The sequence below is a fragment of the Hemiscyllium ocellatum genome, unplaced genomic scaffold, assembly GCF_020745735.1.
Source record: "Hemiscyllium ocellatum isolate sHemOce1 unplaced genomic scaffold, sHemOce1.pat.X.cur. scaffold_276_pat_ctg1, whole genome shotgun sequence".
Lineage (NCBI taxonomy): Eukaryota > Metazoa > Chordata > Chondrichthyes > Orectolobiformes > Hemiscylliidae > Hemiscyllium > Hemiscyllium ocellatum.
Window position 1 is genome coordinate 1 of NW_026868195.1, and position 127,500 is coordinate 127,500.

The following is a 127,500-nucleotide window of genomic DNA, read 5'->3' on the forward strand; positions in this document are numbered from 1 at the left end:
TTTGCAGCATCTCCAGAGGGAGAGCACACAGCCTCAATGGGCTGAATAGCCCCCAGCCCCAGTGCTCTGTGATACTGCCCCATTCACTGTGAAGTATGAATCTCATCCCAAGGCAGAGAGAGCGAGGAGCCCACCACTCACCTCACAATGGGGATGGCTTGATTGATGGCAGCTCCAGACCAATGGGAGGACAGTCTGTGTGGCCCTGCAGCCAATGGGAGTGAATGAGGGGTGTGGCCCAGCAAGACGACACCTGTCCATGAGCTGTGAAGGTGCAGTGTCACTGGGTGGGGCTGGGAGAGACAGCAGGGACTGGGACAGAGGCTGTAGGACCTGAATTACAAACCCCCGGTAAATTAAAACCAAAAGAACTGCGGAAGATGTAAATCAGAAACAACAACCAGGAGGTTCTGGAGAAGCTCAGCAGGTCTGGCAGCATCTGTGACGAGAAATCAGAGTTAACGTTTCAGATCCGGTGTCCCTGCCTCACAGCTGATGTTACTGTGAGAACAAATGTTGGTTTATATGTAGAAGGTAGGGTTTAGGGGAGGATGTAAGTAGTAAAGGATAGGTATGGATAGAGCGAGAAGAATGGTTGGATAAAGGAGTAGATAACTATCTGGCTGGGGGAGGGTGACTAGCTGTTAATGGAGACTTAGTGGCAAACCATAGGTGGTGTGTAATGGCAGGCTGTGAGAACAAGGCCTGGTGTGTGGGGTAGGGGCTAGGACATGGGGTTGTTAAGCTGTGGTTAACCACTAACTGTCTCCATTGTAAGCTGTTCCCCACATACATCACTCCACGATTGGAGCTGCAGACGGGCGGCACAGTGGTTAGCACTGTACATCACAGCGCCAGAGACCAGCGTTCAATTCCCACTTCAGGCAACTGTCTGTGTGGAGTTTGCACATTCTCCCCGTGTCTGTGTGGGTTTCATCCAGGTGCTCCGGTTTCCTCCCACAGTCCAAAAGTGTGCAGATTAGGTGAATTGGCCATGCTAAATTGCCCGTAGTGTTAGATGTAGGGGATTGAGTCTGGGTGGGTTGCTCATTAGAGCGTTGGTGTGGGCTTGTTGGCCCAAAGGGCCTGTTTCCACACTGTAAGTAATCTAATCTAAAAAAAAACCTCTTGAATATCTTTCCTAACCCCCTCTGTTCTCCTTAAATATGTATCTTAAAGTTGTTCTCTTTAATCAATGTTTCCAGCATTCGTGAACCACTTTAGGAGAATTGTTAGTGTGAAAGGCTCCATACAATGCAGGTAGTTGTTGTTAATGTCTGACATCAGTAGAAACGGGAATGAACCCTCTCTCTCTTATACCTCTTATAAGAAGATAGGGATGGGACTGGAAGACCAGGCAGTGCCTGTCGGTCCTCCAACCAATCGGAGTGAATGAGGGGCGTGGCATTGGGAACGTGTGAAGGTGCAGGGCAGGGGAAAGGAAAGACATATTGACCAGGAAGAAAAGGAAATTTTAATGGAACGGGCTGAGACATTTTACAGAACTTAGTGCACATCGGAAAACACAAATTTGAAAATCCCAGGACCGTGTTTGTGGCAAACGGGAAAATGCTTCAAATGGTGAATGGTGCGAGTGAGTGCCGCCACCTTTATTGGGGGCAGTGATTCATGGGACAGGAGTGTGGCTGCCAACTTTGTGAGGGGCAAGCTGCAGGGGGACACATGCACAGCTTTGCCTGGCAGGGAGTGATAGGGCAGGAATTACAGAGTGTCAGAGTCAGGGTGTTTTCAATGTCAGAGTGTGATGCTGGAAAAGCACAGCCGGTCAAGCAGCAGCCAATCGGTGGGAAGGAAGATGGACAAGAAGGTGGTGCCCAGTTGGAAGGCTGGATCTGGGATAAGGTTGGGGGGAGTGGAAATGCGGAAACTGGTGAAATCCACATTGATCCCATGTGGTTGGAGGATCCGAACACAGAAGATGAGGCGTTCTTCCTCCAGGCATCAGATGCCTGGGATTTGACAGTGGAGGTGGCCCAGGACCTGCATGTCCTTGGTGGAGCGGGAAGGGGAGTTAAAGTGTTGGGAAACAGGGTGTTTGGGTTGTTCAGTGTTTTACTGTTACTTTCACAGACCTTTTGTGAGTTAATTTTCCTCTGCTGCCCAACCCCTAACAACGTGCTGCTCTCTAAACGGACTGAATTTTCCACAATCACTTTGCGAGTGAATAATTCCTTTTTACAACAAAAGAGTGCATTTTCCCTCTATTTCTGACCATCGAAATCTGCAACATTTTCATTCCCTGTAATGCATTTAGCACTCCCTGAAATATCAACTGTGTGTTTCTCCCTCCACAGATCCCAGTGATTAATGCCAAAGCCCCATTGCCTGTGGAGAGGGTGATGTTTGACTTCCTGTACAGCTGCAGTTTGTGTGGTGAAGGTGCTCCCACAATGTGGTTGGGTAAGAGACATTACAGATTATTCACTCAGCGACAGAGAAAAGTTGAAAATGTATGTGCAAATCAACAACAGTTTGTATTTTTATCATTTTTATAATTTTACAGAAATACTATTGATAATTTCTGACATTAGGCAACAGATGGGTATATTAGGTCAGGTGATCAAAGAATTGCCAAATAAGCAGGTTTTCGGGAATACCTTAAAGGAGAAAAACAGATATGAAAGGGTTAGGATAGGAATTCCAAACCATGTTGCCTTGACAACAGTAGAAACAGCCAATCCGGTGAAGCAATGAATAAATGCATCGTTGGGAGTCTGAAAGAAAATGAGTTGTCGGGGTCTCACAGGTTGTGTGGTGCAGGGAGACAGGGATGTTCACAGCCAGGAATTACATCAAGGGAGAATTTTAAGTTGCTTGTAAACGGGAGCCCTTTGTTGGATCAACAAGTTTTAGAGCAAGTGAGCGCTTGGGCAGTAGAGTTTTAGATATTCTTGAGATTATATGTAAGTTGAATGTGGGAGGCTGGCCAGGAGTGTGTTTGGATAATGAAGTCTGGAGATAACACAGGGATGGACAAGTATTTCAGTCAATTAGCTGAGACTCGGGTGGGGTTGGGTGATCTCACAAATGTCGAAATAACAGTTTTGGAGTCAGGCTCCTCTTCCTCATCACTCCCCCTTACCAATTCACAGATATCGTTCCTTGTTCTGTCTGTCTTTTCTGGTTATGTCCTGCTCACCCATTCTGCTACTAACTAATATTTTACTTCAAGGTTGTTGGAAAATCCTTCTCCATCTCCACTCTCCCTTTCCTTTCTGAAGTCCTTGTATTTGGTGTCCCTCAAGGATCTATCCTTGGTCCCTCCAGTTTCTCACCTACATACTGCCAGGAAGTGACATCGTCCAAAAGCACTGTTAGGTTTCACATGTACACTGACAATGTCCAGCTCTACCTCCCCATCATCCCTCTCCATTACTCCACTGTTATCAAACTGCTTGCCACACTCCCACTACTCGATTAGCTGAAATTTCCTCCAATGAAACATTGCAATGGTTAAACTCATTGCCTTCAGTTGCTGTTACAAATTCCTTTCCCTTACTGCTGAGCCCCTCTCTCTCACTGGGAACTGAGGCAGAACTACACTCTTCACAATATTGCTCTCCTATTCTGACCCCAAGGTGACGTTCTGATCAGACATCTACACAATCACAAACACCAGGAATTCCAATCTGTAAAATGTTGCTTGTCTCCCCCTTGCTACTGAAACCCCTTACCCGTGTTGGTGTTGCATTAAAGTTGACAAAACCCTTGATTCTGTGACTGACCCAGAGTCTGGTTCTAGGTTCCCTCATGCTGGGACACATCCTGTCAGTCTTTACCTTGTCAAACCCCTGAGGAAGCCGATATGTTTGAAAGAGTTCCCTTCTCATTCTTCCCAAATCGAGTGAGTAGAGTCCCGACTTGTTCAGCCTTTTCTTAAAAGAGAATCCCTTCAAACCAAGGATCATCCCAGTCAATCTTCTCTGAATGCCTCTGATGAAGTGATGTATTACCTTAAATAAAGGGAGCAAAACTTCTCTCATTCCTCCAGATGTGGTCTCACTCGCACTGTATAAAGTTGCTCTCAGGTATATACATCAAACTCTTATACTGCAAATCCCTTGAAATCAGGAGCAATATTCCATTCCCCTTCCTGATAACCTGGTGTAACTTTGTGCTAGCTTGCTTTGTTTCCTGCACATTTACCTCTTGCTCCCTTTGTGGTGCAGCTTTCTACAGTTTCCACGAATTACATAGTCCTCTGTTCTTTTTATTATCTTCTCCAAAATGAACAACCTCACATTTTCCCATTTGCCGACTTGTTGCCCACTTCTCCAATGAATCCCTCTCTGTAAACTGTTTATAATCCTTTTGGAACTTTACTGTTATGCCTTTCCTAGGAGATTTTCCCCATCATTCTTCTAAACTTTTCCTGGGAACACTGGGCAGTGGGAAGCATGCAGAATTCCTGTCTTTTAAGGGATACTCTATGGAATGACTGGGAGAAGCTTGCTGCCTATTTGGTCAGAATGGTGACAACTTGCCCATCGCGCTGCATGAGCCTTTCAGCACCCCCGCCCCCCCCAACCCATGTCTTATTGATGAGGCACAGCGGCACCACGGAAGGAAAGAAGAAGCAGCAAATCCTGCTCTCCACATCTCACTAACTCTTGGAACATTCTCTCCCATGTGTCAAAGATCTGCCCTGTTTGGTCACATGAAGTCTCAAGATGGAAACTGATAGAAACCCACGTAGATTTCCCCCTGAATTGACTGCTGACCTCCACAAGGGGTAATGTGTCCAGTCATCCTGGGCCAGGAGGAGGAGATGGTGCGAGTTTCTAACCTGATCTTACAGTGACGGATTTTATAAACTTGTATTACAGGTGGACATTCAGATGGTAACCTCAGTATTTGTAACACCAAACTCTGACAGAATTACACAATTCATAAAGACCTGGATATTTGCATTTAGTTGTGAGTATTGTGTTCCAGCTCATTCCTATTTGATGCATAAAAGTTCTCGTTTGAATCAAACCATCCTGTCAATAGATCTCCCCCAAGTCTTTCATATATGTCTTGTCAACAGTTTATGATGAGCTGATGAGTGTAAGGTTGATTATCCTAATGTATAATTTCTGTAAACCCCTCTGTCACAGGGCAGCCACAATTTGCTCTGCTACAAGGAGAACAATCAGTTTCCCCAAACCCCTGATTCCCCAATGTCTGTTTGTTCTCGATAAGGTACACATCAGGATTGTGTTGGAACATTCTCCACTTGCCTGCATCAGTGCAGCCCCCAACAATATTGAAGAAAGTGAACATCCTCCAGGACAAAGCACTGTGCCTGAGTGGTGTCCCATCCCCCACCTTCAGCATTCCCTCTCCCCACCCCCGAGGCACAGTGGCATCACAGTGTAAAAGGGAAAGGCAGCATTGTCCGACTAGACCATAGGGCTGCTCTCCCATTAGGGAGAGATGGCTGGTGGTGGTTTTAACCTGAAGGTTACCCAGCCCAGGCAAGGGGAGAGGTTAGAAAGGAGAGTCCATCTATTGTATATGGATATTATTGATTTGTACCATTAACACCCATGTCCCTGCAAATAAAATCCCCCATTCCTTGTACCATCCTGGTAAATCTCCTGTGCCCCCTCTCAGGGACCCTGCCATCCTTCCCAATGTATGGGCGATCTCTGGTTTGCACAGACCCAGCTGCTCTGTGTTCCTGTGGGTGATGTCGTCATAGAGCAACAGTTGCACTAAACCTCACTGTCTGTCAGGGTGGGAGACACAAATCCCGAAAACATTTGAGATGTACTTCGTGTGCACTTGCGATGCTATGATAGAGGAGACTTTTCCACAAGTACTGGAAAATAGATCAGGATAGTTCGGTGGTAGTTTTCTTTCTCACAGTTGGATCACCAGAGTCTCTTTCTGTTCTGTATACAGCTGAGATGTTTATTATAGGAATATGACCGGCTCCATTGGACATCAGGTCAGAAACGGTGATACTAGAATAGATGACACATGGCTGGTCGATGTTTTTGGGAGGTAAATGAGACACAGAGTTTTAAGATGAAATTCAGAAGCTCAGCGCAGGAATCAGAAAGGGCCATCATCAAGTGAGAAATAAAAATTGGCGTCTTGGAGAGGGTGCAAACAAGGTTTACTAGCATGCTTCCTGGACTGGAAGGTTTCCTGTATGAAGAAAGTTTGAATAAGCTCGGACTCTTCTCTCTGGACAGAAAGAGGAAGAGAGGAGACCTTAAAGTTGTACAAAATAATGACAGGAATAGATACAATCAATAGCCAGAGAATTTTCCATAGGGCAGGATTGACTTGTATGGGAAGTCATACTATGAAGATTTTAGGAGGAAGGTATAAAGGACGCGTCAGGGGTAGGTGTTTTACACAGAGAGTTGTGAATGCATGGAATGCGTTACCAGCGTTGGTGGTGGAAGCGAAGTCTTTGGGCACATTTATGCGACTGCAGGACGTGCACATGGATAGCAGTGAGGGGTGCGTAGGTTAAGTTAGTATGTTTTACATTAGGATTAAATCTCGGTGCAACATCGTGGACGTAAGGTCCTGTTCTGTGCTGTACTTGTCTATGTTCTATGATGAGGGATAGTCGGCATGGCTTTGTGTGTGGAAAATCGTGTATCACGTACTTGATTGAGCTGTTTTTGAAGAAGTAACAAAGAGGATTGATGAGGGCAGAGCGGTAGATGTGATCTGTATGGACTTCAGTAAGGCGTTCGTCACGGTTCCCCATGGGAGACTGATTAGCAAGGTTAGATCTCACAGAATACAGGGAGAACTAGCCATTTGGATACAGAACTGGCTCAAAGTTAGACGACAGAGGGTAATGGTGGAAGATAGTTATTTGGACTGGAGGCCTGTGATCAGTGGGGTGCCACAAGGATCTGTGCTGGGCCCCCTGCATTTTGTCATTTGTATAAATGATTTGGATGTGAACATAGGAGGTATAGTTAGTAAGTTGGCAGATGACACCAAAATTGAAGATATAGCGTACAATGGAGTATGTTCCCTCGGATTACAATGGGATCTTGATCAGATGGGCAAATGGGCTGAGGAGTGGCAGATGGAGTTTAATTTAGATAAACGCAAGGTGCTGTATTTTGGAAAAGCAAAGCTTAGCAGGACTGATAGACTTAATGGTCAGGTCCTGGGGAGTGTTGCTGAAGAAAGACACCTTGCAGTGCAGATTCATAATTCCTCGAAAGTAGAGGCGCAGGTAGAACTTGAACTAGTGTTGAGATGGTCACACCAAGCACTACTGATGCTGCCTGATCTGAACACAATCACCAGTATGGATAAAATGGGGGCATTGCTGGAAGTCAATGTCGACCTGGGGGAGCGAAGCAGGTCAGGCAGTATCAGAGGAGCAGGAAAGTTGATGTTTTGGGTCGGGACCCTGTGTCAGTCCTGATGAATAGTCCTGACCTAGAACGTCAGCTTTCCAACCCCATCGTATTCATGCTGGTCATCAAATACCTATTTATTCTCGCTCCACGTTCTGGCACTCAGCGAGTAATCGATATTGTAGTGCTTGGTGTGATCATCTCAACACTACTTCAAGGCTGCACTGTTTCCTGCATCTGTCACCATTTCAGATGCTGCCTGACCCGCTGAGGATCTCCAGCAGGTTTTGTTTTTATTGTGGATTTCCACCATTTTGCTGAGGCACTTCGAGTCAGAGAGTTATCCAGCACGGAAACAGGCCCTTCAGTCCAACTCGTCCATGTCGACCAGATATCCTAACCTGACCCAGCTCCATTTGGGAGAGTTGGCCTATATCACACATGAACACTTTCTATTCATGTCCCCCTCCAGACGCCTTTTAAATTTAATTTGGCCTGTGTTCATCATTCCTATAGCATCTCATTCCATACGCTCACCAACCTCTGAGTGAACCGTTTGGCCCTCAGGTCCATTTGAAACCTTTTCTCCTCTCACCTAAAATCCAATACCCTGTAGTTTTGAACTCCCCGACACTGGGTTGGAACAAAGACCTTGGCTATTCACCCTATCTGTGCTTCTCTGTAAGGTATCCCCTCAGTCTCGGAAGCTCTGGGAAAAAAGCCCCAGCTTATTCAGCCTTTCCCTTTAACTCCACAGTCCTAGCAATAACCTTGTAGATATTTTCTGAATCCCTGCTCAAATTTTGTGAAACAGAGTCATAGAGATGTACAGAATGGAAACAGACCCTCTGTCCTAATCGTCCATGCCAATCAGCTCATTTATACATGTACCAAGCAAGTTGTTCCTATGGTCCCCTTGAAGTCTTTCCCCTCTCACGTTAAACCTATGCCCTCTGTTTTTGGACTCCCCTAACCTGGGAATAAAGAAACTGACTAGTCACCCTGTTGTTGCTCCTCACAACTTTATAAAGTTGTATAAAGCCATCCCACAGCATCTCCTGCTCCAGGGAAAATAGCCTCAGCCCCTCCCTATGGTTCAAATGTCCCAATACTGGGAACACTCTTGTAAATCTTTGCTGAACTTGTTCAGGTTTCCCAACATCTTTCCTGGAGCAGGGAGACCAGAATGGAAAGCAGTCTGGGAATTCCAAAAATGGCCAGGCTAATATACTGTAGAACCGAACCATGATCTCCCAACTCCTATACTCAATGCACTGCCCAATAACAGCGAGCATACCAAACACCACCTTCACCGACCTGTCTACCTTCAACCCCACTTTCAATGAATTATCAACACACACTGCACAGTGTATTTGTTTGTGCACACTTCCCAGGAACTTGTCATTATGAGGTTGAGCCCTATTGTGCTAACATTTTTCCGAAATCAGGGAGAATAGAATTGAATGTAGCATTCTAAAACTGGCCTCACCAATGCCCAGTACAGCACAACTGTAGCTAACTCCTATACTCAGTGACCAAATCCCTACAGTGTGGAAGCAGGCCATTCGGCCAATGAGACTATGCCAACCATCTGAACTTGTGTATTTCCCCTATCCATGCCCCTCGTGATTTTGCAAACCTTGATAAGGTCACCCATCAGTCTGTGACGCTCCAGGGAACACAGCCTACTCAACTTCTCCCGGTAGCTCGAATCCTCCAGTCCTGGCAACGTCCTTGAAATTCTTTTCTGACCCCTTTCAAGTTTCACAATATTGTTTTGATAGGAAGGAAACCAGAATTCTATGGATTATTCCAACAGTGGCGTAAGCAATGTCCCGTGCAGCCGCAATATGATCTCCTAACTCCTGTACTCAATGCTCTGACCAATAAGGGAAATCATACCAAACGCTGCCTTCACTATCCTATCTACCTGCGACTCCACTTTCAAGAAGCTATGAATCTGCACTCCGAGGTGTCTTTGTTCAGCAATGCTCCCGAGGACCTTATCATTAAGTGGATAAGTCCTTACTGCAGCACCTCACATTTTTCTAAATTAAACTCCATCTGCCACTCCTCAGCCCATCCGCCCATCTGATCAAGCTCCCATTGTACTCTGAGGTAATCTTCTTCACTGTCCACTACACCTCCAATGTTGGTGTGATCTGCAAACTTACTAACCATACCTCCTATGTTCGCATCCCAGTAATTTATATAAATGACAAAAAGTAGTGGATCAAACAGCGATTGTTGTGACACTCCACTGGTCACAGGCCTCAAGTCTGCAAAGCAGCCCTCCACCACTCTGTCTTCTACCTTTGAGTCAGTTCTGTATCCAAATGGCTGGTTTCCTCTGTATTCCATGAGATCTAACCTTGCTAACCAGTGTCCCATGAGGAGCCTTGCGGAACACCTTACTGAAGTCCACGTAGATCATGTCCACCGCTCTGCCCTCATCAATCCTTTGTTACTTCTTCAAAAGACATTCTTCCCTTTGGAAAATGTAACAGTTACAGCACCAGAATAATCGGCCCACCGTGTCTGTGTGGATCATGATGCCATTCCAAACTAATTCCATCTGCCTGTACGTGATCCATATCCCTGCCACCCCATGCCTGCTTGTGTGTCTGCCCAAACCCCTCAAAAACATTGTGATTGTTTCTGCTTTTACCATCTCCCAGGAGAGTACATTCTAGTCACTGACCCACCTTCTGCTTAAGAAACTTGTCTGACATATCTCCCTTTAAACCTGCACAGATATTGTTGGAAATGCCCAGCAGGTCATGCAGCGTCTGTGAAGAAAAATGAGTTAATGTTTCGGGACTGGTCCCCCTTCCTCAGAAACGTTAACTCTGATTTCTCTTCACAGATGCTGCTGGACCTGCCGAGCGTTTTCAGAAACTTCTGTTTCTCTTCCTGGTTTACAGCATCTGCAGTTGTTTTGGTTTTCATTTCCTTTAAACTGCCCCCTCTCCTCTTAAATGTCTGGCTCTAGAATTTGTCACTTCCACCTTGGAGAAAAGATACACATTATTCACTCTGTCTGTGCGTCTCGGGTTACCCTGCAGCAACTGACTTGCCAAAGACAAAAGTTTTTCCAGCCTCTCCTAATCCAGACAACATCCTGGTAAACCTGTTTTCACCCTCTCCAAAGCCTCCAAATCCCCTTGAAGTCTTTCCCCTCTCCTGTTAAACCTATGCTCTCTACTCTTAGATTCCCATACCCTGGGATAAAAAAGAAACCATGACTAGTCACCCTATCCTTGCTCCTCATAATTTTATAAAGTTCTGCAATGCCACCTCAAGTGTTCAGTGATCCAGGGAAAATAGCCTCAGCCTATTCAGCCTCTCCCTATGGTTCTAATGTTCCAATACTGGCAGCACCCTTGTAAATCTTTTCTGAATTCTTTCAAGTTTCTCAACATCCATCCGAGAGCAGGGAGACTGGAATTGAAAGCAGTGCGGAAATCACAAAAGTGGCCGAGCCAATAAACTGTACAACCAAAACATGATCTCCCAACTCCTATCCTCAATGCGCTGCCCAATAACAGCTAGCATTACAAGCATCACCTTCACCGACCTGTCTACCTTCAACCCCACTTTCAAGGAACTATCAACCCACACTGCACGGTCTGTTTATTCATCAGCATTTCCCAGGAACCTGTCATTGAGGTTGAGTTTATTGTGGTAACATCTTTCTGAAATCAGGGAGACCAGAATTGAATGTAGTATTCTAAAATTGTCCTCACCAATGCCCTGTACAGCCGCTACACGACCTCCTAACTTCTATACTCAGTGACAGAATCCCTACAGTGTGAAAACAGGCCATTCGGCCCATGAGACTATACCAATCAACGGAACAGCATTCCACCCTAACTCTGTAACCTCTCATTTCCCACAGCGAATTCACCTTACCTGCAAGACTTTGGATTGAGAGAGGAAACCAGAGCACCCAGAGGAAGGTCACGCAGACACACACTGGGAGAATGTGTGAACACCACACAGACAGTGGAATTGAACCCAGTCCATTTATTAATCAGTGCCTTGACCAATAATGGTCACCATCCCAAATGTCAACAAATGATCTCCCTGAAACTCTACTTTGCAGTTTACTATGCAGTTGTTCTGAGCCCTTCAGAGGGATTGAAGGGGATGGAGAGAAAACAGCAACAGGGTTGAATTTTGATCTGTAAAAATTCTCTCCATCTTCCCCCTCTCTGCCTGTCTCCCCTGTCTGTTTGTTATCCCCGTCTCCCCCTCTCTGTCTGACCCCATCTGTCTGTCTGCTGCCTCACCGCACCTGTTCCCGTTGCTTCCTCTGTCCCTACTGTCTGTTCCCCATCTCTCTCTTCCCCCTTCTCTGTGCCACCCCTCTCTATCCCGCCAGCCTCTCTGTCTCCCCACCCTCTGCCACCCCATCCCTGCCTTCCCTCATCTCCCTATTCCCTAGGTCTGTACTCCCCCACCACAGGGAAAAGACGTTGTCTATTTAACCTACCCATGTCCGGCGTGATTTTATAAATCTCTATAAGGTCACCCCTCAGCCTCCGACACGCCAGGCAAAACTACTGGCAAATCCTTGCAATTCTTTTCTGACCATTTCAAGTTTGAGAACATTCTTCTGATCGGAAGACCAGAGTTGCATGGAATATTCCAAACGTTGCCTAATCAATGTCCTGTACAGCCACAATATGACCTCCCAACCCCTATACTAAACACTCTGACCAATAAAAGCAAGCAGACCAACTGCCACCTTCACTATCTTATCTACCTGCGACTTTACTTTCAAGGAACTATGAAGCTGCACTCCAAGGTCTTTGTTTAGCAGCATCCCCAGGAACTTACTATTAACTGTATGCGTCCTACTAAGGTTTGTTTTTCCAAAATGCAGCACCTCACTTTTTTTCTAAACTGAACTCCTCGGCCCATTTGCCCATGTGATCCAGATGCCTTGTACTCTGAGGTAATCTTTTTCACTGTCCACTCCAACTCCAATTTTGGTGTCATCTGCAAACTTACTAACAATACCTCTTATGTTTACATCCAAGTCAATGATATAAATGACAAAAAGTAGTGGATCCAGCACCGATCCTTGTGACACTCCACTGGTCACAGGTCTCCAGCCTGAAAAGCACCCCTCAACCACCATCCTCCGTCTTCGACCTTTGAGCCAGATCTGTATCCAAATGGCTAGTACTCCCTGTATTGCATGAGATCTAACCTTGCTAACCAGTCTCCCTTCGGGAACCTCGTCAAACGCCTGACTGAAGGCCATGTAGATCATGACGACCGCTCTGCCTTCATCAATCATTTTTGTTACTTCTTCTAAAAAACTGACTCAAGTTCATGAGATGTGATGCCTCACACACAAAACTGTTAATAATATACAGGACTTAACTCTGTACATTGGGGTCTGCGTCACCTAGTTATGGGTGTTCATATTCTGGATAAAGTTCACGTGCACCAGCTTTGTGTTAGTGACTGTGTATTGAGTCTTGTTAATATCATCAACACAGGTGAGTTCCATTTGAAAGGCAGTCCCTATATCCCTATCCCTCCCCCCACCATCTGCTCTGTCTCTTCTGTACCCACTGTAGACAGTAAGTGGGAGGAGCTCATGGAGTTTCCATGTGAGTGAGATTGAGAACATCTTCCCTTCTTTCCACTAGCCCACCAAGAAATGGTGATAGTGTCCTTGCCTCTGGACCAGGTGGATCGGGTTCAGAGTTGAGGAACAGCATCTTTGAAGAGGCTGATTGGAAAACCTGCCCAAGCCACCAGGCCATTCTGTCTCCCAGCTGTCCCTGCCTGAGCCTTAACAGAACCTTTCTATAGTTTCTCTCCTGTCAGCCTCTCCCATTGCTCAGTTTGTCCAGGATCCCCTCCTGCTGCTACACTGCTCCTGTCCCTCACTGACCTGTCCATCCCCCAGTGTCCCTCCTCGTTCATTCATTGTTTACAATCCCATTGTCCCAGTCCTCCAGCCCCGTCCCCTCCACCTTATTGGGCAGTAGCTGCTGTCAATCACTCAGGCTCCTGTGTGATCTGGAACATGTGCTGTCGGAGGGGGGAACCAGTGCCAGGGAGGGAGGCTATGGGTGTATGGGATTAATCTATCATTGTCAGCTCCCTATCTTTCTCCTCTGGGAACAGGACCCGGGGAATAGCTCCTCTCCTGGTATCCTGACGAGTGGTCAAAGTATGAATGGGGGAGGATTTTGCAGAAAGTCATCAGAACACATTTTGTGAAAATTCAGGATTGTTATGGAAAGGGACAAGGATGGGCCTGCAATTAGAGTTCTAACTTGCTTCATTTCAGTTCAACCAGATATGATTTTGCCAGTGTGCAGGATGCAGTGTGTGCAGGATGGTTCTCATCAGCGGGTGGAGGTGGGGAATATAAATGAGGTTCCAGATTGATTTTTCCCCAATGCGATTCCGACCAGGAAGGAAACCCGGGGACCTGGCGGGAGGATTCACCAACACCCGGGAGGCTCAGAGTCAGAATCATTGATTTGGTTCTTAGTCTGCAGACAAGAGCTAGGCAACTGAATTCAAGGAGAGGAGAGAGATTGTGAAAACTGGGTGTGGAGGAAAGGAGTGAGGAGATTGGTTTGGTCTTCAGTTAACAAGAGAGAGAAATTGTGAGACTGAGATTTAAAGCTTTGGGGGGAACAAGGAAACTACAATTTAATACTATCATTATCTTATAAAGTTCCATCCTGTATTAACAGTGGTGAGTTGTTTTCTCTGTTGTAGGGTACTGAAAGGGTGGATTTGTGAATGAGAAATTCAAATTGAGCTTCATGTTCAGACCTGATGGTTACTGGATCCGTGCCGATCTGAATATCATTGGCCTTTTCATCTGGAAGGAAAGGTGTGTATTCTGTCCGTGGACAATATTTCAAATGTCAGTGTGTCTGGAAAAAATTACTGCGACACAGCCAAGTCCATGTTAGCAAAGTTTGTAGCTTTGAATGGAGGCTGTTTATCAGGATTATCTCCATGGCAACGGCAGTTTAAAAAGTCTAGTTCAATTCAGCACATTGTTTTCACATCGCACCCCTGCCCCACAGCCCCCCGTGGCTCACTTCAGTACCTGACAGGCGCTTCAGTTTCAGTGGGATTGTCTGTCAGGATTCTGATGTGGAGGAGACGGTGTTGGAGTGGGGTGGACAAAGTTATAAATCTCACAACACCAGATTATGGTCCAACTGGTTTATTTGGAAGCACTAGCTTTCTGAGCACGGCGTAATTTTTAATTTTATCAGGGCTATCTCGATGATGGCAGACTTCAGTTAAGTATTTCAACAATTACAGAGGCCACATCTTCCCCTCGAGCAGTGTCAACTGCTATTCTGGCCCTCGGGTTAGCTACTCCTCACTTATCTCCCCCAATCCCATCTAGCTTTCTGTTGATCTTTAAAGTTTTTTAATCTCCTAGTTTCTCGCTGGTCATTGCCAATTTGTATGCCTTCTATTTCAATTTGATAGACTCCCTTATTTCCTTAGCCACTCATGGCAGATTACTCCTTTTCCTACAGTCTTTCCTTTTTATGGATATAGACTTTTGCTCAACACTTGGAAAAATTGCTTTGATATTTCTCCATTGGCCGTCACCTGCCCCATTGTAAAGTCTTTGCTTCTAGTTTACATTAGCCAACTCCTGTCTCATCCTATTGTAGTCTCCTTTGTTTAAGCTCAGGATCTTGGGATTGGATTTAATCTTCCCGCTTTCCAACTGTACTCTAAATTCATCCAGACTTATCACAAGTCTTTTTATCAGATTACAAGGTGAGGGGATGTTTGCTGGGTGTTTTGGTTTTCATTATCAGTGACCTTAACTTTGTAGTAAAGTACAGGATAAATATTCACAACAGAGTATTCTGGACGGTGTGAATGTACGACACAGTCTAAAATCATAAATCACTATCTCCCCTCAGTTTAAAATTGCAAAATCATTATCTCCCACACGCTTCCTCACTATCTAAGTTTGGAACACTAACCCACCTGATTATCCTGCATTTTCCGAAAATCTCCTTTGGTGAATGTGGTGAGTTTTGGATTCAGCTTTCCTGTTATTACCGGAAGAAGATGAGCACTGTGTACAGGAGAGGCAATGCAGCCCTTCGAACCAGCTCCACCATTTAATACGGTGATGACTGAGCTCACCTCAGTCTCAGCTGGATTTTCCCGCCTGCTCTCTCTCACCCTTCAGCTCATTGCAAATTCAACATCCCTTCATTAAATCTGCTCATTGCCTGGCGTCTACCGCATTTTGAATAGGAAATTCCACAGATTCACAACACATTGAGACAAGTACATTCTTCCTGAGAATAGAATAGAGTTCCTATAGTGCAGAAACAGGGTATTCATCCATGGAGTCCACACCAACCTATGATGAGCATCCCATTCAGAACCACCCTATCCCTGTGACCCTGCATTTCCCAGGTTTAATGGCTTAAACGGCGCATGCATGGGCACTGTGGGCAATTTAGTTTGGCCAATCCACCTAACCTCCACATATTTGGACTGTTGGAGGAAACTGGAGCACCCAGAGGAAACCCATACAGACATGGGGAGAACGTGTAAACTCCACACAGTCAGCTAAGGCTGGAATCAATCCCGGGTCCCTGACGCTGTGAGGCAGTGGTGCTGGCCACTGAGCCACCTCTGGTAAAATCTGCTCCCCCTTATTAACCTCCCTGCCCCGCAATTGGCTGAATCTGTGTTCTTTACATCAGAAATCAGGTTGTGGAAGCAGATGTCTCAGTAAAATCCAGTGACAGCCCATATGTTCTGTGTGTCTGAATGGGGATCCTATACACAACACCCTCCAGTCCACACTTTTCATTCACTATACAGAAACATGTCTCCAGTGGCTTCATGGGGACTACAACTCCCACAATCCCTGAGGCGGGGACCACACGTGTGTGGGGATGCCTGGCACTGTAAATGTACAGAATGTGGGCTGATTTCGGAGCATGTGCTTTGGGGTAACTAGCAGAAAGTACTTCACACTGGGATTGGCTGGAGGAGGAGCGTATTGGTTGGAGGAGGGGCGGGGGGTCAAAGTGTCACTACACCCATGCGGGTCCAAAGGCCATTCCCAACTCGTCATAACACTGGACATCGACCAATGGGAAACAAAGAAGGATCTGACCGATTCTCCCAGACTGAAGGTTCCTCTTCTGTCCAGGATCTGCCACCTCCCTTTCAGTTTCCTTTTGTTTCATTCTGCTGTTACATTATTGACTTGCAGCAACTGAAGGGAAAGGAAGTGAACCCAGAAAGGTGCAGAGTCTAACCAGGGACGGGAAGTGGTGGCATGGATCTGTTTATCAGTAACTCCATGAGAATGGGGAGGGTGTACACTAGGGGGCAGCAGAGTCAGAATGGTGGGATAGAGTAAGTGGGCTGGAGGGTTACAGCTTTGGGGGAAGAAAGGGGAAAAAGATATTCCAGAGAAACTAGAATTGTCTGTTCTGAATTTCTCAGTGTACATATTCCTTTATACAGGGTGCTAGATGGTGAAGGTTTGCAGACTGAAATCTCAAAATCATGTGCATATTGTGATTAAGTTAATCAGCATTTGAAGAACCAAAGATAGAGAATCACTCTGCCTCACAGCATTGTCGGTCTCTCTGCGCCAAATGGACTGTGAATGGTTCAAGACAGCAGCTCACTACCATCTTCTCAAGGGTAACTAGAGATGGGGAATAAATGCTGGCAGAGCCAGTGATGCCCATATCCTGGAAATGGTTTCTGTCTCTAGTTGCTGAAACCCGGTTGATGTTACTGCAGGATGATGAGGGATGCTGAGTGCATCCTCCAGGAGGCAGCACCATCACATTACCCCTGCCTACACCCACACAGTAACACAGCAACGTCACTGGAACAAAAGGCAGTGAAGCCAAAGGAGGACTTAGATATAGTTCTTCGAGGTAAAGTCATGAAAAGGGATTGGAACACAGCAGGAACAGGAGACTGAGCTGGATGGTCAGCTGTTTCCCATTGAATGTGGAGCAGGTGGAAAGGCTGAATGGTCGTCTCCTGCTGCTATATCCCAGGTATGTATATAGTCATGGAGCCCGGGTAGGATGGAATGGGCAGGGATTCTCCAGGAGATTGCACTACCACAACAGGTTTCAGTGAGGGAAGGTTTGATGGATTTTATTTAACATTTATCTTTAACACAAGGTTTGAGAATTTTGGTTTTAAAATGTTGTCAAAGTTTTTGCACAGCAAATAAAATTAAAGAAAATAAATTCAACTGTCTGAATATAACAGTTTTAAAACTTTCAACCTCTGTAAAACAAAATTTTGTCCATTCACTTTTTAGCTACTCAAGCTCCAGGGAAATATTCCCTCCCTGTCTGAACCTTTGGTTTGATATAACTGTTTTTCAGGTCTCGTTCTGTGAGCTGCGAAGCGTTCTTTTTCCCCATTTCTCAGACCCAGAAATGTTATCACAGCAACCTTCCCACCATCAAAATCATCATTATGCCATTTTGCTTTTGGTGAACATATAATCACCAGCAGTGCAAAAGTAAGGACCGCAGATGCTGGAAACCAGAGCCTAGATTAGAGTGGTGCTGGAAAAGGGCTTTTGCCACAATGTTGATTTTTCTGGCTCCTGACCTTCTGTGCTTTTCCAGCACCACTCTAATCTCGACATATCAGTAGCAGTAAACCATTTGTGTAACCGATTGAATATTTCCAAACAAAACCCATTACGGGCCATGCAAACCTTTACAAGTGACCGAGTGAGAAAAGGACGAAATCAAAGTAGAGTTGTGGGGAGGGGGCAGCGGTGGGGATAAAGCACTATATTCCATGCAGTGCCCACCTCTATCTAAAGGCATCAAGAGCATTGATACAGACCACATGCTCCTTCTCCAAGGACACCCTGCTGTGTAGCCTTTATCGACAATCATAGAATTGCATCCCTACAGTGTGGAGGAGAGCATTGGCCCATCAAACCCCACCAACTACCCGAAGAACATCCGACCCACTGAACTCCATCCCTGTAATCCTGCATTTCCCAAGGCTGATCCATCTAGTCTGCACAATCCTGGATACTGTGGACAAGGTGGCACGACCGATCCACATAACGTGCACATTTTTGGGCTGTGGGAGGAAACCAGAGCACCTGGAGGGGACCCACACTATTATGGAGAGAATGTGGGAAATCCACATTGACCAAGGCTGGTCTCTAACCTGATGCTGTGAAGCAGGAGTGCTATAATCACAATTTAAATCAAAACAGATAATCCCTGCTCATTGTCCCATTGCTGTTTGTAGAGACATCCTGAGGTTTAGAGAGTGGCGATGTAAGTTCAGTCAACTCCAGCCCAGTTAATGTGGTTAACAACAACAAAATCAATACTCCAACAGTGTCATCATGTACAAGGGCCACTCCTGACTCGGATGAACAGTAACATCAGAATCAGAGTCCTGCAGTCCACATGGAGCAGGTGGATGGCCACTTCCCTGAGAACACTCACTGGTCTCTCAATCATGTTCAAGACGCAGCAAATCCCTTGTCACACAGAGAGGTGAACAGCGCCGACCCAGTGTGAACCCGCTGGGGTCCCAGTGGGCAGGATGAATCACTGAATCCCTTCTCTCACACTGAGCATCTGAATGGCCCCTCCCCTTGGTGGGGCAGGATGAATCACTGAATCACTTCTCTCACACAGCATCTGAATGCCCTTTCCCCTGTGTGAGCTGACTGGGGACTCCGAAGGTGCTGCATTTGAGTGAATCTACCCCCACACTGGGAACAAGTGAATGACCTCTCTCCAGAGTGAGCTCGTTGGTGTTTAAGCAGGTCAGAGGACTGAGTGAATCCTTTCCAACACACTGAGCAGGTGAATGGTCTCTCCCCGGTGGGAATGCACTGATGTCTCCGCTGGTGAGAGGTTTGAATGAATCCTTTCTCACACATGGAACAGGTGAAGGGTCTAAATCCACTGTGCCATCTCTGGTGCCTCAGCAGATTGGAAGATGAGTAAATCCCTCCCCATACGTGGGGCAGGTGAGCGGCCTCTCCGCAGTGTGACTGTGTTGGTGAGTGTCCCACTGAGAGGGGTAAGTAAATTCCTTATTCTGATTGAGCCCGTCCTCCTGTTTCTCTCAGTTGTTATTGACAATCTCATCCCCCCCGCACCAGAACCTGTTCCAGATCAGGCAGAATGGTTAGCTGCAGCTGGTCACCTGACCGGTCACTGGTCCTGGAAGGTTCACTCTCCACAGATGCTGCCAGACCTACTGATTTTTTTCCAGCAATTTCTGTTTTTATTTCTGACTTCCCAGCATTTGCAGATGTTTAGTTTTCCAATACTCATCTTGTCTGTTGCAGAGGAGTTTATTGATGAAATTAAAGGGTTTCAAAAATTGTACATTAGGTCACACATCAGCTATGATCATCATGAGTGGCACAGCAAAGTCGAGGGGCTGAATGGCCTCCTCCTGTTCCAATGAAAGTTATCCATTGTCAGCTTGTGGTAACATTTCCCCTCACTGCTCACTTCACCTCCATGTCGAACACACTGTTACTGACTGAACAAACCTCTTGTGTTTGAACTAAACCTGCTCATGTTCAATGGCTCCCCTTCCTGCCTCCTGGGTTTAACTCTCACCGTGGAGTGCTGTCTCATATTACTGCAGGAATACCGACAAGGATTAATCCTGGAGTCTGTATCCGCTGGGATCCACAATCACCGTTTATTTCCTTCTTCCTCTTTCATTCTGTCGATTGAACTCTCGGTTTCAATCCATTCTCCTGTCAAGCTCTTCAACATGTCCATGTGGGTGGACTAGAGGCATCTGGGATGAAGGGAAGTGGGGATTAGGCGGAAGCACGAGGAGCGGTGATAGCAAGGACAGTTCTCATTGTAACGGCAGAGTTTCTCCGCGACCCAGTGAGTGGTGAGGCACCTGAGTTTGTGTGGGAGACAGATTCAATCAGGGATTTGGTAAGACACTCAGACATTGACCTGTCCATCTGATTGTTAACTCAGGCAGATAGTAAGAAAGATGCACATTTAGATAGCACCTTTGTTGACCTGGGGCAATGAAGCATGCTTCCAACCCAATGATTTCAACCTCAAATCTCTGAAAACACAGACACAAAGCTTCCTACTTGTACCAGGCTGTCTCTGAGCCTCCTCTTTTCTTGAGAAAAGCATTTTGAGCTGTTCAGCCTTTCCTGGTGATTATAACCACTATGTTCCTGTAAGATTTTTGACTGAACCTTTATATTCCTGTTCCTTGTGAGTGATGAAAGTAGCAAAAACAGTTCCTGACCTGTGAGGGGTTTCGATTGGAGTGTTTATATTTGCAAATTCATTCCCACCCTCACATTCAGTGTGAAATTGATGTAAAACTGAAGGGAAGGAGTGAGTGAGCACCCACAGAACCATAAAGGAAGCATTTGGATCTGAGTTGAATGAACCTACTCTAAGATCAAACTAAACAACACGCCCTTCATTTACTATCATCCATGTGCCTATCCAAGAGTCGCTTCGAGTCGTTGATGGATCTGAATCTACTACCACCACTGGCAGGGCATTCCATGCACCCACCACTATCTATAAAGAAACTATCTCTGACATCTCCCCACAACTTCCCCCATTCACCTTAAAATTATGCCACTTTGTGGGGAAAACTCTTTCATTACCCATTCTATCTATGTCTCTCATCATCTTATAAAAATCTATCAAGTAAACTCTCACCTTCTTTCACCTCAATGACCAAAGCCCCAGCTCCCTCAACGTTTTTTTCATAAGACATGCCTTCTAGTCCAGGCAGCATCTTGGTAAATCTCATCTGCACCTTTTCTAAAGCTTCCTCATCCTATGTATAATGAGGTGATCAGAACCGAACACAATATTCCAAGTGTATTCTCACCAGGGATCCATAGAGCTGCAGCATAACCTCATGGCTCTTAAACTCAATTTTCCTGCGAATGAAAGCCAGCACAGCATACACCGTCTCAATAAACCTATTACCTTGGATGTCAGCCATGAGGGATGTATGGACGTGCACCCCACGATCCCTCTGTTCCTCCACATTGCCACGAATCCTGCATTTAATCCGAAAATATGCACTCAAATTTGAAATTGCAAAATGAATAACTTCACACTTTCCCAGGTCGTACTCCATCTGCCACTTCTCAGCCCAGCTCTGCCAATGTCCTCTAGCAACTACAAAAGCCCTCCACACTATCGACAACTCCACCAACCCTCGTGTCATTGTCAAACTTCCTAACCCACCCTTCTACTTCCTCATCAAAGTCATTTATAAAAATCACAAGAAGCAGAGGTCCCAGAACTAATCCCTTCAGAATACTACTGGTCACCGTGCTCCAAGCTGAAAACTATCCATGTAATCTCACCCTGTCTTCTTTGGGCCATCTAATTTATTCTCTAATCAGGCAGGTTTCCCTGTATCCCATGCTTCATTACTTTCTAAATGAGCCTACCATGAGGAACCTAATCAAACACCTTGCTAAAATCCATATACTCCACATCCACTGCTCTGTGCTCACCAATGTGTTTGTCACATCCACAAAATAATTCAGTAAGGTTTGTGAGGCATAACCTGTGGCTCACAACGCCATGCTGACCATCTCTAATCAATCAATACTTTTCCAAATAATCATAAATTCTGTCTTTCAGACTCCTCTCCAATAATTTGCCCACAACTGATGTAAGACTGACTCATCGATGATTATCAGGATTATCTCAATTGCCTATCTTGAATAAGGGAATAATGTTTGCCACCCTCCAATCATCTGATATGACTCCAGTGGACAGTGAGGATGCAAAGATCATTGCCAAAACACAGTAATCACTTGCCTCCCTTCCCATAACAACCTAAGTTATATCCTCTCTGGCCCAGCGGACATCTATCCCTGTGATGTTTCAATGTTTTCAGCACATTCTCTGCCTTAACATCAAACTGTTCGACCATATCAGCCTGTTTCACGCTGTCCTCACAGGAACAAGGTCCCACTCACTCATGAATACTGAAGCAAAGTTCTCATTAAGGACCTCCCCATCCCCTCTGACTCCTGGCACAAGTTTGCTTCACTATAAGGGGTATTAATGTGGAATTATATCTCAGCACTGAATTAATGTAAAGATATTGCAGTGTACAATCACTAGATTACTTTGAATATTGAGTTGTATTTTAACTGAGAAAACACAGTTGAATTGATTTGATTATATTTCACTTCATGCTAACATTTATTGTGTTTCCAAGCACAACAACAGTTTCATTTTTACATATATATAACTTACTTAAAATTCATCGCACGGTTATGTACAGAAAATAGAATTAACATCTGCTTGTTCCTTTCTTTATCAATGAGTGTTCATTTTGAATTTGTGGAAGTTGTACATTGTTGAAAGGAAGGGAAATTGCATTTTTAAATCAAAGTACAATGATCACGCAGTTTTATCAATTTGTCCTTCAAAGAATTGTCATGAGATTCCTCTTTATTTAAGACCACCATTGTATTGTTATTGTTAAATATTGTTTAATTTCCAGTCCATTACACACAGAAACTACCAAATTAATTCCCATTTGAATTACTACAATAAACAGCTGATTAGTTTTCATTTGTGTAACCACATTAAACATAATATTGCAGTCCTGCCCGTCCTGGGTGGGAACATTATGAAAGGAGCTTGTGGAGCTGTGGCAGTGTCTATATTACTGGACTCGAGGGAAGGTTTCAAATCACACCTTCACCAGAAATATACCAAGAGCTGCTCTGAATGGTGATTAGAGAGCACCTAAGCACAGACTGAACTGCTTTTCAATTCAACATTAGATCTGCACTTATCTATTATATCAAAAATCACACAATCTGATACTTATTTGAGTCAGGTTACCAAGAAATATGTGTTGGAAACTTCACTTTAGCCACATTGCTTTTACAAAAGACTTACATCTGTCCCTGTTTTCTCTAACTAAAAGAAATCTGAGGAGGATTTTCACTTTTATGAAAAAAGGGGAGATGTTTCCCATTTAAATTAATGTTTCCTCGATTTGCCCCTTTTCCGTTTATGTGAGGTTTCATAATAATGCTCTACTTTCAGATTGTGGGGATACCTGTATCTAATTCTGTTGCTTATAAGTTCCTGGAGAATATTTGAAAATGTTGCAGAATTAAAGATTACGATGTCTAAGTAATGTGATTGATTTTTTTTGTTACAAAGGGGCAAGTCCAAACAATTGAAACACATTAAACATTATTCTCTCGTGCTATAAATTTGAAATAAAGTTGATGTCTTCTTCAGTAAACTAACAAGTGCTACCACCAATTACATGTCAGCCAGCTGGTTACCTACTTTGTAACTAAATGTTGTGTTCATCTAAATATTACTCTGTCCTTTTATCAAAGTGAATTTGGATTTGTTCGGTTTATGAATTGTCAGAAACTTGCTTTTATTTTTCCATTCACCTGTTCATTTTGACCAATAGATTGGAGTTTGTTCATTTAAAAATAAGGTTTGCACGTCTCTCACATATCTCATTTCTTGTATTATGATTCAAGAATGTTTCCTGGTGGAATTCGAGTAAATTCCAAACATTTGTTGACTTCAAATAAGATCTATAACACCCAGTTATCAATCTGTTGTTAATGTTTCAGCGGGTTACATTGACATTGATTAGGTACTCATTCAGAGAGATCAATTAACAATTATAAACTATTTGCAGGATTATTGAATTGAAGGAGAGATACAGATGGGCAAACATTTTTTGGAAGGCATTGCTTTTTCATTTAAATGTGTTGGCTCTTCAAGAATTCTATCTCGCCTTCCATTGGTTTTCTTGTCGAGAATGCAGATTTATAGTTCATGTGAATTTTAATGCGTTCTGTATTTTGAGATTTGTATCTGATTTAAGAAGAAAAGGAGAAACAATTAACATGAAAACTTTAGTGAATAGAAAGCAAAGGAAATTAAATTGACAGAGGCAGCTTTTAGTATAATCTCTGAATATTCAGTCAAATTTTTCTAATGTCAAGAGCGTGGTGCCAGAAAAGCACAGCAGGTCAGGCAGCATTCGAGGAGAAGCAGAATCAACGTTTTGGGCATCACCCCTTCATCAGGAATCTTTTCTGATGACGGCCTAATGCCCGACAGGTCGATCCTCCTGCTCTTTGGATGTGCCTGCCCTTGTCCAATGCCACACTCTTGGCTCTGATCGTCAGCTTCAGCTTTCCTCACTTTCTCCAAATATGTTTAATGAACATGAACTGAAAAGGTTAGCATCAGCAGTTGGACAAGACCAAGTAAACACATTTTTTGCAATATTTACAGAGAAAACCTGTTCGAGAACATGCAACAAATCAGATCGAACAACACTCTTGCCGTTAGAACCCTTGGCCATTCATAATAAAGAATAACCATGCGGTGAACAACCAGTATGGTGTATAACTACTGAACTGAAATACCAGAGGACAACGATTGCATTTATTGGAGGGAATGATAACCAGATCCTTACTGTGATAGTGGTGATTAATCTCAGAAACAATAAGATATTTACTGTGATTATTCCACTGAACAGTAATTAGATGGTGATGAAGATCTTTGTGTGGCTTCATGTGCAGTGTTTTGTTTGAACATTGATTTCAGTAACATTGAGATATTTTACAAGATTGACTATTGACTGTTAGAGATAAGTTTCAAAGGCAACTTTTTTTTAAATGTCAGTTTTGTTTAGCGAAACACAATTCTAATTATACGGAATCCCTACTATGTAGAAATAGGCCATTTGGCCCAACAAGTCTACACTGACGTTCCAAAGAATAATCCACTCAGCACCATTCTGCTCACAGATTATTGGACATTTACCCCTGACTAATGCTCCTAACCTACACATCCCTGAACAGAACGTGCAGTTTAACATGGCCAATTTACCTAATCTGCACATCTTTGGATTGTGGGAGAAAACCAGAACATGCAAACTCCACACAAAGATGTGACTGAGGATGGAATCAAACACATTTGCATAACACTGTAACACACGAGTGCTAACCACTGACCCTCTGTTCTCAATGCCCATGCAAGAAGTGAGATAAGTAAGAGGCGTGCAAAACAAAGATAAAAATCTCTAACAAATCACAAATGAACAATAATTAGAAAATTAATATGATCAAAATACAACAATACTAAGGTGAATTGCATTGTTTAGTTGCAAATTTAGGAATGAGCGAACTAATGAATAACGAGAAGTGACATTTGTTTATTTCACTGATGAAGAAATTGACTTGCTTTTCACCTTTGTAACACTGCAGAATAGCAATTTATGTGCCTGAAATGTTAGAATTAAGCTCTTTCTAATAAAAGAAAATAAAGTTTCATATTGCAGTGTTGGTACTCAGAAACAATTGGTCAAATTAAAATGTGAATCTCACTTGTTCAAAAGACTTTCTTAAATAATTGCACAATTATAACTATGACAATGACTTGATAATGTTGTTATATGAGCAATTAAAATGATTCAATATTTCAAAAACACTGTTGTTATGTTGATTGCATATTTATTAAAATTGGTAAATTGTGGAATACAATATAGAAACTAGCTTTATGAATTGAAGAAAAAATGAGCCAGTGATTACAGAACATTTATTTTTCTTTACTAAATACAGGTAACACAAGAAATGTGAATTTCTATCAAATGGTTTCCTCATAGAGACATGTTATTTTAATTCAGATGATTAATATTATGATCAGATTTCAGACATTTGTGTCAAAATTTGGAAGAAAGTTAATAGATAATGAAAGTGAGCATGAAAATAAACAAATGATGCAGATATTTGGTACATAAAGGAATTATAATAATTGTGTCATTATTGTACAGTGATGAATAATGTTGGAATAGAAAGGACAAAAAGAATCAACATGTTCAAATCAGTTCTTTTCTTCCAATTAAATGAAACCAATAATCATTTTGTAGAGCGCATGATTCGGAAAAAAAAAGTCATTTACTGTGTGATATAAACTGAAAACGAATTCCATTTTGCAAAAATGGAGACTTTCCCAAATTCAAAGTTTAGGTTTGCTGAATTATACAACAAAAGTGGTTGTAATTTGAAATATCTCTTGCACACAAATGTAAAATAAATAAACTTAAAGATTTTTAGAATGACAAAACGTTTGTTGTTTGCATGATTGTATTACAGTCAATATCCGTGATAAAGTAAAAGCATTGTTTTAAGCAACATAAATCATCTTTAACTCCTGAACCGAAATAGAAGATATCAATTGCACTTGTTGCATGAAATAGTAAACAAATGCTTACTGTTGTCATTGGTTTCAGGAGCAATCAGGTACTTACTCAGGTTATTCTACTGAACAATAATCAGGTGGTGATGGAAGTCTTTGTGCAGCTCTATGTGTACTGTTTAGTGTGAACATTGGTTTCAATAAAATTGAGATATTTACATGAATTAGGAACAGATTGATAATTGGATGCGAATGATCTGATTTAAAATCTGACAGTTTTTTTTATACTTACTATGATTGTTGAGTGAAACGTTCTTAAACCATCATGCAATCAATGGGATAAGTGAGAGTTGGCAAATCCAACTTTCAAATGAACACAACCTGATATTTTCACACCATTTCAATGTCACATTCAATATAAATAAATGACTGGAAAGCAAAAATCAAATCTCACACAATTCATAAACTGACCAGTAATTAAAAAATAGATAAATAATATCATGTGACATTTGTTTATTTTACTGAAGAATCAATTGATCTTTTCTCATATTTATAGCACTGGAACATAAAATTCTATGTGTTGTTTTAACTAAGATCTACAGAACAAGAGAAAATTAATGACTAACATGACTTTGTATATTTCAGCTTTATGACTGCAACATTCTCAAATATTTTCCGAGGAATATTGATTGAGTGGAATTAGATACATATTGCTATTAGTGACCAGAAGAAAGTATATAGCAGATACTGTGATTATTGGAATGAATGATGAATGATGATACCTCCTTATAATCAACAGATATTGTGATTGGATATACAGTAAATGTCAGCATCGAAGTAAATTATAATCAAATCAATTCAAAAATGTTTCCAAGTTTAAAATAAATACAATATTCACAATGATTGAGAGATTGCACTTTGCAATGTCCTTGCAGTATTTATTGTACGGAAGCATAATTCCACATTTATACCCCTTACTGGATTGCACAATTATTGTATATAAGATATATTAGCAACAAAGGGATTTTAAAAATCATATTTGTGAATTTGAGAATAATGAGATATCTCATCTTGATATTAGACTGAGTAATATATAGAAATGAAGAATAATATTGCAGGGAAACATAATTGGAGCTCTCTGAATTTCAAAGGCTGAGATAATTGTTATGTTTCACCTGAGCAAAAATCAGATATTTACAAAGAATTTTGCAAGGGATATTATTGGTCATTTTGTCTTTGGATTGGCCTGAACAAATATGTATTAATATAGTAGCATTGACAATCATGTGTAATTGCTGGGCTGAAAAGTAAGAGGATAGCTCTTGTATTTATTGGCAAGAATTATAATGAAATGTTTACTGTGGTTACTGCACTCAGTAACAATAAGATCAAGATCAATGGCTGTTAGAATCCTTGGCCACTCGTAATGAAGAATAAACACTGCTGTACGCAATACGTATCTTGGATAATTACAGAACAGAAATTTCAGAAGACACTCATTGTATTTACTGGAGGGAATGATAATCAGATGCTTACTGTGGTGATTGATCTCAGGAACAATAAAACAGTTACTCAGCTTATTCCACTGAACAGTAATTAAATGATCATGAGACCATTGTCTGGCTTTATGAATAGTGTTTTGTGTGAGCATTGATTTCAATAACAATGCCATAGTATCCAAGTCTACAGGTTAGGTGAGTTGGCCATGCTAAATGGCCCATAGTGTTCACGGATATGTAGGTTAGGTGCATTAGTCAGGAGAAATGTCGAGTAATAGAACAAGGGAATGTGTCTGGGTGGGTTACTCTTCAGAGGGTCGGTGTGGACTTGTTGAGCCAAGTAGCCTGTTTCAACACTGTAGGGATTCTATGACTCTATGATTCTTTGATTTAGGAATAGATTGATAAGCGAGTGCTGAAGATACTATTTAAAGTCAACAAAATCTTTATGTTGAGTAGAATTGCTTAGCAAAATGCTTTGAAGCCATCATACACAAAGTGAGATAAGTGGAAGTAGTAAGGTATTGTGATATTTTAAATTTGAAAAACTACAGTGTCCTCAAATCTAAAATTTAGAGACAATGTAATGTGATACATACATTTATTAATGACCTGAAGATAACAAATTGCAGATTCTGTGATTATTGGAATGAACAACAGACAGAGCAAATCCAAAATTGGATTGAAAAGCAATTCAAACTCTGCTTAGATATTTTCTAATCACCATTCGAAGCTGTTTTGGTGCATCTCTGTTGAAGATGGGAACTCAACGCACACTTCCTGGTCTCGTGGGAGATACTCTACTGGAATTCCACAGGTTCCTTTCATTATGTTCCCACCCAGGAAGGGTGGGATTATAATTACTTGTGATTACTCAAATGAAAACTAACCAGTGTTCACTCTGATAATTGGGCTGGGAATTAATTCGACTGTTTCTATGCAATGGACTGAGAATGAAATGGTAATTCACAATAATGATGGTACTAAGTATATAGGCTCTTACGAAAAAATTAATATCATGACAATTGAAGGAAAAATAAATAGACATATCATGCACTTATTGTAAATTCATGAAAAATACAACTGCTGAATAGGTTTAAAGCAATTTTTCTGATAATGAAAAGATAATTAGAATGCTTAGCAGCAGATGGAATCACCAAAAAAAAATTCAATGTGACTATTCAGCTGCAGGCAGCTCCCCTTCCTTCCACAAATGTACATCTTCCAACAATTCAAAATGTACTCTGATTGATAAAGGGAAGAACAAACACATGTAACTTTTTTTTCTCGTGTTTACAAAAAAAGTCACAAATTTGAATATTTTTAGCTTTAAAATATTTAACCCTTGCTGAGATCAGAAATACAATAAACTTTCACGTTGAAGAAAAATATAATCAAATCATATCAAAATATACATCGATATTCACAATAATTGGGAGATTGAACGCTGCAATATCTTTCCATCAGTTGATGTACTGAGCCATAATTCCACTTTTATATCCCTCACTAGATTGATCAGTTATTAGATATTAGCAATAACTAAATTATTAATATGCTGTCAGTGAACTGAATATTAAAGAGAAATCTCACATTGTTGTTTGAAGATACAATGTGCCGAAATAAACAGTAATTATTGGCAAAATGTCATTAGATAACTCTTAATCGATGAGGCTATGGTTACTTTGATTGTTGAAATAAGTAGCATTCAGATATTTCCAATGAGCATTGGATGGAAAATCAATCTTTTTGGTATAGACGTGAAAAAAACGTTTTATTGGAGTATTGTCAATAAGAAATATAGGATTAAATTATGATGTGCATCTCACCTTACCGAATATTTTCAACTTTTCTAAAAGGTTTCTAGTCCAATCATCAGTTTAAAAGGGGTCATTTTGGTTCAGCAGATCAGTAACTGCAAACATTTTCAACACATCTCCATCAAAGCTGATAATTCAGAAAAAAATACCAAAGCATTACCTGTGTAAATGTCAAACTATATCTTTAGATTAGAGTCAAGTTCATTCTCTACTTACTTTATTCCTATTTTTGACACCAGTGACTAAATATTGATTAGATTAAATGTCATATGTGTTAGACATGAGTTTTCTCTCAACGATCTGTGCAACACAGGAATGGGCCCTTTGGCCCATAACGTTGTGCTGAACATAATGCAAAATAAACTCACCCCTTCTGTCCACATCCTTCCAAATTATCTAAATGAACATTTAAAAAAGCCCTAATGTATCTGCCTCTACCACCAACCCTGGAAATTCATTCCAGACACCTACCACTCCCTTTGTAAAAAACAAATTGCCCCTCACATGCTCCTTGAACTGTCTCCCCTAACCTTAAATGCATGTCACATACTTTTGACGTTTCAACTCTGGGAAAACCATTTTGACTGTCAACCCTATTTACGTATCTCCTGATTGTATAGACTTGCATCAATTCTTCCTCCATCCTCCGCTACTCCACAAAAAAGCAACCTGAGTTTTTCTCACGTCTCCAAATCCAGGCAGCATCCTGGTAAATGCCCTCTGTACCCTCTCCAAAGCCACCATACCCGTCCTATAATGTGGCGAATAGGAGTGAATACAATACTTTAAGTATGCCTTAACCAAAGTCTTATAAAGTTGCAACATGCCATCCTGACTCTTGTAATCAGTTCCCTGACCAATAAAGGCAAGCATGCCATTTGCCTTCCTGACCACCCTATCTACTTGCATGGTCACGTTCAGGGAGCCATGGTCTTGAATGCCAAGATCCCTTTGAACAACAAAGCTGTTCAGGGTCCTGCCATTACCTACTTTTCCTTAATATTTGAGCTCCCAAAGTGAAACACCTCACTGTTGTATGGATTAAACTTTGCCTTTAATTTCTCTGCCCATATCTGCAATTTATCTTTTTCCTGCTGCATTCTTTGACAACCCTCTACATTATCCACAACTGCACTGAACTTTGTATCGTCTGCAAACTTATTAACTCACCAAATTAGATTTTAATCCATGTCACTTATATATATTTGTCCCGCAAACAGAAGGGTTCCAGTGCAGATCCCTGTGGGAAAAAGACAGAAAATGAGGAAAATGCAGAATTCTTGAATAAATGAGGTTTCTTTCAATGACAAAACTATTCTGATGAATAATCTCTGAAGGTGTGATTTTTGTTTTGAAATTAACCCAATATTTTAATTCTCAGTTTACTGATCTTATTGAATATCTAGTACAAACTGCTGTGAAAATATTGAATCGTTTTAAGTGTTTAGTTCCAACATTAATTATTCTTTAATTGTAATTTCAATTATCACACCATCATGAGAGTTGAATCTATTATTTCTTAGTGCCAGTATCATGATGAAATATTTACACTCGTTTCAGGTCAACACACCTGCAATCAAGCAAAGTTTTCTCACCCAACACTCATAGTAACTATCTCATTCTCTTTCATTTGAATTCTCATTTTAATTAAATGATCATTAATCAGTCTTATCAATTAAGAGATGACTAACTAGTTTTCACATCAATATTTCAGTTCTTTCCAACATATTGTACAATTACATTGCAGTAAGGGTTTCTCATCATTCTTAAATTTGTTATCAGCTATTTTTGTGTCTGATTTCCAGTATCCACAGTTTTTTGCATCCTTGTATTAATTGTATTTCATTTCAATGCTAACATTTCTATATTTCTAATTATTACAATAAGAGCTAAGTATTTTTCATGTTAAACATTGTATTAATTTCACGTGTTTCTTGTGTATACAAACCAGAATTAACAAATGTTTGCTCTATTCTTTTACAATAAATCTTGAATTCTTAGAAATCACAATTTTGTGAAAATGAGGGAAATTATCTTTCGATTAATAGTCACATTGAATGACTAATGCTTTACTTCCAAGTCATGAGCATTACAAAGCAGTTTAATTTTGAGTACATAAATGACTGCTTCAAACATATTTAATTACTTGATTATCATGAGATTTATATTTGTTTAAGATCATTGTCGCTTCGTTCCAACATTTTTATGAATTACTAATTCCTTTTATCAGTCCATTACACACTGGAATTGTCGAATACAACCCAGTCTGATTATCACAATAAATATTTGAGCAGTTTTCCCTGTGAGTAACCACCGTAAGTATGTGATTATAGTCCTGCCCTTCTTGCATAGGAACATTATGTAGGGCTCTGGTAATGTCTGTACTGAAAGACCAGGAGGTATGGATTCAATTCTAAACTTCAACAGAGATGTGTCAAAGCACCTCAGAGTTGATTAGAAAATATCTAAGTGTCTTCTGAATTATTTTTCAATCCAACATTTTCTCAACTTGTATCCGTTGTTCATTGTAATGTTCACAATATCTTGAATTTATTTGCTTCCGTCCACTGACTAAACTATGAATGTTATTATGCTGCTTCTAAGTACCTCTCAACTTTTAATAACTTTGCAGTCATAAAGATTCTACAGTGTAAATTACATTTAAGGTAAGGGGAAACGATTTAAAAGGGATCTGGGGGGCAACTTTTTTCACAAAGTGTGTTTGGCTCACACGGAATGAGCTGTGAGAGGAAAGGCGGTGGCTGGTACAATTATAACATCTAAAAGACTTTTGGACAGTTACATGGATAGAAAACGTCCAGAAGGATATGGAACAAACACAGGAAAATGGGGCTAGTTTAGTTTAGGGAACCTGGCCGGGCTGCCTGAATGGCCTGTTTCCGTGCTGTACCAAGCTAGCATAGTACAATTCAAACATGACTGCGATGGGTAAAGGAGGGAACAAACGGGTGTTGATTCGATTTTGCGTCCATAAAAAAGTGACATGAATTTTAAATAATTTTGTCACAAGAAATAGTTTACTCTTATTGTGATCAGAAATACAATGAATGTGAGCATTGAAGTCAAATATAATTAAAACAATTCAACTGTGTTTATATGGTTAAAATAAAAATTGATATTCACAATCATTGTGAGTTTGTACCCCGCCATATCTTCACATTACTTCATGTACTGAGCCATTATTGCATTTACTGAGCATAAATATACCCCCGACTGAACGGAACAATAATTAGATGTTAGCAACACTTAGATTTTCAAAATCTATCATTGCACCGTGAAGAAGGAGAAATTGATGTAATTTTATCCTGATCGATGATCCAACATTTGTGTCTAAATCAGGAAGAGAGTAAGGAGATAACCAAAGTGAATATCAGAGTGACCACAAGATACAGTCCATGACATTTGATAGAAAAAGGAATTTGCATAATTCCATGGTTATTGAACGTTAATAATTAATTCCCTCCGCAGCTACTGAAACAGTCCAAGTCCAAGTACAACAAGATCTGGACAATATCCAGGTTTGGGCTGACAAGGGGCAAGTAACATACATCCCACACAAATGCAGGCAATGACCATCACGTATAAGAAATAATCTAACCACCATCCCTTGACATTCGCTGGTGTTGCCATCATTGAACACCCACTATCAACATCCTGGGAATAATCATTGATCAGAAACTGAATTGGTGTCAGCACATAAACACGGTGGCTACAAGAGTAATTCAACTGCTGTCTCCTGAAAGCCTGTCCAACATCTACCAGACACAAGTCAGGAGTGTGATGGAATACTCCCCACTTGCATGGATAGTGCTGCCCTAACAACACTCAAGAAACTTGATACCATACGAAACAAAGCAGCCCGCTTGATTGGCACAGCATACACAAGTATCCACCCCCCACACCCCCACCACCACTGATGCTCCGTAGCAGCAGTGTATACTATCTACAAGATGCATTGCAGGAAATCACGAACCAGCACCTTTCAAACCCATGGCCACTTCCATCGAGAAGGACAAGAGCAGCAGCTAGATGGAAAGACAACTATCTTCAAGTTCCCCAATAAGGTACTAATCACCCTGAATTGGAAATATATAGCTGTTCCTTCACTGTCGCTGGGTCAAAATCCTGGAAATCCCCACCCCAAGGTATTACATAGAACATAGAAAAATACAGCACAGTACAGGCCCTTCGGCCCCTGATGTTGCGCCGACCAAAGCCTACCTAACCTATACTCGCCCAATAACCTCCATATGCTTATCCAATGCCCGCTTAAATGACCATAAAGAGGGAGAGTCCACCACTGCTACTGGCAGGGCATTCTATGAACTCACAACCCGCTGAGTAAAGAATCTACCCCTAACATCTGTCCTATACCTACCACCCCTTAATTTAAAGCTGTGTCCCCTAGTAACAGCTGACTCCATTAGCGGAAAAAGGTTCTCACTGTCAACCCTATCTAAACCCCTAACCATCTTGTACACCTCTATCAAATCTCCCCTAAACCTTCTTTTCTCCAATGAGAACAGACCCAAGTGCCTCAGCCTTTCCTCACAGTTTTGTGCTGTATACCCACAGCAGGTAGAGTGCAGCGGCTCAAGAAGACAGCTCACCACCAATTTCTCAAGGGCAACTAGGGACGGGCAATAAATGCTGGGCCCAGCCAGTGACACCCACATCACATCAAATAAATATTATTATAATGTCTGCAAGACCAAAACAGCTCCACGCTGTCCTAGCTGCAATCTCTGCCCCTTATTGAAAAAGATAAAAGAATCTGACCTTGCTCAACTTTCTCATCAAAACCAAGTACAGTATTCACCCCAGCCCTCTCTTATATGAACCAGCAGCATTTCCACCACCAACAGTAGATCCTCTTAAAATATTTTGTCAGTAACTTTTAATTAACTGGTTACTACAATTACAATGCAATCTGTACAAACAGATTAAATACCTTTTATGCAACAACAAATTTTCTAACAACTTTTCTCGATCTCTGTCATTCTTTTTAGTTCGATGAGGTAGGGAGGGATGGAAACACGACAGTGATGTAAGATATATGTAATACAGTGAGACAGGGAAGCTAGTATGGCTCATGTTGACTCTTAGACTCCACACAGTGAAGCAACACATTCACTGCATAATAAACATAACATAACATTTCAACCCCACTCACACCCGGAGTGACAGAAATAAAATGTGGATCGGTTGGACAGGATAGGTTTGTTACAGTTAGAGTTTGGGAGAGTGAGGGGTGACATGACTGAAGTATCTAACATCTTGAACGGTTTGATAAGGTGGATGTGGAAAGGATGTTTCCACTTGTGGGTCATTCCTGAACTAGAGGGAACTGCTTTAAAATTGGGTTCACCCTTTCAGGACAGCAATGATGATATTTGTTTCCCATCAGAGGGCTGTGCAAATTTGCAACTCTCTGCCCCAGAAGGTGGACTCACTGAGTATTTTTAAGACACAAGTTGATAGATTCTTGTTAAGGGACATTGAGGGGAGATGGAATACAAATCACGAACAAATCAGGCCTGGTCTTAATGAATGGTTGGGCTCGAGGGGCCGAATGGTCACCTTCTGCTTCTCTCACATGATCCCAACACTGAGATTTTTGTTTAAAATTCATTCACTGGATGTAGGTGCCACTGGCTGTGGGCAGCATTCATTACCCAGAGAGCAGGTAAGAGCCAACCACATTGCTGTGGGTCAGGAGTCACATGTAGGCCAGACCAGGTCAGGATGGCAGCTTCCGTCCTGAAAGGGCATTACTGAACCAGATGGGTATTTCCTGACAATGGAGAATAATTTCATCAATAGACTCATATTGCTAGATGATTATTAAATTCAAGTTCCCCGTCTGTCATGGTGGGATTCGAATGAGGGACCCCAGAATATTCGCTGGGTCTCTGCATTAACAGTTCAGCAATGATACCACAGGACTGTTCCCGAGCTACAAAGGGTGGGAACCAAAACCTTGATCAAACAGGGAGAATTAAGGAGCATTGAAGGGAATGGGGGAAGAGAATGACCAAGTTTAGGTTCAAGGCAACTGAAACTAAAACCACCAACAGGGAGGAGAACAAAGTAAGAAACCCTCACACAGCTGGAACTGGATAAGTGCAGATACCCCAGGGAGGTGTGGAACTACGCAGGGAGGACAGGGTGAAGGCCCGGGTAGGTTTAAAAGCAGTGAACCAAATTTTGAAAATATCTTTCTGAACATAATGTAGATCAGGTTAAAACTGAGGAAGGTGTCTGACACAACTTGCTGCAAGGACACAGACAGCAAAATCTGAGGTGATCATGAGGTAATGGAGGTAGAATGTGGGAGACAAGCTGGGACTGTATTGGAATAGTCACGGTGAGAGGGAACAAATGCTGGATGCAGGGTTTCAGCAGCTGATGGACTGACGCTGAGGTGAGCCATCGGAAACTGAGCAAGTGACCACCATCTCATAGGACAGAGAAACTGATCCCTCAGCCTGAAACTGACTGACCACATGGCTCTCAGTGTCTCCAACACAAGTGAATGGAAACATTGCTCAGAGCCTGTTTCTGTGACATTCAACACAACCAGGAAATAAAAGAAATGAATAATTAGCTGAAAACAAGGCAACTACTCTGTTAGAGTCTAAACTATTCAATGTTCAGTTACTGAACATTATTGATTCACAGAATATTCTAACCTGCACAATCACAGTAAAAGGGGAAAGTAAACAACATTCTTGGCAAAGACATAATGAAGCTACTGCTTGTATAAAAACAGCTGAGAACAAAGGGGCTGAATCCTCCACAAACTGACAAACACAGATACAATCGGTTTATAGATAGACAATGAAATTCTTCAGAAAAACACTTCCCTGCCGATGGTGTGTGAACTGCCACTTATTTCCTTTGAAAAGAGTCTCTGTTTCCCCTCAGAAAAGCAGGTGTATTGCGCACTTACAGACTGACTTACAGACAAAGGGAACCTGATCTGAGACTCGCAGGTTAATGAAGCTATTAGTGACAGTCCATTGCACACAACAAGAGCTTAGACCACAACAGATTCTAGTGAAACCAACAATGCAATGGAAAAGGTGAATTAGTCTTTATAATCATGCAGCCTCTCTCAATCAAAGAATCCCAGTCAACTTCCAAACATTTTTAAACTATTAATACCAATGTATACATATTTATTTCCTTCCCTAATTTCCTCCAAAAATATATCTAACTATTCTCTTCAAAGTACATTTTAAATGGTCAATTCATAATCACAATTCATTTCCAATTATTCTTAGAGCAAAACAACTTGCAAACTAAAATAGTTTTCATGTCAATAATGACACTGGAAACTTTGTTATGTAGTTTAACCATATTTCCAAATATTGTTTTGGTTCATTATTGCAGTGAAGCTAAAATTAAAGTCTATTTATTTTCTCTGATATCCTTCCATTACTTTATTCCCTAATAACAATGCCTATGGTGTAATGGGTGACAAGCATTAAATAAAATTGAATTTTCATTGCAAGAACTGGTACAAATGATCACATATTATTCAGTTCGTTCATTGTCGTTGATGTTAAGAGTTATTTTCACTGTATGATCATGTTAAATTCACTTAAATAATCACAGTACAATTCTCACCTCTATAGATCTGTAAAGTGAATGTCAAGTTATAAATATGTCAAGTAAAACCAAATTCACATTTTGTTCTGTTTTATTCCAGGAAGGACAGGATGGGTTACATTATTATGGGAAACAGGAACAAGTGAAGGTGGTGACTCTCAGACGTGAGACCTAAAAGCCAAAGGGCCAGCTGGTAGTTACAGTGGGGGAGGTACCTAGTGCCCCGCTCTCCTTAGAAGACAGTGAGGATGGTGACACTGGGTAGAACAGGTTAGATGGCGAAGCGCCCACGTATCGACAGAGGGACAGCAATGGGTGGGATGACCCACTGCCCTGTAAGGCCCAGAAGGCCGTGTCCATGGCACCGCTCGGCATCAAAGCCCAACGTGGCTAGACAGTAGGGAGCAACAAAGGGAACTGACAGAAACCAAACCTGAACCGTTTACCCGGCTGAACGACAGGTGTTGGTGAATGAACACCCAGTCTGATGGAGAAATGGTAATAATGGGCCTTATTGAGACAATATGGATGAATTAGGTAAGGTACACAGTCTCACCGAAGATGGTGTCAGCCAAGATCTCTCAGGCCAAGATGCCCTGACGTGTACAGCAGAATCTGTCCCTGCAATGAGGGTATGGGGGTGTGAGCCGGTTCCCCCCAGTGCACAGCCGATCAGTGGCTCCAGGCATTTACAGATATTGCAGGGACACACTGGGGAGGAGACAGGCTGAATGGGCTAAAATAACCTTGGTGACTCATGGAGCCAAGGGTAATATCGAGGATCATACAGAGAGGAAGCCTGAGGTGTGTAAGGAACACGGGGGATTACCAAACCCCAAAGTGTGATGATGAGATCGGTTTGATGTGTTTAAAAGATGACATGGGACCCCATTTAACTGTAATTATAAACATGGGACTCCCAGTGGGAGATAATTCTAATCAAATGCTGAATTGGTCATGAGAGCTGAGGCAAACGCAGAAACACAGAAGAATAGATTCAATACAGGGAGGGTAATCAGACCCACAATGTTACAAGGGAAGCAGGAAAGGGCACATAGCCAAGGAACGGAGGCAGAGAGAGGAAGATAGATGTTCACATTGTGTGTGGCATGTGCTCACGTAGGCACATGCAGAGCCCATGAATATTTATTGATGCTGTGTTTGCTGTATTAATAAATATTAATACAGGAGCAGCTATATCAGTTACCGATATGGATTTGCCCCCACCCTCTCAATTACTAAAATGAGAGCATTTGGAGAGGGAATCGAAGAAGCTGGATGAAATAACCCGATGCAGATCACCGATATGGCAAAATATACTCAGATATGGGAGTGTGAAACTGAGGAAGGGACCATTCTGGGAGTTGCCATTTTAGAACAGTTCGGAGCAACTATTGACGTAGAGACCCGAACTGTAATATGGGAACAACCTGGACAGGCCTGAGACAGGAAGCAAAGGAGAGGCGACATCTCCAGAGTAGTTACCTTGCAGGGAGACTGGAACAGTCAGGGAATCTGGGGAGTTATAGCTAGGACCCATACAGCAGTGCGGGGAACTCAAACAGGAATGTGGGTTATTATCTGTGGATCCTGTAAAGATCGAGGGCCCTCTCACTCCCCACACACACAGGATCCCATTAAAGCTGGGGCTGAGGAGGCAGTCATTGTGACAGTAACAGATTGAGAGAAGCAGGGAACAGTCAGACCGACAGTATCCCAGACTAATTCACTGAATCCAGACGGCTCATCCCACCTCACTATTGATTATACCTCCCTCGGTAAATCCGCCACTAAAGAGTATCCTACAGTAGCAAACCACACCACTGTATTTAATGGATTGAAATCGCAACAGGATATGGTCTCAGCCCTTGATATTGTGAATGGGTTCTGGTCCATAATGGCAGAATAAGCTGATGTTTACTATCAAAGGAAAACAGTACACCTGGATCCAGTTACCTCAGGGATCCCATAATATTCCAGTATATCCCACCGATGTAAGGCTGATGGAGTTAGTCTATTTAATCTTACCAACACCTTATTACCTCAGTTGGTGAGAAAGAACATATCCAAATATTAAACATAGTATTGTGTCAGTTCAGGCAGGCCGGGCTTAAAATTAACCCACAGAGAGTGCAACTGGGAAGGTAGGTAGAGGCGTACCTGGGACATCATATCAGGGAGATCAAATCAGGAAGGCAGAGGGGATAATCCCATTGGAACAAAAGACCAGGATTTTAAAACTATCCATCTGCACATCGCGAAAGGGTAAGGCAAACTTTAGATTGTTTAATTATTGGAGGCCTTTTGTGGAGGCCAGGATTGGCAGAACCATCACAAGCCCTGACAGAAGCACGGACATTAGCCAGGGGTCAGGGAGTCAGCATATTCACAGACAGTCAGCATGCCTTTGGTATTGTTCATGACCATGTGTTGGTCTGGGCTCGGTGAGGGTACATCACCTTGTCTGGGGGCCACATAGAGCATGAGGAACCGGTCAGAGAGTTAGTGGAAGCAGCTAACTTTCCCAATGAAGCAACAATAATAAAGATTAGAGCTCACAGGGAAGTAGAAACCCCACACCAACAGGGCAGTGAGTATGTGGATAAGGCAGGTAAAATACTGACTGAAACAGTGCAGACATTTGAGGAGATGGCAGTGGCAGGAGCTGCAGAAGTGAGAGAGGAAGGTTTAAAGATATTCCCAGAAACAGTCCCACAACAGGAGAAAGAGGAATGGGAAAAAGGTGGGGCAGTAATAGGACAAGACAGAGTCTGGATGATCCAGCAGTGCCACCACGCTGTATAAGGCAAACATTATTAAAACCATATCATGGGTCAGCCCATATTTAGCAGGATACAATGCAATATCAGATGCTCCGCTACAGGGGGAGGCCTGGAACAGGGAGAGATAAAGCAAGGTTTTGTCGAAGGTGTGTAGTGTGTTCACAGTGTGAGCCAGTGAAAGCAATCAGGATAAAATGGAGGCAGCAGCAGGGACCCAGGGGTCCATGGGAACAATTACAGATGGATTTGACACAGACACCCATCCCAATCCCAGGGAAGGAGATCCTGCTGGGTCTTAATAAACAGGTTTACGCAGTGGGTGGAAGCATTCCCCTGCAGATTCTGACCAAGGGACACATGTTACAGGGAACATAGTTAAACAGCTCTGTGGCCTGTTTGGTACTGAACAGAAACCCCATCTCCCATCCCACCCCCAGAGCTCAGGTACAGCAGAAGAAATGAAGCAGACACTGAAAGCTAGTCTGACTAAGGCCCTCCCAGAGACAGGCAGAGATAGAACATAGAACATAGAAGGATACAGCACAGTACAGGCCCTTCGGCCCTCGATGTTGCGCCGACCGAATCCTACCTAACCTATACTAGCCCAATAACTTCCAATGCCTATCCAATGCCCGCTTAAATGACCATAAAGAAGAGAGTTCACCACTGATACGGGCAGGGCATTCCATGAACTCACAACCCGCTGTGTGAAGAATCTACCCCTAACATCTACCACCCCTTAATTTAAAGCTATGTCCCCTAGATGGGTTAGAGTACTCCCCACCATCCTAATTAAATTAACATCAACCCCAGCAAAGGGAACAAGGCAGTCCCCCTTTGTATTAGTGACCGGACGGACTACGCAGGTGCCACAGGGTGTGGCAGTGGGAGTGCCCGAGATGTCCAATGGCAAGGATAGGGTCAAACAATTCTTGAATGAACTGGCAAAGCAACTGCATGAGCTGAGAGGGGAAGTTGCAGAGGGACAGCGAATCAGAAACTGGGAAAGGGAGCACAGAAATATCCGAGCTAACATTCCAAACCCAGGAGATCAGGTCGAGTGAAAATATTACCGGAAAGCATGAAGGAAACCCAGCAGTACTTGGCTGGGGAAGCCACAGAGTTCTCGAGAGGGAACTCTCCCACCATGCTTAAATGAGGAGCGCTGTATAAAGGTCACCGCGCTGCTAAACTCAGGCTCCTCTTTGATACTTCTCCCAGCAACAGTTGTACAGGGACATGTTGCTGGCTGGAGGTCTGTGGCCAGTGCATCTGTTCCACAAGGATCAGAACTGGGGCATCTGTTGTTTGCAACATATATCAGTAATTAGCAAGAAAATGTAAACAACTGAATTAGCAAGTTTGTAAATGGTACAATTGATGAAGCTGTGAACAGTGAAGAATGTTGTCAAAGGACACAGCAAGAAAGATCAGTTAGAAGGTTATACGGAGAAAATACAGATATATCTGATTTGGACAAATGTGTGGTGGTGCATTTTGGGAGGCACATTGCAAGAGGAATGTATACACTAAACGGAAGGGCCCTGAGCAGCATTGATATACAGAGGGATCTTCAGGTGCACGTTCACAGCTCCCTGAAAGTGGTGAAGGAGGTGGATGGCAGGCTTGCCTTCTTCTGTCAGGGGAGTGAATATAAAACTGTCATTAGGCCACCTTTGGGGTATTGTGTGCCGTTTTGATCACCACATAAGGAGGGTGTGGAGGCTTTGGAGAGATTGAAAACAGGTTTACCAGGATGTTGTCTGGATTGGGAGAGGTTGGAACATCTTGGGTTGTTGTCACTAGAAAGTCAGTGGCTGCGGGGTGAACCAAGAGGCACAGAGTGAATAATCTGACTCTTTTTCCAAGGTGGAAACGACAAATTCTAGAGGCCGTAGGTTTAAGGGGAGAGGGGGGACGTTTAAAGGAAATGAAAACCAAAACAACTGCAGATGCTGTAAACCAAAAACAAAAACATTTTTGTGAAAAGTTCAGCAGGTCTACCAGCATCTGTGAAGAGAAATCAGCGATAACGTTTCTGAGGAAGTGTGACCAGACCCGAAACATCAACTGATTTTTCTTCACAGATGCTGCATGACCTGCTGAGCATTTCCAACAATGTCTGTGCAGGTTTAAAGGAAGTTATGTCGGGCAAGTTTCTTCTCCAGGAGGTGGTCAGTGACTAGAATGTACTTGCCTGAGAGTTGGTAAAAGCAGAAACAATCACAATGTTTAAGAGGCATTTGGGCAGACACATAAGCAGGCATGGGTTGGCAGGGATATGGACCATTTACAGGCAGATGGAATTAGTTTGGAATGGTATCATGATCCGTACAGACATAGTGGGCCGATTATCCCAGTGCTGTCCTGTTCTGTTTTCCGGGGCGTGTAGAATGTGTCGAGCAAGAGATAATATTTTGAGTGGAATATGTCTCTTCATTAGAACACATAGTAAGTTGATGCATTTTGAGAGAAGCAGTGTAGAAAGGGAATATATATTTGATTGGAACAGACACAGGGAGCAGGACAGCAGGATGGGGGACAATGTGTACAAATCATTAAAGGAGAGAGAACATAAAGTGTTTTGAGTAAACGTATAGGATACTGGGCTTCATTAATAGAGGGAATGATAACAAACTCATGGAATAGATGCTGACCATTGACAAAGCTCTAGTTAGGTCACAGTCAATCATTGCATCCAATTCTGGTCACCAGATTCCTGGTCAGAATGGGGAATTTAAAATACCACAGAGGGGCCAGTTCCATACTTTGCTTTCTTTCAGTATGCATTGGCGACTCAAGGGTTAAACATTCTCCTGCCAAAAGCCTTACTGCTGCATTGTAACAGTACGAGGCCTGTACTCTTACAATACAGACAGAACACCTCAGTAGGGGGAGGCGGACTGTACCTTCAAAATAGAACGCATTGCAGCCACACATGGGGATTGCCCCGTAACCCCAGACAGAGGAATTTGCCCTTTCCAGACAAGACTGAGAGCCCTGGGCACAACCCTGTTAAACTGCCTCCCGCTCCCATTGTCTTACCTCCCCTCCATATTAGCATAGGTAAGTGAATCCCCCATTTACTGAAGGAAGAACCCTTCTGCCTTAATCTCTTCCCATCAACACATAATCATGAACAATACGATAATCAGTTTCTGTAATCCATTCACACTTTATCACAGGACATCGCCATTCATCAAGCTTTGTAAGGTCATAATTACCTGCTTTAAACTATGTAATGACAATCGCCCATGTGACTGATATGTCTTTGTCTAATTCCTATTAAATATACTGTCTCTGTGGGTAAGGCAGAGATTCATGAAGAACAGTCTCTGCAAGGAGACACTCGGCTACTTTAGAGACATTTTGAAACTCCCGCCAGCTGTCCAATAATAAAACTACTGCTGTTGTGCAGAAAACTTGTCTCATCTGGATTTGTGGAACAAATTAGACATCAATATTGAATGATATGAGTGATCTTCAGAGTGTGGAGTACAGACTTACTGGTGTGGTTCACTGATGAAGAAAATGCACTCAGTGAATTGATTTGAAGAAATTTGTATTTTCTTTGAATTAAACAAGTTGAATATATTTTTGATAGAGCTATATAAGATTATAACACACCTAGATATAGCAGACAAAAAATATCTGTATTCAATAGGTGATGGCACAAGAATTAAGATCAGATGTAAAGTTTTGATACAGCGGGAGATGAGCAAGTGTTTCTGCTGACTGTATTGGCTGGAAATATGCAGAACATGCTGCCTATTATGGTAGTGCAAGCAGAGAAGATGAATGATTGATAAAAACAATTAGATCAGATCCGAGGGAAATAAAATTGCAGAGTTTGGGGGACGTATGGGGAATGAGAATATTGAATTCTGCTACAGAGCACCAGCTTGGATTTGATGGGCCTCTCTCTGTGCTATAATGCATTTTATGTGGACTTGCTTAACTTGCTCTGGTCACCGATTAAATTGTCATTGAGGTAAATATGCTCAGTGTTCCTACTCAGTCTAACACAGGCTGTCCTTCCTCAGCAGGAGATAAAGTTTTACTGCCTTATACTGGGTTCTGGGAGGGGGGAAGGGAGGGGGCGGTGGGTGGGGTGCGTAATAGTGTGTATAACAGTCTGCCAGCACTTATCCGAAATCAAAACACTAGTGCAGCCACACTAGGGACAGACTCTGGAAATGTGGGGAATGCCAGAAGGGAATTCTTTACCCATTCCCACCTGGAAACGGGCCAAACCAGTCAGACAGGGGAGAAGCTGTTCACCTGCTGTGTGTGTGTGTGTGTGTGTGTGTGTGTGTGTGTGTGTGGGGGGGGGGGGGGGGGGGGATGAGGGTAAGGGATTCACTCAGGCAGCCATCCTGCTGAGACACCAATGAATTTACTCATAAACACAACTTGAAGGACTTTTTTTTCTCTTTTCACACCAAGTAATGAACAATGGTATTGGCAGTCCTTCAAGTTATTTTGCGTATAGAGAACTTAGCTTTGGGAATGTTCACAGCATTGTGGAACACGTACACATTCACACTGGGTAGAGACTTTTATTTTCCTTTATTCATTCACAGGATGAGGGTATCGCTGGCCCGGCAGCATTTCCTGCCCATCCCTAATTGCCCAGAGGGCAGGTATGAATCAACCTCATTGCTGTTTATATTGATATTAATCAACACGAATGTCAGACTAAATTAATTATCATCAAACTCAAATCCATTTGGTATTCATATATTTACAATCAGTGTTCAATTCACCAAATGTAGCTGAAGATAATAATCTTCAAGTAATTCTAACAGAGAAGATACCTGAATACTTGTTCAGCAAATTAAAGCCTGTTGTGTTTAGATAGTAATAATTTTAAAAAAGTAACTTGAGAATAATGAAAGAAGTTGATTGTTGGGTAACTGATAATCTTGTTTTAATCTGAAGTTAATTTAGGATTAGTTAACAAATGGTAGGGAATCCCAGCCCCATGGAGTGCACATCCAGTTCCATGTGGGAAAACCAGAACACTTCTTGTATCAGCGACAACCACAAGAACACGGAGGTGACACTGGAAATGTCAGGAACACAAGTTAATCCATGATTAAGGTACTGCACTCACTCCGAGTCCCCACGTTGATGTGTTCTCACCAGAGAGGGTACAGAGGAGATTGATCAGAATGTTTCCATGATTGGAGAATGTCTGCTCTGAGGAAAGGTTGGATAAGTTGGGGAAGTTTTCAGAGGAGGATGAGCTGAGATTTAATTGAAGTGATAAGATGCTGAGGAATCCAGATCGAGTGAATAGGAAGGAGCTATTCATAACAGAGAGGTCAGAAACTGGAGGTTTTAGATTGAAACTAATTCTCAGAAAGAAGGGGAGTGGATGGTGGGGGGCAGGAACTCACTGATGGGCTTGTAAAGGCAGTAGCCAGCATCACATTAGAATAAAAGGACATGGATGTAACTGAAACGCTGGAACATGCAGGGCTATGGACTAAAGTCTGCAGAATGGGATCATTGCGATTTATTTGACACTTCTCCAGAATATTAAACTCAAGTAAATTTGTCAGTAAGTTACAGCACAGATTGAGGCCACTTTGTCCATCCTGTATGTGTTGGCTGTAATAGAACGATCCAGGTTTTACAGCGTTCTGTACTCACCAATGACAGCAACAATTTCAGACTGTGTACTCTGCCCTCTATGTGATTATGATCTGTTTTTTCAATGTATTTCTTTGGCAGCTGCTCACCTTGCTTCCTTGTTTCTTTCCCAGCCCTAACTCCATTCCCCGTGGCCTTGAGGGATTACATTTCTGCTGCTTTATCTCTCCGGTCTTCCCCCGAGTGACAGACTGTCCTTTTGTCCTTGTCTCACCCCCACCTTGCTCACAACCTGTTACATTTCTGATGGTTCCCAGACCTCTGTAACTTTCACTGCGCCCCCTGGGTCAATGGCATGAGTTTTGAATTCTCTTCCTCATGAGATAATCAGAAATCTTTCCGGTTGCAGTTGCCCCCAGATTTTATTTTGGAAAAAAAAAGAGCATTTGTGTCAGAGTCAAGTGTTTGTGAGCCTTCATCCACAATCCTGAGCACTTAGACATAATATGTGACCCTCCCACAGATGTGCAGGTTTGCTGGATTGGCCGTGCTAACACGGCCTGTAGTGTGTAGGTTAGGTGGGTTGGGCTAACCATGGAAAATGTGGGGTTATGGAGGTAGGGTCATTGCAGACTCGATGGACCGAATAGTTTCTTTGTGCGCCTCAGGGATTCTGTGATTCTAACTAGTTGTGATCATCGACACGTTTTCCTCATGCCAGGTTCATTCAGCTCAGGTACACACACTGCCTTTGTGTTTCTGTTGGTTCTCACTCAATCCTTTCCTTCTGTTTTACAGCAATTTCACACTGTATGTGAGGGTGAGAATGAATTTGTCAATACAAATACTCCAACCGAAACCCGCACAGGTCAGGACCTGTTTCTGCTGCTGATGTCGCTCACAGGGAACAGGAAAATAAAGGTTCAGTCATACATCGTACAAGGACACAGAGGTTACAATCACCAGGAACGGGTACACAGCTTAAACCTCTTTTCTCAAGAAATAAAGGACGCTGGAGAGACTGCCTGGTACAAGTAGGAAGCTTTGTGTCTGTATTTTCAGAGATTTGAGGTTGAAATCATTGGATTTGATTCATGTTTCATTGCCCCAGGTCATCAAAGGTGCGATCTAAATGTGCAGCTTTCTTTCTGTCTTTTTGTCTGAGTTAACAATCTGAACCATCTCCTGGGCAGTTAGAATGGATGACAAATGCTGCCCCAGCAAGTGATGCCGTGATCCCATGAACAAACAAAACAATCCAATCGCTGTGGTTAGTTGTGAACTCGCTGGTGTTATTGGAAGGTTTATGGGGTAAAGGGAGAAGAATGGCATTCAGTGAGGGTGATCCTTTGGAGAGCTGATCAGCCAATCAGCCTCCTTTTGTACAGTAACAATTCTGTGATTAATTAATTCTGAGCCCTCTAAGGAAATATCAGAGCAGGGTTTGTAAAGAGGTCAGATTTAATGAGTGTCTCGGTGAACACAAGTGAGACACAGGTACAGAGAGGCTTTGGGATGGATTAAATTAAATTTTATACATTTGCACCGTCATCAACATTACAGCAGTGACAAATGGGAGTGATCGAGAGAGTGGCATTAGAGCAGCAAATAAATCTTCAACATTTATGTAGCTAAAGGGGATGCTGGGGTAAAGATACTGTAGTTAGCGCTTATTTTATTCCAGGCACACCCGCCTAGGAGCACATCCTTCTTGTATCTATCCTGTCGAGCTCTTGACGATTTTGTTCATTTGAAGTGTTTCATGTTTAGATACTTCAGAGAAGACAGCTTCAAGCTCCTCAATCTCTCCTGCCAGGGCAATGCTGCTGTTAGAATTCAATTCACTGGGGCATGTAACTGGCTGCTTCATGGACTGGAACTGGCAATTGAGACTGAAAGGTAACTGAGTGGTGAGCACTGCTGCCACACTGCATCAGGGACCCGGGTTTTATTTCAGCCAGATGCGACTGTGTGGAGTTTACACGTTCTCACCATGTCTGCGTGGGTTTCCTAGGGTGCTCGAGCTTCCTCCCACAGTCCAAAGATGTATAGGTTAGGTGTATTGCCTATGCTAAATTGCCCAGAGTGTCCATGTATGTGCCGGTTAGGCCATTAGCCATGGGAAATGCAGGGTTACAGGGACAGGGTGGGTCTGAATGGGATGCTCATCATAGGCTGGTGTGGATTCGATGGATGAATACCCTGTTTCTGCACTGTAGGGAATCTATTCTATTCTCATGAAGAAGAATGTACTTGTCTCAATGTGTTGCAAATTTGTGGCATTCCCTCTTCAAAATGCGGTGGATGCCAGGACAATGAGCAGATTTAATGAAGAGATACAGATGTTGAATTTGCAATGAGATGAAGGGTGAGAGAGAGCAGGCGGGAAAACCCAGCTGAGACCGAGGTGAGCTCAATCATCACCGTATTAAATGGTGGGGCTGGTTCGAAGGGCTGCATTGCCTCTCCTGTGCCCAGTGCTCATCTTCTTACGGTAATAACTGGAAAGCTGCATCCAAAACTCACCACCTTCACCAAAGGAGATTTTGGAAAAAGCAGGCTAGTCAGGTGGATTAGTGTTCCAAACTTAGATAGTGAGGAAGCAAGTGGGAGATAATGATTTTGCAATTTTAAACTGAGGGGAGACAGTGATTTATGGTTTTAGACTGTGAGTACATTCACACCGTCCAGAATACTCTGTTGTGAACATCCATCCTGTACTTTAATACGACAATGTAACACAAAACACCCAGGAAACTTCGCCTCACCTCGTAATCTGGTAAAAGACTTCTGATAAATCCGGTTGAACTTAGAACACAGCTGGAAAGCTGGAAGATTAAATCCAATCCCAAGATCGAGTGCTTAGACAAAGGAGACTACAATAGGATGAGGCAGGAGTTGGCTAATGTAAACTGGAAGCAAAGACTTTACCGTGGGAAAGTTGACGGACAACGGGGGAATTTTTCGAAGTGCTCAGCAAAAGTATATATCAGGGAAAAGGAAGGACTGTAGGAAAAAGGAGTAATCTGCCATGAGTGGCTCAGGAAATAAGGGAGTCTATCAAATTGTAATAGAAGGCATACAAATTGGCAAAGACTACGGAGAAACTAGGAGATTAGAGAAACTTTAAAGATCAACAGAAAGCTAGATGGGATTGGGGGAGAAAAGTGATGAGTAACTGTCCCCAGGGCCGGAATAGCAGCTTACACTGCTAGAGGGGAACCTATTGTGTGGGGAACATATGGTCTCTGTAATTGTTGAAGCACTTAACTGTTACCATAGAGATAATCCTGATCAAGTTACAAATCACAGCACACTCCAAAAGCTTGTACTTCCAAATAAACTGTTGGACTATAACCTAGTGTTGTGTGATTTAGAAGTTTGTCCACCCCACCCCAACACCGGCTCCTCCATATCAGAATCCTGATATACAGCCCCACTGAAACTGAAGTGCCTGTCAGATACTTGAGGGAGCCGCAGGGGTGTATGTTTTAACCACAAAGTGTGAAACTGAACTAGACTTTCTAACTGCCATTGCCATGGAGATAATACTGAGAGAGACTCTCTATTCAAAGTCCCAAACCACAAAGGTATAAAGAATGGGAGCTTTACATCGGACAGATGGGGAGTTACCTGATGCTGCTTGGAGGTGTTCTGCATGTACACTATCCAGGTAACTGCCATATCTCATCAATAAAGACTCAAAGAAGACCTCTCAGAGTTCTGTACCAAGTTATTCTTATCCAGCAGGGTTTAGGAATGAGTACACCGCAGTCAGTCTTCACAGTGGAGGATACGAAGAACATGCCAGTAATTGATAAGGAGACTGAGGAAGGTGAGGACCATGAAACAACGATTATCACCAAAGCATTAGAGCTGGGCAAGCTAATGGAGCTAAAGCTAGATAAGTCTCTTTGCCCTGATGGAATACATCCCAGGGTGCTACCAGAGATAGCAGGAGAAATAGTAAATATACTTGGAGTCAGAGTCCTACAGCAGAGACAGGCCCTTTGGTCCAACTGGCCCATGCCGACCAGAATGTCCATCCACACTAACCCCATTTCCCTGCACTTGGCCCACCTGCTTCTGACCCTTTCCTATCCATGTATTTGTCCAAATGTCTTTTACCTGTTGTTAATGTACCCGCCTCAACCACTTCCACTGGCAGCTCATTCCATATACATACCACCCTCTGTGTAAAACAGTTGCCCCTCAGCTTCTCTTTTATTCTTTCCCCTCTAACCTTCAACTGATGCCCTCCAGTCCTTGATTCCCTGGGAAAAAGACTGAATGCATTCACCTTACCCATGCCTCTCATGGTCTTACACACTTCTAGAACAGTACCCACTCAGTTTCCTCTGCTCTAAACAAAACAATCCTCGCTTGTCCAACCTCTCCCTATAACTCAGACCCCTGAGCCCTGACAACATCCTTTTAAATTGTTCTGCACTTTTTACAGTTTAATAACTGAAACCTACACTGCATTCATCATATTTCCAGTGTTTCCCCACGGCGCTGGAACCAACGTGACAACGCCAATGGATTACAGTCCATGATCGAGAATGAACTCCTTTACAACAATCCCATTTTCATAGTATTTCCCATGGTGCAGGTATCCTTGTGTCTTTCTGGTTGGATGGTTAATTAAAGACTTGTCCTTCTACAAAGCAAAGCTGTGGCTTAATTGTTCCTGGGAAACATGCCATGATTTTTCAGACTTTCAAAAACAAATGAACTCTCTCTCCACAGTCACCACAGTAACATGGACTTGGCTGTACCTCAGTATTTTTTCCAGTCACACTGAGATTTGGAATATTCGCCCACGGACAGAATACACACCTTTCCTTCCACATGAAAAGGCCAATGAATATTCAAATCGGCACGGATCAAGTAACTATCAAAACTGAAAATGAAGTTCAATTTGAATTTCTCATCCACAAATCCACCCTTTCAGTATCCTACAACTGAGAAAACAACTCACCATATTAATACAGGATGGATCTTTATATGACAATTATAGTATAAAATTGTAGTTTCATGTTTCCCAAAGTTTTAACTCTCAATCTAACAGTTTCTTTCTTCTGTGAACTGAAATCCAAACCAAACCAATCCCCTCACTCATTCCCTCCACACCCAGTTCTCTCTCACTCTCTCTCCTCTCTTTGATTTCAGTTTCCTAGCTCTTGTCTGCGGACTAAGAACCAAATCAATGAGTCTGACTCTGAGTCCAGCAGGGTGTTGGGGGAGGGGGGTGGGTGGGGGGGCGTTGTTGGTGAATCCTCTGATGACAACCATCCTGCATACACTGCTTCCTGCACACTCTGGCCAAAACCCGTCTTACTAAAATGAACCGAATTAGAGCTCTAATTGCAGGCCCATCCTTGTCCCTTTCCATAAAAGCCCTGAATCTTCACAAAAGAGTTCTGATAACTTTCTGCAAAACGCTGTACCACTGATAGTCTGATCACATGGCGGGGGGGGGGGGGGGGCAGGAAAGGGGCCATTCCCCTGGGTCCTGCTCCCAGAGGGAGGAAGATGCCAATGACAGATTAATCCCTCACAACCACAGCCTCCTTCGCAGGCACTGTGCATACTCCCACAATTGGCCAGCACTGTGCCCATACACTGGTCTCCCCTCCTACAGCACGTGCTCCCGATCATACAGGAGCCTGGGTGATTGACAGCAGCTGCTGCCCAAAATATCAGAATCCCTACAGTATGGAAACTGGCCCTTCGGCCAAACAAGTCCATACCGGCCCTCCAAACAGTAACTTATACAGACCCATTCCCCTCCCCTATATTTACCCCTGACTAATGTAACTAATACTATGGACAATTTAGAATGGCCAATTCACCTGTCCTGCCCATCTTTGGATTGGGGGAGGAAACCCGCTCAGACACGGGGAGAATGTACAAACTCCACACAGACAGTTGCCAGAGGCTGGAATCGAAACCGGGTACCTGGTGCTGTGAGGCAGCAGTGCTAACCTTCCCGTCTTCTTCTCTATAGACGGGAAGGAGTGGGGCTGGAGAACTGGGGTAATGGGATTGTAAACAATGAATGAATGTGGAGGACACGGGGGCTAGACAGGTCAGTGAGGGACAGGAGCAGTGCAGCAGCAGGAGGGGATCCTGGACAAACTGAGCAATGGGAGAGGCTGACAGGAGAGAAACTACAGGAAGGTTCTGTTTAGAGGCTGAGGCAGGGACAGCTGGGAGACAGTGTGGCCTGGTGGCTTGGGCGGGTTTTCTAATCATCCTCTTCAAAGGTGCTGTTCCTCAACTCTGAGCCCGATCCTCCTGTTCCAAAGGTAAGGACACTGCCACCATTTCCTGGTTGGCAAGGGATACGGGGACTACCTTTCAAAAGGAACTCAACTGTGTTGGTGACATTAACAAGACTCAATACACAGTCACAGACAAAATGCTGGTGTACTTGAACTTCATCCCGAATATTAACACCTATAACTGGGCAACGCAGACCCCGGTATACAGAGTTAAATCCTGGATATTAATAACAGCTTTGTGCATGGGAAATCATGTCTCATGAAGCTGACTCAGTTTTTTTTGAAGAAGTAACAAAGAGGATTGCTGAGGGCAGAGTATGGACATGATCTACATGGACTTCAGTAAGGAGTTCGACAAGGTTCCTCACGGGAGACTGGTCAGCAAGGTTAGATCGTATGGAGTACAGAACTGGCCCGAAGGTAGAAGGCAGAGGGTGCTTTTCAGGCTGGAGGCCTGTGACCAGAGGAGTGTCACAAGGATCGGTGCTGGATCCACTACTTTTCATCATTTACATTCATGATTTGGATGTGAACATAAGAGGTATTGTAAATAAGTTTGCGAATGACATCAAAATGGGAGGTGTGGTAGACAGGGAAAAAGATTACCTCAGAGTACAAGAGGATCTGGATCAGATGGGTGATGAGCTGAGGAGTTCAGTTTAGAAAAATGCGAGCTGCTGCATTTTGGAAAAGCAAACTTTAGCAGGATGTATACAGTTAATAGTAAGTTCCAGGGGAGTGCTGCTAAACAAAGAGACCTTGGAGTGCAGGTTCATAATTCCTTGAAAGTAGAGCAGCAAGTAGGTAGGATAGTGAAGACGGCAGTTGGTCTGCTAGCCTTTATTGGTCAGAGCATTGAGTATAGGGTTGGGAGGTCATATTGCGGCTGTACAGGACATTGATTCGGCAACTTTTGTAATATTCCATGCAATTCTGGTCTCCTTCCGTCAGATGGATGTTCTCAAACTTGAAAGGGGTCCGAAAAGAAGTCCAGGATGTTGCCAGGGTTGGATAGGCTGCTTTCCCTGGAGCATCAGAGGCTGAATGGTGACCTGAAAGAGACTTTTAAAATCAGGCCGGGCATGGATTGGCTAAATGGACAAGATATTTTCCATCCGGGGTGGGGGGGGGGGTACAGAACTAGGGGACTGGGAGGGGAGGGTTAGCAGAGAGGGGGTGGGCGGGGGGTCAGAGAGGGTGGGTGGATCAAGAGGGTTGGGACAGAAATGGATGGGGCCAGAAAACGGGATTAGAGAGGAGGGGAAAAGGCGGGGGGGGGGGGGACAGAGGGGGCAACCGAAGAAGAGGGGGAACGGACTGGGGGGGCAACCGACAGAGGGGGGAAAGAGACGGGTGTGTGACCGACAGGGGGGCGACTGACAGAGGGGGGACAGACCTTCAGATTGTGGAACAGACCCGGGGGGGTTCCACGACTGACGATGAGGGGGGGGGGAGGCGACAAAGGACTGACCGAAAAAGGAGGGGGGGTAAAACAGAGAGTGGGGGGAGACGGGGGGGAACAGAGAGGGGGAAGATGGAGAGTTATTTTATAGATCTACAACTCAACCCTGTTTGTGTTTTCTCCTCCTCACCTTACTTCCCTCTGAAGGGCTCAGGACAACTGCATAGTTCCTGGAAAGTGGGGTTTCAGGGAGATCAGGTGCTGAACGTGGCATTTGGGACACCAACCTTTAATGGGATGCTCTGGTCAATAAATGGACGCTGGTTCGACTCCACTGTCTGTGTGGTATTTGCACATTCTCCCTGTGTGTCTGCGTGGGCTTCCTCTCGGTGTTCTTAATTTCCTCCCACAAATCCAAAGACATGCAGGTTAGCTGGATTAGCTTTGGGTAGTGGTAGGTTACAGAGTTAGGGTGGAATGCTGTTCCGATGGTTGGTATGGTCTCATGGGCCGAAAGGTCTGCTTCCACACTGTGGGGATTCTGTCACTGAGTACAGGGATTAGGAGGTCACATTGTGGCTGAGTAGGGCATTGGTCAGGCCAGTGTTAGAATACTGCATTCAATTGTAGTCTCCCTGATTTCAGAAAGATGTTACCAGAATAGGATTCAACCTCTTCATGGCAAGTTCTTGGGAAGTGGGATCATCTGGGATTCTCTCGCACACTGTGATTCTCTCTCACACTCTGGGATCATCTGGGATTCTCTCGCAAACTGGGATTCTCCCTCACACTCTGGGATCATATGGGATTCTCTAACACACTGGGATTCTCTCTCACACTCTGGGACAATCTTGGATTCTCTCTCACACTATGATTCTTTCTCACACTCTGTGACCATCTGGGATTCTCTCACACACTGGGATTCTCTCTCACTCTCTGGGACCATCTGGGATTCACTCTCTCACTGGGATTCTCTCAAACACTCTGGGATCATCTGGGATTCTCTAACACACTGGGATTCTCTCTCACACTCTGGGATCACCTGGGCTTCTCTCGCACACGGGGATTCTCTCTCACACTCTGGTATCATATGGGATTCTCTCACACACTGGGATTCTCTCTCACACTCTGGGACCATCTGTGATTCTCTCACACAGTGGGATTATGTCTCACACTCTGGGATCATCTGGGATTCTCTCACACTCTGGGATCCTGTCACACACTGGGATTCTCTCTCACACTCTGGGATCATCTTGAATTCTCTCTCACACTGGGATTCTCTCTCACACTCTGGGACAATCTTGGATTCTCTCACACACTATGATTCATTCTCACAATTTGCGATCATCTGGGATTCTCTCTCACACTGGGATTCTCTCTCACACTCTTTGACCATCTGGGATTCTCTCTCTCACTGGGTCTCTCTCACACTCTAGGATCATCTGAGATTCTCTCACCCACTGGGATTCTCTCTCACACTCTGGGATCATCTGGGATTCTCTCACACACTGGGATTCTCTCTCACACTCTGGGACCATCTGTGATTCTCTCACACAGTGGGATTATGTCTCACACTCTGGGATCATCTGGGATTCTCTCACACTCTGGGATCCTGTCACACACTGGGATTCTCTCTCACACTCTGGGATCATCTTGAATTCTCTCTCACACTGGGATTCTCTCTCACACTCTGGGACAATCTTGGATTCTCTCACACACTATGATTCATTCTCACAATCTGCGATCATCTGGGATTCTCTCTCACACTGGGATTCTCTCTCACACTCTTTGACCATCTGGGATTCTCTCTCTCACTGGGTCTCTCTCACACTCTAGGATCATCTGAGATTCTCTCACCCACTGGGATTCTCTCTCACACTCTGGGATCATCTGGGATTCTCTCACACACTGGGATTCTCTCTCACACTCTGGGACCATCTGTGATTCTCTCACACAGTGGGATTATGTCTCACACTCTGGGATCATCTGGGATTCTCTCACACTCTGGGATCCTGTCACACACTGGGATTCTCTCTCACACTCTGGGATCATCTTGAATTCTCTCTCACACTGGGATTCTCTCTCGCACTCTGGGATCATCTGGGATTCTCTCACACACTGGGATTCTCTCACAAACTCTGAGAGCATCTTGGATTCTCTCACACACTGGGATTCTCTCTCACACTCTGGGACCATCTGGGATATTTTCACACACTGAGATTCTCTCTCACACTCTGGGATCATCTGGGATTCTCTCTCACACTGGGATTCAATCTCACACTCTGGGACCATCTGTGATTCTCTCACACAGTGGGATTATGTCTCACACTCTGGGATCATCTGGGATTCTCTCTCACACTGGGATTCTCTCTCACACTCTTTGACCATCTGGGATTCTCTCTCTCACTGGGAATCTCTCTCACTCTGGGATCATCAGGGTTTCTCTCACACACTGGGATTCTCTCTCACACTCTGGGACCATCTTGGATTCTCTCACAAAGTGGAAATATGTCTCACACTCTGTGACCATCTGAAATTCTCTCACACACTGGGATTCTTTCTTACACTCTTTGATCATCGGGGATTCTGTGACACACTGGGATTCTCTCTCACACTCTGGGACCAGTTGGGATTCTCTCTCACACTGGGATTCTCTCACACACTCTGGGACCATCTGGGAATCTCTCTCACACTGGGATTCTCTCTCACACTGGGATTCTCTCTCACACTCTCCGACCTTCTGGGATTCTCTCTCAGACTGGGATTCTCTCTCACACTCTGGGATCATCTGGGAATATCTCTCATACTGGAATTCTCTCTAAACACTCTGGGATCATCTCTGAATCACTCTCAAACTGGGATTCTCTCTCACACTCTGGGGCCATCTGGGATTCTCTCGCATACTGGGTTTGTCTCACAAACTCTGGGACCATCTGGGAATCTCTCTCACACTGGGATTCTCTTTCAAACTCTGGGACCATCTGGGATTCTCTCTCACACTCTGGGATCATCTGGGATTCTCTCACACAGTGGGATTATGTCTCACACTTTGGTACCATCAGTGATTCTCTCACACACTGGGATTCCCTCACACACTCTGGGATCATCTGGGATTCTCTCACACACTGGGAGTCTCTCTCACACTCTGGGACATCTTGGATTCTCTCACACACTATGATTCATTCTCACACTCTGGGATCATCTTGGATTCTCTCACACACTAGGATTCTCTCTCACACTCTGGGATCATGTGGGATTCTCTCTCACACTGGTATTCTCTCTCACACTCTTTGACCATCTGGGATTCTCTCACCACTGGGATTCTCTCTCACACTCTGGGATCATCTGGGATTCTCTCACACACTGGGAATCTATCTCTCATTCTGGGACCATCTTGGATTCTCTCTCTCACTGGGATTCTCTCACATACTCTCGGACCATCTGGCATTCACTTACACACTGTGATTCTCTCTCATACTCTGGGATCATCTGGGATTCTCTCTCACACTCTGGGACCATCTGGGATTCTCTCTCTCACTGGGATTCTCTCTCACACCCTGGGACCATCTGGGATTCTCTCTCACACTGGGATTCTCTCTCACACTCTGGGACCGTCTGGGATTCTCTCACATACTGGGAATCTCTCTCTCACTCTGGGATCATCTGGGATTCTCTCTCACACGGGGATTCCTCCCACACTCTGGGATCATCTTCGATTCTCTCTCAATCTGGGATTCTCTAACACACTGGGTTTCTCTCACAAACTCTGGGATCATCTTGGATTCTCACACACACTGGGATTCTCACACACACTGGGATTCTCTCTCACACTCTGGAATCATCTGGGATTCTCTCACACACCGGGATTCTCACTCACACTCTGGGATCATCTGGGATTCTCTCACACACCGGGATTCTCTCTCACACTCTGGGATCATCTGGGATTCTCTCACACACTGGGATTCTCTCTCACACTCTGGGACAATCTTGGATTCTCTCACACACTATGATTCTTTCTCACACTCTGGGATCATCTTGGATTCTCTCACACACTGGGATTCTCTCTCACACTCTGGGACCATCTGGGAATCTCTCTCACACTGGGATTCTCTCTCACACTCTGGGATCATCTGGGATTCTCTCTCACACTGGGATTCTCTCACACACTCTGGGACCATCTGGGAATCTCTCTCACACTGGGATTCTCTCTCACACTCTGGGATCATCTGTGATTCTCTCTCAGACTGGGATTCTCTCTCACACTCTGGGATCATCTGTAATTCGCTCACACCCTGGGAATCTCTCTCACACTCTGGGATCATCTTCAATCTTCGATTCTCTCACACACTGGAATTTTCTCTCTCACTCTGGTATCATCGGGGATTCTCCCATACACTGGAATTCTCTCTCACACTCTGGGATCATCAGAGATTTTCTCTCACACAGGGATTCTCTCACACACTCTGGGATCATCTGGGAATATCTCTCACACTGGGATTCTCTCTAAACACTCTGGGATCATCTCTGAATCACTCTCAAACTGGGAATCTCTCTCACACTCTGGGGCCATCTGGGATTCTCTCTCACACTCTGGGATCATCTGGCATTCTCTCACACACTGGTATTCTCTCTCACACTCTGGGATCATCTGGGATTCTCTCGCATACTGGGTTTGTCTAACACACTCTGGGACCATCTGGGATTTTTTTCACACACTGAGATTCTCTCTCGCACTCTGGGATCATCTGGGATTCTCTCACACAGTGGGATTATGTCTCACACTTTGGTACCATCAGTGATTCTCTCACACACTGGGATTCCCTCACACACTCTGGGATCATCTGGGATTCTCTCACACACTGGGAGTCTCTCTCACACTCTGGGACAATCTTGGATTCTCTCACACACTATGATTCATTCTCACACTCTGGGATCATCTTGGATTCTCTCACACACTAGGATTCTCTCTCACACTCTGGGATCATGTGGGATTCTCTCTCTCACTGGTATTCTCTCTCACACTCTTTGACCATCTGGGATTCTCTCTCAGACTGGGATTCTCTCTCACACTCTGGGATCATCTGTAATTCGCTCACACCCTGGGAATCTCTCTCACACTCTGGGATCATCTTCAATCTTCGATTCTCTCACACACTGGAATTTTCTCTCTCACTCTGGTATCATCGGGGATTCTCCCATACACTGGAATTCTCTCTCACACTCTGGGATCATCAGAGATTTTCTCTCACACAGGGATTCTCTCACACACTCTGGGATCATCTGGGATTCACTTACACACTGTGATTCTCTCTCATACTCTGGGATCATCTGGGATTCTCTCTCACACTGGGATTCTCTCTCACACTCTGGGACCAGCTTGGATTCTCTCACAAAGTGGAAATATTTCTCACACTCTGTGACCATCTTAAATTCTCTCACACACTGGGATTCTTTCTAACACTCTGCGATCATCGGGGATTCTGTGACACACTGGGATTCTTTCTCACACTCTGGGACCATCTGGGAATCTCTCTCACACTGGGATTCTCTCTCACACTCTGGGATCATCTGGGATTCTCTCTCACACTGGGATTCTCTCACACACTCTGGGATCATCTGGGATTCTCTCTCACACTGGGATACTCTCTCACACTCTGGGATCATCTGGGATTCTCTCGCACACTGGGATTCTCTCACACACTCGGGGATCATCTGGGAATATCTCTCAGACTGGGATTCTCTCTAAACACTCTGGGACCATCTCTGAATCACTCTCAAACTGGGAATCTCTCTCGCACTCTGGGGTCATCTGGTATTCTCTCTCACACTCTGGGATCATCTGGGATTCTCTCGCATTCTGGGTTTGTCTCACACACTCTGGGACCAACTGGGAATCTCTCTCACACTGAGATTCTCTTTCACACTCTGGGACCACCTGAGATTCTCTCACAAACTGGGATTCTCTCTCACACTCTGGGATCATCTGGGATTCTCTCACAAACTCTGGGATCATCTGGGATTCTCTGACACACTGGGGTTCTCTCTCAAACTGTGAGATCATCTGGGATTCTCTGTCACACTGGGATTCTCTCTCAGCCTCTGGGACCATCTGGGATTCTCTCACACTCTGGGATTCTCTCTCACACTCTGGGATCATCTTCGATTCTCTCTCAATCTGGGATTCTCTCACACACTGGGGTTCTCTCACAAACTCTGGGATCATCTTGGATTCTCTCACACACTGGGATTCTCTCTCACACTCTGGGATCATCTGGGATTCTCTCACAAACTCTGGGATCATCTGGGATTCTCTGACACACTGGGGTTCTCTCTCAAACTGTGAGATCATCTGGGATTCTCTGTCACACTGGGATTCTCTCTCAGCCTCTGGGACCATCTGGGATTCTCTCACACTCTGGGATTCTCTCTCACACTCTGGGATCATCTTCGATTCTCTCTCAATCTGGGATTCTCTCACACACTGGGGTTCTCTCACAAACTCTGGGATCATCTTGGATTCTCTCACACACTGGGATTCTCTCTCACACTCTGGGACCATCTGGGATTCTCCCTCTCAGTGGGAATCTATCTCTCACTCTGGGATCATCTGGGATTCTCTCACACACTGGGATTCTCTCTCACACTCTAGGACCCTCTGGGATCCTCTCACACTGGGATTCTCTCTCACACTCTGGGATCATCTGGGATTCTCCCACACACTGGGATTCTCTCACACACTCTGGGACCATCTTGGATTCTCTCTCTCACTGGGATTCTCTCACACACACTGGGATCATCTGGGATTCTCTCTCACACTGGGATTCTCTCTCACACTCTGGGACCATCTTCGATTCTCTCACTAAGTGGAAATATGTCTCACACTCTGTGACCATCTGAAATTCTCTCACACACTGGTATTCTTTCTTACACTCTGGGATCATCGGGGATTCTGTGACACACTGGGATTCTCTCTCACACTCTGGGACCAGTTGGGATTCTCTCTCACACTGGGATTCTCTCACACACTCTGGGACCATCTGGGAATCTCTCTCACACTGGGATTCTCTCTCACACTCTCCAACCTTCTGGGATTCTCTCTCAGACTGGGATTCTCTCTCACACTCTGGGATCATCTGGGATTCGCTCACACTCTGGGATTCTCTCTCACACTCTGGGATCATCTTCAATCTTCGATTCTCTCACACACTGGAATTCTCTCTCTCACTCTGGTATCATCTGGGATTCTCCCACACACTGGGATTCTCTCTCACACTCTGGGATCATCTGGGATTTTCTCACACACTCGGGGATCATCTGGGACTATCTCTCATACTGGAATTCTCTCTAAACACTCTGGGATCATCTCTGAATCATTCTCAAACTGGGATTCTCTCTCACACTCTGGGGCCATCTGGGATTCTCTCGCATACTGGGTTTGTCTCACAAACTCTGGGACCATCTGGGAATCTCTCTCACACTGGGATTCTCTTTCAAACTCTGGGACCATCTGGGATTCTCTCTCACACTGGGATTCTCTCTCACACTCTGGGACCACCTGGGATTCTCTCACAAACTGGGATTCTCTCTCACACTCTGGGATCATCTGGGAATCTCTCTCACACTGGGATTCTCTCTCACACTCTGGGATTCTCTCTCACACTGGGATTCTCTCTCACACTCTGGGACCATCTGGGAATCTCTCTCACACTGGGATTCTCTCTCACACTCTGGGATCATCTGTAATTCGCTCACACCCTGGGAATCTCTCTCACACTCTGGGATCATCTTCAATCTTCGATTCTCTCACACACTGGAATTTTCTCTCTCACTCTGGTATCATCGGGGATTCTCCCATACACTGGAATTCTCTCTCACACTCTGGGATCATCAGAGATTTTCTCTCACACTGGGATTCTCTCACACACTCTGGGATCATCTGGGAATATCTCTCACACTGGGATTCTCTCTAAACACTCTGGGATCATCTCTGAATCACTCTCAAACTGGGAATCTCTCTCACACTCTGGGGCCATCTGGGATTCTCTCTCACACTCTGGGATCATCTGGCATTCTCTCACACACTGGTATTCTCTCTCACACTCTGGGATCATCTGGGATTCTCTCGCATACTGGGTTTGTCTAACACACTCTGGGATCATCTGGGATTTTTTTCACACACTGAGATTCTCTCTCGCACTCTGGGATCATCTGGGATTCTCTCACACAGTGGGATTATGTCTCACACTTTGGTACCATCAGTGATTCTCTCACACACTGGGATTCCCTCACACACTCTGGGATCATCTGGGATTCTCTCACACACTGGGAGTCTCTCTCACACTCTGGGACAATCTGGGATTCTCTCACACACTGGGAGTCTCTCTCACACTCTGGGACAATCTTGGATTCTCTCACACACTATGATTCATTCTCACACTCTGGGATCATCTTGGATTCTCTCACACACTAGGATTCTCTCTCACACTCTTTGACCATCTGGGATTCTCTCTCTCACTGGGAACCTCTCACACTCTGGGATCATCTGAGATTCTCTCACCCACTGGGATTCTCTCTCACACTCTGGGATCATCTGGGATTCTCTCACACACTGGGATTCTCTCACAAACTCTGGGACCATCTTGGATTCTCTCTCTCACTGGGATTCTCTCACATACTCTCGGACCATCTGGGATTCACTTACACACTGTGATTCTCTCTCATACTCTGGGATCATCTGGGATTCTCTCTCACACTGGGATTCTCTCTCACACTCTGGGACCAGCTTGGATTCTCTCACAAAGTGGAAATATGTCTCACACTCTGTGACCATCTTAAATTCTCTCACACACTGGGATTCTTTCTAACACTCTGGGATCATCGGGGATTCTGTGACACACTGGGATTCTTTCTCACACTCTGGGACCATCTGGGAATCTCTCTCACACTGGGATTCTCTCTCGCACTCTGGGATCATCTGGGATTCTCTCTCACTCTGGGATTCTCTCACACACTCTGGGATCATCTGGGATTCTCTCTCACACTGGGATACTCTCTCACACTCTGGGATCATCTGGGATTCTCTCGCACACTGGGATTCTCTCACACACTCGGGGATCATCTGGGAATATCTCTCAGACTGGGATTCTCTCTAAACACTCTGGGATCATCTCTGAATCACTCTCAAACTGGGAATCTCTCTCGCACTCTGGGGTCATCTGGTATTCTCTCTCACACTCTGGGATCATCTGGGATTCTCTCGCATACTGGGTTTGTCTCACACACTCTGGGACCAACTGGGAATCTCTCTCACACTGAGATTCTCTTTCACACTCTGGGACCACCTGAGATTCTCTCACAAACTGGGATTCTCTCACAAACTCTGGGATCATCTGGGATTCTCTCTCACACTGGGGTTCTCTCTCAGCCTCTGGGACCATCTGGGATTCTCTCACACACTGGCATTCTCTCTCACACTCTGGGATCATCTTCGATTCTCTCTCAATCTGGGATTCTCTCACACACTGGGGTTCTCTCACAAACTCTGGGATCATCTTGGATTCTCTCACACACTGGGATTCTCTCTCACACTCTGGGACCATCTGGGATTTTTTCATACACTGAGATTCTCTCTCATACTGGGATTCAATCTCACACTCTGGGACCATCTGTGATTCTCTCACACAGTGGGATTATGTCTCACACTCTGGGATCATCTGGGATTCTCTCTCACACTGGGATTCTCTCTCACACTCTGGGACAATCTTGGATTCTCTCACACACTATGATTCTTTCTCACACTCTGGGATCATCTTGGATTCTCTCACACACTGGGATTCTCTCTCACACTCTGGGACCATCTGGGAATCTCTCTCACACTGGGATTCTCTCTCACACTCTGGGATAATCTGGGAATCTCTCTCACACTGGGATTCTCTCACTCACTCTGGGACCATCTGGGAATCTCTCTCACACTGGGATTCTCTCTCACACTCTGGGATCATCTGGGATTCTCTCTCACACTGGGATTCTCTCACACACTCTGGGACCATCTGTGATTCTCTCTCAGACTGGGATTCTCTCTCACACTCTGGGATCATCTGTAATTCGCTCACACCCTGGGAATCTCTCTCACACTCTGGGATCATCTTCAATCTTCGATTCTCTCACACACTGGAATTTTCTCTCTCACTCTGGTATCATCGGGGATTCTCCCATACACTGGAATTCTCTCTCACACTCTGGGATCATCAGAGATTTTCTCTCAAACTGGGAATCTCTCTCACACTCTGGGGCCATCTGGGATTCTCTCTCACACTCTAGGATCATCTGGGATTCTCTCGCATACTGGGTTTGTCTAACACACTCTGGGACCATCTGGGATTTTTTTCACACACTGAGATTCTCTCTCGCACTCTGGGATCATCTGGGATTCTCTCACACAGTGGGATTATGTCTCACACTTTGGTACCATCAGTGATTCTCTCACACACTGGGATTCCCTCACACACTGGGAGTCTCTCTCACACTCTGGGACAATCTTGGATTCTCTCACACACTAGGATTCTCTCTCACACTCTGGGATCATGTGGGATTCTCTCTCACACTGGTATTCTCTCTCACACTCTTTGACCATCTGGGATTCTCTCTCTCACTGGGAACCTCTCACACTCTGGGATCATCTGAGATTCTCTCACCCACTGGGATTCTCTCTCACACTCGGGGATCATCTGGGAATATCTCTCAGACTGGGATTCTCTCTAAACACTCTGGGATCATCTCTGAATCACTCTCAAACTGGGAATCTCTCTCGCACTCTGGGGTCATCTGGTATTCTCTCTCACACTCTGGGATCATCTGGGATTCTCTCGCATACTGGGAATCTATCTCTCACTCTGGGATCGTCTGGGTTTCTCTCACACACTGGGATTCTCTCTCACACTTTGGGATCATCTGGGATTCTCTCACACACTGGGATTCTCTCACAAACTCTGGGACCATCTTGGATTCTCTCTCTCACTGGGATTCTCTCACACACTCTCGGACCATCTGGGATTCACTTACACACTGTGATTCTCTCTCATACTCTGGAATCATCTGGGATTCTCTCTCACACTGGGATTCTCTCTCACACTCTGGGACCAGCTTGGATTCTCTCACAAAGTGGAAATATGTCTCACACTCTGTGACCATCTTAAATTCTCTCACACACTGGGATTCTTTCTAACACTCTGGGATCATCGGGGATTCTGTGACACACTGGGATTCTCTCTCACACTCTGGGATCATCTGGGATTCTCTCTCACACTGGGATTCTCTCACACACTCTGGGACCATCTGGGATTCTCTCTCACACTGGGATACTCTCTCACACTCTGGGATCATCTGGGATTCTCTCGCACACTGGGATTCTCTCACAAACTCGGGGATCATCTGGGAATATCTCTCAGACTGGGATTCTCTCTAAACACTCTGGGATCATCTCTGAATCACTCTCAAACTGGGAATCTCTCTCGCACTCTGGGGTCATCTGGGATTCTCTCGCATACTGGGTTTGTCTCACACACTCTGGGACCAACTGGGAATCTCTCTCACACTGAGATTCTCTTTCACACTCTGGGACCACCTGAGATTCTCTCACAAACTGGGATTCTCTCTCACACTCTGGGATCATCTGGGATTCTCTGACACACTGGGGTTCTCTCTCAAACTGTGAGATCATCTGGGATTCTCTCTCACACTGGGATTCTCTCTCAGCCTCTGGGACCATCTCGGATTCTCTCTCACACGGGGATTCTCTCTCACACACTGGGATCATCTGGGATTCTCTCACACACTGGGAATCTCTCTCACACTCTGGGATCATCTGGGAATCTCTCACACACTGGGCGTCTCTCTCACACTCTGGGACCATCTGGGATTCTCTCACACACTGGGATTCTCGCTCATACTCTGGCACCATCTAGGATTCTCTCTCACACAGGGATTCTCTCTCACACACTGGGATCATCTGGGATTCTCTCACACACTGGGAATCTCTCTCACACTCTGGGATCATCTGGGAATCTCTCACACACTGGGCTTCTCTGTCACACTCTGGGACCATCTGGGATTCTCTCTCACTCTGGGATTCTCTCAAACACTGGGATTCTCTCACACTCTGCGACCATTTGGGATTCACTCTCACGATGGGATTCTCTCTCACACAATTAGGCCCAACTTGGATTCTCTCAGACACTGGGATTCTCTCACACACTGGGACTCTCGCTCATACTTTGGGACCCTCTCTCACACAGGGATTCTCTCTCTCTCTCTGGGATCATCTGGGATGCTCTCTCACACTGGGATTCTCGCTCATACTCTGGGACCTTCTGGGATTCTCTCTCACAGTCTGCGATCATCTGGGATTCACTCACAATCTCTGGGATGATCTGGGATTCTCTCACACAATGGGATTCTCTCTCACACACTGGGACCATCTGGGATTCTCTCACACACTGGGATTCTCTCTCGCACTCTGGGGTCATTTGGGATTCTCTCTCACACTCTGGGATCATCTGGGATTCTCTCACACACTGGGATTCTCTCTCACACTCTGGGATCATCTGGGATTCTCTCACACACTGGTAGTCTCTCTCACACTCTGGGATCGTCTGGGATTCTCTCTCACACTGGGATTCTCTCTCACACTCAGGTATATTCTGGGATTCTCTCACACACTGGGATTCTCTCTCACATTCTGGGATCATCTGCAATTCTCTCTCACACGGGGATTCTCTCACACGCTGGGATCTTCTGGGATATTCTCTAACTCAGGCGATTCTCGCTCACACACTGGGATTCTCACACACTCTGGGATCATCTGGGAACTCTCTGACACACTGGTAGTCTCTCTCACACTCTGGGATCGTCTGGGATTCTCTCTCACACTGGGATTCTCTCTCGCACTCAGGTATATTCTGGGATTCTCTCACACACTGGGAATCTCTCTCACACTCTGGGATCATCTGGGAATCTCTCACAATCTCTAGGATCATCTGGGATTCTCTGACACACTGGGATTCTCTCTCTCACTCTGGGATCATCTGGGACTCTCTCTCACAATGGGATTGCCTCTAGGACTCGGGGACCATCTGGGATTCTCTCTTACAGTGGGATTCTCTCTCACACTCTGGGACCATCTGGGATTCTCTCTCAAACTGGGATTCTCTCTCACACTCTGGGACCATCTGGGATTCCGTCTCACACTGGAATTCTCTCTCACTCTCTGGGACACACTGGGTTTCTCGTACACCCACTGGGATCATCTGGGATTCTCTCTCACACTGGGATTCTCTCTCACACTCTGGGACCATCTGGGATTCTCTCACACACACTGGGATTCTCTCTCACACTCTGGGATCATCTGGGATTCTCTCACACACTGGTAGTCTCTCTCACACTCTAGAATCGCCTGGGATTCTCTCACTGACTGGGATTCTCACTCACACTCTGGGATGATCTGGGATTCTCTCACAATCTCTGGGATCATCTGGCATTCGCTCACACACTGGGATTCTCTCTCACACTCTGGGACCATCTGGGATTCTCTCACACAGTCGGATTCTCTCTCACACTGGAATTCTCTCACACACTGGGACCATCTGAGATTCTCTCACACACTGGGATTCTCTCTCACATTCTGGGATAATCTGGGATTCTCTCACACACTGGTAGTCTCTCTCACACTCTGGGATCATCTGGGATTCTCTCTCACACTGGGATTCTCTCCAACACTCTGGGACCATCTGGTATTCACTCGCACACTGGCATTCTCTCTCACACACTGGCATCATTTGGGATTCTCACACACACTGGGATTCTCTCTCACACACACTGGGATTCTCTCTCACACACACTGGGACCATCTGGGATTCCCTCTCACACTGGGATTCTCTCTCACTCTCTGGGATCATTTGGGATTCTCTCTCACAATGTGATTCTCTCTCACACTCTGGGATCATCTGGGATTCTCTCTCACACGGGGATTCTCTCACACACTCTGGGATCATCTGGGATTCTCTCTCACACTGGGATTCTCGCTCATTCTCTGTGACCATCTGGGATTCTCTCACAGACTGGGATTCTCTCTCACACTCTGGGATGATCTGGGATTCTCTCACAATCTCTGGAATCATCTGGGATTCTCTCACACACTGGGAATCTCTCTCACACTCTGGGATCATATGGGACTCTCTCACACACTGGGAGTCTCTCACACACTCTGGGATCATCTGGAATTCTCTCACACAGTCGGGTTCTCTCTCACACTGGAATTGTCTCACACATTGGGACCATCTGCGATTCTCTCAGACACTGTGTTTCTCGTACACACTCTGGCATCATCGGGGATTCTCTCACACACTGGTAGTCTCTCTCCCACTCTGGGATCGTCTGGGATTCTCACTCACACTGGGATTCTCTCTCACACTCAGGTATAATGTCAGATTCTCTCACACACTGGGATTCTCTCTCACATTCTGGGATCATCTGGGATTCTCTCACACACTGGGATTCTCTCTCACACTCTGGGACCATCTGGGATTCTCTCACACACTGGGATTCTCTCTCATACTCTGGGATCATCTGGGATTCTCTCACACACTGGTAGTCTCTCTCACACTCTGGGACCATCTGGGATTCTGTCACACACTGGGATTCTGTCACACACTGGGATTCTCTCACACATTTGGACCATGTGCGATTCTCTCAGAGACTGGGTTTCTTGAACACACTCTGGGATCATCTGGGATTCTCTCTCACACTGGGATTCTCTCTCACACTCTGGGACCATCTGGGATTCTCTCACACACTGGGATTCTCTCTCACACTCAGGTATAATCTGGGATTCTCTCACACACTCTGGGATCATCTGGGATTCTCTCACACACTGGTAGTCTCTTTCACACTCTAGAATCGTCTGGGATTCTCGCTCACATTGGGATTCTCTCTCACACTGGGATTCTCGCTCATTCTCTGGCATCATCTGGGATTCTCTCACAGACTGGGATTCTCTCTCACACTCTGGGATCATCTGGGATTCTCTCACAACCTCTGGGATCATCTGGCATTCTCTCACAAACTGGGATTCTCTCTCACAATCTGGCACCATCTGGGATTCTCTCACACAGACGGATTCTCTCACACACTGCAATTCTCTCACACATTGGGACCATCTGCGATTCTCTCAGACACTGGGTTTCTCGTACACACTCTGGGATCATCTAGGATTCTCTCACACACTGGTATTCTCTCTCATACTCTGGTACCATCTGGGATTCTTTCACAGACTGGGATTCTCTCTCAAACTCTGGGATCATCTGTGATTCTCTCACACAATGGGATTCTCTCTCAGACTCTGGGACCATCTGGGATTCTCTCTCACACTGGGATTCTCTCTCACACTCGGGGATCATCTGGCATTCTCTCACACACTGGGATTCTCTCTCACTCTCTGGGATCATCTGGTATTCTCACACACACTGGGATTCTCTCTCACACTCTGGGATCATCTGGGATTCTCTCTCACACTGGGATTCTCTCACATACACTGGGAACATCTAGAATATCTCTCTCACCCACTGGGATTGTCTTGCAAAAACTGGTATCATCTGGGATTCTCACACACACTGGGATTCTCTCTCACATTCTGGGATCATCTGCGTTTCTCTCACACACGGGGATTCTCTCTCACACTCTGGGATCTTCTGGGATATTCTCTAACTCAGGCGATTCTCGCTCACACACTGGGATTCTCACACACTCTGGGATCATCTGGGATTCTCTGACACACTGGTAGTCTCTCTCACACTCTGGGATCGTCTGGGATTCTCTCTCACACTGGGATTCTCTCTCGCACTCAGGTATATTCTGGGATTCTCTCACACACTGGGAATCTCTCTCACACTCTGGGATCATCTGGGAATCTCTCACACACTGGGCTTCTCTCTCACACTCTGGGACCATCTGGGATTCTCTCTCACACTGGGATTCTCTCAAACACTGGGATTCTCTCACACTCTGCGACCATTTGGGATTCACTCTCACGATGGGATTCTCTCCAACACTCTGGACCCAACTTGGATTTTCTCACACACTGGGATTCTCTCTCACACTCTGGGATCTTCTGGGATTCTCTCAGACACTGGGATTCTCTCCCATACTCTGGGATCATGTGGGATTCTCTCACACACGGGTAGTCTCTCTCACACTCTGGGACCATCTGGGATTCTCTCACACACTGGGATTCTCTTTCACACTCTGGGACCATCTGGGATTCTCTCACACACTGGGCTTCTCTCTCACACTCTGGGACCATCTGGGATTCTCTCTCACTCTGGGATTCTCTCAAACACTGGGATTCTCTCACACTCTGCGACCATTTGGGATTCACTCTCACGATGGGATTCTCTCTCACACAATTTGGCCCAACTTGGATTCTCTCAGACACTGGGATTCTCTCACACACTGGGACTCTCGCTCATACTTTGGGACCCTCTCTCACACAGGGATTCTCTCTCTCTCTCTGGGATCATCTGGGATGCTCTCTCACACTGGGATTCTCGCTCATACTCTGGGACCTTCTGGGATTCTCTCTCACAGTCTGCGATCATCTGGGATTCTCTCACAATCTCTGGGATCATCTGGGATTCTCAGACACACTGGGATTCTCTCTCACAATCTGGTACCCTCTGGGATTCTCTCACTGACTGGGATTCTCTCTCACAGTCTGCGATCATCTGGGATTCTCTCACAATCTCTGGGACCATCTGGGATTCTCTCTCACACTGGGATTCTCTCGGACACTCGGGGATCATCTGGGATTCGCTCACACTCTGGGATTCTCTCTCACTCTCTGGGATCATCTGGGATTCCCTCTCACACTCTGGGACCATCTGGGATTCTCTATCACACTGGGATTCTATGACACACTCTGGGATCATCTGGGATTCTCTCAAACACTGGGATTCTCGCTCACACTCTGGGATCATCATAGATTCTCTCTCACACTGGAATTCTCTCACACATCGGGACCATTCTCTCAGACACTGCATTTCTCGTACACACTCTGGGATCATCTGAGATTCTCTCTCTCACTGGGATTGTCTCACACTCTGGGATCATCTGGGATTCTCTCACACACTGGATTTCTCTCTCACACTCTGGGATTCTCTCTTACACTCTGGGACCATCTGGGATTCTCTCACATACTGGTATTTTCTCTCTCACTCTGGGATCATCTGGGATTCTCTCTCTCACTGGGATTGTCTCACACTCTGGGATCATCTGGGATTCTCTCACACACTGGATTTCTCTCTCACACTCTGGGATTCTCTCTTACACTCTGGGACCATCTGGGATTCTCTCTCACACTGGGATTCTCTCACACCTTGCGAGCATTTGCGATTCACTCTCACACTCTGGGCCCAACTTGGATTCTCTCACACACTGGGATTCTCTCTCACACTCTGGGATCTTCTGGTATTCTCTCTCACACTGGGATTCCCTCTCACATTCTGGGATCTTCTGGGATTCTCTCAGACACTGGGATTCTCTCTCATACTCTGGGATCATGTGGGATTCTCTCACACACTGGGCTTCTCGCTCACACTCTGGGACCATCTGGGATTCTCTCTCACTCTGGGATTCTCTCAAACACTGGGATTCTCTCACACTCTGCGACCATTTGGGATTCACTCTCACGATGGGATTCTCTCTCACACAATTTGGCCCAACTTGGATTCTCTCAGACACTGGGATTCTCTCACACACTGGGACTCTTGCTCATACTTTGGGACCCTCTCTCACACAGGGATTCTCTCTCTCTCTCTGGGATCATCTGGGATGCTCTCTCACACTGGGATTCTCGCTCATACTCTGGGACCTTCTGGGATTCTCTCACACACAGGGATTATTTCTCACACTCTGGGATCATCTGGGATTCTCTCACACACTGGATTTCTCTCTCACACTCTGGGATCATGTGGGATTCTCTCTCACATTGGGATTCTCTCTTACACTCTGGGACCATCTGGGATTCTCTCACACACTGGTATTTTCTCTCTCACTCTGGGACCATCTGGGATTCTCTCTCACACTGGGATTCTCTCAAACACTGGGATTCTCTCACACTCTGCGACCATTTGGGATTCACTCTCACGATGGGATTCTCTCTCACACTGTGGTATCATCTGGGATTCCCTCTCACACTGGGATTCTCTCTCACATTCTTTGATCATCTGGGATTATCTCCCTCACTGGGATTCTCTCTCACACTCTGGGATCATCTGGGATTCTCTGACAAACTGGGATTCTCTCTCATACTCTTGAACCATCTGGGATTCTCTGACACACTGGGATTGTCTCTCACTGTCTGGAATCATCTGGGATTCTCTCACACACTGGGATTCTCTCTCAGACTCTGCGATCATCTGGGATACTCTCACACACTGGGATTCTCTCTCACATTCTGGGACCTTCTGGGATGCTCTCTCACACTGGGATTATCTCACACACTCTGGGATCATCTGGGATTCTCACTCACACTCTGGGACCATCTGGGATTCTCTCTCACACTGGGATTCTCGCTCATACTCTGGGACCATCTGGGATTCTCTCTCACACTCGGGGATCATCTGGTATTCTCTCACACTCTGGGATTCTCTCTCACTCTTTGGGATCATCTGGGATTCCCTCACACACTGGGATTCTCTCACACACTCTGGGATTCTCTCACACACTGGGTCTCTCTCACACACTCTGGGACCATCTGGGATTCTCTCTCACACTGGGATTCTCGCTCATACTCTGGGACCATCTGGGATTCTCTCTCACACTGGGATTCTCTCTCACTCTCAGGGATCATCTGGGATTCCCTCACACACTGGTAGTCTCTCTCACACTCTGGCATCATCTGGGATCCTCTCTCACACTGGGATTCTCGCTCATACTCTGGGACCATCTGGGATTCTCTCACAGACTGGGATTCTCTCTCACACTCTGGGATCATCTGGGATTCTCTCACAATCTCTGGGATCATCTGGTATTCTCTGACACACTGGGATTCTCTCTCAGACTCTGGGACCATCTGGGATTCTCTCTCACACTGGGATTCTCTCTCACTCTCCGTGATCACCTGGGATTCTCTCACACACTGGGATTCTCTCTCACACTCTGGCATCATCTGGGATTCTCTCTCACACGGGGATTCTCCCTCACACTCTGGGATCATCTGGGATTCTATCTCACACTGGGATTCTCGCGCATACTCTGGGACCCTCTGGGATTCTCTCACAGACTGGGATTCTCTCTCACACTCTTCTCTCTCACACTCTGGGATCATCTGGGATTCTCTCTCACAATGGGATTCACTCTCAGACTCGGGGACCATCTGGGATTCTCTCTCACACTGGGATTCTCTATCACACTCGGGGATCATCTGGGATTCGCTCACACTCTGCGATTCTCTCTCTCTCTCTGGGATCATCTGGGATTCCTTCTCACACTGGGATTCTCTCTCACACTCTGGGACCATCTGGGATTCTCTATCACACTGGGATTCTATCACACACTCTGGGATCATCTGGGATTCTGTCACACACTGGGATTCTCGCTCACACTCTGGGATCATCTGGGATTCTCACTCACACTCTGGGACCATCTGGGATTCTCTCTCACACTGGTATTCTCTCTCACACTCTGGGATCATCTGGGATTCTCTCACACACTGGGATTCTCTCACACACTCTGGGATTCTCTCACACACTCTGGGACCATCTGGGATTCTCTCTCACACGGGGATTCTCCCTCACACTCTGGGATCATCTGGGATTCTCTCTCACACTGGGATTCTCGCTCATACTCTGGGACCATCTGGGATTCTCTCTCACACTCGGGGATCATCTGGTATTCTCTCACACTCTGGGATTCTCTCTCACTCTTTGGGATCATCTGGGATTCCCTCACACACTGGGATTCTCTCACACACTCTGGGATTCTCTCACACACTGGGTCTCTCTCACACACTCTGGGACCATCTGGGATTCTCTCTCACACTGGTATTCTCTCTCACACTCTAGGACCATCTGGGATTCTCTCTCACACTGGGATTCTCGCTCATACTCTGGGACCATCTGGGATTCTCTCTCACTCTCAGGGATCATCTGGGATTCCCTCACACACTGGTAGTCTCTCTCACACTCTGGCATCATCTGGGATCCTCTCTCACACTGGGATTCTCGCTCATAATCTGGGACCATCTGGGATTCTCTCACAGACTGGGATTCTCTCTCACACTCTGGGATCATCTGGGATTCTCTCACAATCTCTGGGATCATCTGGTATTCTCTGACACACTGGGATTCTCTCTCAGACTCTGGGACCATCTGGGATTCTCTCTCACACTGGGATTCTCTCTCACTCTCCGTGATCACCTGGGATTCTCTCACACACTGGGATTCTCTCTCACACTCTGGCATCATCTGGGATTCTCTCTCACACGGGGATTCTCCCTCACACTCTGGGATCATCTGGGATTCTATCTCACACTGGGATTCTCGCGCATACTCTGGGACCCTCTGGGATTCTCTCACAGACTGGGATTCTCTCTCACACTCTTCTCTCTCACACTCTGGGATCATCTGGGATTCTCTCTCACAATGGGATTCACTCTCAGACTCGGGGACCATCTGGGATTCTCTCTCACACTGGGATTCTCTATCACACTCGGGGATCATCTGGGATTCGCTCACACTCTGCGATTCTCTCTCTCTCTCTGGGATCATCTGGGATTCCTTCTCACACTGGGATTCTCTCTCACACTCTGGGACCATCTGGGATTCTCTATCACACTGGGATTCTATCACACACTCTGGGATCATCTGGGATTCTGTCACACACTGGGATTCTCGCTCACACTCTGGGATCATCTGGGATTCTCACTCACACTCTGGGACCATCTGGGATTCTCTCTCACACTGGTATTCTCTCTCACACTCTGGGATCATCTGGGATTCTCTCACACACTGGGATTCTCTCACACACTCTGGGACCATCTGGGATTCTCTCTCACACGGGGATTCTCCCTCACACTCTGGGATCATCTGGGATTCTCTCTCTCACTGGGATTCTCGCTCATACTCTGGGACCATCTGGGATTCTCTCACAGACTGGGATTCTCCCTCACACTCTGGGATCATCTGGGATTCTCTCACAATCTCTGGGATCATCTGGGATTCTCTGACACACGGGTTCTCTCTCACACTCCGGGACCATCTGGGATTCTCTCTCACACTGGAGTTCTCTGTCACACTCTGGTATCTTCTGGGATTCTCTCACACACTGGGATTCTCTCACACACTCTGGGATCATCCGGGATTCTCTCACACACTGATAGTATCTTTCACAATCTGAGATCATCTGGTATTCTCTCTCACACTGGGATTCTCTCTCACATTCTGGGATCATCTGGGATTCTCTCACAATCTCTGGGATCATCTGGGATTCTCTGACACACTGGGATTCTCTCTCACACTCTGGGATCCTCTTACACACTGGGATTCTCTCTCACACTCTGGGATCAAATGGGATTCTCTCACACACTGGGATTCTATCTCACACTCTGGGATCATCTTAGATTCTCTCACACACTGGGGTTCTCTCTCACACTCTGGTATCATCTGGGAATCTCTCACACACTGGGATTCTCTCAAACACTCTGGGATCATCTGGGAATCTCTCACATACTGGGATTATCTCTCACACTCTGGGATCCTCTCACACACTGGGATCATCTGGGATTCTCTGACACACTGGGATTCTCTCTCACACTCTGGGACCATCTGGGATTCTCTCTCACACTGTGATTCCCTCACACTCTCTGGGACACTGTGATTCTCTCACGCACTCTGGGACACGCCCACACACTCTGGGACATTCTGGGATTCTCTCTCACACTCTGGGATTCCCTTACATACACTGGGATACTGCGACCCTCTCTCACACACTCTGGGACACTCTCACACACACTGGGACACTGATTCTCTCACACACTCTGGGATTCTCTCACACACTCTGGGACACAGGAACCCTCTCCCACACACACTCAGAATCTCTCACACATTCTGGGATTCTCCCTCACACACTCTGGGACAATCTGGAATTCCCTCACACTCCCTGGGATTCTCTCACACACTCTAGGATACTCTCTCACACACTGAGACACTGGGACCCTCTCTCACACACATTGAGATTCCCATACACAGACTCTGGGTGCACACTCAGCTGACACTCTGGGATTCCCTCTCACACAGTGAGATTCTCGCATACCCTCTGGGATTCCCTTACACACACTGGGACGCTGCGACGCTCTCTCATACACTCTGGGACACTCTCCCACACTCTGGGACACTCTGGAATTCCCTCACACACCCTGGGATTCTTTCACACACTCTATGATACTCCCAATTACACTGGGACACTGGGAACCTCTCCCACACACATTGTGATTCCCATACACACACTCTGGGGACATGCTCAGCTGACACCTCTGGAATTCTCTCACACAGTCGGCACACTCCCGCACTTTCTGTGATTTTCTCTTACACTCGGGGATTCCCTTACACACCATGGGACTCTTGGACTCTCTCAGACACTCTGGGATTCTCTCATACAATCTGGGACTCTCTCACACACACTCTGATTCACGTACACACTCTAGGATCCTCTCCCACACACTCTGGGTACACACTCTGGAATTATCTCGCACACTCTGGGATTCCCTTAGTCACCCTGGGACTCCCTTACACACTCTGGGACACTGGGACCCTCTCCCGCACACTCTGGGTACACACTCTAGGATTGTCTCTTAAGCTTGGAGATTCTCTCTTACACTTGGGGATTCTCTTACACACTCGGGGAATCCCTTACCCTCCATGAGACTCTGGGACTCTCTCACACACTCTGGGACACTCAGGGATTCACTCACACTCTTGGACAAACTGGGATTCTCTCACACACTTTGGGACCCACTCCCACACACTCTGGGACCCTCTCCCACACACTCTGGGACCCTCTCCCACACACTCTGGGACCCTCTCCCACACACTCTGGGATTCTCTGGGATTCCCTTATGTAATCTGGGACACTGGGATTTTGCCCACACACTCTCGGATTCCCTTACACACTGGGACACCGGGATCCTCTCTTACAGACTCTGGGACTCTCTCACACACCCTGGGATTCTCTGGGAGGCTCTCACACTCCCTGGGACACTCTGGGACTCTCTCACACTCTGTGATTCCCTTACACACCGTGGGACACTGTGATGCTCTCTCATGTGCTCTTGGTTTCCCTTACACACTCTTGGAAACTATAGGATTCTCTCACACACTCTGGGATTCTCTCTCACACTCTGAGATTCTGTTACACTCTCTGGGACACTGATTCGCTCACGCACTCTAGGATACTCTTATTCTCTCTCACACTCTGGGATTCTCCCACACACTCGGATTCCCTTACACACTCTGGGAAATGATTGTATTCTCTCACACATTGAGACACTCCGGGATTCTGTCACACACTCTGGGACTCTCTCACACACCCTGGGGCACTCTGGCACATTCTCGCACACTCTGGTACATTCTGTGATTCTCTCTTACACTCGGGGATTTCCTTACACACCATGGGACCCCGGGACTCTCCCACACAATATGGGACTCTCTCTCACTCACTGTGGGATTCAGTTACACACTCTGGGACACTGTGATTCTCTCTCACACTCTGGGATTATCGCACACACTCTAGGAAACAATGGGATTCTCTCACACACTGGGACACTCTGGGATTCACTCGCACACACTCTGGGATTCCGTTACACTTTCTGGGACATTGATTCTCATAACGCACTCTGGGATACTTTGGGATTCCCTCACACACTCTGGGATTCTTGCGTACTCTGATTCCCTTACCAACTCTGGGAAACAATGGGTTTCTCTGACACACTGAGACACTCTGGGATTCTTTCACACACTCTAGGATTCCCTTCCACACTGTGGGACACTGGGATCCTCTCACTCTAGGACAGTCTCTCACATTTTGTTTCTCTTACACACTCCAGGACACGCTGAAATTCTCTCACACACCCCAAGACTCTCAGGGATTCCCTTACACACCAGGAGACACTGGGATTCTCTCATACACATTCTGGGATTCTCCCACACACACACCACGGGATTCTCTCACACACACACACCACAGGACATTCCCTTACACACTCTGGGACATTCTCGCACACTCTGGGACATTGTGATCCTCTCTTACACTCAGGGATTCCCTTACACACTGTGGGACTCTGGGATTCTCTCACACACAGCCTGGGATTCTCTCACACACACCCCGGGACTCTCTGGCATTCCCTTACACTCTCTGGGATTCTGTTACACACTCTGGCATTCACTCACACACTCCGGGACTCTCTGGGACTCTCTCACACACTCTAGGACTCCCTTAAAAACGCTGGGACAATCTGGGATACTCTGAGACACTCTCGCACACTCTGGAATTCTTCCACAGACTCTGGGAATCGCTAACGCACTCTGGGACTGTCTGGGATTACCTTACGCAATCTGGGACTCTGGGATTGGGGGGGCTACGGTGTTGCACATGGTGGGAGGGGCACGGTGTTACATCAGGTTGGGAGGGGAACAGTGTTGAACGGGGTTGGGACGGAACGCTGTTGGACGGGGTTGGGGGGATAACGGTGTTGCACGGGGGTGGGGGGAAATTGCCTTGCATGGGGTTTGGGGGACGGGGTTGGGGGCAATGGCGGTGCTTGGGGAAACGGTGTTGCGCGGGGTCAGGGGGTTAAATGGCATTGGAGATGGGTGAGGGGACAGGAGCCCCTTGTAAACAGAGGTACATCCCCCCCAACCCCCTCGAAGCCCCCTGTCAACACTGACACATTAATCCGTTCCTGAAAGTTTGTGTAAACATCACCACAACCGCGACAAAACAGCTTCTCTCAAGCTCCCCCTCACAATGAAAGCTATAGCCCCCTCTACAATTGGGTGAAATGAACAATCCAAATTATACCCTTCCATTCCCTACATCAAAGCAGTGACTCCTCTTCAAGCTGACAATCTGAGTCTCCAATCTCTCTGTTCTAGGAACTCACTGAGTAAATATTAAAGAAATATCAATTATGATCCTGACTGACCACTTTTCAGGATTCCCGCGAGGGAAAATATGGGTATCTCCTGAATTGTCCCATCTGCTGGAAGTGTTTCGCCATCGAGATCCTCTGATTCTGAGTCCAGAAGCCGGGGTGTGTGGAAGGACAGGACTGTGAGAGCTACTGTACACCACATCTGACTGCGTCAGTCACAAAAATAAATCTCTGGGTTTCAGTCCTTTCATGGTCAGTCAGGATCAGTAATGGATGCCCGATTCCTTGTCTGGGAGAAAACCTTGTTATTTTGCAAGATCAACATTTTAAATTGAATATTCCCATGTACCAGAACTGCCTACAGAGTCAGCGATGAACAACGGACCCTAATTTACACCCAGACATCAATGAGACCCAGAAAGAGTCCTTGCTGTTTCAATAGCGCAATCACAATGTCACAGTCCAGCAATTGAGGGGATTGTTTCTCCCCCCAAAAAACTTTAGCAACACAAACAGAACTATACCATTTAGCACCAGGAGTCTGACTGCAGCTTAATAACATTCCTTGTTCTGATTAAAGGGTTGTGGGTGGCACGGTGGTTAGCACTGCTGTATCACAGCGCCAGAGACCTGGGTTCATTTCCTGCTTCAGGCGACTGACTGTGTGGAGTTTGCACATTCTCCCCGTGTCTGCGTGGGTTTCCTCCGGGTGCTCAGGTTTCCTCCCACAATCCAAAGATGTGCGGGTCAGATGAATTGGCCGTAGTGTTAGATGTAGGAGAATGGGTCTGGGTGGGTTGCGCTTTGACAGGTTGGTGTGGACTTGTTGGCCCGAAGGGCCTGTTTCCACACTGTAAGTAATCTAATCTAATCAAATGCAAAACATGAACTCTGCTTCTCTCTCTCTCTACATCAGCTGCCAGTCTGTTTCAAATTTCCAGCAGCCACAGCATTTGTGTTCATTTTAGTAACATCATCATTAACTTTTCAGAACTCACCCAGTTTCTGCAACATCTTTTGATCCATTTAGTATCGCAAACATTGCAAATTATTCTGTGGAATGGAGTCAGTGAGTCCGTCCTTGAGGTGGAAATGATCACAGATTCCCAGGTGTTTGAGTGAAGTCATTTCTCCTTGTCTCAGTCACTCAGGCTGCTCTCCAGTCCTGAGACTGGGACCCATTGTTGGAGATTCCTATCAGAAGGACAGCTGCCAACAGCAACCCTGCCAATCTCTTTGGTCATAATATCCAGTTCAATGAAAACACTTCTTATTCACATGCAGTACTCACCCACTTAGTCCCACTTGGTAAACAACCTCCAGGCCCAGGAATGAGTCAGTGCCCTTTTGTTACAAACACTCTGATGGCAGCATGTGCTTCCTTCAGTGAGGAAAACAAAGTTGCCCCCATCTGTGTCTGTCTGTCTGCCTGAGGTTCCAATAAGTGCATTGATGGAAACCACATTGGAAAACCAAACCCCTTTCCAGGTGTTTAAAATCACTTCATGCAGAATGTACAGACAAAGGAAATCTGCGTTATCGGGAGCATAATCTTATTACTGACAGTCTGTTGCACACAGCAACATGATCCTCTCACAAACACCAGCCATTGTTTTATGTTGAAATTGAAATATGAAGCCAAAAAGGTCATGTAAACAACCTGCTGCTTGTCACTTTAATAAATGAACTTGCTGATAAGGTAATGCTCGAGTAAAAAATGAGATCTGCAGATGCTGGAGATCACAGCTGCAAATGTGTTGCTGGTCAAAGCACAGCAGGTCAGGCAGCATCTCAGGAATAGAGAATTCGACGTTTCGAGCATAAGCCCTTCATCAGGAATAAGAGAGAGAGAGCCAAGCAGGCTAAGATAAAAGGTAGGGAGGAGGGACTAGGGGGAGGGGCGATGGAGGTGGGATAGGTGGAAGGAGGTCAAGGTGAGGGTGATAGGCCGGAGTGGGGTGGGGGCGGAGAGGTCAGGAAGAGGATTGCAGGTTAGGAGGGCGGTGCTGAGTTGAGGGAACCGACTGAGACAAGGTGGGGGGAGGGGAAATGAGGAAACTGGAGAAATCTGAATTCATACCTTGTGGTTGGAGGGTTCCCAGGTGGAAGATGAGGCGCTCCTCCTCCAGCCGTCGTGTTGTTGTGTTCTGCCGGTGGAGGAGTCCAAGGACCTGCATGTCCTCGGTGGAGTGGGAGGGGGAGTTAAAGTGTTGAGCCACGGGGTGATTGGGTTGGTTGGTTCGGGCGGCCCAGAGGTGTTCTCTGAAGCGTTCTGCAAGTAAGCGGCCTGTCTCACCAATATAGAGGAGGCCACATCGGGTGCAGCGGATGCAATAGATGATGTGTGTGGAGGTACAGGTGAACTTGTGGCGGATATGGAAGGATCCCTTGGGGCCTTGGAGGGAAGTGAGTGTGGAGGTGTGGGCGCAAGTTTTACATTTCCTGCGGTTGCAGGGGAAGGTGCCGGGGGTGGAGGTTGGGTTGGTGGGGGGTGTGGATCTGACAAGGGAGTCACGAAGGGAGTGGTCCTTGCGGAACGCTGATAGGGGAGGGGAGGGAAATATATCCTTGGTGGTGGGGTCCGTTTGGAGGTGGCGGAAATGGCGGCGGATGATACGTTGTATGCGCAGGTTGGTGGGGTGGTAGGTGAGAACCAGTGGGGTTCTGTCTTGGTGGCGGTTGGAGGAGCGGGGCTCAAGGGCGGAGGAGCGGGAAGTGGAGGAGATGCGGTGGAGGGCATCGTCGATCACGTCTGGGGGGAATCTGCGGTCCTTGAAGAAGGAGGCCATCTGGGCTGTGCGGTGTTGGAATTGGTCCTCCTGGGAGCAGATGCGGCGGAGACGAAGGAATTGGGAATATGGGATGGCGTTTTTACAGGGGGCAGGGTGGGAGGAGGTGTAGTCCAGGTAGCTGTGGGAGTCAGTCGGTTTATAATAGATGTCTGTGTTGAGTCGGTCGCCCGAGATAGAAATGGAAAGGTCTAGGAAGGGGAGGGAGGAGTCTGAGACAGTCCAGGTGAATTTCAGGTTGGGATGGAAGGTGTTAGTAAAGTTGATGAACTGTTCAACCTCCTCGTGGGAGCACGAGGCAGCGCCGATACAGTCATCGACGTAGCGGAGGAAAAGGTGGGGGGTGGTGCCAGTGTAGTTGCAGAAGATGGACTGTTCCACATATCCTACGAAGAGGCAGGCATAGCTGGGGCCCATGCGGGTGCCCATGGCAACTCCTTTAGTTTGGAGGAAGTGGGAGGATTGAAAAGAGAAGTTATTCAGGGTGAGGACCAGTTTAATGCTCGAAGTGTTATAAAGTTGAAGGTGTGTGCTAAATCTTTAAGAAGGAGAGAACACTCTTCTGCACTGAGAGCTTACAAGCAGCTGTGTACTGTCTGTGACTGGCCAGCAATCCCAGAGTGTACTGGGAAAACAAACAAATGTAACATTTGGCTGTGAAATATAGACCGGAGTTGGTTGCTGTTTGACAATAATTCAAATTTAACCGATCAGTTTAAATTATATCCCAAGATTCCAAACCCCATCGAGTTTGAATTTATTGTTTTGCCACCATCAAGCCAATGAGATGATCTGATGGGGGCGTATAAAATGTGGACATTTTAATAATTGGTCAGAGAGTAACTGCTGTCTGGGAGAGTTAATATCTTGCTCGCCAAGAAATTAGGAAAGTCTCTCAATCAAAGGGTACCTTTTCATATGAAACATACTCAGAGTAAAAGAGGAGAACGACGATCCAGGGAGATCCTCCGCCAGTAGCAGAAAGACACAATTAACGAGTCATTGTGTGGGTTTGAAATTAAATTGATGTAATTTTAATAAGTGTCTGATTGAAATAACATATAGTTATGGAGCTGGAGGCAGTTAATAAGCAGTGAAGAGAAAGGGGGGAGCTTAGATTTATGAATAGTTGTTTAATATTCACTTTTCAAGTTAAAAATAAATTAATGCTATTCTCTTTAAATAGTGGAATTTGAGAGTTCTCGGTCACTCAGACTTTAACAGATTACATGGTGAGGTGAACTTTTCTGGGTGTTTGGTTTAATTAACAGAGGGGTTCACCGTCATGTTGTAACAAAAGAAACACAACAAAGAACAGTACAGCACAGGAACAGGCCCTTCAGCCCATAATGTTGTGCTGAATGTGACATCAAATTAAACTCATCCTTTCTGCCTATCTTTGTTCCATGTCCTTGCATATTCACATGCTTACCCAAAAACCCCTGAAACACCCCTCTCACATCTGCCTCCTCCACCATCCCTGGCAGCATGTTCCAGATTCCGACCACACTCTGTGGAAAACATATTACCCCTCACATCTCATTTGAGCTCTCCCCCTCTCACCTTAAACGCACATTCTCTAGTAAAGATATTTCAACTCTGGGTAAAACATTTCGACCGTCAACCCTGTGCATCCCATGACGCTGTGCTGACTGTCCCTAATTAGGGCACTCTTTACCAAAGACGCATCAATCCTATCCGTAAGAATTCTGTCCAAAGCTTCCCAACCTCTGAGGTGAGACTCACCGGGGTATAGTTTCCTGGATTGTCTCTATTTCCCTTCTTGAAGAGAGGAAAACCATAAGCTACTCACCAGTCCTCTGTGACCTTTCCAGTGGCTAGCAAGGATCCAAAAATCTTGGCCAAGACCCCAGCAATCTCCTGTCTTGCCTTTCTCAATAACCTGGGGTAGCTACCATCGGGCCCTCGGGATTAATCCACTTTAATGCTCTTCACGAAATCCAATGCTTTTTTCTCGACGTCAAAAATGCCTGAGTACATTAGCATGCTCCACACAAATCTCACTATCCTCTATATCCTTTCCCTGGGTGAATGCCGATGCAAAGTAATTAAGTAGGATCTCGCCCACTTCCACTGACTTCAACACAAGTTCCTTCCTTTAGTCTTGCCTGGCCCGACCTTCTTCCTCGTGATGTGGAAGCTGTGGAAAGGGTTCAGAGGAGATTTACTGGGATATGGCCTGGTATAAAAGGAAGGTCTTACAAGGAAAGGCTGAGGGAATGGAAGCTGGTTTAGTTGGAGAGAAGAAGGTTGAGAGGTGACATAATTGCCTGCAACAGTAGTAGAATCGCCAACGCAAAGGCCATTTAAATGGTCATTGGACATACATATGGGTAATATTGGAAGGGTGTAGGTTAGATAGGCATCAGATTTTTTTCACAGGTCGGTGCAACATTGAGGGACAAAAGGCCTGCACTGCACAGTAACGATCCATGTTCATATCCTCTTGTGGGTAATTATCTCCAGAACGATTGGCATTCACTTGAACCTTACTTGCGTAGGGCATAGCCCCTCCTTGCTCTGCTCATTCCCTGTTCAAGTTCCTTCCAGCTTTTGTTTTTTTTTTACATTCCTCACATGCCATGTCCAAATCTAGCTTCCCAAACCTTGCATAGGCTTGTTTTTTCCCCCTTTGACTAAATTCCCAGCCTCCTTCGTTATCTAATGGACCCTTACATTGCTAGCCTTATCCCTCCTCCCTCCTGGAACATGCTGGTCGTGAACTCTAATCAGCAGGCCTTTAACTAACTCCCACGTGCCCAATGTGGCATTGTCTAATGACAGCTCCTCCCTATTAACACTCCCTAGCTCTTGCCTAATACTGACATAATTTGCAATCCCACAATTTAGAAACATCCCATTTATTCGTAGCTGCCTTAAAAAACTTAATTTGTGATCACTGTTTCCAAAATGGTCTTCCACTGAAAGGTCAGTCACCTGGCCAGGCTCATTCAGCAATATAAGGTCCACTATGGTCCCTCCTCCTCCTTTACATTACTATTTCAAGAAACCCTCTTGGATACACTTTACAAACTCTGCACCGTCTCAGCCTCTTGCTCTAAAGTAGTGCCAGCAAATGGTGGGGAATTTAAAGTCACTTTGAGAACTCTGTTGTTATTGCCTCTTCCCATAATCTGCCGAGATATTTATACCTCGAGGTATCGTTGGCAGATTGAGGGTCCTTTAGTATAATCCCAGTAACTGCATCCTTCTTAACCACGTTGCCTCAGTGGGCGAGCTCCTCCAGTATGTCCTGAGTGCAGGCGTAACATTCCCCCGATTGGTGATGCAACTTCTCCACCTCTTTTACCCTCCTCTCCATCTTGTCTGAAACAATGAAACCCTGGAATATTGAGCAGCCAGTCCTGTCCTTCTCCAAACCAAATCTCTGGAATGGCCACAATATCGGATCTGAGCTTAACTACCTTAGCTATGTTGCGCCTTGTGTGGAAATTAGCACCATCAGCCCTTTCGTACTATGGTGTTTATTTCTCTGTATTTCCTTTCGTTTACATCTTTCGACCTTCCTCTCCCCCCGCCCCCCCCCCCCAAACACACATGCTGCCCTACTGCAGTGGTTCCCAGGACCTTGTCATTCTAGGTTAATCCCTTCCCTTGTAGCAGGAGCGAGCCTCCCTGTGAAGATATCAGTTCCCCTTGAGTTCAGGTCACCCCTGCTCCAGAAGATGTTCCAATGATTCAAGATCCTGTAACCTTGCCCCTGTACCAGCTCTTCAGCCATACATTCATCTCTGCTATCTTTCAATTCCTTGTCTCACAAGCACATGGGACTGGTGGTAACGCAGTGATTACAACCCTCAAGGTCCTGCTTTTCAGTAATTCCCTACTTCCATTGCTTACTCGTCAGGAGCTCATCCCTCTTTCTACCCGTGTCGTTGGTAGCAATGTGCACCATGACCTCTGGCCTCCCATTCTCCCAATTCAGAATTTCAAGCAAATGCTCAGAGATGTCCTTGACGCAGGCACCAGGGAAACAACCCCCCCATCCTGGAGTCTCGGACGCAGCCACAGTAACAACAGAGTTGAAATATCTTTACTAGAGAATCTTCCCCCAACTAGTGGCTCTCCTCCCATTTTCGCTCCCTTGGACTTTGCCCGACCTTGTTCTACAGCAGAGTCAGTTATAGAGACAGAGTCCTCCAGCACTGAGACAGGCCCTAGGGGCCAGACCGATCCCTGGCAACCATAATGTCCATCCATGGCAACCTCATTTCCCACCCCACACCCATATCCTTCTAATCCTTTTCTATCCATGTATTTGTTCAAATGCTTTTTAAATGTTGTTAATGTTCCTGCCTCAGCCACTTCCACTGACAGCTCATTCCGTATGCGTATCAGCATCTGTGTAAAAAAGTTGCTGCTAACGTTCCCTTTTATTCTTTCCCCTCTAACCTGAAACTGATGCCCTCTAGTCCTCGATTCTTCAACCCTGGGAAAAAGACTGAATACATTCACCCTATCCATGCCTCTCATGATCATATATGTTTCTAGAAGATCTCCCTTATGTCTCCTATGCTCTGAAGAAAAATGTCCCAGCTTATCCAACCTCTCCCAATAACTCATTGAGTTGTGGTGTTATAGACCTGGCTATCGCTGTGCTACTCCCCTGAGAAGCTATCCCCAACAATACACCAACTCTCCCTCCTTAAACATCCCGTATCCAACCCCATCTTGTCCCCTGCACGATCCTCAGTGGGTCCTGCTGATGCTCCAACCCAACCACGTGGACACCCACCTACCTAATGGAACCTGGACGTTTGAACAGGACAAGATCATGGGTGTATTTAAACGCAATGAATTCAAATCTGAAATTACATTTGGACTGAATGTAATGTAGAGAGCGTGAAATAGAGGTGGATGACCTACGTGACTTGCTGTATGGATACTGACAGTAGAATCTGAGGTGATCATGAGGATATGGAGGTAGAATGTAGGAGACAAGCTGGGACTGTATTGGAGTAGTTACGGTGAGAGGGAACAAATGCTGGATGCAGGGTTTCAGCAGCTGATGGACTGATGCTGAGGTGAGCCATCGGAAACTGAGCAAGTGGCCACCATCTAATAGGACAGAGAAACTAATCCATCCGCCTGAAACTGATTGACCACGTGGCTGTCAGTGACTCCAACACAAGTGAATGGAAACATTGCTCAGAGCCTGTTTCTGGAACATTCAACACAACCAGGAAATGGAAAATGAATAATTAGCTGAAATCAAGGCCATTACTCTGTTAAAGTCAAAAGTCATTCAATGTTCAGTCACTGAATATTCTAATCTGCAGAAAGGAATCTCCCAGATTCACAGCAGAAGGAGAAAACAAGCTTGGCAGAGACAGAATGAAGCCACCGCCTGCATCAAAACAGCTCAGAACAAAGAGGCTGAATTCGCAACGAACTGACAAGCAATCCAGATACTTTTAGAGTTACAGACCGAGTTCAGAATTATTCAGGAAACAGACTTACCATAAACACTGGTCAGTGGTGTGTGCAGGAAATCCATGAACTAGCTTTGTGATGTGCCATTTTTTCGTTGAGAAATGATTCTTTGTTTTTGCTAAGAAGATCAGATGTGTAGTTCACTGATCACTAGATTTACAAAGGAAACCTGATCAAGGACTCCCAGGTCAATTACACTGTTAGTGACAGCCCATCGCACACACCAACAACAGCCTGTTACACAGAGAACAGAACAGGTTCGAGTTTAACAGAGACATTCTCACAATGAGCATCTGCTGCTTTAATAAAAATGTTACCTGTTTGAAGAAAAGGAACATATCGCCAATATAGTGAGACTTTTAAACTGCCCAATGTAACTGCGGAGTTTTTTTTAACCAATTCGGTGATCACTGTTTCTATATATTTTGAAGCTACTTTGAGCAGGGTATGTATCGTGGCTCGGTGTGGACTTGCTGGACCAAGGGTCTGTTTCCACACTGGAGGGATTCTATTCAATACAATTGTCAACTTGTCCCACAGCAGGATGGGTAAGGCCCGAGGGGACTCATAACCGGGCAGGGGTTGTGTCCCACAGCAGGATGGGTAAGGCCCGAAGGACGTCTGTACCGGGGATGGTCTGCTTCCACAGGAGGATGGGGAAGACCTGAGGGGAGCCTGTACTGCGGAGGCGTTTTGGCCCACGGCAGGATGGGTAAGGCCTGGGGGGTGTCTGTATTGGGGACGGGTTGTGTCCAACAGCAGGATGGATGAGGCATGACAGGAGTCTGTATCCAGGAGGGGTCGTGTCCCACGGCAGAATGTGTAAGACCGGAGAGCAGACTGTACCAGGGAAGGGATGTGTCCCAGAGCAGGATGGGTAAGGCCCGCCGAGAGTCTGTACCCAAGTGGGGTTTTGTGTCTCAGCAGGATGGGTGAGGCCTGAGGGTAGTCTGTAACAGGGAGGGGACGTGTCCCACAGCAGGATGGGTGAGGCCTGAGGGTAGTCTGTAACAGGGAGGGGATGTGTCCCACAGCAGGATGGGTGAGGCCTGAGGGTAGTCTGTAACAGGGAGGGGACGTGTCCCACAGCAGGATGGGTGAGGCCTGAGGGTAGTCTGTAACAGGGAGGGGACGTGTCCCACAGCAGGATGGGTGAGGCCTGAGGGTAGTCTGTAACAGGGAGGGGATGTGTCCCACAGCAGGATGGGTGAGGCCTGAGGGTAGTCTGTAACAGGGAGGGGACGTGTCCCACAGCAGGATGGGTGAGGCCTGAGGGTAGTCTGTAACAGGGAGGGGACGTGTCCCACAGCAGGATGGGTGAGGCCTGAGGGTAGTCTGTAACGGGGAGGGGACGTGTCCCACAGCAGGATGGGTGAGGCCTGAGGGTAGTCTGTAACGGGGAGGGGACGTGTCCCACAGCAGGATGGGTGAGGCCTGAGGGTAGTCTGTAACGGGGAGGGGACGTGTCCCACAGCAGGATGGGTGAGGCCTGAGGGTAGTCTGTAACGGGGAGGGGACGTGTCCCACAGCAGGATGGGTGAGGCCTGAGGGTAGTCTGTAACGGGGAGGGGACGTGTCCCACAGCAGGATGGGTGAGGCCTGAGGGTAGTCTGTAACGGGGAGGGGACGTGTCCCACAGCAGGATGGGTGAGGCCTGAGGGTAGTCTGTAACGGGGAGGGGACGTGTCCCACAGCAGGATGGGTGAGGCCTGAGGGTAGTCTGTAACGGGGAGGGGACGTGTCCCACAGCAGGATGGGTAAGGCTCAAGGGGAGACGGTACCAGGGAGGAGTTCAGTCCCACAGCAAGATGGGTAAGGCCCGAGGGGTTTCTGTACCAGGTGGGGGTTGTGTCCCACAGCAGGATGGGTAAGGCCCGAGGGGTTTCTGTACCGTGGAGCTGATGTGTCCCACAGCAGGATGGGTAAGGCCTGAGGTGAGTCTGTACCAGAGAGGGGACGTGTCCCACAGCAGAATGGGTAAGGCTCAAGGGGAGACGGTACCAGGGAGGAGTTCGGTCCCACAGCAAGATGGGTAAGGCCCTCGGGGAGTCTGTACAGGCGTGGGGCTGTGTCCCACAGCAGAATGAGTAAGGTCGGAGGTGAGTCTGCAACGGGGAGGGGTTGTGTCACACAGCAGGATGGGGAAGGCTCGAGGGGACTCTGTACCCGTGTGGTTGTGTCCCTCAGCAGGATGGGTAAGACCCAAAGGTCTTCTGTACCGGGAAGGGGTTGTGTCCCACAGCAGGGTGGATAAGGCCCGAAAGAGTCAGTACTGGAGCGAGATTATCTCCTACAGCAGGATGGGTCAGGCCCGAGGGGTGTCTGCACCATGGAGGGGTTGTGTCCAATAGCAGGATGGGTAAGGCATGACGTGGGTCTGTATCCGGGAGGGGTTGTGTCCCATGTCAGAATGTGTAAGGCTGGAGAGAAGACTGCATCAGGGAGGGGATGTGTCCCACAGATAGATGGGTAAGGCCCGAGGGGACTCTGTACCAGGGAGGGGTTGTGTCCTACAGCAGAATGGGTACTGCCCGAGAGGAGTCTATACCAGGAATGGATTGTGTCCCACAGCAGGATGGGTAAGGCCCAAGGTGAGTCTGTACCCAAATGGGGTATTGTCACTCAGCAGGACGTGCGAGGCCTGAGGGTAGTCTGTACTGGGTAGGGGTTGTGTCCCACAGCAGGAGGGGTAAGACCCCAGGGGAGTCTGTATAGGAGTGGGGTTGTGTCCCAGAGCAGAATGGATAAGGCCCAAGGGGAGTCTGTACAGGAGTGGCGATGTGTCCCACAACAGAATGAGTAAGGCCCAAGGGGACTCTGTACCCGATTGGTTGTGTCCCTCAGCAGGATGGGTAAGTCCCAAAGGTCTTCTGTACCGGGAAGGGTCTGCTTCACAGAGCAGGGTGGGTAAGGCCTAAGGGGAGCCTGTACCAGGAAGGGGTGGTGTCCCACAGCAGGGTGGGTAAGGGCTGGGGGGGTATCTGTACCGGGGAGGGGTTGTGTCCCACAGCAGGATGGGTCAGACCCATCGAGAGTCTGCGCAGGAGTGGGATTGTGTCCCACGGCAGGATGGGTGAGGCCTGAGGGTCGTCTGTATCGGGTAGGGGTTGTGTTCCACAGCAGGATGGGTAAGGCTGAAGGGTAGAATGTATCGGAGAGGAGTTCAGTCACACCGGAGGATGGGTAAGGCCCGAGGTGATTCTGTACCGGGTAGGGGTTGTGTCCCACAGCAGGATGGGTAAGGCTCAAGGGGAGACGGTACCAGGAATAAGTTCAGTTCCACAGCAAGATGGGTAAGGCCCGTGGGGATTCTGTACCGGCTAGGGGTTGTGTCCCAAAACAGGAGGGGTAAGACCACAGGGGAGTCTGTACCGGGGAAGGATTGCATCCCACAGCAGGATGGATAAGGCCCAAGGTGAGTCTGTACCGGGGAAGGGATGTTTCCCATAGCAGGATGTGTAAGGCCCGAGGGGAGTCTGTACTGGGGAGGGGATGTGTCCCACAGTAGGATGGATAAGGCCCGAGGTGAGGCTGTACCGGGGAGGGGATGTGTCCCACAGTAGGATGGGTTAGGCCTTAGGGGAGTCTGTACAAGAGAGGGGCTGTGTCCCACAGCAGGATGGGTCAGGCCCGAGGGGAGTCTGTACCAGGGACGGGATGTGTCAACAGCAAGATGGGTAAGACCCGAGGGCATTTGTAACGGTAAGGGATTGTGGACCTACTGCAGAATGGTTAAGGCCTAACGGCAGTCTGTACCGGGGAGGGGTTGTGTCCCACTTCAGGATGATTAAAGCCCGAATGAGTCAGTACTGGAGCGAGATTATTTCCCACAGCAGGATGGGTCAGGCCCGAGGGTAGTCTGCACCAGGGAGGGGTTGCGTCCCACAGCAGGATGGATAAGGCCTGAAGAGTGATCCAGAGCAAGGACCTAAAGAGAGATCTGAGGGGTATCATTTTCCACAGAGGACGGTTCATATACGGAACGGACTGCCAGGGGCACATTGGATTAAAGAACAATTACAACATGGAAAAGTCATTTGGGCAGGAACATGGAGAGGAGAAGGTTTGAAGGGCCATGGGCCAAACACAGGGAAATGCAGCTCATTCAGTACAGGAAACCTGGTCAGCGTTGATGAGTTCGGCCAGAGAGTCATGCAGCACAGAAACAGACCCTAAGTCTTGGGCTATTGGGGGAGTGGACTATCGTGACAAGGCATGTTGTCGAGACTGAAGTAAGTTAGGAGAGCTATGGATGGTATTCTGGACTGGAGCAGGGTTCAAACATGTTAAGAATTTGGTGAGAGGGGAGGAAAGTAAAGAGATAGGAACTGTTTTTAGCGTTAGAATGATTGAAGACACTGATCCACAAAACAAGTCATAGATACAGTTTGGGAGAGGGAACACAGAACAGAACATTCTTAGATGGCATTCCCACCCTCTCGTGGGAGGTCTGCTTTCCCCTCTGTTGTATTGATGCTCACTAAGACAGCACAGGCTGCTTAATAACTGTGACACTCCCGATGTTGCCTTTGTACAACAAACCTACAGCAAAGGCAGTGACTGAACCTGGGGTGTGTCTGTACTGAACTCCCCCTCCAGCACTATAGCTATGTCATGTCCTGTTAGCTGATGTTTGGAGCCCTCTCATTGCTCTCTGCTCTGTGCACTGTGAGTGATCTTACCCACTGCAGGATATATTGAAGGCTCCAGATCTCCCTGCCCTTTGTCTCTCTGGCTGACAAACCATCTTCAATGAGGTGATGAATGAGACACCCAGCAGCTGGGAATTCTATTAGGTCAGGACCTTCCTGAGTACCTACAGACAGATAGACAGAATGGGAAATTAGACTGATGCACTGAGGGCTACATATGTCAAATGGCACTGAGTCCCACAGAAATTTGGAACATCCCAGTCTCCATCGTCTCTCTAGAGTGGAGAATTCTGTTTGCTCAGGATCTGGAGTAGCTGCAAGAGCGAGGGACACTGTCAGAGGCAACAATTAGACCCACACAGTGAGGGATACCACATGGAGTTACTGAGTGATATCACCAGAGTGCAAGATCAAACAATTGTGCAGGAAGAAAGGGTTTTGATTCATATTGCATTGGGATGCACAACCTATGAGCAGGTGAATGATAGCCTAGTGGCATTATGTGAGACAATTTATCCAGAAACTCAGCAAATGTGCTCTGAACACAGGTTCAAATCCCATCATTGCAAACGATTGAATGTGAATTAAATGCTTCAAAAATATGTAATTAAAAACCTATAAGTGAGTGTTAAACAATTGCTGATGTTAAGAAAAATCTACCTGGATCATTCATGTCTTTAGTGAAGTAATCTAAGGTAGGTCCTTCCTCCGATTGTCCGAGACCCCGATAGCCCCGCCCTCCTGCACATTGACCTTCTCAAGATGGCGGCTCCGAGGCCCGCGTTCCCTCTTCCCTCAAATAAATGGCGGCCCTGACCCTGGGCCGCTTTCCCGACAGAGACCACCATCTCCTTATCCGGGCCTGGAGGGAGCGTATTCGGATTGTTTTCACCTATGTCCGCGTCTTGTGAATTCTCTCCGCTTCTTTCTCCCAATGAGGCTCCCCCAGTCCGCTCTCTGAAGCCGATCGTAGCCACACTCGGAGAAAGCTGCTCCATGTCTCGCCGTGTCTTGGTTATTGTGACACTGCGCATGCGCTTCATAGAAACCAAACTGCGCGTGCATCTGAGATCATCAGTGAGTTTATAGAGAATATTTATAACTCACAGAATCACGGGAGAAATATTAGACATTAACAATTACTCTGTCGAGTTACAGTAATAGATATGTCTAGCATGTAAATAGATTGTTCGGTCCAATTAAACCATACCGGCCAGGTATGTAAATTACCAATCGTTCCGGGAGTTTGAAAATAAGTTTGTTTCTCGAGTTGTGTAAATCGATTGGAAATATGTACTTTGTCAGATTTACATTTTGACTATTTCTAAAAATCTCACATTGTTTTATGAGAGAAGTCCAATGCTCCACTATGTCGTGAGAATGATCAATCCTGCAAAACAGTTTGCTTTCTGACCAATCCTGAAGCATTCACTCCCGAGAATGCTTTGGCCCCGCTCCTCACTCACCCTAGTTGGAGGACCAGACGCTGCTCGGTCCTCCAGGTCCGCCCCTTCCTCCCAATTGCAGAGTTGATTCAGGCGCGACTCAGCAGCTAAGCACCAGAAATATTCAGGGATAAGGGGAGTTGGAGTTGATGCCTTATGATGCGGTGAAAATATCCCGACACTTGGACCGAGAGGCCTGGGTTCAATTCACAGCTTGTGCAGGTGTGTATAAAAACAACTTTGAACAAGTTCATGAGGTAAAACAAGGGAAGTCAGGAACAGAGTAAAAACAATCGAAAATGCATACAATGTGGTGGGGCTCTCAATACTCAGATGATTTTAATCTATACCAAGTGTTTCAGGGTCCCAGTGCAGTCTGTGCCACTCCTCCTTGTGCACAGCCAGATATCACGATTGTGGGGCAAAGTGTTATGGTGGGATAATCCCTCGGTTTTGAAGTTGAAAATAGGTGAGGAGGAGTAGGGTTTTGTATGGAGTTACTTGTTCCCCTCCTGTTGCAGCATCTTATTATTGCCCTTGTCCATGTCTTGTAGAGATCAGTATCATTTCGAAAGCCCATAATACAAGATCCGTCACTCTGTTTAAGACAGCAGAAATCTCTTGTAGCAGTGTAGTCATGACATGCATGGACCTGTTGCAGTGCTTCAAACTCCATGAGACAGACATACTCTCTATGATTGACTGAGTTTGGAACTTCCTCTGTCGTTAAGACTTTATGCACTGCCTGCGCTCCTCCATTTCCCCTTTGCACATTCCCTTTCCAACCCAACCCACCTGCATTCTCCACAATTGGAGCTGTCAAGGGCAGAAGTCTGTGGAAGAGCGTCCCTAACCTTCTCTATCCTCCTTTTAAGATGTATTTTAAAATCATTCTCTTTAATCAATGTTTTGATCATTCATAAAGCACCTGAGGAGATTTGCCATTGTGAAAGTTCCATACAATGTAAGTAGTTGTTGTTATTGCCACACATTAGGAGAAACAGGAATGATATATTCAAAATTCTAACAAGAAAGTCACTGATAGGTGTAGTGTGTAGGCCACCAAATAATTACATCACATTGGGATGGGCAATAAACAAAGAAATAACTAATGCCTATAATAATCGTACGGCTATTATCATGGGTGATTTTAATCTACATGTAGATTGGTCAAACCAGCACAGTCAGAGCAGTCTTGAGGAGTTCATTACGCGTATTCATGATTGTATTTTTTAACCAGTATGAAATGGAACTGACAAGGGAGCAAGCTATCCAAGATCTGGCCCCTGTGCAAAGAGACTGGAATAATTAATGACCTCAGAGTTAGGAATCCTCTTGGAAGAAGTGATCACTGTATGGTTAAATTACAATACATATGGAGAGAGTGAAGATAAAATCTAATAACTGAGTCTTGTGCTTGAACACGGGGAACTATAACAGAATGAGAGAGAATCTGGCTGAAGTAGACTGGAAACAAAAACTTTATGGTGGGAAGTTGATGAGCATTGGAAGATTTTCAAAGACATTTTACAAAATGCTCAGCAAAGATATATTCCAGTGAGAAGGAAGGACTGTAAGAAAAGGCACACTCAGCGATGGGTATCTAAGGAAAGTGATCAAATTGAAAGATAAGGCATGCAAAGTGGCCAAAAAACAGCATGAAACTAGAACTTGGAAAACCTTTAAAAGATCAACTGAAAGCCACAAAAGAGCTATGAAGAAAAGTAAGATAGAACGTGAGAAAAGTAAACTAGCACAGACTGTAAAGACAGATAGCAAAAGTCTATATCTATATATATTATATGAGAAAAGAATGGCTAAAGTAAATGTTGGTCCTTTGGAAAATGAGAAGAAGCATTTAGATATGGAATATCACAGTGGAGGATACTAATATCTTTCCAGTAACTAGCAAAGAGACAATGCTAGGTGAGGAGTTGGAAACTCATTATTACGGAACAGCTAGTTTTAGACAGTTTGGAGGTAATTGAGCTAATGATAGAAAAGTCTCCTGACCTTGATGGAATTCATCCTAGGGTACTAAAAGAGATGTCAGGAGAAACAGCAAATGCTCTGGCAGTAATTTTCCTAAATTCATTGGACTCTGTGGCAGTCCCAGCAGATTGGAAAACAGCAAAAGTGATACCACTGTTTTAAAAAGGAGATGGACAAAAAGTGGGGAATTATATACCAGTTGGTTTATTCTCTGTAGTGGGAAAGATGCTTGGATCTATTATCAAGGAAGAAATAGCAGGGAATCTCGATAGAAATTGTCCCATTGGACAGAAAGAGCATGGGTTCATGAAGGGCAGGTTATGCTTGACAAATCTTTTGGAATTCTATGAAGACATTTCGAGAAAGGTGGACAACGGGGAACCAGTAGATGCAGCATACTTGGTTTTCCAAAAATCCATCAACAAGCTGCTGTGCAAGAGGCTGTTGCATAATATAAGGGTGCATGGCATTAGGGGAAAAGTATTAACATGGATAGAAGATTGCTTGACTAATAGGAAGCAAAGTGTGGGGATAAATGAGTATTATTGTGGCTGGCAATCATTGACAAGTAGTGTGCCTCAGGGATCGGTGTTGGGACTGCAATTATTTACAATTGATACAGATTCATGGGCGGCACGGTGGCACAGTGGTTAGCACTGCTGCCTCACAGCGCCTGTAGACCCGGGTTCAATTCCCGACTCAGGCGACTGACTGTGTGGAGTTTGCACGTTCTCCCCGTGTCTGCGTGGGTTTCCTCCGGGTGCTCCGGTTTCCTCCCACAGTCCAAAGATGTGCGGGTCAGGTGAATTGGCCAAGCTAAATTGCCCGTAGTGTTAGGTAAGGGGTATGGGTGGGTTGCGCTTCGGCGGGTCGGTGTGGACTTGTTGGGCCGAAGGGCCTGTTTCCACACTGTAAGTCTAATCTAATCTAAAACACTCTCAGGTTTGATGATTTGGAGTTGGGGACCACATGTAGGGTGTCAAAGTTTGCATGTGACACTAAGATGGTTAGCGGAACAAAGTGTGCGGAGGACTATGAAAATTTGCAGAGGAACATAGATACATTGAGTGAGTGGATAACGGTCTGTCAAATGAAATAGAATGTTTGTAAACATTATGTTATACTTTTTGGTTGGAGTAACATTAAACAAAACTTGAATGTTAAAAAGTTGCATCATTTGCTATACAGAGGCACCTGGGTATCCTTCTGCATGAAGGTTGGTCACCAGGTACAACAATCAATTCAGAAAGCAAATGAAATTTTGTCCTCCATTGCTAAAGGGGTTGTGTTAAAAGCAGAGGTTATGTTCCAGCTGTATTTGGATGCTGGTGAGGCCACACCTGGAGTACTCCATGTAGTTTTTGTCTCCTTGCTTGAGAAAGGATGTACTGGCACGAGAGGTGCAGAGGAGGTTAACTAGGTTGACTCCAGAGTTGAGGGGGTTGGCTTAAGAGAGACTGAGTAGATTGGGATTATATTAATTGGAATTCAGAAGAATTGAAACATATAAAATAATGAATGGAATGGATAAAATGGAAGTATCGAGTTGTTAGGACAAGAGGGCATCACCACAAGACTAGAGGCAGCAAAATTAAGACTGAATTGAGAAGGAACTTCTTGACCTCTATGGAATTCATTGCCCAGGGAAGTAGTTGATGCTAGTTCAGTAAACGCTTTTAAACTAAGTTAGATTTTAATAAAAGAAATAATTAATTAAGGGGCACGGTGAGAATGTGGGTAAACATTTCTGCATCCAAGAAATGATCATCCATCATGTTATTGATTGGTAGTGCAGGCTCGAAGGGCAGGATGGTCTTCTCCTGTTCCTAGTTGTTATGTTATACATTTCCTCCCTCACTCGTGACTTGGAGGTGTTGGTGTTGGATTGGGATGGACAGAAGTAAAATTCACAGAACACCAGCATAATGGTCAACAGATTTATTTGAAAGCACTAGCTTTGCTGTTTCTTCACCAGGTGGTTTTGAGATGGTGTCGTGTCATTTATAACTTTTGTCCCTCACTCTTGTAACTAATGAACAGCTACAAAAGCCGCGAAGCAGTGCGCATGCTCCAGCCAACAATGGGCCCCGGGGATTGATGTCAGCGGCGGACCAATGGAAAGGCAGGGACAGAGCTGGAGGACCTGGCCGGGCAGTTATTCCTCAGACCAATCAGACTGAATGAGGGGCGGGATTAGACGTGATCATGCTCGAGGTCAGTGCGGCATGTGTGGGCGGAGAGCTGTCGGTCAGGAAAGAAATAAACAGCCGGAAGCGGGGGGAGAGACATGGTGCTGGTCTGGGCTGAGAGATTTCACAGACATTTGGTGCATATCGGAAAATACAAATTTGAAACTTCGTCCCATTTTTGTAGTAAACAGGAAAATGCCTCATCTCGCGATTGACCCGAGTAAGCGCCGCCATCTTTATTCGGGGCAGCGATTCACTGGACACGTGCAGCCGCCAGCTTTGTAAGGGGCAAAGTTCAGAGGGGAGTATGTGCAGCTCTCCCTGATAGAGAGTCACAGGGCAGGATTTACACAGAGCACATTCACACCCAGGGAAATGGATTTTTTATTTCTGGATTTGTTTCGTTATTCATATAATTGATTTGGATACGGATAGAGGCGGTACAGTTAGTAAGTTTGCAGGTGACACCAAAATTGTCGATATTGTGGTCAGTGATAAAGGTTGTCTCAGAATACAATGGGCTGGGGAGTGGCAGATAGGGTTTAATTTAGATAAATGTGAGGTGCTGCATTTTAGAAAAGCAAATCAGAGCAGGACTGACACTAAACTGTAAGGCCTGGGAGAGTCTTGCTGAACAAAGAGACGTTGGAATGCAGATTCATAGTTTCTTGAAAGTAGAGTCACAGGTAGATAGGACAGTGAAGAAGGCATTTGGTATGTTTCCCTTTATTGGTGAGAGCATTGAGTAAAGGAGCTGGACAGGACATTGGTTAGGCCACGTTTGGAATATTGTGTGCAATTCTGGTCTCCCTCTTATCAGAAGGAGACACTGAAACTTGAAAGGTTTGAGAATTGATTTTCAAGGATGTTGCCAGGGTTGGAGGATTTGAGTTGCAAGGAGAGGCATAATAAGCTGGGGCCATTTTCCCTGGAGTGTCACAGGCTGAGGTGTGATATTATAGAGGTTTATAAAATCAGGAGGGGCATGGATAGCGTAAATAGACGAGGTGTTTACTTTGAGTTGGTGGAGCCCAGAACGAGAAGATACAGGTTTAACGTGAGAGGGGAAAATTCAAAAGGGACCTAAAGGGCAACTAAAATAGTTATATTTAAATAGGATTTGAATAGGAAGAGTTCAGAGGGATGTTGGCCAAGTGCTGGTAAATGGGAATAGATTAGGTTAGAGTATCACTTGGCATGGACGGTTGGACGGAAGAGTCTGTTTCGGTGCTAGTCATCTCTGACTGTGGGATCATAAAAGTGAACACGGCTCTGATTCCCCTCTGGTCTCCTTGATTTTCACTTGTTCATTATCTAGCTTCCTCAGTCTCTCATGAATGTATTTTTGCTCTGTTTAGTAATTTACTATTACGTTCACAGACCCTTTTGTAAATGAATTGTACACTGCTGCCCGGCTCCTGACCAGATCCTGCTCATTATCAAGTTTTTTTTTCCCCACAATATCTTTTACAGTCAAGAATTCTTTTTTTCCAAATAAGCGAGTGTATTTTCCTTCTATTTCTGACAGTCAAATTCTGCACCATTTTCATTCCCTATAATTCATATTGCACTCCCTGAAACATCGTGTGTATTTCTCCTTCCACGGACACCAGTGATCAATGCCAAAGTCATGGTGCCTGTGGAGAGTGTAATGTTTGACTTCCTTGTACTTTTGCAGTTTTTATGATGAAGGTGCTCCCACAACGTGGTTGGGTAAGAGACATAACAGTTTATTCACTCAGCTATAGTGAAGAGTAGAAAATGTCTGTACAAATCAACATGTTTTTAATTTCACAAAAATATGATTGAGAACTTTTGACATAAGACCAGAGATGGAGAATATTCTGTCCGGTGATCACAACCATTGCCAAATAATCCGTTTGTCAGGAATACCTTAAAGGGAGAAAGCAGATCTTAGAGGGTTAGGGTGGGAATTCCAGACCGTACTGCCTTGGAAGCTATAGAAACAGTCACACAGGTGAACTCAAAAATAAAAACATCGTTGCACATCTGAACTAAAATGAGTTATTAAGATATGAAAGGGGGTGTGTGTGCAGGGAGATAGGAATGATTACAGCCAGGAATTAAATCAAGGGTGTGAAAGTAAATGGTTGTTGCTTATAATTGGGAGCCTTTTGGTGGATCAGCAAGTTCTGGTACAAGTGAGCACTTGGGCCGTAGAGTTCTCAATATTCTTGAGATTAACGGGACGGTGAATGTGGGATGCTGGCCAGGAATGGGTTTAGATATTCAAATCTAGAGTTAACAAAATGAATGAATGAGAGTTTCAGCAAATGAGCTGAGAATGTGGTGAGGTCAGATAGTGGTCTTGGAGTGGGACTGGGCTATCACCCTCGCCTCACCTCCGGAATTCATCTGTTTGTCAGTTTGTGAATCATCTCTGAAATAAGATCAGGATGTGAGTGGCCCTGGCAGAACCCAAACTGGGTGTCACAGAAGGCTATTGCTGAGCAGCTGCTTGACAGCATTGTTGATGACACCTTCCACCACTTCACTGCTGAGCGAGTGTGAATGCATGGAGGGAAATTGGCTGAGTTGGCTCTGCCCTGTTTTTTTGTGTTGAACATCCATAGGCAATGTTCCACAATGTCGATCGATCCCAGTGCTGAAGCAGTACTTGTCTTGGTGGGCAGCAATTTCTGTAGCACAGCCATCAGTGTTATTTGCCACGATGTTGGCAGGGCCCATAGCCTTTACACTACTTGTCCATTTCTTGATCTGATTTAAGTTTTCAAACAATTCGATTCACATTTGTGATGTCAGGGACCAATGTAGAAAGCTCATCCATTTGGCACTGCTGGCTGAAGATTGCTGCAAATGCTGTTGTCTTGTCTGTTGCATGAATATGTAAGACCCTTCCATCAGTAAGGATGGGGATATCTGTGATGCTTCCTGCAGTGAGTTGTTTGATTTTCCATCACCATTCCTGACTAGGTGTGGCAGAACTGCAGAGCTCAGATCTGATCCATTGGTTGTTGGATCATTTAGTTCTATTTGGTGTTGCTTGCACTGTTTAGCATGCAGGTTTGGAAGCTGCACAAGGTTGGCACTTCAATTTTAGCTATGCCTGGTACTGTTCCTTGTTTCCTGTTCCTTGGATGCTGCCTAACCTGCTGTGCTTTAACCAGCAACACATTTTCAGCACTGTTCCTGACACGCCCACCTGAATTCTCCATTGAACAAGGATTGATCCCCTGGCTTGATGTTATTGGTGGAGTGGGGGATATACCAGGCCATGAGATTTCAGATTGCGCTGGAGTACAGTTCTGTTGCTGTCGGCCCACAGTGAGGCAGAAGTTGCAGTGTCAAGAGGGCTGATTGTGTGGTTGTATTTTCCAGTGCATTAGTAGATGTCATGTGGTCCATCCAGTTTCATTCCTTTGTTGAGACTGTGCAGTGATTAATAAAATGAGTGATTGGGCGGGCCCCTGTCAGGAATGCAACTTTTACAACCAGGTTTTGTGATAGTTTCATTTCTTTCATGTGTCAATCATGGTATTCGAACAGCTAAAAGACTCAACAGACAATCAAGGTATTTTTTAATGTATAATTTCAGTACATTACACTGTAAATTTTTGCTATAAATTCTGTGCCTTAGAATTGTGCCCTCCACAATCACCTGATGAAGGAGTGGCGCTCCGATAGCTAGTGTGCTTCCAATTAAACCTGTTGGACTATAACCTGGTGTTGTGTGATTCTTAACTTAGACAATTACAGCACTACTAACAGGACTGCATGTAAACAGACTCAGTCCAGTTAATCAATACATTCGGAAGGATTTCCTCCAAGTTTGATGACACAATATTAGTCAAAAGCGTCAACTTCAACCTGCAATGTTGCTCTTAACAAAAACTTCCGTCTGACACAAAGCTCCCCACCCCACTGCAATGTGGTAACCGGGCCCGGCCCAGGAAATGGAACTGGGACATTTGTGGACTGTAATCTCAAAGGAAGTGAACAAACACAATTCTGACAGATTCGTTCTCAAAGATGAGTAGCAGGTTTGAGACACGGCAGATGGTATATCTTCTTAGCTGAATTGCATTTCTTATTTACAGAAGTGTTTTGCAAAGTATAAAGAATTATGTTTTTTTCTCATGGTTGGGGCGTTTTATCCCAGTTGATCGCAAGTCAAATCATAGGATCTATAACAAAACAATAAACTGCAGGAACTGGAGATCTGTACCTCAGAAACAAAGTGCTGTAGAAACTCAGCAGTTCTGAGGGCAACGGTGAAGAGAAAACAACGTTACTTAGATTAGATTACTTACAGTGTGGAAACAGGCCCTTTGGCCCAACAAGTCCACACTGACCCGCCGAAGCGCAACCCACCCATACCCCTACATTTACCCCTTACCTAACACTACGGGCAATTTAGCATGGCCAATTCACCTGACCCGCACATCTTTGGACTGTGGGAGGAAACCGGAGCACGGGGAGAACGTGCAAACTCCACACAGTCAGTCGCCTGAGTCGGGAATTGAACCCGGGTCTCTGGTGCTGTGAGTCAGCAGTGCTAACCACTGTGCCACCGTGCCGCCCACAATGTTACATTTCAAGTTCACTGACTCTTCGTCTGAACAGACAAAAGGTCACTGGACTTGGAACTTACAATGTTTTATTCCCCTCAGAGATGTTGCTGGACCTGCAGTTCTCCAGTACTGTGCTTTCTATATTGAACTTCAGTGTTTTTCTGATCTGGTTTGTAAATAATCTCCAAAGGTGAAAGGTTCATTGCAAACATGAGCATAGTTTCCACACTAAAGTTACACAAGCACGCCTCAGTTTAAAAACAAGATTTAACTCAAAGTAACATTCCATCTCAAAATTAGCCAAGTTACACCAGTAATAAAGCTCATCCACCCAATGGGGCTCTTCAGCATAACATCCTGCAGTGTTGCACACAGCCACCTTTACCAAAGAATGATTACATGTCACTAAATTGAAGGCCAAGTGCATGTCTCTTTAAAGGAGCTGAAGTCAAACTCTCAATTTTTGGAAGGCTTTTTGATCAAACCTGATTGAACATTTAAATCTCAGAGCATAATCTTTGCTTTTTTAAACAAAGATTGTGGGTAACATCCCACATCTTGCTAAAGGTTCAGTTCGGTCTGATACATAGAGCCAAAGGTCAAGCAAACATCACACCTTCCATTCACTTCTACAAAGGGCTGACATCACATTTCTTCAGGATTTAAAGAATTTGATAAATTGTTTGTAAAATCATTTGACACATTAAAGAACTGGACAATAAATGTCACTGTATGCAATAAGAGTGAAGCCTGTGACAGCAGATTTAGCTTTGGAGGGCAGTGTGTGTGTGCTTTCTAAATTCTGGGAGCACTTTGGGAGACTGCTCCCCGATGGTGAGAGTGAGCATACCTGGAATGCACTGTTTAGATCGGGAATCCTTGGGAGAGAATCTGTGGGTTCAATAGTACTTGGCTTATGTTGTTGGTGTACAGTAAGCAATTCATAAAGTTACTTATGTATTGCTGTTGACTACCTGAATGGTATTCAAATCTGCCAGATTGCCTTCAAAAGTGTGAATGTATCTATTGTAAATATTTGGAATATTCCAGAACTGCCCAGTGCTTGGCAAGTTCAGGGAGGACAAAAATCACTGAGTAATTTGAAATAAAGAATCCAAGAAGATGTAACCACTGAAGTATTCAATTCAAATAGTTAAATGGAGTGCTCACATTTAAAATACCTGTTATCCATGGGAATGGATGGACTGACAGAATTGGGACCAAATTCCTAGCTGGGGAGTGTGAAATGTGCTTTCACAAATTCACCTGCATTTACCAACAATAATTTGGCAAGCTCGGAAATTTAAAAAACAATACGAGCTTCATTGCTGCTCCAGTCGGGTCCCAAGCTCTGTGAAAACAATAACCATGTTCAGGTTTATTGCATACACTCTGAAACACGTGTTCCTTCTCCAGATCCTGCAAGTTTCCCCAATGAGCACAGTCCTTCCAAATGGTGTTGCTAAATTTGGTCAACTCATTTCTTTCCTAGCCTCTATAGCCTGAAGAGTGACCAGAAGCAATTACTCCCCATATGTGGGAACATTACCGACGAGGATGTTTTCCTTCAGAACTGACTTCCATATATTGTGCCAGAACAGATAAAAGGCTTGTTATCTTTTATAGAGCAATGATTCAGTGGGCGTAAAACACTAACCTTTTCTTGCCTAATAATCAATTAAAAATGAACACTTCTTAATAGTTCACTCGATCCTAACGAAATATTTTGTGTAAAACAAATCACATGATACATAGTTATTCAGAGAACAAAACAAGTTTGTTCATTGAAGAACCCAGAGGAAAAGGTGATGAAACAATGTGAGTTTGATATACCTCAATCATCATTTCAAGTGCATTCTCGGCATAAATTCTCCTTTTTCCTCCTCGAAGTATTCAACTTCTTGAATAACTGAGAGAATGAAGTCACAGTTGTACAATACATAAATCAGACCCTTCAGTCCAATTTGCCCATGCTGACCAGATATTCAAAATTAATCTCGTCCCATTTGCCAGCATTTGTTCCACATCTATCTTAAACCCTTTCTACTGATTATCAGTTTATTTTACTTTATCAGCACTTGAAATACTGACTTTTTTTTCTCCCAACATTTGTTAAAGAAGTCATAAGTTCATTCATCCAAGTTAATTTTGTAATCTTTCACAAAGAAACAAGTGAGAACAACATATAGCTGAGTGCAAACCAAAATACTGCAGCTGTGTGATATCTGGGAACACACTAAAGGTGAGGCACTGATACTTTGGTATAACCTGCAGTCTGACCAAATTGCAGCAAAATTCTGTTCAATTTTATCAGCAAACTATTAAATGCAAAATCCTCCTTGCACAATAATGAGGCAGCATTTTGGGGTGTCATTTTTAAAATATTTTATTTTCAATGTTACTCACAATTAAGAGTGATCACTTGGTGCTGTCTGCACAACACAATATGAAAAGGAATTAACAGTAAAAAACATTATAACCCAAATTCAGAGTCATAAATTCATTGATGTTGCATGGGTCCAGCATTTATAAGTAATCAATTTTTAAAAATAAATACATATACGTTTACTAACTATATTGGAGCACAGTCAAGTTTCTTACTGAACAGTGACAGGATTGGACAGAGTCCGCATGGATTTAAGAGAGGGGTATCATACTTAGCAAATCTACTGAAAGAATCCACAGAGTCGAATATTAAAGTAAGAAATAGCAGGACATTTAGAAAAGCTTATCATTAAACATGGTAGACTGGGTTTTGTGAAAGAGAAACTATATTTGACAAATTTGCGACAGTTCATTGAGGAGATAACAAGCAGGGCTGATAAAGGGCAATCCCATGATATTCTCTATTTGGAATTTAAAAATGCAAATGATAAGGTGCTACATAAAAGTTAATTGCACAATTGAGGAGGTCATGGTATTGGGGTAATGTATTAGCATGGATTGAGGATTGGTTAACCACACTGGGGCTGTTGCTGAGTTCTCACTTGCAGTGCTGTATACAATATTAGCTTCCATATTTAATAAAGGATAAACCAACATTGGAGACCATTCAAAAAAGATTCACTTAGCTGCTTCGAGGATGAAAGGGTTGACCTATCAAGAATAGATAAGCAGGGGTGATCTCATGGAAACAAGGTTCTGAGGTGCTTGACAGGGTAGATGTTGACTAGATCTTCTAGCACCAATGAAGTCTCAAACAAGGGGACATTCATTTTAGAAAAAGTAAAGAATTTTTTCTCTGTGAATGGCTAGAATTTTCTCACCCAAACTTTTGTGGAAGTTAAATGTGGGAGGCGAATGGTTGGGTTACTCTTCGGAGGGTTGTTCTGGCTTGTTGGGCTGAAAGGCCTGTTTCCACACAGTAGGGAATGTATGATTCTATCTCAAATTATTTTAAGAGAGGGCAGATAGATTTTTGAAATATTGAGCAGTTGAGGGCTATGCGGATCAAGCATAAAAGTAGGTGTTGAGGCCTGGGTTGGCCCAGCCATGATCTGATAGAATGGGGGAACAAGCTGAAAGGGATGAATTGCCTACGCCTGCTCCGATTCCTTGAGGCTCCATTTCATGTTTTTGTTGTTTCCAAAGAAGAACGTAATACAATGTGCTAAAGATCCCAGATGTTGTGAAAATGGGGTGTTTATGTACTGATTCAGATGGCATTGATTCATCAATCACAGCTATACAGTCATGAGGAGGAAGGCAGTGCCCTCCATGAATAAAGGAAATCTACTGCAGAGCTCACACAAAGGGAATTCTTACCCTCAGCAAACTCTCAACCCACCCTAACTCTTGCAAAAATGCCATCCCGTTTTCCAATTCCTCCGCCTCCGACGTATCTGCTCCCAGGAGGACCAGTTCCACCAGAGAACAAACCAGATGGCCTCCTTCTTTAGAGACCGCAATTTCCCTTCCCACGTGGTTAAAAATGCCCTCCAACGCATCTCGTCCACATTCCTCACCTCCGCCCTCCACACCCCACCCCTCCAACCGTAACAAGGACAGAACGCCCCTGGGGCTCACCTTCCACCCTATAAACCTTCGCATAAACCAAATCATCCACCGACATTTCTGCCACCTCCAAAAAGACCCCACCACCAGGGATATATTTCCCTCCACACCCCTTCCCGCCTTCCGCAAAGACCGTTCCCTCCATGACTACCCGGTCAGGTCCACGCCCCTCTACAACCCACCCTCCCATCCTGGCACTTTCCCCTGCCACCGCAGGAACTGTAAAACCTGTGCCCACACCTCCTCCCTCAACTTTATCCAAGGTCCGAAAGGAGCCTTCCATATCCATCAAAGTTTTACCTGCACATCCACTAATTTCATTTATTGTATCTGTTGCTCCCGGGGTACATTGGGGAGACTGGGGGCGCCTCCTAGCAGAGCGCTTCAGGGAACATCTCCAGGACACCCCCACCAATCCATCACACTGCCCTGTGGCCCAACATTTCAACTCCCCCTCCCACTCTGCCAAGGACATGGTGGTCCTGGGCCTCCTTCACCACCAGACACCTGGAGGAAGAATGCCTCATCTTCTGCCTCAGAACACTTCAACCCCAGGGCATCAACGTGGACTTCAACAGTTTCCTCATTTCCCCTTCCCCCACCTCACCCTAGTTTAAACTTCCAGCTCAGCACTGTCTCCATGACTTGTCCGGACTTGCCCTACCTGTCTGTCTTCTTTTCCACCTATCCACCCCACCCTCTCCTCCCTGACCTGTCACCTTCATCCTCTCCCCCACTCACCCATTGGACTCTGTGCTACTTTCTCCCCACCCTCCTCTCGCTTATCTCTCCACGCTTCAGGCTCACTGCCTTTATTCCAGATGAAGGGCTTTTGCCCGAAACGTCGATTTCTCTGCACTTTGGATGCTGCATGAACTGCTGTGCTCTTCCAGCACCACTGACCCAGAATCTGGGTTCCAGCATCTGCACTCATTGTTGTTACCTCCCATCACATGACCCAACATCTCAGCACAAGCAGGACACACTGCGCATGCTCCAGCCAACAGTGACCCCGGGTGATTGATGTCAGCACCGGACCAATGAAACGACGGTGGGCGGAGCTGGAGGATCTAGCAGGAGGTTGATCCTCCAACCAATCACAGTGAATGAAGGGCGGAGCTATTGTGAACCATGTGATCACCCTCGCGCCTGACTCAGAGTCGCTGTAATGAATGCTCGGGAAGTTATGGAGAGAAAGGATATGGTAAGGAAAGAAATAAACAGGGAAACGGGAGAAAAACTGTGTTGCTATGAGCGGAGAGGTTTTACAAACAAATTGTGCATGTCGGAAAACACAAATTTGAACGTCCCAGTCCCGTGTTTGCAGTAAATGGGGAATTGCCTCAGCGGCTGCAGGCCTGAGTGAGCGCCGCCATCTTTGTTCGGGGCAACGATTCACTGGACACGTGCGGGGCCGCCATCTTTGTAGGGGGCAAGGTGCAGCCAGGCGCATGTGCAGCCTTTCTCTGGTACAGAGTCATTGTGATGACAGCAGCCAATCCTGCTCTGATTCACCTCTGGGCTCCCTCAGGACCACATTGTCAATGTCCAGCTTCCTCAGTCTCCAACCATGGGGGTATGTTTGGTTTGTAAATGAGTTTTTCACTGTGGCCCAGTCCCTGACCATGTGCTGCTCTATTATAAGATTACTTTTATCTTGAATATTTTTGACAGTCAAGAATTATTTTTTCCAATAAGCAAATGTATTTTTATTCCATTTCTGACTATCAAATTCTGATCCATTTTCATTCCCTGTAATTCATTTTGCACTCTCTGAAACATCAACTCTGTTTCTCCTTCCACAGATCCCAGTGATTAATGCCAAAGCCCTGTTGCCTGGGGAGAGTGTGATGTTTGACTTTATTGTACAGCTGCAGTTTGTGTGGTGAACGTGCTCCCACAATGTGGTTGGGTAAGAGACATTACAGATTATTCATTACAGCAACAGTGATGATTTGAAGATAATGTCCAAATCAAGAACAGTTTGTAGTTTTATTATCATGCTTTCACAAAAATATGATTGAGGACTTTAGATATGAGGCCAGAGATGGCGATATTTGGTCAGATGACCAAAAGCATTGCCAAAAAGTAGGTTTTGAGGGATGTCTTAAAAGTGGAAAGCAGACCTGTGAGGTTTTGACTGCAAATTTCAGACCATGTTGCTTTAGCAAATGTCGAGTCAGCCACACAGTTGAAGTAATGAATTAACAAATCAGTGGGAGTCTCGAAGAAAATGGGTTGTCGAGATCTCAAAGGATGTGTGGTGCAGGGAGCTAGGGATGATCACAGCCAGGAATTATATGAAGAGTGAGTTTTCTAAATTGTTGCTTATGAATAGGAGCCTTTTGATGGATCAACATGTTTGTGGAGAAGTGAGCACATAGGCGATAGTTTTCAATTTTTCTTGAGATTACAGGGAGGTTGAATTTGGGAGGCTGGCTAGGAGTGTGTTTGGATAATTCAGTCTGGAGATAACACACCATGGATGAGAGATTCAGTATATGAGCTGAGATAAGGGTGGAATCAGCTAGAAATAGTGGTGTTGAAGTGGGACTGGGCTGTCACTCTCTCCTCACCTCTAGGATTCAGCTGGTTGTCAGGTTGTGAATCAGGGCGGTAACACAATCGGGAGCTGTGGCCATGGTGGAGCCTAAAATGTGTGTCACTCAGCTGGCTGTTACTGAGCAGCTGCTGCTTGGTCGTCCTGCTAATGACTACTTCCATCACTTTACTGCTGATCGAGTGTGGACTGACAGAGGAAAATTTCCTGGGTTGGATTTGCCCTGTGTTTTTGTGTTGAACATGCCTAGGCAATGTTCCACATTGTCAGTAGATGCCAGTGCTGGAGCGGTACGTGGCTTGGTGGGTGGCAAGTTATGGAGCACAAGCTATCAGTATTATTGCCAGAATGTTAGCAGGACCCAGAGCCTTTACACTACTAAACGATCTTGTTGATATTATTCAAACTAAATTGAACTGGCTTAAAGCTCACATCTGTGATGTTAGGAACCACTGGAGAAGGCTGAGATGGATCATCCCACTTTGCATCTGGCTGAAAATTGCTGCAAATGCAATTGTCCGTCAGTAAGGGTGGGGATATCTGTAATGCTTCCTGCAACGAGTTGTTTAACTGTCCATTACCATTCACAACTGGGTGTGGCAGAACTGCAGAGCCCTGATCCACTCCATTGATTGTGGGATCACTTAGCTCTGTTGCTTGCCGCTAATGCTTTTGAAATGCAGATGGTCCTGTTTGGTAGCTTCACCAGGTTGCACTTCATTTTTAGGTATGCCTGGTGCTGCTCATGGCATGCCCTCCTTTCCTGTCCATTGTGATGGGTGAGTGCGGGATGTACAAACCCATGAGATTACAGATTGTGCTGGAGTACAGTTCTGCTGCTGCTGTTATCCCACAGTGCCTCAGAGATATCCAGTTTGAGTTCCTACATGTGTCCCGTTTAGCACAGTGATAGTACCACTCAACACAACGGAGGGTTTTCTCAACTTTATGGCGTGGCTTTGTCTCCAAAAGGACTGTGGGATGGTCGCTCTTACCGATACTGTCATGGACAGATGCATTTGCAGCTGGTAGATTCATAACGATAAGGTGTAGTATCTTTTTCCCTCTTGCTGGTTCCCTCACCACCTGCTGCAAACCCCATTTGAACAGTTATGTCCTTGAGGACTGAGACAGCTCAGTCTGAGCTACTCTATCAGCTACTGAGTTAGACTCACCTTCCCAGAAGTCCTTCGCTCCTACCTCGCACCTCTAATATTCCATGTCTTTTTTTCACTGGAGACGGATGTGGAAGCTAGAGAGTTTGGATAAATGAATAGTGATAACTTGAAAAGCCTCTGTTACAGAGGAGGAGTTTCAGGATGTCTTAAATTGCATCAAGGTGGATAAAGCCTTGGGACCTGATCAGGTGTATTCCAGAAATTTGTGGGAAGCTCGGGAAGTGATTGCTGGGCCCCTCCCTGACATATTGGTATTATCGTTCGTGACAGGTGAGGTGCTGGAAGACGGGTGCCATTTTTTTTATAAAAAGGTGGTAACAAAATGCCAAGGAACACGAGAACAGTGTGCCTGAAGGCAGAGGCAGGCAAGTTGTTGGAAGGGATTCTGAGGGATAGGATTTACATGTATTTGGAAAGACAAGGAATGATTAGAGAGTCAGCATAGCTTTGTGTATGGGAAATTGTCACTCTAACCTGATTGAGGTTTTTTTTGAAGAAGTGCTAGGCAGATTGATGAAGACAGACTGTGAACATTGTCTATATGGGCATTGAACAAGGTTCCACAGAGTTAGCAAGGTTAGATAACATGGAATGCAGGGAGAACTATCTATTTGGATACAAAACAGGCTTGAAGGTAGGAGACAGTGGGTGGTGATGAAGGGTTGCTTTGTGGACTGGAAGTCTCTGAAAAGCAGTGTGCTGCAGGAATGGATATTGGGTCCTTAAATAAATGACTTGGATGTGAATATATGAGGTAGGTTTACAGAAAATACAAAATTGTAGGTGTAGTGGACAGTGAAGAAGGTTAGTTTAGAATACAACAGGATCTTGATCAGATGGGCCATTCGAGTGAGGAATGGCAGATGGAGTTCAATTTAGACAAATGTGAGCTGCTGCACTTTGGTAAGGCAAATCAGGACAGGACTTAATGTATTTAATGGTAAGTTCCTGGGGAGTGTTGCTGAAAAAAGAGGTACATTGTTCCTTGAATGTAGAGTCGCAGGTCGGCAGGTAGTGAAGGTGGTGTTTGGTATGCTTATATTTATTGGTCAATGCATTGAATACAGAAGCTGGGACGTTATATTGTGGCTGGATAGGACACTTGACAATGAGAACCTTTTTCCATGTATGGAGTCAGCTATTACGAGGGGGCATAGCTTTAAATTAAGGGGAGGTATGTATAGGACTGATGTTAGGGGTAGATTCTTTACTCAGCGAGTCGTGAGTTCATGGAATGCCCTGCCAGTAGCAGTGGTGGACTCTCCCTTTTTATGGGCATTTAAATGGGCATTGGATAGGCAAATGGAGGATAGTGGGCTCGTGTAGGTTAGGTGGGCTTGGGTCGGCGCAACATCGAGGGTCAAAGGGCCTGTATTGCGCTGTATTTTTCTATGTTCCTTGTTCTATGATAAAGCCATTTCAGGATTTCCGTTTTCAGTTAGAATGTTCCTGTTCTGAGAAGGATGTTGTGAAACTTGAAATGGTTCAGACAAGATTTACAAAGATTTGCTACAGTCGGAGGATTTGGGCAACACAGAGGCTAAATAGGCTGGGGTGAAATTCTCTTGAGAATCAAAGAATGAGAGGTGACGTTTGGGAGATTTATAAATTCACGAGGGGCGTTGATATGGTGAACAGCTGGGTTTTTTTTCCCCCCAGGTTAGGTGAGTCCAAAACAAGACCACGTGGGTTTAAGTTGAGAGGGCAAAGATTTAAAAGGGATCTAAGGGGCAACGTTTTCAAGCTGAGTGTGGTGTGTGGATGGAATGAGCTGCCAGATGAAGTAGTGGAGACTGATACAATTACAACATTTAAAAGGCATCCGATTGGGTAAGTGATGAGGAAGGGTTTTGAGGAATTCAGACCAATATCCGGCAAGTGGGACTCCGTTAGTTTAGGATTCCTAGTTGGCATGGGCGAATTGGTCCATTGTTTCTGAGCTGTACATCTCAGCACAGATAATTCTTGGATCTGAGGAGGTTAAGCAGTGATTTCGACAAGGGGGAGATTTGTTTCTAGGATATTTCAATTTGCAGAGAGGGGATTTGTTAACAATGTCACAATATGAGTAACTACTTGAAGTTAAATGGAAAATAATGTGAATATGTGACCTATATTTTACTGAGTACATTCTGAGCATCTGGAACAGTCTGAACAGCGGGTGGACACAGATTCAGCAGGTGTTCTCAAACAGATTTGCAATTTTACTTTTTACGGAAAGATTGGGAAGCTGTGGGTAAATGCGAGGGGAGTTGGGACGGATTTGCAGCATCTCCAGAGGGAGAGCACACAGCCTCAATGGGCTGAATAGCCCCCAGCCCCTGTGCTCTGTGATACTGTCCCATTCACTATGAATGATGAAGCTCATCCCAAGGCAGAGAGAGCGAGGAGCCCACCACTCGCCTCACAATGGGGGATGGCTTGATTGACGGCAGCTCCAGACCAATGGGAGGATAGTCTGTGTGGTCCTGCAGCCAATGGGAGTGAATGAGGGGTGTGGCCAGCAAGACAACACCTGTCCATGAGCTGTGCAGGTGCAGTGTCACTGGGTGGGGGTGGGAGAGACAGCAGGGACTGGGACAGAGGCTGCTGGACCTGAATTACAAACTCCCGGTAAATTAAAACCAAAAGAACTGTGGATGCTGTAAATCAGAAACAACAACCAGGAGGGTCTGGAGAAGCTCAGCAGGTCTGGCAGCATCTGTGACGAGAAATCAGAGTGAACGTTTCAGATCCGGTGTCCCTGCCTCACAGCTGATGTTACTGTGAGAACAAATGTTGGTTTATATGCAGAAGGTAGGGTTTAGGGGAGGATGTAAGGAGTAAAGGATAGGTAGGGATAGAGCGAGAAGAACGGTTGGATAAAGGAGTAGATAACGATCTGGCTGGGGGAGGGTGACTAGCTGTTAATGGAGACTATTAGTGGCTAACCATAGGTAGTGTGTAATGACAGGCTGTGAGACCAAGGCCTAGTGTGTGGGGTAGGGGGCTAGGACATGGGGTTGTTAAGCTATGGTTAACCACTAACTGTCTCCGTTGTAAGCTGTTCCCCACATACATCACTCCACGATTGGAGCTGCAGATGGGTGGCACAGTGGTTAGCACTATTATATCACAGCGCCAGAGACCCGCTTTCAATTCCCACTTCAGGCAACTGTCTGTGTGGAGTTTGCACATTCTCCCCGTGTCTGTGTGGGTTTCATCCGGGTGCTCCGGTTTCCTCCCACAGTCCAAAAGAGTGCAGATTAGGTGAATTGGCCATGCTAAATTGCCCGTAGTGTTAGATGTAGGGGATTGGGTCTGGGTGGGTTGCTCATTAGGGGGTTGGTGTGGGCTTGTTGGGCCAAAGGGCCTGTTTCCACACTGTAAGTAATCTAATCTTTAAAAAAACTCTTGAATATCTTTCCTAATCCCCTCTGTCCTCCTTAAATATGTATCTTAAAGTTTTTCTCTTTAATCAATGTTTCCAGCATTCGTGAAACACTTTAGGAGAATTGTCAGTGTGAAAGGCTCCATAAAATGCAGGTAGTTGTTGTTAATGGCTGACATCAGGAGAAACAGGAATGAACCCTCACTCTTATACCTCTTATAAGAAGATGGGGCTGGGACTGGAAGACCATGCAGTGCCTGTCGGTCCTCCAACCAATCGGAGTGAATGAGGGGCGTGGCTATAAGCAACCACGTGATTAGCTTCACTGATAGCACAGTATGTGTTGTGACCAAGGCATTGGGAATGTGTGAAGGTGCAGGGCAGGGTTAAGGAAAGACATATTGACCAGGAAGGGAAGGAAATTTTAATGGAACGTGCTGAGACATTTTACAGAACTTAGTGCACATCAGAAAACACAAATTTGAAAATCCCAGGACCGTGTTTGTGGCAAACGGGAAAATGCTTCAAATGGTGAATGGTGCGAGTGAGAGCCGCCACCTTTATTGGGGGCAGTGATTCATGGGCCAGGAGTGTGGCAGCCAACTTTGTGAGGGGCAAGCTGCAGGGGGACACATGGGCAGCTTTGCATGGCAGGGAGTGATAGGGCAGGGTTTACAGGGTGTCAGAGTCAGGGTGTTTTCAATGTCAGAAAAGCACAGCAGGTCAGGCAGCAGCCAATCGATGGGAAGGAAGATGGACAAGAAGGTGGTGCCGAGTTGGAAGGCTGGATCTGGGATAAGGTGGGGGGAGTGGAAATGAGGAAACTGGTGAAATCCACATTGATCCCATGTGGTTGGAGGATCCGAACACAGAAGATGAGGCGTTCTTCCTCCAGGCATCAGATGCCTGGGATTTGGTGGTGGAGATGGCCCAGGCCCTCCATGTCCTTGGTGGAGCGGGAAGGGGAGTTAAAGTGTTGGGAAACAGGGTGTTTGGGTTGTTCAGTGTTTTACTGTTACTTTCACAGACCTTTTGTGAGTTAATTTTCCTCTGCTGCCCAACCGCTGACAACGTACTGCTCTCTAAACGGACTGAATTTTCCACAGTATCTTTGCCAGTGAATCATTCCTTTTTACAACAAAAGAGGGCATTTCCCTTTCATGTCTGACCATCAAATTCTGCAACATTTTCATTCCCTGTGATGCATTTAGCACTCCCTGAAACATCAACTGTGTTCCTCCTTCCACAGATCCCAGTGATTAATGCCAAAGCCCCATTGCCTGGGGAGAGGGTGATGTTTGACTTCCTGTACAGCTGCAGTTTGTGTGGTGAAGGTGCTCCCACAATGTGGTTGGGTAAGAGATGTTACAGATTATTCACTCAGCGACAGAGAAAAGTTGACAATGTATGTGCAACTCAACAACAGTTTGTATTTTTATCATTTTTATAATTTTGCAGAAATACTATTGATAATTTCTGACATTAGGCAACAGATGGGTATGTTAGATCAGGTGATCAAAAGAATTGCCAAATAAGCAGGTTTTCGGGAATACCTTAAAGGAGAAAAACAGATATGAAAGGGTTAGGATAGGAATTTCAGACCGTGTTGCCTTGGCAACAGTAGAAACAGCCAATCCAGTGATACAATGAATAAACACATCGTTGGGACTCTGAAAGAAAATGATTTGAGGTCTCAAAGGTTGTGTGGTGAAGGGAGACAGGGATGTTCACAGCCAGGAATTACATCAAGAGTGAGAATTTTAAGTTGCTTGTAAACGGAAGCCTTATGTTGGATCAAAAAGTTTTGGAGCAAGTGAGCACTCGGGCAGTAGAGTTTTAGATATTCTTGATATTATATGTAAATTGAATGTGGGAGACTGGCCAGGAGTGTGTTTGGATAATGAAGTCTGGAGATAACACAGGGATGGAGCAAGTATTTCAGTAAATGAGCTGAGACTAGGGTGGGGTTGGGTTATCTCACGAATGGAGAAATAGAATGTAGAGTCAGGCTCCTCCTCATCATCATCATCACTCCCCCTCACCGATTCACAGATATTGTTCCTTGTTCTGTCTGTCTTTTCTGGTTATGTCCTGCTCACACATTCTGCTACCAACTAATATTTGACTTCAAGGTTGTTGGAAAATCCTTCTCCATCTCCACTCTCCCTTTCCTTTCTGAAGTCCTTGTATTCGGTGTCCCTCAAGGATCTATCCTTGGTCCCTCCAGTTTCTCACCTACATACTGCCAGGAGGTGACATCGTCCAAAAGTACTGTTAGGTTTCACATGTACACTGACAATGTCCCGCTCTCCCTCCCCGTCATCCCTCTCCATTGCTCCACTGTTATTCTGTTATCAAACTGCTAACCATGCTCCCACTACTCGATTAGCTGCAATTTCCTCCAATGAAACATTGCAATGGTTAAACCCATTGCCTTCAGTTGCTGTTACAAATTCCTTTCCCTTACTACTGGGCCCCCCTCTCTCACTGGGAACTGAGGCAGAACTACACTCTTCACAATATTGTTCTCCTATTCTGACCCCAAGGTGATCTTCTGATCAGACATCTACACAATCACCAGCACCAGGAATTCCAATCTGTAAAATGTTGCTTGTCTCCCCCTCGCCCAGCTCCATTGTTACTGAAACCCCTTACCCGTGTTGGTGTTGCATTAAAGTTGACAAAACTAAAACAGAACCCTTGATTCTGCGACTGACCCAGAGCCTGGTTCTAGGTTCCCTCATGCTGGGACACATCCTGTCAGTCTTTACCTTGTCAAACCCCTGTTTGGTCTGCCTGTTTGGTCAGAAAGGTGACAACTTGCCCCTGAAACTACATGAGCCTTTCACCCACCCACCCCCGCCACCCCCTGTCTTATTGATGAGGCACAGCGGCAGCACAGAAGGAAAGAAGCAGCAACAAATCCTGGTCGCCACATCTCACTAACACTTGGAACATTCTCTCCCATGTGTCCAAGATCTGCCCTGTTTAGTCACATGAAGTCCCAAGATGGAAACTGATAGAAACCCACGTAGATTACCCCTTGTGGAGGTCAGCAGTCATTCAGGGGGCAATGTGTCCGGTCATCCTGGGCCAGGAGGAGGGGATGGTGTGAGTTTCTAACCTGATCTGACAGTGACGGATTTTATAAACTTGTATTACAGGTGGACATTCAGATGGTAACCTTAGTCATTGTAACACCAAACTCTGACAGAATTACTCAATTCACCAGGACCTGGATATTTGCATTTAGTTGTGAGTATTGTGTTCCAGCTCATTCCTATTTGATGCATAAAAGTTCTCCTTTGAATCAAACCATCCTGTCAACAGATCTCCCTCCAAGTCTTTCATATATGTCTTGTCAACAGTTTATGATGAGCTGATGACTGTAAGGTTGATTATTCTAATGTATAATTTCTGTAACCCCTCTGTCACAGTGCAGCCACAATTTCCTCTGCTACAAGGAGAACAATCAGTTTCCCCAAACCCCTGATTCCCCAATGTCTGTTTGCTCTCTATAAGGCACACATCAGGATTGTGTTGGAACATTCTCCACTTGCCTGCATCAGTGCAGCCCTCAACAATATTAAAGAAAGTGAACATCCTCCAGGATAAGGCACTGTGCCTGAGTGGTGTCCCATCCCCCGACCCCTTCAGCATTCCCTCTCCCCACCCCCGGGGTACAGTGGCATCACTGTGTAAAAGGGAAAGGCAGCATTGTCCTCCCAGACCATAGGGCTGCTCTCTCATTAGGGAGAGATGGCTGGTGGTGGGTTTAACCTGAAGGTTACCACAGCCCAGGCAAGGGGAGAGGTTAGAAAGGAGAGTCCATCTATTGTAGATGGATATTTTCTAAGTATTAAAATCACCAATATCATAAAAATGAATAGTATAAAAAAAAATCCAAAACACACTACTAAAATCCCCCATTCCTTGAACCATCCTGGTAAATCTCCTGTGCCCCCTCTCGGGGACCCTGCCATCCTTCCCAATGTGTGGGCGATCTCTGGTTTGCACAGACCCAGCTGCTCTGTGTTCCTGTGGGTGATGGCATCATCGAGCAACATTTGCACTAAACTTCACTGTCTGTCAGGGTGGGAGACACAGAAATCCCGAAAATATTTGGGATGTATTTAGGTGCATGCTTGTGATGCCATGATAGATGATGCGAATGACTGTGTATTGAAAAATGGATTAGGATCGTTCGGTGATAGTTTTCTTTACTGGAATAGACTCAATGGCCCACAGAGCCTTTTTCTGTGCTGTAAACCTCGAGACAATTAATATAGGGATATGACAGGCCACATGGCTTGGAAAGGGTGGATACTAGGAAATTGTTTCTGTTAGGCGAAGAGACTAGGACCCGTGGACACAGCCTTTGAATTAGAGGGGGTCAATTCAGAACAGAAATGCGGAGACATTTCTTCAGCCAGACAGAGGTGGGCCTGTGGGATTCATTGCCACGGAGTGCCCAGCCTGACCCTCACTACCACGCACTCACCGCACCCAGCCTGACCCTCACTACCACCCACTCACCGCACCCAGCCTGACCCTCACTGCCGTCCACTCACCACACCCAGCCTGACCCTCACTGCTGTCCACTCACCGCAGCCAGCCTGACCCTCACTACCACCCATACACCGCACCAAGCCTGACACTCACTACCACCCACTCACCGCACCCAGCCTGACCCTCACCACCACCCACACACCGCCCCCAGCCTGCCTCTCACTACCACCCACACACCGCACCCAACCTGACGCTCACTACCACCCACACACCGCACCCAACCTGACCCTCACTACCACCCACTCACCGCCCCCAGCCTGACCCTCACTACCACCCACACACCGCACCCAGCCTGACCCTCACTGCCGTCCACACACCGCACCCAGCCTGACCCTCTCTGCCGTCCACACACCGCACCCAACCTGACCCTCACTACCACCCACTCACCACACCCTGCCTGACCCTCACTGCCACCCACACACCGCCCCCAGCCTGACCCTCACTACGACCCACACACCGCCCCCAGCCTGACCCTCTCTACCACCCACACACCGCCCCCAGCCTGACCCTCTCTACCACCCACACACCGCCCCCAGCCTGACCCTCACTACCACCCACACACCGCCCCCAGCCTGACCCTCACTGTTGTCCACTCACCGCCCCCAGCCTGACCCTCACTACCAGCCACACACCGCCCCCAGCCTGACCCTCACTACCACCCACACACCGCCCCCAGTCTGACCCTCACTACCACCCACACACCGCCCCCAGCCTGGCCCTCACTACGACCCACACACCGCCCCCAGCCTGACCCTCTCTACCACCCACACACCGCCCCCAGCCTGACCCTCACTGCCTCCCACACACCGTCCCCAGCCTGACCCTCACCGCCGTCCATACACCGCACCCAGCCTGACCCTCACTACCACCCACACACCGCCCCCAGCCTGAACCTCACTACCACCCACTCACCGCCCCCAGCCTGACCCTCACTGCTGTCCACTCACCGCACCCTGCCTGACCCTCACTACCACCCTCACACCGCCCCCAGCCTGACCCTCACTACCAGCCACACACCGCCCCCAGCCTGACCCTCACTACCAGCCACACACCGCCCCCAGCCTGACACTCACTACCAGCCACACACTGCCCCCAGCCTGACCCTCTCTACCACCCACACACTGCCCCCAGCCTGACCTTCACTACCACCCACACACCGCACCCAGCCTGACTCACACCACCATCCACCCACTGCCCCCAGCCTGATCCTCACCACCATCCACCCACTGCCCCCAGCCTGACCCACACCGACGTCCAAACACTGCCCCCAGCCTGACCCTCACCTCCATCTAAAACCGTCCCCAGCCTGATCCTCACCAACGTACACACACCGCCCCAAGCATATCCCTCACCGTCGTCCACACACTGCCCCAAACCTGATCTTCACCGCCGTCTACACACCGCCCCCAGCCCAACCCTCACCAGGGGACTGGAGGGAGGCAAATGTAGTTCCTCTCTTCAAGAAAGGAATTAGGGAAATTCTGGGCAATTACAGACCAGTCAGTCTCACGTCTATCGTCTGCAAGGAGTTAGAAAGGATTCTGAGGGGTCGGATGTATGACCATCTGGAAGAGCGTGGTTTGATTAAATGCGGTCAGCACGGCTTTGTGAGGGACAGGTCATGCCTCACAAATCTTATTGAGTTTTTTGAGGATGTTACTAGGAAAGTTGATGAGGGTCGAGCTGTGGATGTTGTGTGTCTGGACTTCAATAAGGCATTTGATAAGGTTCCCCATGGTAGGCTCATTCAGAAGGTCGGGAGGAATGAGATACAGGGAAATTCTGTTTGGATACAGAATTGGCTGGCCAACAGAAGACAGCGAGTGGTAGTGGAAGGAAAGTATTCTGCCTGGAAGTCTGTGGTGAGTGGTGTTCCACAGGGCTCTGTCCTTGGGCCTCGACTGTTTGTAATTTTTGTTAATGACTTGGATGAGGGGATTGAAGGATGGGTCAGCAAGTTTGCAGATGACCTAGAGGTTGGAGGTATCATTGACAGTATAGAGAGGGATGCTGTAGGCTGCAGCGGGACATTGACAGGATGCAGAGATGGGCTGAGAGGTGGCAGATGGAGTTCAACCTGGATAAATGCGAGGTGATGCATGTTAGAAGGTCGAACTTGAAAGCTGAGTACAGGATTAAGGATAGGATTCTTGGCAGTGTGGAGGAACAGAAGGATGTTGGTGTGCAGGTACATCCATCCCTTAACATGGCTACCCAAGGGGACAGGGTTGTTAAGAAAGCACATGGTGTTTTGGCTTTCATTAACAGGGGGATTGAGTTTAAGAACCGTGAGATCTTGTTGCAGCTCTATAAAACTTTGGTTAGACCGCACTTGGAATACTGCGTCCATTTCTGGTCACCCTATTATAGGAAAGGTGTGGATGCTTTGGAGAGGGTTCAGAGGAGGTTTACCAGGATGCTGCCTGGACTGGAGGGCTTATCTTACGAAGAGAGGTTGACTGAGCTCGGAGTTTTTTTCAGTGGAGAAAAAGAGGAGGAGAGGGGACCAAATTGAGGTATACAAGATAATGAGAGGCATAGATAGAGTTGATAGCCAGAGACTATTTCCCGAGGGCAGAAATGGTTAACACGAGGGGTCATAGTTTTAAGCTGGTTGGAGGAAAGTATAGAGGGGATGTCAGAGGCGGGTTCTTTACACAGAGAGCTGTGAGAGCATGGAATGTGTTGCCAGCAGCAGTTGTGGAAGCGAGGTCATTGGGGATATTTAAGAGACTGCAGGACATGCATATGGTCACAGAATTTTGAGGGTTTGTACATTAAGTTAACGTTCCATAAGGATCAATGGTCGGCACAACATCGTGGGCTGAAGGGCCTGTTCTGTGCTGTACTGTTCTGTGTTCCATGAAGTGTATCTGTACCTTTCGACCATCTGCACCCTGTACTGACAGGTAGGGCTCCCTCAATACCTTAGAAACCATCCCCCAGTATGTTTATCCCCAGAACACCTCGTAAACCTGTTTGTCAACTTTCAGCAGAAGCAGCCTCAGGGCATTGAGCACAGACTGAATGACTCAGTGACGCTTGGATCAGCTCAGATCAAATTCTCAAGCAAACAGATGGCTGGGGATATTCAGTAGCAACGGTGAGGAGAGAGAGGAACAATTCACATTTCAAGTGACCCTTTCTCAAAACGGTCTGTTCTGAAGGAGCTTTCCCGCAGAAATCACTGGATTGAAAGGTGAACTCTGTCTCTGTCTCTTTCTCCCTCTCCCATCAGAGATGCTGCTGGACATGCTGAGCTTCTTCAGCAATCTCTGTATTGATGTTTCAGGTCTCCAGCGGGTCCGTACAGATTGGTTTTAGTGTTGGATTCTCCAGCTTGCTCTGTTCAAGGGATTGAATCCCCCCTGCTACAAAGGGGAGTCAGTTACCTCAGCCAACTGGTTCGTGATGCCAACACTGTTGGCTCAATCTCTATCATGTCTGAAATTACCATGAAGGCCCCAGCTTCTCAACCTCGCCCCTCACCTGAGGTGTGTGACCCACCAGGCCTCTCTCTCTGACAGGACAGCAGCTCTTGGGTCCTCCTGGTCTATACTAACTTCCCAACTTTAAAAAGGTACTACAGTAAGAGAGCTCTTTACATGGTTCAGGTCAAAATCCTGGAGCTCCCTCCCTAACATCACTGTGGGACACCCAAGGACTGCAGCAGGAGAGTACAGCTCACCCCCACCTTCCAGGTAACTATTAGAGGGGGTGGGAATCACATGCAAGCCCCATTTGAAAATAAGTTTATTACAGGGTGACGGTGGATGGTCACTAAGACTGTTTCTGTACCTGTGCTGCAATCAGCACAACGATGAAGCAAAGGGTGGGTTGAAGATGACAATGATAGCCTTTCGTAGGTTGGTGTTTATTGGAGTTTGTATCGGCAGTATGAATGTTTGAGCACTTATTCAAGGGCATGCAGGAAGCTGCCAGAGGAAGTGATGGGGGCCGGTACAATTGTGACATTTAAAAGGCATCAGGATGAGTATGTGAATAGGAAGGGTTTAGAGGGATATCAGCCAAGTGCTAGCAAATGGAACGAAATGAGATGAGAATATCTGGTTGGTATGGTCGCGTTGGACAGGAAGAACTGTTTCCAAGCTGTGTATCTCTGTGACTCTGTGCCTCTGAATAGTCTATTACAGAGAGTTTCAGACAGGGCCTGGACTGTGTGTCTCGCTCATACTTCCTCAGAATCTGCAAACCCTATGTCTCTAAATTTCCACAACACTACATGAAATAGAAAAAAGAGGGTCAGTGCTGAGGGAGTGCTGCACTGTCGGAGGGTCAGTACTGAGGGAGTGCTTCACTGTCGGAGGGTCAGTACTGAGGGAGTGCTGCACTGTCGGAGGGTCAGTACTGAGGGAGTGCTGCACTGTCGGAGGGTCAGTACTGAGGGATTACTGCACTGTCGGAGGGTCAGGACTGAGGGAGTGCTGCACAGTCGGATGGTCAGTACTGAGGGAGTGCTGCACTGTCAGAGGGTCAACAATGAGGTAGTGCTGCACTGTCGGAGGGTCAACACTGAGGGAGTGCTGTACTGTCAGAGGGTCAGCACTGAGGGAGCATGCACTATCCAAAGTTCAGTACTGAGGGAGTGCTGCACTGTCAGAGGGTCAGTACGGAGGGAGAGCTGCGCTGTCAGAGAGTCAGTACTGAGGGAGTGCATCACTATCAGAGGATCAGTGTGGAGGGAGTGCAGCATTGTCAGAGGGTCAGTGTGGAGGGAACGCAGCATTGTCAGGGGGTCAGTGTGGAGGGAGTGCAGCATTGTCAGAGGATCAGTGTGGAGAGAGTGCAGCATTGTCAGGGGGTCAGTGTGGAGAGAGTGCAGCATTGTCAGGGGGTCAGTGTGGAGGGAGTGCAGCATTGTCAGAGTGTCAGTGTGGAGGGAGTGCAGCACTGTCAGGGGGTCAGTGTGGAGAGAGTGCAGCATTGTCAGGGGGTCAGTGTGGAGAGAGTGCAGCATTGACAGAGGATCAGTGTGGAGGGAGTGCAGCACTGTCAGGGGGTCAGTGTGGAGGGAGTGCAGCATTGTCAGGGGGTCAGTGTGGAGAGAGTGCAGCATTGTCAGAGGGTCAGTGTGGAGGGAGTGCAGCATTGTCAGAGGATCTGTGTGGAGGGAGTGCAGCATTGTCAGAGGGTCAGTGTGGAGGGAGTGCAGCATTGTCAGGGGGTCAGTGTGGAGGGAGTGCAGCATTGTCAGGGGGTCAGTGTGGAGAGAGTGCAGCATTGTCAGAGGATCTGTGTGGAGGGAGTGCAGCATTGTCAGAGGATCTGTGTGGAGGGAGTGCAGCATTGTCAGAGGATCTGTGTGGAGGGAGTGCAGCATTGTCAGAGGATCAGTGTGGAGGGAGCGCAGCATTGACAGAGGATCAGTGTGGAGGGAGTGCAGCATTGTCAGAGAGTCAGGACGGGGGGATTGTTATGCAGTGAGAGATTCAGTAATGATGAATTGCGCACTCTCTGAGGGTCAGTGCTAATGGATGGCCATGCTGTCAGAGTGTTGCACTGTGAGAGGGTTACTACTGATGGAGCGCCACACTCTGAGGTGGTTAGTACTGAGTGATCACCGCGCTGTGAGGGGGTCAGTACTGATGGAGCGCCACACTATGTGTCGGACAGTCAGTACTGAGTAATTGCCGCATTGCCAGAGGGTCAGTACTGAGAGGGTGATGGACTGTCAAAGGGTCATTACTGAGGGAGCGCTACACGGTCAGTGTGTCAGTTCTGAGGGAGTGCTGCACTGTCAGAGGGTCAGTACTGAGGGAGTGCTGCACTGTCAGAGGGTCAGTGTGGAGGGAGTGCTGCACTGTCAGAGGGTCAGTACTGAGGGAGTGCTGCACTGCCAGATGGTGAGTGTGGAAGGAGTGCTGCAATGTCAGAGAGTCAGTATGGAGGGAGTGCACCATTGTCAGAGGATCAGTACTGAGGGGGAGCTGCACTGTCAGAGGGTCAGTACTGAGGGAGTGCTGCACTGCCAGATGGTCAGTGTGGAAGGAGTGCTGCAATGTCAGAGAGTCAGTATGGAGGGAGTGCACCATTGTCAGAGGATCAGTACTGATGTAATACTGCACTGTCGGAGGGTCAGTACTGAGGGAGAGCTGCACTGTTGGAGGGTCAGTACTGAGGGAATGCTGCACTGTTGGAGGGTCAGTACTGAGAGGGTGATGGACTGTCAAAGGGTCATTACTGAGAGAGTGCGACACGGTCAGTGTGTAAGTTCTGAGGGAGTGTTGTTTCAGAGGGTCAGTACTGAGGCAGTGCTGCACTGTCAGAGGGTCAGTGTGGAGGGAGTGCAGCAGTGTCAGAGGATCAGTACTGAGGGAGTGCAGCAGTGTCAGAGGATCAGTACTGAGGGAGTGCTGCAGTGTCAGAGGATCAGTACTGAGGGAGTGCTGCAGTGTCAGAGGATCAGTCCAGAGAGTGCTGCACTCAGAGGTTCAGTACTGATGAATTGCTGCACTGTCAGAGGGTCTGAACTGTGGGAGTGCAGCACTGTCGGAGGGTCAGTACTGAGGGATTGCAGCACTGTCAGAGGGTCAGTACTGAGGGAGTGCTGGACTGTCAGAGGGTCAGTACTGAGGGAGAGCTGCACTGTCAGAGGGTCAGTACTGAGTGAGTGCCACACTGTCAGATGGGCTGAATGGCCTAATTTCTGCTCCCATGTCTTGTGGTCTACGAGGAATATCGGGAATTGTTCAGTACATTTCTGCTTCTGCGTCCTACAGACCCTGCTCAGCAATGATTCCCGTGTCCAGATTCCAGAGACTGTGTTCAAACAGACCGTCTTCATTTGGTTTTTGAACTTGAAGAGGTTCCATCCTCTTTTCCCAGGGTTGGAGGGTTCGTTTCACGTGACTGACCTGCCAGCTCAAAGGGAGATTTTCATGCTGCAGGGCTGAGGTTTATTCCTCAGCTTCCGTCTGCTCATCCCAAATGGATCCCACTGCCCCACACTCAGCACAGTCGTGTGTTCCTTATTTCTGAGCTACCCAATGCAAATCCACTTCCAGACTGACATCCCACACTCCTCCAAACCGTATCGCAGGCTAATTGCCTGGGAGAGAGGAGGGCTAAGAGGGGAAATAAAAATCTGAAAGGACTTTACAGTGACATTAAGGATGAATTGATAATGAGAGAAAGAGTAGGTTGTGGAAGACAGTGAGAGTCTGTGCATGGACCCAGAGGGTGTAGTGATTGGATGCATTTTGTCAGTGCTCACTGGGACAGGGTTGATAATAAATCGTGGAGATGCTCTGTGATACAATTAAATGAGTAAACATATATAGAGAGAGAGATGGTTCTGAGTGGTCTGGCCTTCTTACAACCCAATAAATCTCCAAAGCCGGGGGAAATGTGTCTCAGTTTACCGAATGAGGTGATGGAGGAAGTAGCAGGTACACGAGCAAACATTTTCAAATCCTCTCTGGCCACAGGAGGGGTGTCTGCAGACTGACCATGTGGTACTGTTATTCAAGAGGGAGCATGGGATATACCAGGCAGCTCCAGGCCAGTCAGGCTAATATCGTGGGTGGGACGTCTGTTGGAAGCAATTTTGGGAGATAGAATTAATCAGCATTTAAAGAGACTGGAGTTCAGGAAGAACAGTCAGAATGGTTCTGTTAAGGGGAGGTCAGGTCTGACCAATAGGATTGCACTGTTTAAGGAGGTGACCAGGTGTGTAAATAAGGGCAATACTTTCCTGTCGCCTGCTTGGAGGTCAGTGAGGCTTTTATCAGGATCCATACCGGAAACTGATAGTGAACATAAAAACTCAAGATCCAAGGAATTTGGCGCAGAATGCTGAGTGGCAGGAAGGAGACAGTGATGGCCCAATGAGAAATCTCTGTCCGTTCATGTCTCACTGTTGGGGTCTTGCTGATGTGGCTGATAGAAAAGATGTAGGTTTGAATGGTGGATGGTTAATCAGTGGGTTCATGAATGATATGAAGATTGTTGGGTGATAAATACTGAGGAGGATAGCCTTAGGTTACAGAAGGATGGGGATGGCCTTGTCAGATGGACCGATCAGTGACAACGGGTGAGGTGCCTGAAGACTGGAGGGTGGTTAATGATGGGCCATTATTGAAGTAAGGCTGCAAGGAACAGCCATTGTACTATGGAGCTGTGAGCCTGATGGCAGTGGTGGGTCAGCTGTTGGAGGGCATTCTGAGAGACAACTTACATGCATTTGGAAAAGCAAGAATTGATTCGGGATGGTCAGCTTGGCTTTGTTTGTGGAAATGATGTGTCCAACTTGATGGAGCTTTTGAAGGGATGACCAAGGAGACAGATGAGAAGGTTTCACATGGGAGACTGCTTAGTAAAAGGTTAGATGAGATGACGTCCAGGGAGAGAGGACAGCACGGTGCCTCAGTGGTTTGATTCTAACTCCCGGTGACTGTCTGTGTAGAGTTTACACATTCTCTCTGTATCTGTGTGCGTTTACACCGGGTGCTCCACTTTCCTCCCACAGTCCAAAGATGCCATGGGAAATGTAGCATTACAGGGATAGAGTAGAGGATGTGAGTCTGGGTGGGATGCTGTTCAGACAGTCAGTGTGGGGCCAATGGACGGAATGGCTTACTTCTACACTGTAGGAATTCTAAAATTAATCCACAGAGACAAGTCATGTTCTGGGAACATGGGCTCCAGTCTTGGACAGGGGTGGATGTGGGTCCTGACCGTCTGAAGTGGTTTGAACACAGTCTGAGGGGGGAGCTGGGCTGAGCCCTGAAGTGTTGAGGCTGTGAATGTTTTGTGGAGCTACTGTCTGAGGGACTTTGGGGGTTAAACCCAACAAAGTGGTGCTTTCTTAGATATTGGGGGGGTATTTTCTGAGGTACTGAGGGAGCACTGTCTGAGGTACTGAGGGAGCACTGTCTGAGGTACTGAGGGAGCACTGTCTGAGGTACTGAGGGAGCACTGTCTGAGGTACTGAGGGAGCACTGTCTGAGGTACTGAGGGAGCACTGTCTGAGGTACTGAGGGAGCACTGTCTGAGGTACTGAGGGAGCACTGTCTGAGGTACTGAGGGAGCACTGTCTGAGGTACTGAGGGAGCACTGTCTGAGGTACTGAGGGAGCACTGTCTGAGGTACTGAGGGAGCACTGTCTGAGGTACTGAGGGAGCACTGTCTGAGGTACTGAGGGAGCACTGTCTGAGGTACTGAGGGAGCACTGTCTGAGGTACTGAGGGAGCACTGTCTGAGGTACTGAGGGAGCACTGTCTGAGGTACTGAGGGAGCACTGTCTGAGGTACTGAGGGAGCACTGTCTGAGGTACTGAGGGAGCACTGTCTGAGGTACTGAGGGAGCACTGTCTGAGGTACTGAGGGAGCACTGTCTGAGGTACTGAGGGAGCACTGTCTGAGGTACTGAGGGAGCACTGTCTGAGGTACTGAGGGAGCACTGTCTGAGGTACTGAGGGAGCACTGTCTGAGGTACTGAGGGAGCACTGTCTGAGGTACTGAGGGAGCACTGTCTGAGGTACTGAGGGAGCACTGTCTGAGGTACTGAGGGAGCACTTTCTGAGGTACTGAGGGAGCACTGTCTGAGGTACTGAGGTAGAAGTATCTGAGGTACTGAGGGAGCACTTTCTGAGATATTGAGGGAGCACTGTCTGAGGTATTAAGGGAGTAATATCTGAGTTATTGAGGGAGAACTATCTCAGGTATTGAAGGAGCACATCCTGAGGTACTGAGGGAGAACTATCTGTGGTATTGAGGGAGCACTGTCTGAGGTTTTGAGGGAGCACTATGTGAGGTATTGAGGGAGAACTACGTGGGTATTGAGGGAGCATTATCTGAGGTATTGAGGGAAAACTATCCGAGTTATTGAGGGAGAACAATCTGAGGTATTGAGGGAGCAATTTCTGAGGTACTGATGGAGCACTG

At 45.9% G+C, this 127,500-nt stretch overlaps 2 long non-coding RNA genes across 2 annotated transcripts; one reads left to right on the forward strand and one right to left on the reverse strand.

Annotated features, from left to right (window-relative positions):
* The first annotated feature begins 2,320 nt into the window (after positions 1-2,320).
* Positions 2,321-5,989, forward strand: LOC132812485 (uncharacterized). The gene is made up of 3 exons (XR_009643674.1): positions 2,321-2,421; positions 4,848-4,938; positions 5,911-5,989. It is a non-coding gene; the product is annotated as an uncharacterized LOC132812485 (long non-coding RNA).
* Positions 5,990-29,188: 23,199 nt separating this feature from the next.
* Positions 29,189-87,189, reverse strand: LOC132812486 (uncharacterized). The gene is made up of 3 exons (XR_009643675.1): positions 87,101-87,189; positions 31,077-31,146; positions 29,189-29,333 (listed from the first exon to the last, which is right to left on the reverse strand). It is a non-coding gene; the product is annotated as an uncharacterized LOC132812486 (long non-coding RNA).
* Positions 87,190-127,500: the final 40,311 nt, after the last annotated feature.